We start from the raw sequence: 143,511 nt of genomic DNA on the forward strand, positions 1-143,511 counted from the left end.
CAATGGATACTTCTTCTGGTGTAACCACACTCTTTACAAAACAATCAATTCCTCCATCAATACCACCTGCTTCCCGTCACACTCCTGCCACAACTTACCCTCCTCTCCCTTTCCAAAGGGACCACCGCCTTCAACCTTAACCACCCTCCCATAAATCAGGCCCCAAGAAGAAGACAGGCTGTCTTTATACCTGCCATCCTTGGCCTCTCCCTTGCAACCTCCCTTCTAGGCTCCGCTCTAGGGGCCACCTCCCTCAGATACGGAGTCTCGCAGGTTAATGAATTAAAGATACACCTAGAATCCACTATTGAACAAACTGCGCAGTCACTAGCCGCCCTGCAACGACAAATCACCTCTTTAGCCGGAGTAGTCCTCCAAAACCGCAGAGCCCTAGACATCCTGACAGCTGAAAAAGGAGGCACATGCATTTTCCTCCAAGAAAGCTGTTGTTACTTTATTAATGAGTCCCAGGTTGTCGAGACTAACATAAAAAAATCTTAATGACATAAGACAAAAGCTCCTCAAAACGAATACAGGCTTCTCACTTTGGGACACTCTAAAAATGCCTCTTTTAGCTTGGGTCCTACCATTTCTCGGACCCCTCCTAGGAATAGTGGCCTTTTGTACCCTCCTCCCCTGCCTAATAAAGTTCATGCAACAATGAATCTCCTCCTTATCTAACCAGACTTTTAATCAGCTTCTCATCAGGCACTACCAACTCCTAGCAACCGAAGAAGACGACCAGGACTCACCTACCCATGGCCTCCATCTCCAGGACCTGTAATTTCTTAGATTTCCTCCAGGCCCTCCAAGAAGATACGTGGCTCACAGCAGATCCTTCCCTGCCATACGGATGGCTTGCGTCCATAGATGACCTCTACTTACAAGGGACATCTTTAGACTTCACACCCCGGGAAGTGTTCAACTTCAGCGCTGTCTTCCTCAGCCTCCTGCTATTGCTCTGCCCCTACAGTCCTCCAATATCCCTTCCCACGATGCCCCCGTTCAGCAGGAAGTAGCCAGATGAACAGCGACGCCCACCTCCCCACTTCTTAAAAAACAAAACAGGGAGGAATGTTAGGTAACTAGAGCACCCTAATGGTGCTGGTTCCGGGTTCTTCTTCCTCAATGCAAGCCCACCAAAGGAAAAACCAATCAGAGAGAGGTGTTTTTCCTGCCTTGCTCTAAGCCCCACCCCAATCAATCACAAACATCCACGCAGCCCTCCTGGGCATAAAAGAAGCAAACCCCCCACCGCTCTCCCCCTCTTTCTCTCCTGCCCAGCCCAGCCTGCTGCCTCCAATAAAGATCTCTTGGCCGAGCTGGTGTGCCGTGGTCTTAAGTCTGAGCGTCACTCTTTCAGTTGGGATGGCAAAAATTTTGGGGGGATGGTATGGAGAGAGAATGGGCAATGTTTCTCAGGGCTGCTTCAAGCGGGATTGGGGCGGCATGGGAACTTACAGTGGGAGAGATTAAGCTGAAGGAAGATTTTGTGGTAAGGGATGATATTGTGGGACTGTTAGAAGAAACATTTGCTGTGTAGAATTATTGGTGATGGCCTGGATATGGTTTTGTATGAATTGAAAAACTAAATGGAATAAGAAAAGGAGAAAAACAGGTATAAAAGGTCTAAGAATTGGGAGGACCTAGGACATCTGATTAGAGAGTGCCTAAGGAGATTCAGCATAGTCCTGCCAGCAAAGATTATTTATTTACTTCAAGAGCTAAGAGTGGCAGTTTGGGGATAGCATGAAGAGATATCAGCTGTGGTGGCTTGGAGAAACAGTGTAAACCGGCACTGTAAACAAGAGCAGGGCATGTATGAGTAGTTGAGAACGGAGAATAGGAGTATGACTAGACAGAAAATAGTAGGGATGACAAGTTTTTTGGGGGCACATTCTAAGTTGGCCCAGTGTCTGCAATGAGACTGGGGCCTAATAAAAAGGAGCTCAAATGGGCTGTACTTTGTAGCATTCTGAGGACAGGCTTGAATTCTGAGAAGTGAAAGTGGTAAAAGTATTGTCCAGTCCTTTTTAAGTTGGTGGCTGAGCTTGGTGAAGTGTATTTTTAAAAGAGTTTTAGTCTGTTTTACTTTTCTTGAAGACGGAAGACTGTAAGGGATATAAAGGTTTCACTGAATACTAAGAGCCTGAAAAACTGCTTGGCTGAATTGACTAATAAAGGCTGGTCTGTTATCAGACTGTATAGAGGTGGGAAGGCTAAACTGAGGAATTATGTCTGACAGAAGGGAAGAAATGACTGCGGTGGCCTTCTCAGACCTTGTAGGAAAGGCCTCTACCTATCCAGTGAAAGTGTCTACCTGGACTAGAGGTATTTTAGTCTACTGACTCAGGGCATGTTGAGTAAAGCTAATTTGCCAGTCCTGGGTGGTGACAAATCTTCAAGCTTGATGTGTAGGGAAGGGAGGGGGCCTGAATAATCCCTGAGGAGTAGTAGAATAGCAGTTGGAACACTGAGAAGTTATTTCCTTGAGGATAGATTTCCACGATGGAAAGGAAATGAGAGGTTCTAAGAGGCGGGCTGGTGGCTTGTACTATAGCATAGCCTGCCTTTGCTGGTGTGTGGCGATTAGACCTGGTGGAACTGCCATTAACAAATCAAGTGTGATCAGGGTGAGGAACAGGAAAGAAGGAAATATGGGGAAATGGGGTGAATGTCAGGTGGATCAGAGAGATACAATCATGGGGGTTAGGTGTGGTATCAGGAATAATGTGGGAGGCCAGATTGAAGTCTGGGCCAGGAACAATGGTAATTGTGGGACTTAACAAAGAGTGAGTACAGCTGAAGGAGCGAGGGAGCAGAAAGTATATGCATCAGGTATGAGGAAAAAAATAGATTTTGGAAGTTATGAGAAATGTAGAGAGTGAGTTGAGCATAGTTTGTGATTGTTAGGGCCTTTAGAACTATTAAACCAGTGGCAGCCACTGCACGCAGACATGAGGGCTAGGCTAAAATAGTAAGGTCAAGTTGTTTGGACAGAAAAGCTACAGGGTGCGGTCCTGGCTCTTGTGTAAGAATTCTGACCGCACTAACCATGCCTAGGAAGGAAAGGAGTTGTTGTTTTGTAAGGGATTGAGGTTTGGGAGATTAATCAGATACGATCAGCAGGGAGAGCATGTGTGTTTTTATGAGAATTATGCTGAGATAGGTAACAGATAAGGAAGAAATTTGGGCTTGACTGAAGTAATGGGAGCTGTCTGTGAAGCCTTGCGTCAGTACAGCCCAGGTAATTTGCTGAGCTTAATGAGTGTCAGGGTCAGTCTAAGTGAAAGCAAAGAGAGGCTGGGAGGAAGGGTGCAAAGGAATAGTAAAAAAAAAAGCATGTTTGAGATCTAGAACAGAATAATGGGTAGTAGAGGGAGGTATTGAGGATAGGAGAGTATATGGGTTTGGCATCATGGGGTGGATAGGCAAAACAATTTGGTTGATGAGGTGCAGATTCTGAACTAACTTGTAAGCTTTATCTGGTTTTTGGACAGGTAAAATGGGGGATTGTAAGGGGAGTTTATAGGTTTTAGAAGCCCATGCTGTAGTAGGTGAGTGATAACAGGGTTTAATCCTTTCAAAGCATGCTGTGGGATGGGATATTGGCATTGAGTGGGATAAGGGTGATTAGGTTTTAATGAGATGGTAAGGGGTGCATGATTGGTCACCAAGGAGGGAGTAGAGGTATTTTATACTTGTGGGTTAAGGTGGGGGAATATGAGAGGAAGATGCAAAGGAGGCTTTGGATTGGGGAGAAGGGCGGCAATGAGATGTGGCTGTAGTCCAGGAATAGTCAGGGAGGCAGATAATTTAGTTAAAGTGTCTCGGCCTAATAAGGGAACTGGGCAGGTAGGGATAACTAAAATGGAGTGCTTAAAAGAGTATTGTCTAAGTTGGCACCAGAGTTGGGGAGTTTTAAAAGGTTTAGAAGCCTGGCTGTCAATACCCACAACAGTTACGGAGGCAAGAGAAACAGGCCATTGAAAAGAAGGTAATGTGGAGTGGGTAGCCTCCATATTGATTAACAAGGGGAGGGGCTTACTTTCCACTGTGAGAGTTACCCGAAGCTCGGCGTCCATGATGGTTTAGGGTGCTTCTGAGGCGATCGGGCAGTGTCAGTCTTCAGCAGCTAAGCCAAGAAGATCTGGGAAGGAGTCAGTCAGACAGCCTTGGGCCAGAGTTCCAGGGGCTCTGGGAGTGGCTGCCAGGTGAGTTGAACAGTCCGATTTCCAGTGGGGTACTGCACAAATGGGACACGGCTTAGGAGGAATCCTGGGCTGTGGGCATTCCTTGGCCCAGTGCCCAGATTTCCGGCACTTGTAGCATTCTCCTGGGGGAGGAGGTTCTGGAGGAACGCCTGGCTGCTGCGGTTCAGGCGTTTGGAAGTTCTTGTGCGCTGGAGATGTGGCTAGGGTTTGTCTCACAGTGGAGGCAAGGAATTGCAACTTTTTTCTATTATTGTACACCTTGAAGGTGAGGTTAATTAAGTCCTGTTGTGGGCTTTGAGGACCAGATTCTAATTTTTGGAATTTTATTAATGTCGGGAGCAGATTGGGTAATAAAATGTATATTGAGAATAGACGGCCTTTTGACCTTTTAGGGTCTATGGCTGTAAAGCATCTCAGGGTTGCTGCCAAACAAGCCATGAACTGGGCTGGATTTTTATATTTGATGAAAAAGAGCCTAAATGCTATCTGATTTGGGATAAAGAAAAAGGAGCATTAACCCTGACTATGCCTTTAGCTCCAGCCACCTTTTTAAGAATAAATTGCTGGGCAGGTGGGGGAGGGCTAGTCATGGAACAAAGCTGTAAGCCAGACCGGGTGTGAGGAGGGGAGGTGATAAAAGGATTATAGGGTGGAGGAGTGGAGGCTGAGGAAGAATTGGGACCTAGCTTGGCCTGGCGAGGGGAGAGGTCAGATGGGTCTGTAGAAAAGGAAGATTAGAAAGACTCAGCGATGCTTGGGGTTGGGACTGAGGGGACAGGCAGGAGGGAAAGAAGGAAGACTTGGGACGAGTTGCATTGGGCACAGAGACTAGGAAGGGACTGATGTGTAAAAGAATGCCTGGATGTCAGGCACCTCAGACCATTTGCCCATTTTACGACAAGAATTATTTAGATCTTGTAGGATGGAAAAATTGAGTTTGTATTGGGGTAAAGCAGCATTGCAGAAGAAAATAAGATGCTTAGATTTTAGGTCAGGTGAGAGTTGAAGAGATTTTAAGTTTTTCAGAACACAGGCTAAGGGAGAAGAAGGAATGGAGGGTGGAACATTGCCTATAGTGAAGGAGGCAAACTCAGAGAGAAGAGAGCGCAGAGATATGAGGTTGGGGTACTTGCCCCTTCCCCAGAGAAGGGGTAGAGACACGGAGAGAAGGGGTTGAGGGGTACTTGCCCCTCCCCTAGAAAAGCAGGACTTGCCGCTAAGGGTGAAGGAGAAGGGGTTGAGGGGTACTTGCCCCTCCAAAAAGCAGGACTTGCTGCTAAGGGTGAAGGAGAAGGGGTTGAGGGGTACTTGCCCCTCCAAAAAGCAGGACTTGCTGCTAAGGGTGAAGGAGAAGGGGTTGATGGGTACTTGCCCCTCCGAAAAGCAGGACTTGCTGCTAAGGGTGAAGGAGAAGGGGTTGAGGGGTACTTGCCCCTCCGAAAAGCAGGACTTGCTGCTAAGGGTGAAGGAGAAGGGTCATTGAGGGGTACTTGCCCCTCCGAAAAGCAGGACTTGCTGCTAAGGGTGAAGGAGAAGGGTCATTGAGGGGTACTTGCCCCTCTGAAAAGCAGGACTTGCTGCTAAGGGTGAAGGAGAAGAGGTTGAGGGGTACTTGCCACTCCGAAAAGCAGGACTTGCTGCTAAGGGTGAAGGAGAAGAGTCATTGAGGGGTACTTGCCCCTCCGAAAAGCAGGACTTGCTGCTAAGGGTGAAGGAGAAGGGGTTGGGGGTACTTGCCCCTCCAAAAAGCAGGACTTGCTGCTAAGGGTGAAGGAGAAGGGGTTGAGGGGTACTTGCCCCTCCAAAAAGCAGGACTTGCTGCTAAGGGTGAAGGAGAAGGGGTTGATGGGTACTTGCCCCTCCGAAAAGCAGGACTTGCTGCTAAGGGTGAAGGAGAAGGGGTTGAGGGGTACTTGCCCCTCCGAAAAGCAGGACTTGCTGCTAAGGGTGAAGGAGAAGGGTCATTGAGGGGTACATGCCCCTCCGAAAAGCAGGACTTGCTGCTAAGGGTGAAGGAGAAGGGTCATTGAGGGGTACTTGCCCCTCTGAAAAGCAGGACTTGCTGCTAAGGGTGAAGGAGAAGAGGTTGACGGGTACTTGCCCCTCCGAAAAGCAGGACTTGCTGCTAAGGGTGAAGGAGAAGGGTCATTGAGGGGTACTTGCCCCTCCGAAAAGCAGGACTTGCTGCTAAGGGTGAAGGAGAAGGGTCATTGAGGGGTACTTGCCCCTCTGAAAAGCAGGACTTGCTTCTAAGGGTGAAGGAGAAGAGGTTGAGGGGTACTTGCCCCTCCGAAAAGCAGGACTTGCTGCTAAGGGTGAAGGAGAAGAGTCATTGAGGGGTACTTGCCCCTCCGAAAAGCAGGACTTGCTGCTAAGGGTGAAGGAGAAGGGGTTGGGGGTACTTGCCCCTCCGAAAAGCAGGACTTGCTGCTAAGGGTGAAGGAGAAGGGTCATTGAGGGGTACTTGCCCCTCCGAAAAGCAGGACTTGCTGCTAAGGGTGAAGGAGAAGGGGTTGAGGGGTACTTGCCCCTGCCCTAGGAAAGCAGGATTTGCCGCTAAGGGTGAAGGACCAAAGCAGGCGTCCCTGAGTGGTCTGACACCTCTGAAACATGAGTGAATAATCAGAGAGGCGTCCCTGCAATGATTAAACACCAAGGGAAGGCTGCCTTCCCAGTCCGTGACTGGCACCGGAGTTTTGGGTCCATGGATAAAATGGGTCTCCTTTGTCTCTACCAGAAAATGAAAGGAATGGAAATTAAGAGAAGGGAGAGATTGAAGAGTGGAAAGGAGAAAGTGACTGAGGGATAGTGAGAGAGGTTGGAGAAGAGAGTAAGAAGAGGCCGCTTACCTGAGTTAAAGTTGACAAGATGTTCCTTGGATTGGTGGGTCTGAGGACCTGAGGTCATAGGTGGATCTTTTTCACACAGCAAAGAACAGGAGGATGGGGGATTGATCTCCCAAGGGAGGTCCCCCAATCCGAGTCACGGCACCAAATTTCATGCACGTCCCTGTGAAGAGACCACCAAACAGGCTTTGTGTGAGCAACATGGCTGTTTATTTCACCTGGGTGCAGGTGGGCTGAGTCCGAAGAGAGAGTCAGCAAAGGGTGGTGGATTATCATTAGTTCTTATAGGTTTTGGGATAGGCAGTGGAGTTGGAGCAATGTTTTGGGGGCAGGGGGTGGATCTTGAAAAGTACATTCTCAGGGCTAGGGAGAATTACAAAGAACCTTCTTAAGGGTGGGAGAGATTACAAAGTACCTTTTTAAGGGTGGGAGAGATTACAAAGTACATTGATCAGTTAGGGTGGGGCAGAAACAAATCACAGTGGTGGAATGTCATCAGTTAAGGCTATTTTTACTTCTTTTGTGGATCTTCAGTTACTTCAGGCCATCTGGATGTATACGCGCAAGTCACAGGGGATGCAATGGCTTGGCTTGGGCTCAGAGGCCTAACAGCCAGGAAGCCAAACAACATCCCACGTCACAACTGGCTTAAAATGGCTAAGACATGATTAAGCACTGACAGCTTTCTTAATTGTTGCCCACATGTTCAACTTAGGACCAACTGGAGAAAGTCAGTGCATTACTAGCCAATCACAAAGGATGTCAACCTTCTAAATAACCCCTTCCAACACACACACACACACACACACACACTCAAGACTATAGCCTCCAGTCATGGCGTACCTAATACTTTACCTTTTATCTACTATGAAGCTTTTTACACCTCTGCTTGCTTTCAAGCTCTGCTGAGTGCAAGAGATTGTGGATGACTCCTTTACTATGGTGTGGTCTGATTTAATAGGCTTTGTTTGTTCTCATTTGGGTTTTCATTTATTTCCAAGTTGTCTGTTTGCAGTCCATGAATGCTACCATTAAGCACACTTCTTACTAATGAAAGTGCAGTGAACAAAGGATTGATATAATTAGATGTGACCATTGTAGAAATTATGTTACAATGTGTCATACTTATAGAGGTCCCAGTGAAATAAGGTCTAACCTGTTCATCACCACGGGCCTTAGTCATCAAACAGGTATAGTAACCACAGAGGTCCTTTATGCTTTGCTCTTCACACCTTGTCAAACCCGTGATGACATGTTAAGTTAGCAACAAGTTTGAACACTACTGTCTTTGCACTGAGTTTCTTGGCTATTTAGACTCAGTTTAGTCCCCCCTCCCACCTTTTTTTTTTTTTTTTAAGACAGAGTCTCACTCTGTTGCCCAGGCTGCAGTGCAATGGCAGGATCTCAGCTCACTGCAACCTCCACCTCCTGGGTTCAAGCAATTTTCCTGCCTCAGCCTCCTGAGTAGCTGGGACTACGGGCTCGTGCCACCACACCTGGCTAATTTTGTATTTTTAGTAGAGACATTGGCCAGGCTGGTCTTGAACTCCTGACCTCAGGTGATCTGCCTGCCTTGGACGCCCAAAGTGCTGGGATTATAGGCGTTAGCCACTGTGCCCAGCCTCCTTTTTCTTTTTTAATTGGCTGCCATGACATTGCCCTCCTTGATAGTATCACATCATTTCTTTTCATCTCTTTTTGCTATCTTATATATAACAGTTTAGTGATGTACTTTCTTAAAGTGTTGTCATGAGGAGGATAATAATAGGGTAAAACTCAAGCATAGGCTGGGCGTGGTGGCTCATGCCTGTAATCCCAGCACTTTAGGAGGCCGAGGCAGGCAGATCACCTGAGGTCCGGAGTTCGAGATCAGCCTGATCAACATGGACAAACCCCATCTTTACTAAAAAATACAAAATTAGCCAGGCATGGTGGCGTGCGCCTATAATCCCAGCTACTCGGGATGCTGAGGCAGGAGAATTTCTTGAACCTGGGAGACAGAGGTTGCAGTGAGCCAAGATCACGCCATCGCACTCCAGCCTGGGCAACAAGAGTGAAACTCCATTAAAAAAACAAAAACAAACAAAAAAAACTCAAGCATAGGCCCTAGTGACTTGTTTCAGCTAATATCACAGACCAAGGGTTTTCTGATTCTCAACAGACTGGTGACCATTTGGACAGACTTTGCTTTGGGTCACTGATAAAATGTGATAAGATTCTCTTATCTTCTTTTTCTTTTTTTTTTTCTTTTTTGTCCAGAGAATTAGGCATTCATTCAGAAAGAGTATTCTCTTAGATTTTCTGCATGCTGAGGTGTGAAGATTGTCGTGTTCTTGTGGGGAAGTAGCCACTTATCATGCTGTAGAACCAGGCCTAAGGTACATAATCATTACACCCCTCTCAGACAGTGTCAGCACTTATGGGATCGTCTAAATTGAAATCGTCTCCTTTCCAGGAAAGTCTCCTGCATATTATATGTACTCTGATTACAATCATAATTCTAGTGTTTAGGTTTCTAAGTGGCATAACTTCACCCGGATAATTTTTGCCTTCAGTGGCTACTAGGAGGAACATTTCAATTGATAAAAAAAAAAAACTGTTAATTTAAGAGATGCATTAGAAAAGAAAGAAAACAAAATTTCTCAGGCCCAGTGAGCAGTAGTTTTTTAATGGAATGAATCTTATTTGTACAATCTCCAAGGTTCTGAATAAAAAATCGTTTCAGTAAAAATTTCCTTGAATAAAGCCACTGAACAATTTGGCAAACTTAAGCAAAATCCTCCCCCTCCTATTCCTCTAGTTGCTGCCTTATATCTAGCTCTTCTACTTCCTCTTTACCCTTCTAATCTTTCTCTTTTTTTTTGAGACAGAGTCCTGCTCTGTCATCAGGCTGGAGTGCAGTGGCACAATCTCGGCTCACGGCAATCTCTGCCTCCTGGGTTCAAGTGGTTCCCCTGCCTCAGCCTCCTGACTAGCAGGGACTACAGGCACACACCATCACGACCGACTAATTTTTTGTATTTTAGTATAGACGGGGTTTCACCATGTTGGCCAGGATGGTCTTGATCTCCTGACCTCGTGATCTGCCCGCCTCGGCCTCCCAAAGTGCTGGGATTACAGGCGTGAGCCACCGTGCCCTGCCTAATCTTTCTCCTTCTGCACCTCCTCCCTTCTCTATCCTTTGCCCAGGCCCCCTATATTTTCCCAAAAAGTATCCTAAAATTCCAAAATGCCAATTACCTCTAAAGATCTATGCTTTCAAGAGCCAAATATGTAGGCAACTGTCAGATGTAAACCTTGGACCCAGGATGAATTAACAGCTGCAACTAAAGATTTCTCTAAACCCAAATAAGACTAGCATGTGTTCATAGAGAAATTTCGAATTCTTTCATATGCATATGACCCAGAGTTATGTGACTTACACTATGTTATGGCTTAAACCTTTGTCTTCTCCAAACTCATGCTGAAATCTAATTGCCATTGTAACAATATTAAGAGGTGGGACCTTTAAGAGGCTTCAGATCATGAGGGCTCCACCCTCATAGGTGGACTAATGCTATCATCGCAAGAATGGGTTCTTATTCCCTCTTGCTCTCTCTTTGCTCTTCTACCATTTGATGCCTTCTGTCATGATGCAGCGAGAAGGCCCTCACCAGATGCTAGTATTTTGGTATTGGACTTCCCAGCCTCCAAACTATGAGCCAATAAATGTCTCTTCTTTGTAAATTACCCAGCCTTTGGTATTCTGTTATAGAATCACAAAACAGACTAAGACATGCCACTTGTATACATGTTGGTGTGAACCTCAGATGACAAATCCTGAATGATGAAAGGTGATTAGACTGACCTGGATAGGGAGCTACAGGGCACCTTTTTCCACAATAAACCACAATAAAACTATAGGTCAAAAAGGCTAGGAAATTAAGATCAAGTCTCCTAAAAGCCATACTTCAAATGTTTTCAATCAAAATCCATTCGAACAGAGTAGCTACAATTAAAAGAAACAGAAGAAGACAACAAGTGTTGTCAAGGATGTGGAAAAATTAGAAACATGTGCCTTTTGATAAGAATGTAAAATGCGGTGGCTCACGCCTGTAATCCCAGCACTTTGGGAGGCCGAGGCAGGTGGATCACAAGGTCAGGAGATCGAGACCATCCTGGCTAACATGGTGAAACCCTGTCTCTACTAAAAATACAAAAAATTAGCCAGGCGTAGTGGCGGGCGCCTGTAGTCCCAGCTACTCAGGAGGCTGAGGCAGGAGAATGGTGTGAACCCAGGAGGCGGAGCTTGCAGTGAGCAGAGATCATGCCACTGCACTCCAGCCTGGGGGACAGAGCGAGACTCCTTCTCAAAAAAAAAAAAAAAAAAAAAAAAAAAAAAAAAAAAAGAATGTAAAATGATGCAGCCACTATGGTGGCTGTTCACCTGTGGTCTCAGCTACTCAGGAGGCTGAGGTGGGAGGATCACTTGAACCTGGTATTGGACTGTGGTAAGCTGAGATTACACCACTGCACCACTCCAGCCTGAGTGCCAGAGGAAGACCTGCCTCAAAAAATAAAAAATAAACAAAATTCACCAGGCATGGTGGTGCACACTTTTAGTCCTAGCTACTTGGAAATCTGAGGCAGGAGGATCTCTTGAGCCCAGGATGTCAAGGATGCAGTGAGCTGTGACTGTGCCACTTACTCCAGCCTGGGTACAGAGCAATACCCTGTCTCCAAAAGATAATTTAAAAATAAGAAAAAATTTTAAAATAGAATTATATGTGATCCAGCAATTTTACTTCTGAGTAAATACAAAAAGAAATTAAAGTAGGGCTTCATGAAGATAGTTCCACACTCATGTTCACAGTAGCCAGAATGTGGAGACAATCAAAGTGTTCATTGATGTCGCTGGGTGCAGTGGCTCACGCCTGTAATCCCAGTACTTTGGGAGGCCAAGGCAGGCAGATCACTTGAGGTCAGGAGTTCGAGACCAGCCTGGCCAATACGGCGAAAACCCATCTCTACTAAAAATACAAAAAATTAGCCAGACGTGGTGGTGGGCACCTGTAATCCCAGCTACTCAGGAGGCTAAGGCAGGAGAATCGCTTGAACCCAGGAGGTGGAGGTTTCAGTGAGCTGAGATCGCCATTGCACTCCAGCCTGGGGAACAAGAGCGAAACTCTACCACAAAAAAAAAAAAAAGTATTCATTGATGAATGACTGGATAAAGAAAATATATATACAATGGAATATTATTCAGCCTTAGCAAGGAAGGAAATTTTGACACACGCAACAACATGGAAGAACTTGAGGACTTATTGTAAGTGAAGTAAGCTAGTCACAAAACAATACATTTGTATGATTCTACTTGTATAAGCTACCTCAAGTAGTCAAATACATAGGAAAGTAGACAGGGGTTTCCAAGAAGTGGGAGAGCAAAAACTAGAAGTTCCTCAATTCAGATCACTGAGTGTCTTATTAGGAAAGGTAGTGTCTAATATCTTCCCATACACTTAAACGCTCAGATTCAAACATAAATGTACCTGATCATCCTCATCTATTCCTGGTAGATAACAGGTGCTATACTTTCTACATTAAATCTTGTCAAAATAATAATAACAGTAGCCAAGTGTGATGGCGCTCACCTGTAGTCCCGGCTACTTGAGAGGCTGAGGCAGGAGGATCACTTGAGCCCAGGGATTCCAGGTGGCAGTGAGCTATGATCATGCCACTGCACTCCAGCTTAGGGGACAGAGTGAGATACTGTCTCTAAAAACAAAGTAAACCAAAAAACAGCACAACAAAACAACAGTAAGAAATTTATTTTCTCTACAAATTACCCAGTTAAGGTATTTTGTTGTAAGCAATGGAAAATGGACTAATGCACTGTTGTTGTATGTCTGGCATCCCCCAGGGATATAACATACCTGATTTTTAAATTCAGGACATATAGTTCCTGAGGCAGGATCTAGAAGCCAGCTATTCCTACGCAATGCTGGAGAATATGGGACATCCATATGTACAGATACCCAACTCATACAGCTGCAACATGCTCTGACAATTGTCAAACCAACAACCCTCAAGCTGACTGTGGAACTACCAATAATCAAATTCAGGGTGAGATTTTGGATAGCAGTCCATCACTTTCCCAGGAACTCCCGCAGCAATGTAAATTGGGCCTGATGTAGATTGAAAGCTATTTTGTCTTCTTATCTCTTCAAGAGCACAAAAAGTTGAAGGCCCCAAAAACCATTCACTTTTTCATTCTGGCAAAGCCTGATTTTGTTCTCAGCCTGCAGCACACAGTGAAGAGAACCCCAAGAGTAAATGTAGCTTAAACAATATGACCTTTATCATCAGAAGAAAACAGCAATGCTTAGGTGGAAATCGACTGGGTTGGGAAGCTTGGAAGGTAGAAAATTTATCATCAACATTATAAGTATCAGACAACTAATAATACCTCTGAAGAAAGGAAATCTCTACAAGCTGCCAGCTGAAGTTGGCGTGTGTTCTCTGTCCAAAGCTGGGTGATGTCCACACCCAAACCAGTCAGGGGAATGGGAATGAGGCCCCCAAAGGCAACAAATGACTGAATATTCCAGATAAAGGTAGAGAACACAGCAATCTATGCACTGCCCACCCCCCCATATTTTAAAAACATTTAACCAGAATTCCAGACCTCATCACTCTCTAATTTAAGGTGACTAAGGTGATGCACATTGTGGCACCATGCCAGCTAATAGCAGGAGTCCTCTGTAATGCACACTTTCAGCAACTTAACTCTGGAAAGGCCCCAGGCAGGTCAGAGAGTGCAACATCATTCACAAAAATTTCCCATATATCTGACAATTACAACAAATCTCCCTTGCGTGGACGTTTGGATGTGAGACTCAATTTCAGGCTGAGATCTCCCTCAACAAGCTAACACAGGGTTGTCCAAGGGAAAGAATACAGTCATGGGTTCTTAGTTTGTTTCCAGCTGGGCCAGTAAAGTCCCTTTCTCATCTCATTTCTCTTGTCCACCTACCACTAGAGACAGAAACAAAACCATGGCTTCAGGCTAAAAGCCTAAAACAAAACAAAGCAACAAAAAAATAGGGTGGGTAGGACAAGCTTGATAGAGCTTTGCTATTTTTGACCTGTTGACAAAGGAAAAAAGTATATTGCCTGCATTCCTAAGGACTTTCTCCAGGATGAACTTACTCTTGCTCAGTGAAGTTAGGTTGAAGACTTTCTAACATTTGCTGCATTCATAATATTCTGTTGGTTGTATAGTAGTAACATACAAAGGTGTTTTTCTGATGTCAGGACATGTCGCACTGATAATCATAAAATGTAGACCACTTTGCTACTTACAGCTTGAAACCTAAGGACATAGGCAGGGCTGCAACAGTTATGAGGGAACCCAAGATAACAGCAAGCTGGAGCTGTAGGGGGCAGCTTGTGTGTGCCATGTAAATTCGGGTTAGCTAGGTTTTTAGGGATCCCTGTGCATTGACCAGTGTGGATAATTTTACAAGCTCCTGGGCACAGAAGCTGTCCCTAGATATCTGATTCCTGATCCTGGGGTGATTGGGTCTTACATATTGTGGCCCAGAGTTTGAGAGCCTGATAAGGAAAGTAGTTAGGAGTGTGGACTTAATCAGGTGCTCCAAAATTGGAACTGACAAGCCTCTACCAAGGGACTTAATGCTAGGCAAAAACATTATTCTTTTGATGTTAAAAAAAAAAAAACTGGATATCCACACGCAAAACAATTAAGTTGCTAAAATGAACTCAAATGCATCAAAGATTTATAAAACAGATATATTAGACTCCCTTTAAATTCAAAATTCCTATGTAAAAAAGGACATAATGGACAGAGTGAAAAGGAAAAAGACTCAATGGGAGAAAGCATTTGAAAACCACATATCTGAGAAGGAATATCTAGAATATGAGGGGTCTTCAAAAGTTTCATGAAAAATGAGAAAAAAATGTGTATTATGAAAAAATCGGCCAGGGGTGGTGGCTTAAGCCTGTAATCACAGCACTTTGGGAAGCCCAGGCAGGTGGATCACCTGAGGTCAGGAGTTCGAGACCAGCCTGGCCAACAGAGCAAAAACCCATCTCTACTAAAAATACAAAAATTAGCTGGGCGTGATCGTGGGCACCTGTAATCCCAGCTACTTGAGAGGCTGAGGCAGGAGAATTGCTGGAACCCAGGAGGCAGAGGTTGCAATGAGCCGAGATCATGCCACTGCACTCCAACCTAGTGACAGACTGTCAAAAAAAAAAAAAAAAAAAGAAAAAATTATGTATGGATTTCAATTTTTTACACCAAAGTAAACTTGTAATAACTTGTTATAACAAGTATGAACAGGATCTAGTTTGAGGCACTAAGAACGGCATCAGTTTGAAAACACCTTCTATCAGAGGAATGTGAATTCAGCTAAAGTTGAAGAAAGAACAAATATCAAATATATGGTAGAGCTTGGCTCTAAAAATGGTAAAACCGGCCGGGCGTGGTGGCTCGAGCCTGTACTCCCAGCACTTTGGGAGGCCGAGTTTGGGCGGATCACAAGGTCAGGAGTTCAAGACCATTCTGACCGACATGGTGAAGCCCCATCACTACTAAAAATACACAAATTAGCCGGGCTTGGTGGCTCATGCCTGTAATCCCAGCTACACAGGAGGCTGAGGCAGAAGAATCGCTCGAACCCAGGGGGTGGAGGTTGCAGTGATCTGAGATCGCACCACTTCACTCCAGCCTAGATGACAGAGTGAGACTCCGTCTCAAAAAACAGAAAAAGTTAAGTTTATGGGGGCAAGGCCCCAGAGAAATCAGAGTTTACAAATTGATAACCTGTTTTCTTTTTTTTTAGACGGAGTCTCTCTCTGTTGCCCATGCTGGAGTGCAGTGGCACGATCTCCACTCACTGCAAGCTCTGCCTCCCGGGTTCACGCCATTCTACTGCCTCAGCCTCCGGAGTAGCTGGAAGTACAGGTGCCCACCACCACACCCAGCTGATTTTTTGTATTTTTAGTAGAGACGGGGTTTCACTGTGTTAGCCAGGGTGGTCTCGATCTCCTGACCTCGTGATCTGCCCGCCTTGGCCTCCCAAAGTGCTGGGATTACAGGCGTGAGCCACCACGCCCGGCCTGATAACGTTTTAAGAAGAGATGAGATGATGTTGACCACGCAGCCCACAATTGCAAACCATTAATATCAATTTGCGAGGAAGAAATTCATCTTGCTCATGACCTAATTGAAGAAGACTGATGATTAACAGCGGAAACAGTAACTGACACCACAGACATCTGAATTGGTTCAGCTTACACAATTCTGACTGAAAAATTAAAGTTGTGCAAACTTTCCACTCAATGGGTGCCAAAACCACTGAATCCAGATCAGCTGCAGACAAGAGCAGAACCTTCAATGTAAATGTTAAACAAGTAGGATCAAGATGCTGAAGCATTTCTCTGAAGAATTGTACACTTGAAACATGGCTTTATTATTGTTATTTGAGATGGAGTTTCACTCTTATTGCCCAGGCTGGAGTGCAATGGCGTGATCTGGGCTCACTGCCACCTCCGCCTCCTGGGTTCAAGCAATTCTCCTGCCCCAGTAGCTGGGATTACAGGCATGCTTCACCACGCCCGGCTAATTTTTGTATTTTTTAGTAGAGAGCGGGGTTTCTCCATGTTGGTCAGGCTGGTCTCAAACTCCTGAGCTCAGGTGACCCGCCCAACTCGGCCTCCCAAAGTGCTGGGATTACAGACGTGAGCCACCGCACCTGCTATGAGAGTGTTTTGAGAAAGTTAGCTAAAGCTTTAGCAGAAAACCCCTGGGAAAGCTTCACCAGGAGTCCTTTACTACAACACTCCTGCTCATTCCTCTCATCAAATAACTGCAACTTTATGAGAATTCTGATAATCCTAAGGCATCCACCTTACAGTCCTGATTTGGCTCCTTCTGACTTCGTTTCCTACTTTTAAAAAATCTTTAAAGGGCACCCATTTTTCTTTAGTTAATATCAAAAAAGACTGCATACACAAGGTTAAATTCCCAGGAACCTCACTTCTTTAGGGATGGACTAAATGCCTGGTATCATCACTTACAAAATTGTCTTGAACTTGATGGAGCTTCTGTTGAGAAATAAAACTTGTTTTCTTTTTGTATCCTTTACTTTCACGTTTCCACAACTTTCTGAAGTCCCCACATATACTAAAAAACTCCTACATCTCAAAACCAAATAACCCTAAAGAAAAAAAAAAAAAAACTCAACCCAGTAAAGCTACTACTAAAAAAAAATTAATAAAGTTAAATTTAAAAATGATGCAGCTGCTATAAAAAAAGAGTCCTCAAAAATTTTTAAATAGATTTAACATAGGATGGGAACATTGTGAGGCAGAAATTTAAAAAATTAATTATATTTTTTAAATGAACATAGGGGGCCGGGTGAGTGGATCATGAGGTCGAGATTGAGACCATCCTTGCCAACATGGTGAAACCCCGTCTCAACTAAACATACAAAAATTATCTGGGCGTGGTGGTGCATGCTTGTAGTCCCAGCTACTTGGGAGGCTGAGGCAGGAGAACTGCTTGAACCCGGGAGGCAGAGGTTGCAGTGAGCTGAGATCAGGCCGCTGTACTCCAACCTGGTGACAGAGCGAGACTTCTGTCTCAAAAAACAAACAAACAAACAAAAAAACAAAAAACATAGGAAGCACCAATTCTACTTCTGAGTAAATCCTCAAAAGGAACGTAAAGCACAGCCTCAAACAAACATTTGTACATTCACGCTGATCTGCTATTAACAACAGCTGAGTGGAAACAACCCAAATGTCCACTAATGAAAGGAAAAGTGGCATATACATATATAATCATGCACCACACTTTTCAGTCAGCAACGGGCCACATGCATGACAGTGGTTCCATAAAATTACAATGAAGCTGAAAAATGCTTATTGCCTAATGACATGATAGCAGTGGTAAGGCAATATATTAATCACATGTTCATGGTGATGCTGGTATAAACAAACCTATTGTGCTGCTAGTCATATAGAAGTATAACATATACAATAATGTACAGTAGATAAAAATTAATAAATGAGTTACTAGCTTATGTTCTTAGTATACTACACTTTTTATCATTAGGTGTTCTCCAACAGTCGAGTGTATATGGAGTTGTGTGTATGTCTATAAATATACAGGTGTATATACATACAAACACAAACTGTAACACAGCTTCGGGCAGGTTCTTCAGGAGGTATTCCAGAAAAAGACATTGTTATTTTAGATGACAGCTCCATGTGTGTTACTGTCCCAGAAGAACAGGATGTGAAGGTGGAAGACAATGACATTATCCTGATCCTGTGCCGGCCTAGACGAATGTGTGTATCTTAGTTTTTAACAAAAAAAATTTAAGAAGTTAGGATATGAAAAATATTTTTGTACAGCTGTACAATGTTTTAAGCAAAACATTATTACAAAATAGTCAAAAAGTTTTTTAAAATACAAGCTTATAAAGTAAAAAAATGGTCAGCTAATATATTAAAGAAAAAATTTCTATAAATATAATTTTGTCCAGCCGGGCACGGTGGCTCATGCCTGTAATCCCAGCACTTTGGGAGGCCAAGGCGAGTGGCTCACTTGAGGTCGGGAGTTTGAGACCAGCCTGGCCAACATGGTAAGACCCCGTTCTCTACTAAAAATACAAAAATTAGCGGGGCATGGTGGTGCATGCCTGTAATCCGAGATACTTGGGAAGCTGAGGCAGAATTGCTTGAACCAGGAGGTGGAGGTTGCAGGAAGCCAAGATTGCACCACTGCACTCCAGTCTGGGCAACAGAGCAAGATTCTTTCTCAAAAATAATAAAAATAAAAATGTAGTGTTGTCTAAGCATACAATGTCTATAAAGTCTACAGCACAGTAACAACCTAGGCCTTCACATTCACTTACCACTCATTGACTCACCTAGAGCAACTTGCAGTACTGTAAGCTCCATTCATGGTAAGTTCTCTGTGAGTCTATCATTTTTTCTTTTATACTGTATTTTTACTGTACCTTTTCTGTTTAGATATACTTAAAAACAATTACCATGTGTTCCAACAGCCTACAGTATTCAGTACAGTAATATGCTATACAAGTTTGTAGCAAGGTGCTATAGGATATACCATACAGCCTAGGCATTCACACAACCCCCCCACCGCCAAAAAAAGAAAGAAAATCACCTAATAGCACTTTTCTCAGGACACTTCCCCATTGTTAAGCAACACATGACTGTAACAGAATTTTATTCAGCCTTTAAAAAGGATGGAAATTCTAATGGATTAAAACATGAAACCTTAAAAATATAACGTTAAGCAAAATAAGCCACAAAATAAACCACAAGAAGACCAAAACTTAAGTTTTCTCATATAAGGTACCTGGACTAGTAAAATTCATACAGAGCGGTGCTTGTCAAGAGGCTAGAGTGAGGAATAAGGTTTTAAAAGGTATAGACTTGGTTTCATCAGTTGAAAAGACTTCTAGATAGTTGTTGCACAATGTGAATGACTTAACAGTACTGAACTATATACACTTTAACATGGTTAAGATGTTAGATTTTATGTTATCTATATTCTACAAGAATACTTTTTTTAAAACGTAGGTCCCAATGCTAAATCAGAGTAGATTTCTGTGTGAAGTCTTTCCCCATCTGCTTTATATATACATTCTTTATCTGGTGTGAACTTTCTGGTGCTGAATGAGATGAGAATTTTGGTTAAAGACTCTCCCACATTCACTGCACTGATAAGGTCTCTCTCCAGTGTGAATTCTCCGATGTTTAATGAGGCTGGAGTTGTATCTAAAGACTTTCCCACATTCACTGCACTCATAAGGCTTTTCTCCAGTATGAACTCTCTGATGACTAATGAGTGTGGAGCTGTCCATAAAAAATTTCCCACATTTGCTGCATTTGTAAGTTCTTTCCCTAGTGTGAACTTTTTGGTGCCGAATGAGGTGGGAATTTTGGCTAAAAACTCTCCCACACTCAGTGCACTCAAAAGACCTTTCTCCAAAGTGATTTCTCCGATGTCTAATATGATTTGAGTTGTGCCTAAAGAATTTCCCACATTCACTACACTCATAAGGCCTTTCACCAGTGTGAATTCTCTGATGTGTATCAAGTGTGGAGCGACATCTAAAGGATTTTCCACAAATGCTGCATTCAAAAGGTCTTTCTCCAGTGTGAACTCTCTGATGACTCTTCAGTGTACAGCTGTCCACAAAGAATTTGCCACATTCACTGCATTCATAAGGCCTCTCTCCAGAGTGAACTCTCTGATGTCTATTCAGTGTGAAGCAATACCTAAAGAATTTCCCACATTTGTTGCATTCATAAGGCTTTTCTCCAGTGTGAACTCTCTGATGAATAATGAGTGTGGAAGTGTCCATAAAGAACTTCCCACATGCACTACACTCATAAGGCTTTTCTCCAGTGTGAACTTTCTGATGTCTAATGAGTGTGGAACGGTATCTAAAGAATTTCCCACATTCGTTGCATTCATAAGGTTTTTCTCCAGTATGAACTCTCTGGTGAATAATGAGTGTGCAGCTGTCCATAAAGAATTTCCCACATTCACAGCAATAAAAAGGCCTTTCTCCAGTGTGAACTTTCTGATGTCTAATGAGTGCTGAACTGTACATAAAGTATTTCCCACATTCATTGCATCCATAAGGCCGTTCTCCAGTATGAATTTTCTGGTGACCAACAAGGTGAGCCTGTGTAAGGAAGGCCTTCCCACATTCACCACACACATAAGGCCTTGGCCTGGTGTGAATCCTCTGGTGCTGAAGTAGGTGAGACTTTCTAAGGAAAGCTTTCCCACATTCACTGCACTCGTAAGGCCTTTCTCCAGTGTGAATTTTCTGGTGTTGAACAACATTATATTTGAGGCTGAAGGCTTTTCCACATTCACTACACTTATAAGGCCTTTCTCCAGTATGATTTCGCTGATGTTTAATAAGGTCGGAGTTGTACCTAAACAATTTGCCACATTCACTGCACTCATAAGGCCTTTCCTCTACGTGGATTTTCTGGTGCTCAAACAGTGTATGTTGGTGGCAAAAGTCTTTCCCACATTGCCTGCAGCTGTAATCCTTCTGTCCACTTTGAAAGGCCTCCACACCATGAGTGTTCCTGTGTGGCTTCCACCCACTGTGAAGAGCCTGTTGTTGAAGATCTGAATCACCAGTAAAATCCTTGCCACCCTGCATGCATGTGAGGTTCCTCTTTGCCAGGTGAACACTGTCATTCAGAAACGAAGGCCTCCCTTCATCACTTCTGGTGAGCTTCTCTCTAAGATGCTCCTTTTGGTGCAGGTAAAGCTCGGCTGTACGCTTGGGGTGTGTTCCATCATGCTCAGCCAGGTGTAGAATGTCCTTCAGAAGTGAGCTACATGTCTCACAGGACTGGGCCTTCTGGGTGGACAAAGCTGGCTTTAGAGTTGTGACCTGTGACACTCCTACAGAAACACATTGCTTGGAAGGTGCCTCCTCATCCTTGGCTCCATGCCAACAACCTAAAATAGAAATGCTCATGAAGTGCATGTTGACTTTGGAGGGAAAAGGCAGCCCCATAACAAATGTCTGTCAGACCAACTCACAAATAAGCACGGGATTGGTGACAGGCACAGGACACTAAAGCCAGTGAGAGGAAAGCCTACTGGGCAGAACCGGGCCTGACAGAAACCCATAACGAAAGAGTCCTGATGATGGGGAACAACATAGGGAGTGGTACAGTGCAGAGCATAGAAGTGGAGTCCCCAAGTTACTCCTCAGTAAATGGCTTTCAACAGGCCATAGCTGCTGGTGAACAATGTGTAGAAGACTGTGTCCAGACCTAGAGAGATCTGATGTGACAGTAGAGCTGGTGTTCAGGGACTGCTGAAGTATATACATTCAGACCTCCCAACACCTTAAGTACAGGTCATATGTTGAGGGCACTACAAAGGGAACAGTAAAAGGGAACAGGTGGCTGGGTGCGGTGGCTCACACCTATAATCCCAGAACTTTGGGAGGCCAAGGCGGGCGGAGCATCTGAGGTCGGGGGTTCGAGACCAGCCTGACCAACATGGAGAAACACCGTCTCTACTAAAAATACAAAATTAGCCAGGTGTGGTGGCGCATGCCTGTAATCTCAGCTATTTGGGATGCTGAGGCAGGAGAATCGCTTGAACCTGGGAGGCGGAGGTTGCACTGAGTCAAGATCGCGTGCACCATTGCACTCCAGCCTGGGCAACAAGAGCAAAATTCCATCTCAAAAAAAAAAAAAAAAAAAAAAGGAACAGGTGAGAGGTGGAGGCCAGAGAGGTAGGGTCAGAGGTGGGAGCCAGGAGATGAAAGTCAAAAGAGAAATCACAATAGGGAAGAAAAGAGAGACATGTGGTGTGGCCACTGGCAGGGGCATCAAACTGGATTGATTCCCAGTGTGATGTGAACACAGCCCTGTCATCACATCCCTTCCGAGCTCCCACCCACCAGGGCCAAGTCCTTTTGAGCATCTCTTGCCTTCGATGGAGTAATGTCCACTCTGTCAGGCACCCAGGGACCTCTACCTTGCTCAAGGTGAGCAACTATCTAGGTGTGGCGTTAGCCAAGCTAGGGGAAAGACAGGGAAAGGGAGGGTGTCGACAGCATGTACAGAGCAATAAACCCAGGACATGCTGCATTCTTGTTACCAGAACTTCTAGTGGAAAGTCCTGCAGAAATAAGCCCACAGTCCTCATAAGCAGTGACGAGGTAGGTCCCTGAAATTCCTGACACAGGGTATCCCTATGTCAGCAAGAAGAATGGAGAAAGCCTTGCACAGAGAAAAGTGTCATGCATTTGGACAGAGTAAACTAACCAGGGAGAGGCAAGGTCATTAGGATATTCTTGAGAAACCTGAGGACTTCTGACTTTTGAGCCTTATCTTATAAGGCTTCAGAGTGACAAGAGCTAAGCTTCTTAAGGAAAATTGATACAGATCACACAGCCCAGCTGTGGCTGCCACAACACATACGCCAGGAAACCAGGAGAGGATGCAGCATCCATGACCTGGTGTGAGACAGAGCTGCCAAGGAAAAAAGTGAAAAAACATTGCCCAGCACAAGACACTGACGTAGGTGTCAGGGCCTTACCTACTGATGACAAAAGTGCAAAGTTCTCCAGCATCACATCACTGTGCAGGTGTCTCTGAACGTCATTAAGAATTCCCCACTCCTCCTGGGAGAAATGTATGGCCACGTCCTCAAAAACCATACAATCCTGCCAAAATTATGACAGTTTAGTCTGTGAGCAACATTTTTTTTTTTTTTTTTTTTTTTGAGATGGAGTCTCACTCTGTCACCATGCTGGAGTGCAGTGATGTGATCTCGGCTCACTGCAAGCTCCGCCTCCCGGGTTCAAGTGATTCTCCTGCCTCAGCCTCCTGAGTAGCTGGGATTACAGGCACATGCCACCATGCCTGGCTAATTTTTGTATTTTTAGTAGAGATGGGGTTTCACCATGTTGTTCAGGCTGGTCTAGAACTCCTGACCTCGTGAACTGCCTGCCTTGGCCTCCCAAAGTGCTGGGATTACAGGCATGAGCCACCACGCCCGGCCCATGAGCAACTTCTTATTCTGTTTCCTTAGATCTGTATTTATCTACTTGAAATCTAAGAATTAGAGGACCAAAATAACAACCAGCATTTTAACATTTCTCTTATAATCCAGATCCCATAGTCTGAACTGCCTCCTATCTAACAATCACACATGATTCTTTCTCCTGCCCTAAATCAACACAAGGCTTGTACCACAAAAGCAGGGATAGTCCTTATACCCCAAGGCTGCCAAAATCATGCAAACTACCCAGTCTTAAGCTCTTCACTCTCCGCTGCATGCCTTTCCAGCCAAAACCCCAATAAAGCCACTGATGTATGCTCTCCCTTCAACTGTGCATCTGCCACCTGACCAAATCCTCTATTTCTTCTGTGGCTTTATGCGGTGTGGCATGCCCCCTGCACTCAGGAAATGAAAGGAATAAAAATCATTTCATCCAGGTATGATTTCTCACCAATCAAAAAAAAAAATTATTTTAATGTCATTGGCTTTTCTGTAATCACTCACTCTTGTTCATAGATTGAAATCCTGTGGGTACAATCACTGATACACTTCCTTCTCCAGGACCTTCAGTGCTCCTCACCACACCCACACACATCCACCCCCTGCTAGCCTCCACCCACTTCTGAAGGAGGAAGAGACACTAGGTCTTTGTGGCACCTGTACCTGCTCTCCCCTCATTGCCACTGATCACTGACTCCAGTATAGAACAAAGATGGGTGGGGGGAGAGACTGAAAAGCACCATCAAAACCTGGCACATGGCCGGGCATGGTGGCTCATGCCTGTAATTCCAGCACTTCGGGATGCCGAGGCAGGGGGATCACAAGGTCAGGAGTTCAAGACCAGCCTGGCCAAGATGGTAAAACTCCATCTCTACTAAAAATACAAAAATTAGCCGGGCATGGTGGCGGGCACCTGTAATCCCAGCTACTCGGGAGGCTGAGGCAGAGTATTGCTTGAATCTGGGAGGCAGAGGTTGCAGTGAGCCGAGATCGTGCCACTGCACTCCATCCTGGGCAACAGAGCTAGACTCCGTCTCAAAAAACAAAACAAAACAAAACAAACACCTGGCACATGGGGGCCTACATTTCTTTTGTCACTCAATTTCCCTAGAGTCACCCAGATCTTGCCTCTCAGATAACCAAACTTTTTTTTTTTTTTTTTTTTGAGACGGAGTCTCGCTCTTTCACCCAGGCTGGAGTGCAGTGGCGCGATCTCGGCTCACTGCAGGCTCTGCCCCCTGGGGTTCACGCCATTCTCCTGCCTCAGCCTCCCGCGTAGCTGGGACTACAGGCGCCTGCCACCTCGCCCGGCTAATTTTTTGTATTTTTTAGTAGAGATGGGGTTTCACCGTGTTAGCCAGGATGGTCAGATAACCAAACTTGGACTCACCCTCCTCCCTTAAGTGCCCAGTGCCAGAGGTGGAACCATCTATTCATGCTCCTCCACTCAGGCTTTGGATGGCACCTACCTCATGTATCCAACACCTCCACCCTTGCAACACTAACAACCACCACAGCCCAACTGGGAGTATTTCCATGGCGTGCTACCATGCCACTCTGCACATGAAATCCTGCAGTGCATGACAAATGCAACCAGAATCCTATTTGCCCCTAGAATGACCAGAATGCAATGTTTAGGAAACATTGCTTTGAAGGTCTCCCAACCCAATCCTGTTTGTTGCTTTGACCTCAGCCTTCCAAACCCACATATTCTTGCACACCTCCTTTGAGTTCCAGATCTTGGCTGTCTCCCCCTTCTACATGTATATGCTGTCCCATAAGCAGTCACGACTTTCTCTATCCCCCAACTCTAATCCAAAGCCCAGATACACTGACCTCCCCAATGTCATCCCCACCCCAGGACTAGCAATGTTTCTAGCTGATCCCATCTTCTGCCAAAATAGTCTCAGAGTTCACATGAAACTACCCAGGTACAACCAAGACTTGCCACAAAACCCTGCTGAGTCCATAACAGGGTACTAAGCCCCTCCCAGACCTCACTACCATCTCACCTCTTTTGTGGAGATGCCTCACCATCCAACTTATGTGCACTCTCCCCCTCAAAAGCCTTTCTTATTTTCCAAAGGCCATCCCCAACATAAACACACAAATACACACACACGTATCCTCAGTCCATCCACTCCCTCATCTGTCTTTGTGATGCCCAGCAACCCCATCCAGGTGCCCAATAGAAAGATCCAGTTCTCAACCTCTTCCTTCCCCTTCCTTCTCCCTAACAGCATTGCCTCTAGAATCTAAAGATGTCTATTCCTAAATCTGACCCACAGATTTACCATGGTGTACACACCGGCTATCATGTAGATGTCTCCATCCTGAACACCTTCAATGAACTCCATTCCTGTGTGTTCAACTGCCAGCCTGGCACCTCTACTCGAGTCTCTGGAACATTTTTGACTTAGCCCAAACCTGGTTCTTCATATGCTCTATTAAACTCCCCCTACTACAAAATTTACCACATCTTAGTTGCTGGAACATCCAACCTTCTCAACAAGGCCAAAACAATGGGGCCACTCCTGACTCCCTCTTGCATCCTACCTCCTGAGCTTCCTCGCTCTGTACATCAAAAAATGTGAGCAGCTCTAGATCAAAACCTACAGAAGCCACCCACCCCTCCCACCTCCACAGCCGCCACTTGTGTCCAGCCACCGCCAACCTCCACTGGACTGTGGCAGGAATTATCACCCAGGTATCCTTGGTTCTTCCCTAACCCTCACTCTGTCCTCCATTCTGAAGGCAGAGGAAGCCTCTTAGAATCTAGGTCAAATCTGGCTGGGTGCAGTGGCTCAGGCCTGTAATTCCAGCACTTTGGGAGGCCGAGGCAGGCAGATCATGAGGTCATGAGATTGAGACCATCCTTGCTAACACGATGAAACCCTGTCTCTACTAAAAAATACAAAAAAAGTTAGACGGGTGTGATGGCAGGTGCCTGTAATCCCAGCTACTCGGGAGGCTGAGGCAGGAGAATGGCGTGAACCCAGGAGGCGGAGCTTGCAGTGAGCCGAGTTCGCGCCACTGCACTCCAGCCTGGGCAACAGAGCAAGACTCCGTCTCAAAAAAAAAAAAAAAAAGAATCTAGGTCAAATCACCTCTTTTTTCTTTCTCAAACCTTCCCTAGCTACTACCCCCCTCAGATTAAAGACCTAGAACCACCGGGCACGGTGGCTCACACCTGTAATCCCAGCACTTTGGGATGCTGAGGCAGGCAGATCGCTTGAGGCCAGCAGTTCGAGACTAGCCTAGCCAACATGGTGAAATCCTGTCTCTACTAAAAATACAAAAATTAGCTGGGTATGTTGGCTCATGCCTGTAATCCCAGCTACTTGGAAGGCTGAGGCAGGAGAATTGCTTGAACCTGGGAGACAGAGGTTGCAATGATCCGAGATCACATCAATGCTCTCCCGCCTGGGTGATAGACTGAGACTCTGTCTAAAAAAAAACAAGGCCAGGTGTGGTGGCTCAAGCCTGTAATCCCAGCACTTTGGGAGGGCCGAGGCAGGCGGATCACAAGGTCAAGAGATTGAGACCATCCTGGCCAACATGGTGAAACCCCCATCTCTACTAAAAATACAAAAATTAGCCGGGTGTGGTGGCGGTGCCTGTAATCCCAGCTACTCGGGAGGCTGAGGCAGGAGAATAGTTTGAACTCGGGAGGCAGAGGTTGTAGTGAGCCGAGATCGTGCCACTGCACTCCAGCCTGGCGACAGAGCGAGATTCTGTCTCAAAAACAAAACAAAAACCTAGACAACCTCAGGCTGCCATTCCACTCCTGATCGCTGCATGCCCCGACTTCCTGCCCTGCTGCTGTGCTCCTTATCCTTGCCAGCTAGAACATTAAGCTACAGTTCTCTAAGCATCCCATCTAAGTCTCACCACCAAGCATTTGAACATTCTGGATCCTGTGTTTGAGATGCCCTGCCAAATCTCAAACCATCAGTTGTGAGAACTAGAACCACTCTGTATAACCAGGGACTGAGTTTGGAACCCAGGTCTGGTGGAACTACAGGCTCTCCTTGGACCCAAGGGAGAGAGGAAAAGGTGAACAGTCTCAGGATAACACCACTCCCTATATCACCATGCTGAAACCATCTGAGATGGGTGAAAGCTGGAAACACTCTCCACTCACCTGTCCAGCATCCATAAGCATTGCTGCCACTGCTATGAACCCTGTGGGAAGAGGCAGGCCATGAGGATTAAGACAGCATTGCAGCATCCTACAGGCTGACTGTACAACCACCTCTGGCCCTGCAACTACAGCAACGTTATCTGAGGCTACATAGTAAGTCCTCAGGGTTCAGTATCTTGATGAGGACTGAACTTCCTTAAGTCTAGTTGCCCTTATGTGTAAAATAGAGATTAAAAGGATTGCCAACTAATAGGGCTTATATTGGCATCAAACATAAGTAGTACACACTACGTATCAGCAATTTCTTTCTACTGGATTAAATATTTTGTACATGTTTTCAGCACAAATGACATGGAAGGGTTTTGAAATTTTGGGTGTGTATTTTTCCCACTTCTTACAGTGTTAAGGAAATGTGATATATAAAACTTTCCATTGCAGGCCGGGCGCAGTGGCTCACGCTTGTAATCCCAGCACTTTGGGAGGCCGAGGTGGGCGGATCACGAGGTCAGGAGATCGAGACCACGGTGAAACCCCGTCTCTACTAAAAATACAAAAAAAAAATTAGCCGGGCGTGGTGGCGGGCGCCTGTAGTCCCAGCTACTTGGAGAGGCTGAGGCAGGAGAATGGCGTGAACCCGCGAGGCGGAGCTTGCAGTGAGCCGAGATCGCGCCACTGCACTCCAGCCTGAGTGACAGAGCGAGACTCCATCTCAAAAAAAACAAAACAAAACAAAAAACAAAACTTTCCATTGCAAGCAAATAGAAAAATTAACATTCAGCCGGGCACGGTGGCTCACACCTCTAATCCCAGCACTTTGGGAGGCCGAGGTGGGCGGATCACGAGGTCCAGAGATCAAGACCATCCTGGTCAACCATGGTGAAACCCTGTCTCTATCGAAAATAAAAAAATTAGATGGGCATGGTGGTGCATGCCTGTAATCCCAGCTACTTGGGAGGCTGAGGTAGGAGAATCGCTTGAACCCGGGAGGCAGAGGTTGCAGTGAGCCCAGACCGCGCCACTGCACTCCAGCCTGGTGACAGAGTGAGACTCCGTCTCAAAAAAAAAAAAGGAAAGAGAAAAATGAACATTCGACAATTATTAAGTGAATAAATTTTACTATTGGTTACATTCATTTCTAACTGCCGACCTATGTGTACATATTTAGAAGGACATTGATTCATTAGTGGTTAAATAAATGTTTTATACATTCGGCCAGGCGAGGTGGCTCATGCCTGTAATCCCAGCACTTTGGGAGGCTGAGGCGGGCAGATCATGAAGTCAGGAGATAGAGACCATACTGGCTAACACGGTGAAACCCCGTCTCTACTAAAAATACAAACAATTAGCCGGGAGTGGTGGCGGGCACCTGTAGTCCCAGTTACTCGGGAGGCTGAGGCAGGAGAATTGCTTGAACCCGGGAGGCGGGGCTTGCAGTGAGCCGAGATCGCGCCACTGCACTCCAAACTGGGCGATGAAGCGAGACTCTGTCTCAAAAAAAAAAATGTTTTATACATTCATAAATAAATAAGTTGTAGGGAGGGGATAAGCAAGCAGGTCAGTTACTGGTCCCATCAGCAACCAGGCCTGCCTGCTACAAATTCAGTTGCTGGAAGCTTGCTGGAGGCCCTTGACTAGATGTGAGAAAGCCCTACCCCCATCTGGACCCAATTTCCCCAGTAGTCTGGATGACCTTCCTATTGTTCCACAGAGTGGGCCTGGGGGGCTGCTGGGTCCGCAGGTGCAGAAATCTAAACCACCTCACACCTCAGTCTCCAGCTTAGGCCAGTTCCTTAACCCATTCAGAACTCCGTTTTTGCAGATATGAGCCAGAATCCTTCCTATGACAGGTATGCGCCTTTCTAAAGGGAGCGTCAGGCTTATGGACCCACCCATGATCTGCCCTCCAAAATGCAACTCGTAATCCTCTCTGAAACCTGCTCCCTAAGCTGACTTCTCCAACCCCATTCTTTCAGATTTTCAGGCCAAAACAAAATCCATGGAATGGACTCTTCACTACCCTCACTGCTACATATTTGATGCAACAGGAAATCCTGCGACTCTATCTCTGAGATCCATCCAGAATCTCATCACACTTCCCCTCTACTGCAACCCCTCTGGCCCATCCCTACCATAACTCAAGGGGTCTCCTCAGCGGTCCCCTTGTCCTGGTTTAACATCCTGTTTTTCCCAACTTTAAACGTCTACCTCTGGGCATAACCCTTTCTGCACAGCCTTCTACGGCTTTCAGCAGCTCCGCTGGCCTCCCAGGCGAGACTCCGCCTCACCTTCAGCTCCGTGGAGACAAAGACGCTCGGGCTCGCCAGTGCCGCCCGCTCCGCAGCGCCTCTAAGCCTCGCACGTGCAGGTCCCTGACAGGAGCTCCCTCGCCTCATAGCACCGCAGACACCGGTACCACACACAAGAACGCCCCCCTCTTTGGGACACAGGGGCCTGACCTGCAGGGCCCCTCCTCGGGGCTTCGGCACTCGGAGGAGGGGTCGGACGGGGCGCCCTGGGACGCGGCACCCACCTCAGTCAGGTTCATCGGCGCAGCCTCCGCCAGCACAGCCAGGGAAGAGCGGGGCGGGAGCGGCAGTGACCTGGACGCTGACAGAGGCACCAACGCCTCCAACCGATTCAGCCGAGCCTCACTCTAGCCTCTGTACAACGGGGAAACCTTTTCTCGCGTTTTTCCGCTCTTTCACCTCAGTCTCGACTCAGCCTGAAGGTGAACAGACCCCAACGCAGCCATATTGACAACCCCATGGGACGTTGCAGGAAGTCCCGCCCACACCCATTGCGAACCCACGTAGGCGCCTCTCCGCTAGGCCTTCATTGGCTACACTCGCTGCTTGTGTCCGTCGCTGTGTCTTTTGGGTAATGTAGTTCCCAGGCCGCTGCCTGCCCCGCCTCTGAACTTAAGTTTAACTCGCGTTCAGGATGAAAGCCAGGAGGATCCTCCAGAGGTGTTGAGAAATGCAGTTGCGGGGCTCCAAGGACGTGGAGGGGCTTCACTGGCTTTTAAACGGCAAGCATGCAGATTTTCCCGGAAGGCAGTCTAGAACAAGTCAGAGTAATGTTTCAGAGACCTGTCCTTTCAGATTCTGTAAAGCACAGCAAGTTCCCAAAGGACGAACATCCGAAGGAACATGGCCAACCATAAAGAACTGGTCTTCCACACATAGCGGTCAGCTCTTTTGTGCTTGCCAAATACACACAGAACGAAGCTCTGGACACTGTTTTATGTGCTCTGCTGGGCACATTGAAAAGACCCAGACATCGCATGATGGGGAGTTTGAGGAGGAATATCTTTCCTTTCTGAATAATCAGTTATTGTCTTTCAGCCTACCCAGCAACACTTTATTCACGATACTTGTTACTTTATATCTGAGATATTTTCCACTTATTTTAAGAAACTGAAACCTAACTGAAAAGGAAAAGCGACTTATCTACCATTATCTGCCAGAATAGTGTGGCCTTCCCCCAGTCAAAGCCCTTGTGCAAAGAAAGCACCTATCCCTGAGATAAAGGTTTGGGAATGCATGATCTCATCTCATTACTGAAAAGTGATTTATCATTTCGCCTGAAATTGTATCAACAGTGTCTGCACAGGGAGTTGAAATTGTCTCTGAATAACTCTTGTGAAAGGCTATTACTGAAACTATTAATGATGATTATGTAGATATCCAAAGAAAGTGGCAAAAATAGTTACAGAGAAACATTTGTGATAGGAGGAAAAAAGCTAAGGTTGTCCTGGAACCTTGGACACACTCAAGTTTGGTGTCCAAAATCTGATTCTTTTTCAAACTTGAAAACATTGTGCATTAACAGCTTGAAGGGAGAGGTAAAGACTATACATTAAAAGAGTTACCAGAAAAGTAAAACTATAATAGGGAAACTGTGCTGTCGTATTTATTACTCTAACATGTTTGATGAACACTCGTTAAATGCCAGGTACAATACTAAGTGCATGGGACACATCAGGAATAGGGTTGCTAGCTGTCGGTAATCCTATAAGACACGTAAGACATATTTAATGAATTAGTCCTCAGTCCTGTATTGACCTTGTCAGGTCACTTTAAATGTCCTGTATTCAGCTTTTTACAATAAATTACAAAACCTCAGAGGTTAGAGCTATTTTTCTACCACTATAATTGTAAATTAAATCACTTAGCAGCTATGTTAGCTGAAAATCATACCGCCACAAATAAAGGTATGGACATAGTCTTCTGATCTCTCCTGCAGAATTGGTGAGGGAAAAATAAAATGGAGCACTGAGATATTCAGTAAAGGAGAAGACTGTTTTTTAGCCAAAGTCTTGAAATTTGGTTTATCAAATTACAAAAATAAGGAAGGAAGGAGAGAGAAAGAAGGAAAGGAAAGGAAAAGAAAAGAAAAACCACCCAACTGAAGGTCTGGAAGAGTTAAAGCTGTTCGGGAGTGCCAGCTACATGGAAGCTAAGACGGGAGGATTACTTGAGTTCATAAGTTCAAAACCAGTTTGGGCAATATAGTGAGATCCCCGTCTCTGAAAAAATTGAAAATTAAAAACATGTTAATCGTTTACCAACAATACATCCCTACCATCTTACAATTCTATTTCTAGATATTTACCAAGAGAAACTAAACAAACTTTATTTTTCTTTTTTTGAGATAGAGTCTCTCTCTGTTGCCCAGGCTGGAGTGCAATGGCGTGATCTCGGCTCACCGCAACCTCTGCCTCCCAGGTTGAGGCGATTCTCCTGCCTCAGCCTCCTGAATAGCTGGGATTACAGGCATGGCCACCACGCCTGGCTGATTTTTGTACTTTTAGTAGAGACGGGGTTTCCCCATGTTGGCCAGGCTGGTCTTGAACTCCTGGCCTCAGGTGATCCACCCGCCTCAGCCTCCCAAAGTGCTGGGATTACAGGCATGAGCCACCTCGCCTGGCCCAAACATCCATCTAATACTTGGTGACAGGCCACATATCTTTGAATATATATATATGGAGAGAGAGAGAGAGAGAGAGAGTCTCGCTCTGTTGCCCAGGCTGGAGTGCAGTCACACGATCTCAGCTCACTGCAACCTCTGCCTCCTGGGTTCAAGCAATTCTCCTGCCTCAGCCTCCTGAGTAGCTGGGACTACAGGTGTGCACCACCACGCCTGGCTAATTTTTGTATTTTTAGTAGAGACAGGGTTTCACCACGTTGGCCACGCTGGTCTTGAACTCCTGACCTCATGATCCACCCTCCTTGGCCTGCCAAAGTGCTGGGATTTGGCATGAGGCGTGAGCCACCGTGCCCAGCCCTTTTAATATATCTTATTAGATGTTTCGCTACCTTTTGAAATTCCACTTTCATGTAACGAGCAGCTGTATGGTGACAATGGCCCAGGAGGCTCTGCACAGTGAGAGGGCATTCCCTCCTTATGTCCCCAAAAGGACCTCATCTTGTCCAATGTTCTGATGTGTTTCCACTCATTTCTGTTCCTCACACTTCATCACCCCACCACTTGTAAACAACGATTCTAAAGGTCTGTTGTGTGTTTTTGTATTTACAAGTATTTTACAAAGAGGAACACTGTTACTTTTTGTGTAGTTTAATTGTACTGTACTACAGACTTCTCTATCCCTTTCTTGGTACTAAAAATGTGTATTTAATATGTATATATACTCCTGTGTCGAAGTCTACTTAAATGCTAGTAACTGCCCTGTTGTACTTTAGTGTGGACATTCAGTCTTCTACTTCACTCATAGATGTCTTTGGTCCTCCTCTTACACTTAATGCTACAACATATTGTCCCCATGTCCCTGCTGCCTTGAACAGTATTGTGAGAAAACTTCTCTCACATAAGAATTTATGGACTAGACTGAGAGATATACCAGAAACAGGCTTTCTGTGTCACATGATAATCTAGAAAATCTTTTTTTTACAGTACCTGAGCAGATTGCTTTATGAAACTGCTACAGTCTTTGACTCTTCCATGACATATACATGATTGCAGCTACATCACCCCATATTTCTTTCCATAGTATAGTAATTTATAGAACTTAAAGTAACATGCAATAATATCTAATTTGCATTTCTCTAACACCAACGAGTTTGAATATCCATTCATATTCTTGATAACCATCTGATTTTTCTCTCGTTTGTTGTATGCTCGTGCTTTAGTTCATTTCTAAGATCTCTGACTTTATTCCTTTAAGAAGAATCTGAAACTTTGGCTGGGCACAGTGGCTCATGCCTGTAATCCCAGTATTTTGAAAGGTGGAGGTGGGAGGATCATCTGAGTCTAGGAGTTTGAGACCAGCCTGGGCAGTATAGTGAGATCCCCGTCTCTACCAAAAAGTTAAAAATTAGCCAAGCATGGTAGTGCGCACTTGTAGTCCCAGCTACTGGGGAGGCTGCAGTGGGAGGATTGCTTGAACCTGAGAGGTGGAGGCTGCTGTGAGTGAAGATCATGCCACTGCACTCCAGCCTGGGTGAAAGAGACCCTGTCTCAAGAAAAAAGCAAAAAAATCTAAAACTCGCATGCCTAAAACCGTAAAACTGGGCACATTTAGATATTTTAAATGTCTTCTCTGAGTCCCTGAACTCACTCAATTTTGACTCATAATCTTTATGAAATAGAAAGCTTGAAATTTAGTTGTAATTATATTAATTCGTTTTTTCATGTAATATTTTGTGCACTCTGGGATCAAAGAAAGACTTATCAGAGGGTAAATTCTGAGATCATTTTGTAGGTCTCACTCCAAAATTCTTTCCTTTCCATTTTCTATTTCTTACTCCCTGTTGACCTTTGTTAATTTTAATTTTTTCTGACATGTGTAGCTTAGTTGGAGGATAATATGAGATGGTGCTTATGAATGCTCCTAACTCCGGGCATGTCACATCATAGGTATTAAATATAAATAAAGTTTTCTCCTCTGTTCTTTCTGTATTATTGTATCTTCATTTCTTTTTCTTCTCTCTCCTTTTCTTTAAACTCCCAGTTTTGCTTGTTTTTTCCCCATACTCTACCTTTAATCTGTGGGAGACAAAAATTCTAAACATCCCATTCTCAACTGCAAAATAAACTTTTAAAATCCCCCAGAGATTGCACAACCTAGTCCACCATGTGAAACACCTGAGCACTCCTCCTAGGGCGCTGAGGTTAGGCCTAAATACCCTACTGCGCCCACTTGAGCCATCTACTGCCTGCAAGCGCCATCTGCTGGTCTAGTGGCTGGCCCACAGAGCCCACTGCAACCACTGCTAATGAGCACAGCAAGTGCGACCCAGAAGAGTTTCGCACCACTGCCACCACCATCACGGATGCCACACCAGCAGCCCAGGGGCTCAAGAGTGCACTCGCATGCTTGGTACACTGCTATCACAACCAGCATCTAAGAAAGCCAACCAGAGGCCAAAGAATCAGCCTGCCTAGAACTGCCAACACAGGTACCAACATTCAGCACCACAAAGCACGAGGATAAACATACGTAGCTCACCATCAGTACTGCTGAAGCCTGAAGATAAGCTCATCTGGCATTCTGTTCCCAGCACAACTTTACCAAAACCTCCACTAATAACTAACAGTGTGTACCCTAACACACTTGAGAAAACCACTTGAACTGTTGAAAGCCAAGGAAATCATAAAAAAAACTTTACTGCTGGGTGCACTCAGAAGTAAAGCTAAAGTGCCCTACTCAACCAAAACGATTGATACATCTTCAAAACCCCCACAAACAAAAGTAAATTCAAAAATAGAGAGATAAACTATTTTTTTAATTTTTTTAAGATGGAGTGGCCGGGCACGGTGGTTCATGCCTGTAATCCCAGCACTTTGGGAGGCCGAGGCGGGCGGATCACGAGGTCAGGAGACTGAGACCATCCTGGTTAACACAGTGAAACCCCTTCTCTACTAAAAATACAAAAACTTAGCTGGGCGTGGTGGCGGGCACCTGTAGTCCCAGCTACTTGGGAGGCTGAGGCAGGAGAATGGCGTGAACCCGGGAGGCGGAGCTTGCAGTGAGCCGAGATAGCGCCACTGCACTCCAGCCTGGGCGACAGAGCGAGACTCCGTCTCGAAAAAAAAAAAAAAAAAAAAAAAAGATGGAGTTTCGCTCTTGTTGCCCAGGCTGCAGTGCAATGGTGCGATCTCGGCTCACCACAATCTCCACCTCCTGGGCTCAAATGATTCTCCTGCCTCAGCCTCCCGAGTAGCTGGGATTACAGGTGCCTGCCACCGTGCCCAGCTAATTTTTGTATTTTTAGTAGAGACAGGGTTTCACTGTGTTAGCCAGGATGGTCTCGATCTCCTGACATCATGATCCACCTGCCTCAGACTCCCAAAGTGCTGGGATTACAGGCGTGAGCCACTGCGCCCGGCCCAAGACTGAGTAATTTTTAAAGTAAAAAGGTTTAATTAACTCTGTTAGTTAAACACAACCTATACACAACCCTCTTGTTCCACAGTGGAAGAACCCTGTCAGTTGCAGAGGACAGATTTATTAATTCACCAGGCATGACATGACACACTTCAACAGAACAAAAAAGCACTCATTTAGCTTGAAACAAGGAAGATGTTCCAACACACAGGTGATGGGGCAGCACAGGCTATGTAGGCTTTTTATCTTTAGGGAAGGCTCAAGGCCCATCCCTATGTAGATGATGCAACTATGGTTTGAAATTTATAGTCCAGGGAGGCTACAGGAATTCATAAAATCATTGATTTAGTTGCTCTGACATTGACCTTGGCTACAGGAGGTACACAAGTCCTTAGGTCTTTGGAATTCCTGTAATACCCCACCCCACACAGCCATAGTTACTGGGACATTTGTGAGTGCTCCTTTAGAGAAGACTCATCCACTCTACTGCAGTCTCTCCCATGTCCTGTTAATCCAACCACTATTTATTATAGAATATGGCTTCCGGCCAGGTGCAGTGGCTCACGCCTCTAATCCTGGCACTTTGGGAGGCCGAGGTGGGCAGGTCATGAGGTCAGGAGTTCGAGACTAGCCTGGCCAATATAATATGATGAAACCCCATCTCTAATAAAAATACAAAAATTTGCCGGCCGGACATGGTGGCGTGCACCTATAGTCCCAGCTACTCAGAAGGCTGAGGCAGAATTGCTTGAACCCAGGAAGCGAGGTTGCAGTGAGCTGAGATCATCCCACTGCACTCCAGCCTGGGCAACAGAGCAAGACTACGTCTCAAAAAAAAAAAAAAAAAAAAAAAAAAAAAAGAATATGGCTTCCATCTGGCCCTAAAGGTCAACAGCCAGGAACATATACCCAGATAGTGTTTTACTTCAGGACCCATAGCTTCCAGCAGTTCACAAGAAACAGCTATCCCTCATCAGTGCAGGGAAAATATGGGAAATATGGGTAGGAATACCCAGTGCATACTGTTGCCTGGTGCCTTAAACATCAAGGCAACTGTTTTCTCCTCAAATTGTACTCTTCTGAATACAAATAATCTTTGTACTCCGGGCTTGAGATTTTGTGCAAAAGTCCTTCAGACTTTCCCAGGAGGCTTCTCATGGCAATGCAAATTGGTCCAAATCTGCATACAAGCTGATCTTTTGCTTCCTACTACTCCCTCTGGAGCTCACAAAGTAAAGGTCCCACAAAAAACCATTCATGCTTTCATTCTAGCAGAGACCAATTCTGTTCAAAACCCACTGCATACGGTGACTAGATTTCCAAGAGTTAATGTAGGTTAAACAATGTGACCTTTATTATCACAAAACCAACCAGGGTATGTGTGTGCATTAGGGGTGAGAAGGAGTTCACAGTGTGGGTGGCTGGCAGGTTGGAAAACTCCATCCCAAGTGTCATGATGACACAGGATACTTTCAGTGCCATTTCACCAGCCAGAAACCTCCATGGCCGAAGCACTTCTGCCCAGACATCACTTGGCCTGCTGGGCTCACTCCACTAACTCAGTCCAACAGGCTGTGCTTGGCTCATGCTACCAGCCAGATCCTGTGCCCACCATGGCTCTGTGCTTGGCCTACAGCTGGTCCAGGTGTGCTGCAACCGGCTTCTGCCTTGGAAGCTGGTATCTGGACAAGGAGGACATGGCAGCGCCCAAAAACTCAGACACCAGCAACCACAGAGCCCCAAGGGGTGTTACAGCTTTTGCTCAGGGAATCCCAATGTCTGAGCCCCAAGGAAGCATTACAGCTCATTTGTGTTACAGCTCGTCCATTCCCACCATCCACACACTTCAGTGAATGGGGGTGTGTCACAGCTTGTTTGGTCCTGCCACCCTGCTCCAGCACACGGCTCATGGGCTGGCCTGGCCCTGCTGCCGCTGCTTCCTGTCACATGGGGTGGTTGCCTGGGGCTGGTGGAAGGCAGGAGGGCTACAGTGTTACAGCTCCTTTCACACCTGCCATTTGGCAGTTTCCGAGTTCTTGTCCCATGACCAAGAAGAATGACATTATGTGGACACCAGAGAGTGAGCAAGGCAGGGAACTTTATTGAGTGGCAGAAAAGCTCTCAACAAGAGGGGACCTGAAAGTGGGCAGCCCAATGTGTAGCTGGGCCCAGGGTTTTTATGGGCTCAGAATGGGGACTGCGTACTGATTGGTCCATGGGTGGGCCTGGAAAAAGCACCATTTGATTGGCTAAAAGGCATTGAGGAAATTCTCACTCCAGTCATGGACTCTATTTGGAACTGGCAGCTCAATTTTCAGGCTTTAAACTGTCGTTGGCTTGAAGTTTGGGTTTCACCAGGGACCTGTACTTAGTCTGCCTAGCAATTTATCTGCCTCCTACCACTATCAATGAGATAACCAATACTTTCCCCTGGAGAAAGGAAATTTCTGCAATCTGCCTGCCAAAGCCAGTCCATGTCTTCTGTCCAAGGCTGATGTCTATGCCCTAATCAGTCATAGGAGAGGGGGTGAGGACTCCAAAGTGTTCAAGTGACTAGTGAATTCTTCAGCTAGAGAACACAGCATGCTGCCATAACTGCATTTTAATGTGACTAAAATGCTACACACCATGGCTCTTTGCCAGTTGGTAGAAAAGAGATGACTTTTTAAAATAGGTGCTGGCAGGGGCATAACTCTGGCAAAGGCCCCAATCAAGTTGCAAAGTGCAACACAGTTCACAAAATCTTCCCATATATCTGGCAGTATAGACAATATCCCTAGTGTGGATGTTTAGATGCAGGAGGCTCAACTGCTGGCTCTCTCCCTAAAAAGCTAATCTCCAAAGCATTGCTCTACTGAGTTAATTATGTTAACAAGGAAAGATGGCATTGCCTTCACTTCTACTTTTCTCTAGGGTGAACTTGCTGGCACGAAATGAGGTTACACTAATGGCTAAAGACTTTCCAACATTCACTAGATTCATAATACCTTTCTGGGTTCTTCTGATAGCAAGAAACAAGCCAATGTCACTTGGATACACAAAATCAGAACTATTTATTACCTATAGCTAAGAATGAGAGAATTTGGGTAGGGTCCCACAGAGGGTTGCATCTGAGACAGAGTAACAGCAACCCGAGGCTGCAGGGGACAACTTAGGTAAGGCAAGGGAATTGCATTAGCTATGTTTTCCATGTTCCCCATGGATTGGTTAATTTGAATAATTTGGGCTGGAATACAGCAGTCTGGAGTGTGAAAGCCCACTAGTCTTGTCCTCAAAACTGAGTCTCACACACACACCTAAAACGTGTGGTACTGACATATGACCAATAAGATAGAGAATCCACATATAAACCATGGCATATATGGACAAATGATTTTCACAAGTGTGCTAAGACTACTCAACAGAGGAAAGACGCTCTTTTTAACAAATGGTGCTTGGAAAACTGGATAGCCACATAAAGTGGACTTTTGCCTTAAACCATATGCAAAAATGAACCCCAAGCAGATTAAATATCTAAATGTAGCCAGGCACAGTGCATTACAACTCCTGCCTGTAATCTCAGCAATTTGGGAGGCCGAGGGAGGGGGATCACTTAAGGCCAGAAGTTTAAGACCAGCCTGGCCAACATGGCAAAACCCCATCTCTACTAAAAATATAAAAATTAGCCAGGTGTGTGGTGGCATACACTTGTAATCCAAGCTACTTGGGAGGCTGAGGTGGGGTGATGGCTCGAACCCAGGAGGTGGAGGTTGCAGTGAGCTGAGATTCCACTACTGCACTCCAGCCTGGGTGACAGAGCAAGACTCTGTCTCCAAAAGAAAAAAAAAAAAAAGACCTAAATGTAAGACCTAAAAATATAAAATTCTTAGAATAAAACATAGGGAAAATGCTTGGCATTGGATTTGATACTAATTTTTTATATATATAACATCAAAGCCCAGGTAACAGAAGTAAAAATAGATAAAATGGACTACAGTCATCCCTTGGTGTCCATGGGGGACTGATTCCAGGACCCCTTGTGGATACCAAAATCATCTGATGCTCAAGAGGTCCCTCACATAAAAAGGCATAGTGTTTGCATATAACCTATACACATCTTCCTATATAGATTATCACTAGGTTATTTATAACTTCTAATACAATGTAAATGCTATGTAAATATTTATTATACTATATGGTTTAGGGAATAATGACAAGAAAAAATGTTCATGTTTAGTACAGATGCAACTATTCTTTTTGTTTTCCAAATATTTTTGATTAATGATCAGTGCAATCCATGGATGCTCCAAATACTTTTGATCTATGGTTGCTTTGATCCGTGAATACAGAACCCACAGACAGAGGGGGTCAACAGTATATCAAAATTTAAAATTTCATCAAAGGACACAATCAGCAGAGCGAAAAGCAACCTATGGACTGGGAGGTAATATGTAAAAAGCATATATCTGGTAAGGAGTTAATATCCAGAATGTATAAAGAACTTCTACAACTCAACAACAAAAAGCAAATAGTCCCATTAAAAATGGAAAAAAAGACTTGAATAATTTTCCAGATACATGAATGCCTAACAAGCACATGAAAAGATCTTCAACATCATTAATCATTCACAAAATAAAAATGAAAGACACTATAGATTCCACCTCACATCCAACAGGATAGCTGCTATCCAAAACAAAAGGCACTACAAAAAACCCCAAAAACAGAAACAGAACATGAACAATGTTGGTGGGGATGTATATAGATTGCAATCCTTGTGCACTGCTGGTGGGAACGTAAAATGGCACAGGTACTATGGAAAAAATTTTCCCAAAAATATTAAAAATAGAAATCCTGGCCAGGCGCGGTGGCTCACGCCCGTAATCCCAGCACTTTGAGAGGCCAATGCAGGCGGATCACAAGGTCAGGAGATCAGGACCATCCTGGCTAACACAGTGAAACCCCGTCTCTACTAAAAATACAAAAAAATTAGCCAGGTGTGGTGGCAGGCACCTGTAGTCCCAGCTATTCGGGAGGGTGAGGCAGGAGAATGGCATGAACCCAGGAGGCGGAGCTTGCAGTGAGCCGAGATCACACCACTGCACTCCAGCCTGGGTGACAGAGCAAGACTCTGTCTCGCAAAAAAAAAAAAAAAAAAAAGGAAATCCTATATGATCCAGCACCACCATTTCTGAGTATATACCCTACAAGAATTCAAAGTAGAATCTTGAATAGACACTTGTACACTCATCTTCATAGCAGCATTATTTCAATAGGCAAAAGGTGGATGTAGCCCAAGCATCCACTGACAGATGAATGGATAAATAAATGTGGTATATAAAATCATAGAATATTATTTCACCTAAAAAGGAAGGATATTCTGACACATTATACAACGTGGGTGAACCGTGAAGACCTTATCCTAAGTGAAATAAGCCAGTCTCAACAGATAAATACTGTATGAATCCACTTATATGAGGTACCAATAGATATCAAATTCATAGATACAGAGTATAGAAACATAGTTGAGACATTTCTGGGGAAGTAGGGAAGGGGAATGAGTTGTTGTTAATGGGTACAGCATTTTACTTTTTTTGTAAGAGGAAAAATGTTCTGGAGATTAGTTGCATAAAAATGTGGAATTTATATAACATTACTACCCAATTACAATAGTCAATGGTAAACTTTCTCCATTGTGAAATCTCTGATGTTTAATGAGGTTGGAGTTTTAGCTAAAGAATTCCCCACATTCATGGAGCACACAAGCCTCTCTTCGCTGTGGATTTTCTGGTGATGAACCAGGTGAGACTTCCTAATAAAGGCCTTCTGGCATTTGCTGCACTCATAAGGTCTTTCTCCACTGTGGATTTTCTGGTGCTCAACAAGTATATGCTTGTGGCTAAAGGCTTTCCCACACTCTCTGCACTCATAAGGCCTTTCTCCAGTGTGATTTCTCCAATGTTTAATGAGGTTAGAGTTGTAACGAAAGAATTTCCCGCATTCGCTGCACTCATAAGGCCTTTCTCCCGTGTGGACTCTCTGGTGTCTGATGAGTCTGCAGTGGTACCTAAATGATTTCCCACATTCACTGCATTTATAAGGCCTTTCTCCAGTATGATTTCTCCAATGTTTAACGAGGCTGGAGTTGTACCTAAACAATTCCCCACATACACTGCACTCATAAGGCCTTTCTCCAGTGTGAATTCTCTGATGTCTAATGAGTGTGGAGATATACCTAAAAAATTTCCCACAATCATTGCACTTATAAGGTCTTTCTCCGGTGTGAACTCTCTGATGTTTAATGAGTGTGGAGCTGTCCATAAAGAATTTCCCACATTCCCTGCACTCATACGGCCTCTCTCCGGTGTGAACTCTCTGATGTCTAACAAATGTGGAGCTGTACCGAAAGAATTTCCCACATGTGTTGCACTCATAAGGCCTTTCTCCAGTGTGAACTCGCTTATGTCTCATGAGTCGGTAGTTGTACATAAAGGATTTTCCACATTCTCTGCACTCGTAAGTCCTTTCACTAGTGTGAACTGTCAGATGTTTCATGAAATTGGCACTGTACTTAAAGAATTTCCCACATTTGTTACATTCATAAGACCTTTCTCCTGTGTGGATTTTCTGGTGCTCAACAAATGAATAGCTGCAGGTGAAGGTTTTCCCACATTCACTACATTTGTAATCATTTTGTCCAGTCTGAAAGGCTTCTCTGTCCTCTGTGTCCCTGTATGGCTTCCACTCGCTTTGAGAGCCCTGGTGCTGGAGAAGGCATGAGGTGGCTGATAAGTCCTTCCAGCCCTCCATGCATGTGAAGATCTCCTCTTCCATGTGCACTCTGTGGTCCTTCCCACCTGAAGGTATCCAATCATCCTCTCTGGAAAGATTTTCTCCAATTTGCTGTTTTGGGTGCTGAAAAAGCTCTGCCTCACAAATATATATGTCTTGTTCAGGATGAATTCCATCGTGCTCAACCAGGCACAGAATGTCTTTGAAGGTTGGGCCACATGTCTCACTAGGGTGGACCTTCTGGCTGGACAGACAGGGCTTTGAAGTTGTAACCTCTGACACTCCTACAGAAAAACCTTGCTGTGAAGGTGCCTCCTCATCCTCAGCTCCATGCCAAGAACCTGTCAGAACAGAAATGCTGGAGAAGTGCATGTTGACTCTGGTGGGAGGAAGCAGCTCCATCACAAATGTGTGTCAGGCACAGACACAAATAAGGCCATGGGATTGGGGACATCATGGACATTAAGGCCAGTGAGAGGAGGGTCCACTATGCATGACTGGGCCTGGCAAGGCCCCATAATGGGAGAGCCCTGATGATGGTAAGCATACAAGGGAGGGGTATGGTACAGAGAGAGAAGGCAGGGTCTCCAACTCACTCCTCTGAAAACAGCCATCAACAGGCCATGGTTGCTGGAGACTGGCAAGCAGTGTGTAGAAGGTTCTCTCCAAACCCAGAGAGATCAGACTGTGACCGAGGAGCTCGTGTTCAGGGATACATGCAGACCTCACACCATGTTAAATACAGGCCATGCGTTGGCAGGCATTCAAAGGGAGCAGTGGAAAAGAATGGGTGAAGGGTGGTGGCCCCAGAAGTACAGACTGTGGGGCACTGGAGGTGCAGGGGCCAGGAATCATACTGGAAATGATAACGGGGAAGAAAAGATAGAAATCTGTGGCCAGTGGCCCTGGCAACAAACAATGGTGAACACAGGACAGGTTCCCAGGGTGATTTGACCCCAGCTGTGACATCAACCCTTTTCCCAACTCCCAGGCACCAGGGCCATGTCCCTGAGCCTCTAATGCCATTGTTGAAGTAATATCCACCCTCTCAGGTGCCTAGGGCCCTCTCTAGGGGAAAGAAAGCGAAAAAGAGTAAAGAGCACATGCCCAGAGAGATCAAGCCCACGGCATCCCACGTTCTATAATCAGAAGAACTTCACAGAAGAGTCCTGCGTCCTGCACAGTCAACTGAGCAGTCCCCAAAATTAGTGATCAGAGCAGTGCCTGAAATTCCAAGCACAGGAAGGCACCAAGAAATATCAGCAAGAGAAAGGGGACAACAGAACACAGGTCTCATGTGTTTGGACAGAGTAACCTGACCAGGGACAGACAAGGCTGGTGGGGTCTCTATGCCAAATTCAACATTTCTGGCTTCTGAGCCCTTTCTTGTAAGCCTCAGAGCAGCAGGGAGGGGGATGCTAGGAAACAGGGGGTACAGAACACACAGCCCAGCCCTACATCCCACAGCATATACGCCAAGAAACAGGGAAAAGAAGCAGCACCCACAGTCTCACTGTGGGAAACGCAGAGCTGCCTTTGGGTAAAAAGGGGTAACACAGCCCAACCCAGGATACTGGGCAAGTGTGAGGGCCTTACCTAGTGAGGACAAAAGGGCCAAATTCTCCAGCATCACATCACGGTACAGCAATCTCTGAGCCTCATCAAGGTGCCCCCACTCCTCCTGGGAGAAATATATGGCCACATCCTCAAAGACCACACGGCCCTGCCAAATTGGGAAAGATGAATACATGAGCAGCTTCTTTTCAAGCTGTATTTACTTAAGTTCTCTATTTTCTACTTATATTTACCACCCATTAAACACAGGGCCAAACTAACAGCCAAATGTGTTTCCATCTCCCCTACCACCCTGGGCCCACATTCTCAAACCAAGCCAATATTTTCCTGTGCTCTAAATCAACCCAGGGCCAGGTACTGCAAAACTAGGGACAGTCCCAATAGCCCAGGTGTCCTGGAATTATTTAAACTAGCCAAACTATCCTGACACCCAGCCCTGCCTTGCTTTCCCTTGCAAACCCCAATAGCATCTGTGGACTAAACTAAACTTTCCCCTCACTCCAATTTTCCTCCTGACCGAATCTGGTGCCTCACCATGTGGCCCTGTGTTATGTGGTATGTACCCTCCTTGGGGAAATGCAAAGAATAAATATCTTCTTTCAGTCATTGCCTGTCCCCAGCATCAATCACTCACATCCATAAATTAAAACCCAATGGGTAAAATGACTGCTACGTTTCTCTCTCCAGGATCTCATCGCTGTCCCCTACACCTCCATTCCTTGCTCAATCTCTTCCACACCCTCCCAGTGTGGAAGAGAAACCACATCCAGGTAGCATGAGTGACTTTTCTCTCCCCATTTCCATTGGCTACCGTGTCCAGCACACAGAGAAAACAGGTGAAGGACAAGGTAGAAAAGCACCCTCTAGGATGTGGGCCTCCCACGGGGGGATCCATCCTCTCCTGCCAGCCAGTTTGCATGGAGTCACCCAGATCTTGCCTCCCAAGACAACCAAACTCAGACTCATCCTCCTCCCTTGAGCTACCAGGGCTAGGGCCTGGGACCCTCCATTCACACTCCTCCTGCCTGCACATCACTCTTTGGACAGCCCTCCAATCCCGTCTCTCACACCTCCACTCCTGTCAATTCCACAGACACCTCCCAGCCCACACCACAGGCATTTCCTTCACCTCCTAACAGGCCACTCTGCACACGGAAAGCAGGCGGTGCACGGCAAATACGCTCGGCATCCAATTCACTCCTAGTCCTGTCCTAGAACACCAAAGTCCCCTAGCACCAAGGGCAGCCCTAAGCCCTGGGTTGAAGGTTCCCTACATGGCCGTTTCTCACTTCACTGTCAGCTGCCCAAACCATGTGAAGACTTCACAGACTCTCAGCTGTGTCCTGCCTCATGGTACACTCTGTCCCATCAACAGTCAGGAAAATTGCTCTCCACTAAAACCTCATTCCAAGCCCAGCTGTACTGACCTCCACATTTCCACTCCTGATATGGTTTGGCTCTGTGTCCCCACCCAAATCTCATGTCGAATTGTAATCCCCGCGTGTCAGGGGAGGCACCTGGTGGGATGTGACTGGATCATGAGGGCATATTTTCCCCTTGCCTTTCTCATAATAGTAAGTTCTCATGAGATCTGGTTGTTTAAAAGTGTGTGGCTCTTCCCCCTTCATTCTCTCCCTCTCTCCTGCTCCATCATGGGAAGATGTGCCTTGCTTCCCCTTCACCTTCTGCCAGGATTGTAAGTTTCCTGAGGCCTCCCAGTTATGCTTCCTGTTAAGCCTGAAGAACTGTGAGTAGGTTAAACCTCTTTTCTTCATAAATTACCCAGTCTCAGGTAGTTCTTTACAGCAGTATGGAAACGGATTAATACAACTCCCATCCTCACCTCCTGCCAACTGATATTTAGCAACTCTCCAGTCTCACTCTATTATCCCCCCTCAGCAACCCCATAATGTCCACTCTCCTTCAGAAGTCTTTCTCACTCCTATACTCCACCATCTCACATACACTCATCCCCACAAACACCCCATTCCCTCATTTGTCTAGTGACTCCTCCACCACCACATAGGCACCCAGTAAGAGACCCAGTTCTCATGCCCCATTCCAATTCTCTGTCTTCGAACAGCACTGCCACCATAACCTAGAGATGCTGTCACCTAAACTGAATCCATGGCTTCATCCTGGTCCATACGACAGCCACCGTAGTGTGGACGTCTCCAACCTGAACTCCTCCACCAGGAGTCTCGGAGACACCTGTGACCTGAACAAACACTGACTCCTCATACTCACTCTGAAAATTCCTAATATTGCTGACTTCTCCCATCTTAGCTGATGGAGCATCTATGCTTCCAAACAAAAACCATGGAGCCACTCCTGATTCCCCTTCTATCCCACCTCCCCAGCTGCCTCACTCTCTATATCATAAAATGTGGGCAGCTCTAGTTAAAACTGAAGCTATGACCGCTCTTGACAAGCCACCACCAACATCCACCTAGACTGCTACAGGAGCATCCTCTCAGATCTCCCTGCCATTACCCTCACCTCCACAGTCTGTCCTCCACTCAGAAGCCAAAGAAAGTCTCTTAAACTAGGGTCCTATCACTACCTCTTTTGCTTCAAATCTTCCCCATCTCCCACTTCCCTTAGATTAGAGACCCAGGACCTAGGCTGTCATTCCAGGCCTGATGTTTGCGTGTCTCTAGCCACCTCCCACTCTGCTCCCTATTCCTACCAGATGTAACAGACATTTGCAGTTACCTAAAAACCCAGCTCAGTCTCTCCTCCAAACATTGAAACATTCTGAATCCTGTGCCCAAGAGGCCCTAACATATCTTATCAGATCAATTCTCAACAACGGGGACCAGTCTATGTAACCCAGCAGCCAACTTGTAATACTGAAACTGGTGAAACCACCCACTCTTCAGACATAAGAGAAAGACAGGAAAAGAGGTTCTGTCACCTGCCAAAACCATCTGGGAGATAACCAGGGTGGGTGAATGGTAGGAAACACTCTACTCACCTGTGTAGGGTCCATTTCTGCCATCACCGGGGACCCTGAGGGAAGAGAAAGGCCATGAGAAATTGACAGCCATGGAAGGATCCTTCAGGCTGAGATGGACCACCACCTCGTCTGCCCTGCCTGGGAGCAAAATGATCTCAATTCATTGAATAAAGTTCCTCAGGCCTCAGTGCTGCAGCTCTGTGACCATGGAAAAGAACTGAAACCACCTCAGCTTCAGTGTCCCCATCTGTAAACAGATTGCAAGAATAGCTGCCCCCTCACAGGGCTCATATTAGTATCAAACATCAGTAGCATATACTATATATATCAGCTGCTATGGTCCAAGATTAATGGTTTTGTACATGAGTTCAATGCAAATGAAAGAGTGGGGTTTTGAAATTTTCATGTATGTTTTTAGCTTAAGATTTTAGAGGATGCGATACTAACTTTTTCCAAGGAAAGCAAACGAGATAAATTAACATCAAACCAATTATGAACCACTTTTAGAAATTTTATTTATTCTATTTTATTTTATTTTATTTTATTTTGAGACAGAGTTTTGCTCTTCTTGCCCAGGCTGGAGTGCAATGGCGTGATCTTGGCTCACTGCAACCTCTGCCTCCCGCGTTCAAGCTTCTTGGGAGGCTGAGGCAGATCACCTGAGGTCGGGAGTTCGAGACCAGCCTGACCAGCATGGAGAAACCCTGTCTCTACTAAAAATACAAAATTAGCCGGGCGTGATAGCTCATGCCTGTAATCCCAGCTTCTTGGGAGGCTGAGGCAGGAGAATTGCTTGAACAAACCTGGGAGGTGGAGGTTGCAGTGAGCCGAGATCACGCCACTGCACTCCAGCTTGGGCAACAGAGCGAGACTCCATCTCAAAAAAAAAAAAAAAAAGCACATGACAGACATTTTTCAAAAAGAAGACATATAAATGGCAAGCAGGCATATAAAAAAATGCTCAACATCATTAATCATCAGACAAATTCAAATTAAAACCACAGTATCTCCTTACACCAGTCAGAATGGGTATCATTTAAATGTCAAAAAATAACCAATGTTGCCCAGGATATGGAGAAGAGAAAAAGCTTATACACTGTTGGTGAGAATGTAAGTACAACCTCAATGGAAAACAGCATGAAGATTTTTCAAATAACTGAAAATAGAACTACCGTTAAATCCACCAATCCCACTACTGGGCATCTACCCAAAGGAAAAGAAATCATTATATAAAAAACATACATGTATTTTTATCACAGCACTATTCACAATAGCAAAGATAGGGAATTAACCTAACTGTCCATCAATGTATGACTGGGTAAAGAAAATGTGGCATATATATACACAAGGTAATACCACTAGGCCACAAAAAAAAAAAACCAAAAAAAAAAAAAAAGAATGAAACTATGTCTTTTACAGCAATGTGGATGGAACTGGAGGCCATTATTAAATGAAACAACTCAGAAACAGAAAGTCAAATACCAAATGTTCTCACTTCTAAGTAGAAGCTGAATAACGTGTACACATGGACACAGAGTGTGGAATGACAGAAAATGGAGACTCCAAACAGGTAGAAGGATGAGACGAAGATGAGTGATGAGAAATTACTTAATGGATACAATGTACATTATTCAGGCGATGGATACATTAAAAGCCCAGACTTCACCACTATGCAAATATATCCATATAACAAAACTGCACTTGACTCCTTAAATTTATGCAAACAAACAAAAAAAAAACCCCAGAGACCTCCCTACTCTTTGTGCTCTTCAGACCATTCTCTGGCCCAGTCCACGCTCTCCATCCGTCCGGTATCGCCAACCCAATCCCCTTCCTCAGACACACCTTTATGTCCACCTGCCTGTGTGACGTATCCATCTTGAGACATTTGAGAATCATCATGTCCAAAATCCAACCTGTGACCTTCTCCCGGAAATCTGCTCTTTATGCTGACTTCCCCAACTCCATTCTTTCAAACGTTCAAACAGAAAACAAAAAACAAAACAAACACTTGAAACGGTTCTTCACTGCCTTTGTTCAGACATAACTGAAGCACCAGGAAAACCTACCGGTCCTATCTTTCAGGCCTATGAAGAATCTCATCACATCTCCCTCTACTGTCACTGGTCCAGCCCCAACCATAATTCTCCTGAGTCTACTGCAGTGGCCTCAGGGCCTTTTCGCCAGCCTCCCTGTGTCCATTCCTTACCTGGTTTTCCTAACTTGAAACTTCGAACTCTGGACCTGCCCCCTCCAACTGTCCCTCCCTTGACAACCGTCCATGGTTACTAGCTGCTCAGGTTGCCATTCCAAGCGAGAATTCACAAAACCCTCTCTTTCCCGCAGAAACAACACACGCCCCTGACGCTCCAACACAGCCCACTCGGCAGCGCCTTCATGCCCTGAACCTGAGGTCCCTGACAGGAGCTCTGAGGCTGCATCAAATCGGCTGATACGGGGACCCCACACAGGAACGCCCCTCTCTTCAGGACAAGGGGCCTGACCTGCAGGGCCCCTTCAGGGGGCTTCAGCACTGGGAGGACTGGTTGGGCGGGGGAGCCTGGGACGGGGCACCCACCTCAGTCAGGTTCATCAGCAAGGCCTCCGCCAGCCCAGCCAGGGAAGAGCGGGGCGGGGGCGACGAAGGCAAGACAAGGACACCACTGTCCCTAGCGCTTGTCAGTTGACTCACTCCCACCTCTCCGCGGTGGGAACCAAGCCGCTTCTCGCGCTTTTCCGCTCCGTCACTTCGGTGACGTCAGACAGCGCCATAGGCCGGAGCTGGTGAAACACCAGAGAGAACCAAAACGACCACCACCAGGAGGACGGCGGAAGTCCCGCCTTCCAACGGTGCGCACGCACGCACGCAAACGTCACCTTCTAAGCCTTTATTCGGTAAGTCGTGCCGCCGAGAGCTGCAGTGTCTTCTGGGTTATGAAGTTTCGACACCGCTTCCGGACTTGTCTTAGAGCGTTAATCAGTCCTTATATGGCAGATAAAGGCCCAGTGGCACTGTCAGGGGAGCTGGGAAACGGAGTCCCCGACTCCAAAGACAGGAGGGGGCTTGGCTTGCTCTTAAAGGCAACATACGGTATTTTTTTGGATTGTAGTGTAGGATATTTACAGAAATGTTACCAACTTATTATTTAAGACTCTATTAAGCACAGCTAATTCCCAATAACTACACGTCCAAAGAGACACCCCACACCATAAAGGCAGTCTGCCTCTACTCATGCCTGCCAGCCATATTATTGCTTTTTCAAATACACATATAGTTACGCTTTGGCGTCTGTTTAGTAAGCTTCAATATGTTTGGCCCAGAAGAAGAAAGAAAGACTACACAGTTAGGGCTATGGACTGGAATTTGTAGGAAGGATGGCAGGAGACACTGAAGTAGGTTGAAAGGGTGAAGCTATGCCTCTGGATCAAAGAGAAGACATCTTACCTGACTGTAGAGTCAGCAATTGTGTTCCTACGAAGGATGCAACGCTTTTATTCTAATAATACTTATGACTTCATATCTAAGATATTTTTCATTTATTTTAAGAATCACAATCCTATCTGAAAATGAGAGTGACGACCAAAATGAGTGATTGAGGCATAAGTCACAAATCATGGAGGTTTACTGGACCAGCCTAAGGGCACATCCAGAAAAATGTAAGTCACAGAAGGATCTGTGGCTGATTTTTCCAAAGAGGTTCTTAGGAGGTTTAGTATTTATTATACATTTTCCTTAAAAAGGAAGAGGGGTTGGCAGTGAGACAAATGATTACAGACATGTGAAACTTTAGTTAGTGCCCAGTAAATCTACATTTTACATAAGATGGAGTAAACACGTGAGGGGAAAAGGGAATAGAGAAAGCAGATGTCTCAGAGAAGGATGAAGGAATGAATAATCTCATCTTCTCTCTGTTCTGTACCTTGGACGACAAGCTAGTAGTCTTCTGAAAAGGGTGATTTCTATTTAGCCTTTCGGGAAGAAAACCTAATGATTGTAGTGAGGTAGGGGATATAATGAGGTGTGTCTGATTTCTCATTCCTCTATAGTGGTGAATTCAGCTTCCAAAGTTATTCTAGGGTTCTCATGGTCAACAAGGCATCCATTCAGTCAGTTAGGGGGTGCTGAGAATTTTATTTTTATTTCTCAAGAGCAGCTGATACATGCCATTTCTGGACAGGACATTGTCTGCCATTTTCATAGTTGAAGCATATGCACATCTTCAAAAAAGGTGTGGAATTCCATGGTGTTATCTTCTTCCTCAGAAGTGATTTAAAATTTCACCTGTGTTTACAACTGTATTTGCACAGGGAGTCAAAATGTCAAAAACACTTGTGAAGTAAAAAAAAATTACTGAAATCTATTAGTAATTATGTAGGTTACTCCAAAAGAAAAAAAAAAAAACAGAAGCCCTAGAGAAAGCGATCTGTGATGTGAGAAAAAGATAAGATCTCAATGTTTGAGTGAGAGACAGCAAATTCTGAGAAGTCAGAGAATGAAGTTGAACCTGTGGCTCTGCTGGACACTTGGACACACTATGCTTTTGTTTCCAAAATGTAATTTTTTTACACACTTGAAAACATTGCTCATTAACTGCTTAGAGGGGTAAGTACAGATGATAAACTGAAAGACTTGCCACAAGATAAAAATGAACAGAGAAGCTGTGTGATGATGTGTATTTACTTCTCTAGTAAATGTTCAATGAGCACATATGTATTGGGTTTCAGATCAATGATAGGTGCATGGGACACACTGGGAATAGGTTTCCCAGCTGCTATGTGTATAGAGGACTGTTCTGTGTTTTCTTAGATTCTGTATTTGTCTGTTTGATATTCATTAATCACAGGGTCAAACTAATAGAACCAAAGTTGTTTACTTTTTTTCTTGCAAGCCACTTACTCAAGTGCATGAAACTCATATAAAACCCCCCAGCCACAAACACTAAGGTATGTTTTTCCTTCCTGCCCATTGATGGTATCTCTACCTCATCATTCTCTGCCACTTTAGTTATAAAGACATACTTCCAGTTACTCTCTTTTCTCTTCCTGCTTTCCAGTCTCTGTATGTAATAAGGTTTCTTGTGGCCTGTGTGGTGTTCAGTGCCTCTTATTTCCAGGGCAACTGTAACATTAATCTTTTCTTTTGATGGCAGTGACCTCTCTGTGTCATTGCTAATTATGAATTAAGACCTGGGCACAGTTTAAGAATATGACCTATATTTAACGATTTTTCCTGAATCCTGTATTGACTTATCAGAATGGCCTACATATCCTACATATCAGCTGGTTGTAATATATCACAAAGAATCACCAGTGGAAGACACATTTTACTCAGACTGTAACTGGCCGTTAAATTACTCATTGGCAACACGAGTTGAAAATCATATCCTCACAAACAAATATCTAGATAATACTTAGGATGTCTTAGTCCAGTTAGCGTTGCTATAAATGAATACCTGAAGCTGGTAATTTATAAAGAAAAAAATGTTTATTTGGCTCAAAATGTTGATGTGTGGAAAGTTTAAAATCGGGCATCTGCATCTGGTGAGAGTCTTCGGCGGGTTCTATTCATGGTGGAAAATGAAAGAGACCTATAATGCGAAGAAATCATATTGCAAGAGAGGAGGACAGTGGGTGCGGAGTGTGTCAGGCTCTTTTTAACAACCAGCTTTCTTGGGAACTAATTGAGAATTTACACATCCTCAAGTGGGAGCATTCATGTAGGATCTGCCCTCATGACCAAAACACCTCCCATTAGGCCCCACTTCAAACATTGGAAATTAAATTTCAACATGAGTTTTGGAAGAGACAAACATCCAAACCATAGCATATGATTTCTTACAAATTCTGGCTGTTGGGAAACCAAAAATGGGGAATGAGAATTAAGTTGCTGGTTTATGTTCAAGTAAGGAAAAAATTTATCTCTGCCCCAAATCCATAATCATAAACAAGAAACCACCATTAATTAGAGATAACTTGGCCAGGCGCGGTGGCTCACGCTTGTAATCCCAGCACTTTGGGAGGCCGAGGCGGGCGGATCATGAGGTCAGGAGATCGAGACCACGGTGAAACCCCATCTCTACTAAAAATACAAAAAATTAGCCGGGCGTGGTGGCGGGCGCCTGTTGTCCCAGCTACTCAGAGAGGCTGAGGCAGGAGAATGGTGTGAACCCCGGAGGTGGAGCTTGCAGTGAGCCGAGATCGCGGCACTGCACTCCAGCCTGGGCGACAGAGCGAGAATCCGTCTCAAAAAAAAAAAAAAAAGAAAAATTAGAGATAACTCGGGATGCTTACATATGCTTTAAAAGTCAGCTAGTCGGCAAAAGCTTCACCCCAGTAATTAACCAGAAATAAAGCAAATCATTGTTAGGCCAAGCTTCTAAAATTTGTCCAATGTGGGTAAGGCCCAGTACTAAAGACGGTCAATCAGTGGCAGCCCCAGGCTGCTGGCAACAACTAATCCGCAAGTGCCTCCTGTCAGTAATCCTGTTTATGAAAGCCAGTTGGTAAATGGTTGCAGTTACACTAACGCACCTGAAAGTCCATCAATCTTTCAACTCTGCTGCTTCTGAAAGTCCTCAATCCCTGAAGGCCAGCCTTCCTAAAAGCTCATATAATAGCAGTTTTGGCTTTATTTGAGGAGACTGCCTGACAACTACACCTCTGCCCTGCAGACAAAGAGGAGCATCACTTTTTTTTCCTTGAGATATCAAAATCAATTGATTCTTTTCTTTTTTTTTTGAGACGGAGTCTTGCTCTGTCGCCAGGCTGGAGTGCAGTGGTGTGATCTTGGCTCACTGCAACCTCCGCCTCTCGGGTTCAAGTGATTCTCCTGCCTCAGCCTCCCAAGTAGCTGGGACTACAGATGCACACCACCATGCCCAGCTAATTTTTTTTGTATTTTTAGTAGAGATGGGATTTCACCATGTTGGCCAGGATGGTCTCAAACTCTTGACCTCATGATCCACCTGCCTCGGCCTCCCAAAGTGCTGGGATTACAGGCATGAGCCACTGCACCTGGCCCAATTTATTCTTAATTGAATATAAATTATTACTTATATTTTAATTATATGAATATAATTTTAAAGTTTGCAAGCTTTCAATGGTTCCATCTCTGTTTATAATTAGTTATGAGTTTGTATATGAAATGGTAGACTAACTGACTCAGACATTACATTGTAAAATCCAACGTTTTCTCCAGTGTTTTCTTTTTTCTTTCTTTTTTTTTTTTTAAGATACAGTTTCACTCTGTCACCCAGCTGGAGTGCAGTGGTGCAATCTCGGCTCACTGCAACCTCTGGCTCCCAGGTTCAAATGATTCTCGTGCCTCAGCCTCCCAAGTAGCTGGGATTACAAGCGCATGGCACCATGCCTGGCTAATTTTTTATATTTCTATTAGAGATGGGGTTTCGCCAAGTTGGCCATACTGGTCTCGAACTCCTGATCTCAAGTGATCTGCCCGCCTAGGCCTCCCAAAGTGCTGTGATTACAGGCATGAGCCACTGTACCCACAATGTTTTTCAACTCTTGTAGAAGTTGCTATTGTCTATATTTTGAGTATATTGAAGGCAAAAAATGTCAAAATGCAAGTTTACAATTTATGATGAACTTACTGAGGAGTATTTACAATTCCCTTTGAAGGTCTTCGACTCTGTGTAATTGCCCATTGACTAATGAAAATGGTGGACAGTCAAATATATATTAACTTTGGAAGGTGCATGATTTTCTCAACTAGTTCCAAAGAAAGAGACAAAATAACTTTTTTGTTAAAATCAGATGGAGATGGTAGAATAATTATAATAGAGTTTGTAATGCTTTCTACACTGTTTATCATCATGAGTCTTTAGGCTCAGAATGCTACTGTTGAGTGTGTTTCTCATTAATGAATGTCTAATAGATAAAGGAATGAAATAAGTTGAATATGACAAATGACGAAGGTTTGTCACAACATAAATGGCATCAAGACTGTAACTGCAGGAATTCTGTAAGCAAATTCTATAAAACAAGGAATTGTTAAATAGAAGCAAATTATCAGGGAAAGAGTTATGTCATTAGAACTGTGATCCCCAAACTTTTTGGTACCAGGGACCGGTTTTGTGGAAGACAATTTTTCCATGGACAAGGGAGAGGGGTGTGGGGGCAGATGGTTTCAGAGGCATTAGATTCTCATAAGGAGCATACAACCTAGATCCCTCTCATCTGCAGTTCACAGTAGGATTTGCACCCCTATGAGAATCTAATGCTGCTGTCGATCTGACAGCAGGCGGGGATCAGGCAGCAATGCTCACTAGTATGCCACTCACCTTCTGCTATATGGCCCCATTCCTAACAGACCATAGTACTCATCTGTGGCCCCAGGGGTTGGGGACCCCGATTTAGAATGTATTTCAGATAAGCAACAAATAATTTTATGATGAATATGTCACATACAATATTTTTTATCTCACTGCACATATACATAGGGAATTAGAAATAATTCAAATTTAACCAGGTCAAGTATCAGTTACAAAATTTGACAATTCTTTTCATCGTAATTTTTTTCTGAACCTATGGAATATATTGAGCATCCTCATTTTTGAACCTAATAACTCATTCACAGAATTTCTGCTACCCTTCTTCTTCTTTCCTTTCTTTTCTTTTCTTTTCTTTTTTTTTTAGACAGAATCTTACTCTGTCACCCAGGCTGGAGTGCACTGGTGCAATCTCAGCTCACTGCAACCTCTGCCTCCCGAGTTCAAGCGATTCTTCTGCCTCAACCTCCTGAATAGCTGAGATTATAGGTGCCCGCTACCACGCCCGGCTAATATTTTTTTTTCGCCCTGTCGCCCACGCTGGCGTGCAATGGCATGATCTCAGCCCACTGCAACCTCCACTTCCTGGGTTAAAGCAATTCTCCTGCTTCAGCCTCCCGCGTAGCTGGGATTACAGGCACGCACCACCACACCCAGCTAATTTTTTGTATCTTTAGTAGAGATAGGGTTTCACCATGTTGGCCAGACTGGTCTTGAACTCCTGACCTTATGATCTGCCTGCCTCAGCCTCCCAAAGTGCTGGGATTACAGTCTTGAGCCACTGTGTCTGGCCACTTCTTCTTAATTGTAAATTCTGCTGGTTGGGGGCCCTTTGTTCCAAGGAAGGAGAGGTTCCACCAGAAGTAAATATTATTTACATTTAATTGAAGAGTGATACAGCTACTTGTTCATCTGGGGATCCTTGTGTCACTTAAGCAAGAAGGGATTGCTTTTTTGCTTTGGATGAGTTAGGCTGAGTTGCTGCCATGGAATGGGAAGCATAGAGAGCTATGTCTGAGACCAGGGGATTTCTGGGGGATGTTTTGGTAAGTTCATGTTCAGAAATAAAACTAGCAACTCATCGAAGGGAGGACTTCTAAGAATCAGAAGTTTAGGTTTTGATATTTGGGGACATCCTCCAGGTTAAAAAACAAACAAAACCAAAATGCTACCCAGCTGAAGATCCGGCAGAGGCAGAAGATTGGGATGGTGGGGGGAGGGGGAAGGGGGGAGGAGAATGAAAATCAAATCAATTTTCAACCTAAGACCAGTTAAGAAAACAAGAAATCTCAATATTATAGATATCTTCCTCGTTTACATGTAAGAAATTGACTATAGAAATCAACAATGGCCAAGCCAAATATAAGACAGAACTCTAGCCCACTACTGCACTGACCAGCTCGGGAAGCCAACCTGCTATCTACACTAACCAGATGAGGAAATCTCTCTTTCTCTCTCTCTCTCTCTCTCAAGAGTTTTAAGAGGACAGATTTATCTCAGGTCTAAAATTCTGCCTTCTTTTGTAGTGCATTACCTGATATCATTGGTTTTGGGGGGTACCAGAAATTACTTTGTCCTGTGAAAGAACTTGACCTTGGTGTGGGTAATGGCTGTCACAAGCAAGAGCTGCAGTGTCAGAGGCAGCTGGTGGCAGTTGTTTACAGTAAATGGGAGGCTACTCATTTCTTTGCATGTTTAGATATAAAAGGCATGCTCTAAACACTTACAAAAAGGTCTTTACATCAACGTGCTCTATCAAAGTACTGTGCAGCCCAGTGCCATGATGTTTACTATGTGTTTTTCATGAAGAAGCTTATATTTAAAAAATGAAGATGTGGTTTTTTGCTAAAGAAAAAGTAATTCTGGGCCGGGCGTGGTGGCTCACGCCTGTAATCCCAGCACTTTAGGAGGCCAAGGCAGGTGGATCACCTGAGGTCAGGAGTTCGAGACCAGCCTGGCCAACTTGGTGAAACCCCGTCTCTACTAAAAAAAAATATATATATATATATATATACACAAAAGTTAGCCGGGCGTGGTGGTAGGTGCCTTAATTCCAGTTACTTGGGAGGTAGAAGCAGGAGAATTGCTTGAACCCGGGAGGCGATGGGTTACAGTGAGCCAAGATCGCAGCATTGCACTCTGGCCTGGGCAACAGAGTGAGAATCTGTCTCAAAAAAAAAAAAAAAAAAAAAAGTAGTTCATTTTCTATTTTGAACACAATTTACATATATTAATAAGAGATAATAAAGTTTTTTAACTTTTGAATAATCCTCAATTTAAAAATGGGTGGAGGATGAAAAACCTTTGATTCCTTAGTGGCCAAATGGCCATACATGGTATGGAGCTGTGGCTGTCTGTGCTCAGTTACTAAAGGTAAGAGTTACCATGGAAATTTAGAGATGGATCCAACTCCCAGGGAGTTGGTACACTGGATGCATAAGAAAATGCAAACTAATATGCAAAAAGCAAAATATTCAATCTCTGGTTCACTGCATGCATAAGAAAATGCAAGCTAATAAGCAAAAAGCAAATTATTCAATCCTTTGTTATCTATAATAGCTAAAGAAAAAAAATTAGTGAGTGCTGGGTCCAAACTTGAGCTAGATCAAGCTTAGATTTCAGTCCATCTGAACGAAAGCCACCAGCCAGCCTAAAAGCCACCTCCCACCAAGGGCAGAATCATTTAGGGACAACAGAAAATGCCTCTGAGACCTATGGCTACCAAGAAGGTAGTCAATGTGGGGAAGAGCAAAACCAAGTAACTATTCAAACCAGAGAGTATAATGTGAACAAATTGTTTTACTTTATAGATTGAAATAGTCAGTTTCCTGAGGAACCATTACTAAAATGGATTGTGAGAGTTAACTAATTAAGGGACAGCATCTTTGGTTTTAAATGCTGCTGGATGGAAGAGCACGTTTCAGTTGATGCACAACCCGAAACCATCTTTGCAGAACTATGAATAACGACAGAAATCTAACATGACTGTCTTGCTTCTAACCTCACAAGCTAAATTTTTATTTTTTATTTTTTTCTTATTTTAGCTCAGATTCACATAAGGAACACAACTTGATCCCTCGCATGCACAGTTCACAATAGCACCCTTGCTATTTATGTGGCTCTATTACATGACACAGAACCTGGCTTACTCTAGAAAAATTGGATGGAATAACTTTGACAATAGAATAGTCAAAGAGAGAACCCAAATAAAATTCCCCAAATCCCATTTAACGACGATCCCCAACCCCGAAGCCACAGACCATACCAGTCTGTGGCCCGTCAGGAACTAGGCCACACAGTGCCTCACAGCAGGAGCGAGCATTCCTGCCTGATCTCCACCTCCTGATCAGCGGCAGCATTAGACATCATAGGAGCGCAAACCCTACTGTGAACTGCTGCATGCAAGGGAGCTAGGTGCGCTCCTTATGTGAATCTAACTAATGCCTGATGATCTGAGGTGGAAGAGTTTCATTCCGAAACCATCCAGCTCCCTGCACCGCCATCCACGGAAAAATTGTCTCTCATGAAACCAGTTCCTGGTGCCAAAAAAGGTTGGGGACTGCTGCCATGTAAGATCATTTAGAATTTGGCATAATTTTCAAAATGACACAACCCCTGACAGGTTCTGTGGCTTTGGCACCTAAGCTATTCTATCTGTTGCCTAGAACCCACTAAGAGGAATGGTCAGTGGCATGCACACCCCATGATAGGTACACACCTGGAAAGCAGCAGTAAGAGCACAGTCGTTGGGACTGGACGGTCTGGGTGGAGGGCAGGTCCACAGGTAAATTGCTGTATTTTGTGACCTTACTTAAGGTCCTTTAAAATGTATTCTTACCATGATGTATTCTCTTACAAGATTATACGCCACTAAATATCTACATAGATTAGGGGAGAAAATGATCCAAGGGCTACAGAATGCAATTGGTATTTTGCAAAGATTTCTGTTTTATATCAAAGATGACAAGCTATTTCCTGGTTGCAAACATTGGGAAAAATTAATAAAAGACTCATAGGATAGAACATAGAAACAAGGGGTATTTACAGAATATCTGCATTGTTATAAAAATGGGATAGGACAGTTCTCAAAATGTAGTCCCTACATCAGCAACAACAAAATCACCTAGAAACTTGTTAGAAATGTTGCCTTCTATGGATTAGAATGAGGACAAATCACAACTTTTGTGGAATGTTAGGAACGTAAAACGGTGCAAGTTTTATGGAAAAGTTTCTCAGTTCGTCAAAGAATTAAAGTTACAAGTACCATGTGATCCAGCAGTTCCACTTTTTTGGGTACCCAATAAGAATTGAAAGCAGGGTCTTGAAGAGATATTTGTGCCCTTATGCTTGTAGTAGCAATATTCACAATAGCCAGAGGTAGAAGTAACCCAAGTGTCCATGAATAGATGTCAGAAATAAAGGAAATGTGGTAAATGCAAACAATGAAATATTGCTCAGCCTTAAAATTTCTGGCACATGCTAAAAAATGGATGAACTTTGAGGATATTATCCTAAGTGAAAAAAAATAATGAAAAACACTCTAAGATTCTTCTTCTGTGAAGTACCAAGAATAGTCAGATTCATGACTTAAGAATAGAATGGTGGTTGCCAGGGATGGAAGAAATGTGGAAATGAGTTGTTATTTAATGGTTTATAGAGTTTCATTTTACAAGATAAAGAGTTCAGGATATTCTTTGCTCAACAATGTCAATGTACTTCAAGTATTAAACAGGACATTACAATAGTTAAGATGGCAAATTTTATGTGGCATGTACTTTACCACTGTTTTTTAAAAACCATATAATACTAGTTCTCAGTGCTAAATCAGAGATTTCTGGGTGTTGTTCATCATCTTGGCTACATTCAAGGCACATATGTGGCCTTTTTCCAGTGTGAACTGCATGGTGTCCAAGAAGTGTGAAGTAGTAGCAAAATAATGTCACACATTTGCCGTACTCAGAAGACTTTCACTAGTGTGGATATTCTGAAGCCCAATAAGTACAATCTTGCATGTTGAATCTTTACCACTTTCTACTTTATTGAAAAGACTCTTCTTCAGTGTAAACTCTCTAATGTCTAATGAGATGAGAGTCAAACCAAAATAATGTTCCAAGTTTGCTGAACACACATTTCTGCAGTGTGAATTCTCTGATACATAGCGACTGGAGAGCTGTACCTACATAATTACCCACATTCACAGCACTCAAGTCTTTCTCCAGTGTGTACTGCCTGCTGTCCAGCCACAATATGTTGGTGACTGAAGGCTTTCCCACATCCACTGCATTCATAAGGGCCTTATCCAGTGTGGACTTTCTGATGTCTGAGAAGTGTGGAGTTATACCTAAAGAATTTCCCACATTCACTGCACTGCTTTGCTGCAGTGTGAACTGTCTGATGACAAATGAGGTGGGACTTTGTAAGGAAGGCCTTCCCACACTCACGGCATTCATAAGGCCGTTCTCCAGTGTGAACTCTTTGGTGTTGAATGAGGACGGATTTCAAGCTAAAGAATTTCCCACATTCATTGCACTCATAAGGCCTTTCTCCAGTGTGAACTCTCTGATGTCTACTGAGTGTAGACCTTTCCATAAAGAATTTCCCACATTCACTGCAACCATAAGACCTTTTTCCTGTATGAATCCTATAATGCCTAAAGAGGTTTGAGTTGCACTTAAAGAACTTCCCACATTCACTGCAACCATAAGGCCTCTTTCCAGTGTGAACCCTCTGATGTGTAATGAGTGTGGAACTCCACATAAACAATTTCCCACATTCACTGCACTCATAAGGCCTTTCTCCAGAGTGGATTGTCTGGTGACGAACAAGGTGAGACTTACAAAGAAAGGCCTTCCCACATTCATTGCACTCATAAGGCCTTTCTCCAGTGTGAGTTCTCTGATGTCTATTGAGTGTGGACCTTTCCATAAACAATATCCCACATTTGCTGCACTTGTAAGGTCTTTCTCCAGTGTGGATTTTCTGATGGTCAGCAAGTTTATGTTTGTGGCTAAAGGCTTTCCCACATTCACTGCACAAGAAGGTCTTTCCTGCTGTGTGAACTCTGTGGTTCTTCACAAATGTCGGTCTTCCTCCATCCGCTCTAGAAAGTTTCTCTCTAATCTGCTCCTTTTGGTGCTGGTGAAGATGTGCTGGACACGTGTACAGTCCCTGCTCGGGGTGTGTTCCGTCATGCTCAGCCAGACGCAGAATGTCCTTCAGAAGTGAGCTACATGTCTCACAGGGCTGGGTCTTCCAGGTAGATAGACAGGGCTTTGGAGCCATGACCTGTGACACTCCTACAGAAACACCTGGCTCTAAAGGTGCCTCCTCATCCTCAGCTCCATGGCAACAACCTGTAAGAATAAAAATGCTGGTGAGGTGCATGTTGACTGTGATGAGCAGAGGCAACCCCATCACAAATGTCAGTCAGACACTCCATGAAAATGATTGTGGAATTGGTGACGGGCATGAACCCTGGTCTGTGGCAGGCCAGGTCTCACTAACGGCTGAGCAGGCAGGCCTCCATGACAACGGTTTCAGCACTGACTGAGTGGTTACGTTGATTAAAAGCTGATAGAGCCAGTGCCCTCATGCACAGGCTGGAATGTAACAAAAGCCCACCAAGAGTTTTGCCAGGCCTTTCCTGGGCCTTAAAGGATGAAAAGATAATGAAGGAATTCTCAACACGACCCGTTTAGGATTAAGTACGTTTTATTGGGGGTCTGAAGAAACTCCCCAGGCCTCCACAAATAAGTTTATTGGGGTTCTAAAGAAACTCCCCAAACCTCCATGATTTAGAAGGAGACAAGATAAGGGTAATCACCCCAGCACCTGGACCCATTTAGATGAAGTAACTTTACTAAGGCTCCAGAGGGAGGTCTTCAGGACTCAGATCTTGGTTACAGAGAAGTTAATCGCTTATATCTTTAGAAGAATGCACACTCACATGGAGACAAATAGCTTAGAAGGTATATAAGCTCTGGAAAACTTTGTAATTTTGAGTTGGTCTGGTAATAATTTCCAAGCCTTCTCCCTGTAACCCGTTACAGAAATAAAAACTCTCTTTTTTCCCAGTTCATCAGCATCTCATTACTGGGCTGCGAGAATAAGCAGCCCCACCCTCAGTTTGGTCTGGGAACAATATGGTTAGGCTCTGTGTCCCCACCCAGATCTCATCTTGAATTGTAATCTCCATAATCCCCACGTGTCAAGGGTGGAACCAGGTGAAGGTAACTGAATCATGGAGATGGTTGCCCCATGCTGTTCTCATGATCGTGAGTTCTCCTGAGATCTCATGGGTTTTATTTATTTATTTTGAGACTGAGTCTTGCTCTGCCGCCCAGGCTGGAGTGCACTGGCACGATCTCTGCTAACTGCAACATCTGCATCCTGGGTTCAAGTGATTATCCTGCCTCAGATTCCTGAGTAGCTGGGATTACAGGCACGTGCCACCACGCCTGGCTAATTATTGTATTTTTAGTAAAGATGGGGTTTCACCATGTTTGCCAGGCTGGTCTCAAACGCCTGACCTCAGGTGATCTGCCCTCCTCGGCCTCCCAAAGTGCTGGGGTTACAGGTGTGGGCCAATCTAATGGTTTTATAAGCATCTTGCATTTCCCCTGCTTGCACTCACTGCATCCTGCCATCCTGTAAAGAAGATGCCTGCTTCTCCTTTGTCTTCTACCATGATGGTAAATTTTCTGAGACCTCCCAACCATGCGGAACTGTGAGTCAATTCAACCTCTTTCCTTTATAAATTATCCAATCTTGGGTATGTCTTTTTTTTTTTTTTTTTTTTTTTTGAGACAAACTCTCATTCTTTCCCCGAGCCTGGAGTGCAATGGCGTGATCTCAGCTTACTGCAACCTCCGCTTCCTGGGTTCAAGCAATTCTCCTGCCTCAGCCTCCCAAGTAGCTGGGATAACACGTATGAGCCACCATGCCCGGCTAATTTTTTGTTGTTGTTGTTATTTTTAGTAGAGACGGGTTTTTGCCATGTTGGCCAGTCTGGTCTCGAACTCCTGATCTCAAGTGACCCGTCCATCTCAGCCCCCCAAGGTGCTGGGATTATAGGAGTGAGCCACCAAGCCTGGCCAAGTATCAGGTATTTCTTTCTTTTGAGACGGAGTTTTGCTCTGTCACCCAGGCTGGAGTGCAGTGGCACAATCTCAGCTCACTGCAACCTCCACCTCCTGGGTTCAAGTGATTCTCTTGCTTCAGCCTCCCGAGTAGCTAGGATTACAGGCACCTGCCACCATACCCGGCTAATTTTTATATTTTTAGTAGAGATAGGGTTTCACCATATTGGCCAGGCTGGTCTCGAACTCCTGACCTCAGGTGATCCACCCGCCTCAGCCTCCCAAAATGCTGGGATTACAGGAGTAAGCCACTGCACCCAGCAAGGGTATTTAATAGCAGTGTGAGAACAGACACATGTAGTAAACTGGTACTGAGGTAGTGAAATACTGCTGTAAGGATACCCGAAAATGTGGAAGTGACTTTGGAACTGGGTAACAGGCAGAGGTTGGAACAGTTTGGAGGGCTCAGCAGAAGACAGGAAATGTGGGAAAGTTTGGAACTTCCTAGAGACTTGATGAATGGCTTTGATCAAAATGCTGATTTAGCAATATCAGCCATGAAGTCCAGGCTGTGGTGGTCTTAGATAGAGATGAGCAACTTGTTGGGAACTGGAGTAAAGGTGACTCTTGCTATGCTTTAGCAAAGAGAATGGCAGCTTCTTGCTGCTGCCCTACATATCTGTGGAACTTTGAACTTGTTCCACAGAGAGAGATGATTTAGGGTATCTGGCAGAAGAAATGTCTAAGTGCTAAAGTGTTCAAGAGGAAGCAAAGCAGAAAAGTTTGGAAAATTTGCAGCCTGGCTATGCATTAGAAAAGAAAAACCCATTTTCTGGGGAGAAATTCAAGGCTGCTGCAGAAATTTGCATCAGTAACGAGGAGCAGAATGTTAACCATGAAGATGATGGGAAAATGTCTCCAGTGCCTGTCAGAGACCTTCCCGGCAGCCCCTGCCATCATAGGCCCAGAGGCCTAGGAGGGAAAAATGGTTTCGTGGGCCTGGCCCAGGCTGTTCAGTGCAGCCTCAGGACATGGAGCCCTGCATCCCAGCTGCTGGCCCTGGGTCCCCCTGCTCTGTGCAGCCTCAGGACATGGCGCCCTGCATTCCAGCTGCTTCAGCTCCAGCCATGGCTAAAAGGGGCAAGGTACAGCTCCAGCCATCGCTTCAGAGGGTGTAAGCTCCAAGCCTTGGTGGCTTGCACATGGTGTTGGGCCTGTGGGTGCACAGAAGTCATGAACTGATATGTGGGAAGGAACCTCCACCTAGATTTCAGAGGATGTATGGAAATGCCTGATGTCCAGGCAGAGGTTTGCTGCAGGGGTGGAACTCATGGAGAACCTCTGCTAGGGTACTGCAGGAAGGGAAATGTGGGGTCAGAGCCCCCACACAGACTCCCTACTGAGGCACTACCTAGTGGAGCTATGAGAAGAAGGCCATGTCCTCCAGTCCTCAGAATGGTAGATCCACCAACAGCTTGCACCATGTGCCTGAAAAAGCCAGAGACACTCAATGCCAGCCCATGAAAGCAGCTGAGAGGGGGTCTGTACCCTGCAAAGCCACAGGGGTAGAGTTGCCCAAGACAGTGGGAGCCCACCTATTACATCAGTGTGCCCTGGATGTGAGAGATGGAGTCAGAGGATATCATTTCAGAGCATTAAGATTTAATGCCTGCCTCGCTGGGTTTTGGACTTGCACGGGGCCTGTAGGCTTTGTTTTGGCCAACTTCTTCCATTAGGAATAGGTACATTTATCCAATACCTGTATCCCATTATATCTTGGAAGTAACTAACTTGCTTTTGATTTTACAGGCTCATAGGCAGAAGGGACTTGCCTCGTCTCAGATGAGACTTTGGACTTGGACTTTTGGGTTAATGCTAGAATGAATTAAGAGTTTGGGGGACTGTTAGGAAGGCATGATTGGTGTTGAAATGTGAAAGGAACATAAAATTTGAGAGGGGCTGGGGTGGAATAATATGGTTAGGCTCTGTGTCCCCACCCAAATCTCATCCTGAATTGTAATCCCCATAATCCCCACCTGTCAAGGGTGGGACCAGGTGGACATAACTGAATCATGGGAACAGTTTTCCCCATTTTGTTCTCATGAAACTGAGCAAATTCTCAAGAAATTTGCTGGTTTTATGTGTCTGGCATTTTCCCTGCTTGGACTCATTTGTCTTGCTGCCCTGTGAAGAAGATGCCTAGTTCTCCTTTGCCTTCTGCCATGATTGTAAGTTTCCTGAGGCCTCCCCAGCAATGGGGACCTGTGAGTCAATTAATCTCTTTCCTTTAGAAATTACCCAGTCTTGGGTATTTCCTAATAGCAGAGTGAGAATGAAGTAATACAAACACTAAGGCCAATGAGAAGAAGGCCTGCTGTGCAGAGTTGGACCTGGCAAATACCCATAATGGGAGAGCCCTGATGATGGGTAAGAACACAAGAGAGGGGTACAGTGCAGAGAGGAGAAGGAGGGTCTCCAAGTCACTTCTCTGCAAATGGCTTTCCACAGGCCATGGCTGCTGGTGACTAGTGAGCACTGTGTAGAAGGCTGTGTCTAAACCCAGAGAGATCTGATTGTGACAGAGGAGATGGTGTTCAGGCACTACTGACAAATACATGCAGACCTCACCTTAAGTACAGGTCACGCAGTGGATGGCACTGCAAAGGGAGCAGTTGAAGAGAATAGGTAACAGCTGGAAGCCAGGGATTAGAAGTCAGAGTAAAAATGACAATGGGTGAAGGAAAAGAAGAGTGAGTTGTGGCAACCAGTCTTCAACTAAACAACAGGGGTCACCAGACAGGTTCCTAGTAATATGACCCCAGCTGTGATATTACACCTTTTCCCTACTCCCAGGAACCAGGATCATGTCCCTCTGAGTCTCTACAGCCCTTCAGGGAGTAATATCCACCCCCTTGGATACCGGGGCCCTCCCCATTGCTTAAGGTGACAGTCTGTGAAACCTGAAAGAGACCAGTCCTGGGGAAAGACACAGAAAGAGACAAGACAGCACATTCCCAGAGAGATCACCTGATGATATTCCACATTCTATAATCACCAGAACTTCACAGAAGATTTCTACATCCTACACAATCAAGCCAGTGGTTCACCAAATTAGTGATCAGGTCAGTGCCAGAAATTCCAGGAACAAGAAGGCACCAAGAAATATTGGCAAGAGCAAGGGAACAACAGAGCACAGAGGTCCCATGCATTTGACTAGAACACAGGACCAGTGGGTCTCTACGTCAACTTCAACATTTCTGGATCCTGAGCCCTTTCTTGCAAGCCTCAGAACAGCAGGAGATGGGGCTGCTAGGAAAAAGGGAGCACAGAGCACACAGCCCAGTGCTGACTCTCATGGAACGTATGTCAGGAAACAAGGAAAAGCAGCAGCACCCATGGTCTCACTGTGGGAAACGCAGAGCTGCCTTCAGGTAAAAGGAGACAACACAGCCCAACCCAGGACACTGGGCAAGTGTGAGGGCCTTACCTAGTGAGGACAAAAGGGCCAAATTCTCCAGCATCACATCGCGGTACAGCAATCTCTGATCCTCATCAAGGTGCCCCCACTCCTCCTGGGAGAAATATATGGCCACGTCCTCAAAGACCACACGGCCCTGCCAAATTGGGAAAGATGAATACATGGGCAGCTTTTCAAGCTGTATTTACTTAAGTTCTCTATTTATTTTCTACTTATATTTACCACCCATTAAACACAGGGACAAACTAACAGCCAAATGTGTTTCCATCTCCCCTACCACCCTGGGCACAAATTCTGAACCACCTCCATCCCTAACTTTCTCAAACCAAGCCAGTATTTCCCATGCTCTAAATCAACCCAGGGACAGGTACTGCACAACTAGGGACAGTCCCAATAGCCCAGGTGCCCTGGAATTACTAAAACTAGCCAAACTATCCTGACACCCAGCCCTGCCTTGTTTCCCTTGGAAATCCCAATAGCATCTGTGGACTAAACTAAACTCTCCTCACTCCAATTTTCCTCCTGATCAAATCTGGCACTTCACCATGTAGCCCTATGTAATCTTCACCGTGTGGCCCTGTATGTGGTGTGCACCCTCCTTGGGGAAACATAAGGAATAAATATCTTCTTTGAGTGCCATTGGCCTGTCCCTGGCATCACTCACTCACATCCATAAATGAAAACTCCATGGGGGCCAGGCACAGTGGTTCATGCCTATAATCCCAACACTTTGGGAGGCTGAGGCACGCAGATCACCTGAGGTCAGGAGTTCGAGACCAGCCTGGCCAACACAGTGAAATCCCATCTCTACTAAAAATACAAAAATTAGCTGGGCATGGTGGCACATGCCTGTAGTCCTAGCTACTTGGTTGAGGCAGAACTGCTTGAACCCAGGATGTACAGGTTGCAGTGAGCCAAGATCATGCCACTGCACTCCAGCCTGGGCAACAACACAGCGAGACTCCATCTAAAAAAAAAAAAAAACCCAATGGGTACAATCACTGCTACATTTCTCTCTCCAGGAACTCATCCCTCTCCCCTACACCTCCTTTCCTTCCTCAATCTCCACACCCTCCCAATGTGGAAGAGAAGCCACGTCCAGGTGGCACGAGTGACTTTTCTCTCCATATTGACACTGGCCACCGTGTCCAGCACACAGAGGAAACAGATGGAAGATAAGGTAGAAAAGGAATGTGGGCCTCCCATGGGGGAATCCATCTTCTCCTGCCAGCCAGTTTGCATGGAGTCACCCAGATCTTGCCTCCCAAGACAACCAAACTCAGACTCATCCTCCTCCCTTGAGCTACCAGGGCTAGGGCCTGGGACCCTCCATTCACACTCCTCCTGCCTGCACATCACTCTTTGGACAGCCCTCCAATCCCGTCTCTCACACCTCCACTCCTGTCAATTCCACAGACACCTCCCAGCCCACACCACAGGCATCCCCTTCACCTCCTAACAGGCCACTCTGCACACGGAAAGCAGGTGGTGCACGGCAAATACGCTCGGCATCCAATTCACTCCTAGTCCTGTCCTAGAACACCAAAGTCCCCTAGCACCGGGGGCAGCCCTAAGCCCTGGATTGAGGGTTCCCTACATGGCCGTTTCTCACTTCACTGTCAGCTGCCCAAACCATGTGAAGACTTCACAGACTCTCAGCTGTGTCCTGCCTCATGGACACAGGATTGTAAGTTTCCTGAGGCCTCTCAGTTATGCTTCCTGTTAAGCCTGAAGAACTGAAGAACTATGGGCCAGGCGCAGTGGCTCATGCCTGTAATCCCAACACTTTGGGAGGCGGAGGAGGGTGGCTCATGAGGTCAGGAGATCAAGACCATCCTGGCCAACATGGTGAAACCTCATCTCTACTAAAAATACAAAAATTAGCTGGGCGTGGTGGGGTGAGTCTGTCGTCCCAGCTACTCAGGAGGCTGAGGCAGAAGAATCGCTTGAACCTGGCAGGGAGAGATTGCAGTGAGCCGAGATTGTGCCACTGCACTCCAGCCTGGGCCACATCTCAAAAAAAAAAAAAAAAGAACTGTGAGTCAATTACCAGTCTCAGGTAGTTCTTTGTAGCAATATGAAAACGGACTAATAGAATTCCCATCATTACCTCATCCCAACTGATGCTTGGCAAGACTCCAACCTCACCCTATTACCCCCCTCAGCAACCCCATAATGTCCACTCTCCTTCAGAAGCCTCACTCTTATACTCCACCATCTCACATACACTCATCCCCACAAACACTCCATTCCCTCATTTGTCTAGTGACTCCTCCACCACCGCACAGGTACCCAGTAAGATACCCAGTTCTCATGCCCCATCCCAATTCTCCGTTTTTGAACAGCACTGCCACCATAACCTAGAGATGCTGTCACCTAAACTGAATCCATGGCTTCATCCTGGTCCATACGACAGCCACCGTAGTGTGGACGTCTCCAACCTGAACTCCTCCACCAGGAGTCTCGGAGACACCTGTGACCTGAACAAACACTGACTCCTCATACTCACTCTGAAAATTCCTAATATTGCTGACTTCTCCCATCTTAGCTGATGGAGCATCTATGCTTCCAAACAAAAACCATGGGGCCACTCCTGATTCCCCTTCTATCCCACCTCCCCAGCTGCCTCACTCTCTACATCATAAAATGTGGGCAGCTCCAGTTCAAAACACATCCTGAAGCCACCGCTACTCTTGACAAGTTACCATCACCATCCACCTAGACTTCTGCAGGAGCATCCTCTCAGATCTCCCTGCCATTACCCTCACCTCCACAGTCTGTCCTCCACTCAGAAGCCAAAGAAAGTTCCTTAAGCTAGGGTCCTATCACTGCCCTCTTCTGCTTCAAATCTTCCCCATCTACCACCTCCCTTAGATTAGAGACCCAGGACCTAGGCTGTCATTCCAGGCCTGATGTTTGTGTGTCTCTAGCTGCCTCCCACTCTGCTCCCTATTCCTATCCGATATAACAGACACTTGCAGTTCCCTAAAAATCCAGTTCAGTCTCTCCTCTAAACACTGAAACATTCCTAATCTTGTGCCCACGACACTCTGATAGATGTTACCACGTCAATTGTCAAAAATGGGAGCCACTCCACATAATCCAGGGCCATCTAGGTAAGGTGTCACAGTAAACTGAAAACAATCACACAAAAATCCCAGACCTAATTTAAGATACTAGAACTGGTGGAACCACTCACTTTTCAGACACGAGAGGGAGAAAGACAGAAAAAGAGTCTCTGGACACCACTTTTCTTTATATGGAGGTGCCAAAACCATCTATGAGATAACTGGTAGGTGAAACGTAGAAAACACTCCACTCACCTGTGCAGGGTTCATTTCTGCCATCGCCAGGGGACCCTGAGGGAAGAGGGAAACCGTAAGAAATGGGCAACCATGGGAAGATCTTATAGGCAGAGTTGGACCACCATCTCTTCTTCCTTACCCTAAAGCAAACTGATCTCAAATTGATTGTATAAACTCAGCTCCTCAGACTTCAGTGTTGGCTCTCAGCAGCACTGTGACTCTAGAAAAGAAGTAAACCTGCTGGAGCTTCAGTGCTGTCATCTGTAAATAGGTTGTAAGAATGGCTCCCACCTCATAGGACTCTTACCGGTGTCAAACATTCGTAGCTCATCATACATATCAGCTATTAGTGTTCTTGGATTAATGGTTTACTATATGTTTTCAGTATAAATGATGTAGTGGAATTTCAAAAACTGAGGTGTATATTTTTAGCTTTTAAAATTTTAGAGGATACTAAAATTTTCCATGGTATGTTGATAATTATAGGCAAATTTGGGTCAAATCAATTACGTAGTGTTTGCAGGAATTTAGCTCAATGAATAGCTTCACTTCTAACTGCCTATGTGTACACATTTAGAAGGACACTGGTTAGTGCTTACACCAATAAGTGTTTCATATATTCTTAATGAGTTGTAGGGAAGGGCTGAGCAGGTAGGTCAGCTACTGGTCCTCTCTGCAACCAGGACTGCCTGTTATATAAGGCTCTGAGGGGAGCTTGCTGGGAGACCTTGACTGGGGCAGTAGATCATCCAATCTTGCCCTGCTATGTGGAGAGGGAGAAAAAGCAGTGCCCTAGTTTAGAACCCAGCTGCTCCACTAGCCTGGATAACTTTTTTCTTTTCCCACAAAGAGTGGCCCTGAGGGTCAGCCAAACCTGTAGGTGCAGAATATAAACCATCTCAAACCTTAGTCTCCATCCCAAGCCCATTCCTTATCCCATCCACGCCTCCCTTTTTCTAGGCAGAGGACAAAATCCTTCCTATGGCAGGTCTGCGCCTTTCTAAAGTAGGCGTCCCGGCTTATGGCTCCACCTATGGTCTGAACCCCAAGTATCAGCTCTCTCCTCCCTCACCACATAGCTAGCAGGCAATCACCTTTAGACTTCCCCACCAAATTGGATCCTCAGGACCTGGTCCAATCTACCCTCTCTATTCTTTTTTTTTTTTTTTTTTCTTGAACAAACATCTTTACTTAAGAAATCAAATAGGGTAAAAATGATGGTAGCAATTTTACACAAGGAAATAAGACAAAAGCTTAGAATTACTTGCTGAAAAGTTATTCAGAATGGAACAAAATTGTTCAAGTGCTCCCAGTTAGCACAGGTTGTATTACTCGCTTTTCAATGGACATTTACTATTTTACAGTAAGATCTGCTTATCATAGGAACAAAGAGACAATTCCCAGCCCCCTCTGGGGTATTGCCTAAAAGGCTGAGTACAAATGTTAATGTAATTCAAGCTTTTCTTTGACAACAACCCTAAAAATTGCCTTACAACTTTTTACAAGTACAGGTATCAACAGTTGATTGTCTGAGGGAAAGGAAATATAAGAATATAAAGTGACAGAAGCAACACACTTCACTGTGGCCTGGAACTGCTCCCAGCCTCCTATTTTACAAACATGATTCAGGTTCTCACATTATAGCAGGATCACTATTCCTAGCCTCTGGCAGAAGCAGACATGTGACACATAGCACTGCACAAGTGTTTCTTTGGCTTCTTGAGTAGTGCTATGTATACTGCCAATACATTTTTATAACATCTCTAAATGCATACCGTCCATGTATGTGCTATCGCATTTCACTTCCAACGGCAGAATATTTTAGTTTTAAATCTATCTACCAAATCTTGACTATGACATTTGTTTTTGGATTGTTATAAGATCAACCTATCTGGGCCGGGTATGGTGGCTCACACCTGTAATCCCAGCACTTTGGGAGGCTGAGGCGAGCGGATCACGAGGTCAGGAGTTCAAGACCAACCTGACCAATATGGTGAAATCCCGTCTTTACTAAAAATACAAAAATTAGCCAGGCATGGTGGTGCACGCCTGTAATCCTAGCTACTCGGGAGGCTAAAGAAGGAGAATTGCTTGAACCCGGGAGGTGGAGGTTGCAGTGAGCCAAGATCGTGCCACTGCACTCCAGCCCCTGCACAACAGGAGCAAGACTCCATCTCAAAAGAAAAACAAAACAAAAAAAGAAAGAAAAAGAAAGCTTATTCCCAATTTTTAAGTAAAAATATTTCATGGCCAGGAGTGGTGGCTCACGCCTGTAATCCCAGCACTTTGGGAGGCCAAGGCAGGCAGATCACGAGGTCAGGAGTTCAAGACCAGCCTGACCAACATGGTGAAACCCCATCTCTACTAAAAATACAAAAAAAAAATTAGGCAGGTGTTGGGAGCCTGTAATCCCAGCTACTCGGGAGGCTGAGGCAGAAGAATTGCTTGAACCTGGGAGGCAGAGGGTGCAGTGAGACGAGATTGTGCCACTGCACTCCAGCCTGGGCAACAAGAGCAAAACTCCGTCTCAAAAAAAAAAAAAAAATCATTATTATTGATAACGAGCTCTTTATAAATAACACTGTTCACAAGGAAATACCAATTGATCTATTGACACGTGACATGAGATAGAATGTACTATTTTTAAATATAAAAGGAATTTCATTGTTTAGATAAACTGAGAATACACAAAAGAGTTCCAGGCTATTTAATCAAGGAATTTACAATGTACACATTCCTGAATATACACCATTGTGGTGACATCATTTATTTTGGAATTTTCTCCATTCAGCTTAAAAGGTGTTTCTTCCCAAGAAACTGAACTTTTCTGTCAAATGCACTTGATCGAATAGGAGAATTGGGTTCATAAAATGGATTCATTGAAAACTTTATATACAAATCATAAACATCAGTAAAGAAGTTCTTTATTCCATCTTCTTGTCTTATGTCATGAAGCATAATAAACCTCATATGCCCCGCAGTGACAAATGCTGACACAAACCACTCGTTGAACTTGTCCACAGTTTTCAAGTACATGTTGTTCGACAGCCACATGTTCTCATCTACGAGGTCGAGAGCAGCATGAGCTATGAACTGGTTCAGATGACGATGGTCGTCTTTGGATTCTGCCTTCCCAGCTGGCAAAAACTCCATTTCAAAAACTGGATTATCATGGTGCCCAACAATTACAAAGTAGAAGCTTCCAGACATGGTCTTCAATATATGGCTCCTGCAGCGGGAGGCCGACAACCGAAACGCAATGTCAGTTTCCGCGGAAGAGACCCACGCTCCGCACCTTTTTTTGACACGGAATCTCGCTGTCGCCCAGGCTGGAGTGCAGTGGCGCGACCTTGGCTCACTGCAATCTCCACCGCCCGGGTTCAAGCAATTCTCCTGCCTCAGCCTCCCGAGTAGCTGGGATTACGGGCGCGCGCCACCACCCCCGGCTAATTTTTGTATTTTTAGTAAAGACGGGGTTTCACCATGTTGGTCAGGCTGGTCTTGAACGCCTGACCTTGTGATCCGCTCGCCTCGGCCTCCCAAAGTGCTGGGATTACCGGCGTGAGCCACCGCGCCCGGCCACCCTCTATTCTTTTGAAGAATCTACACCAGCTCTCTCCTGTAGACTCCAGACCTTTCTGGACCCCTACCCATGTGACATTTTCAACTTGAGACGCCTGAGAATCACACTGGCCAAACTCCAACCCATGATCTTCTCCATGAAACCTACTTCTCATGCTGCTGACTTCCCCAACTTCATTCTTTCAGACGTTCAGGCAAAATAGAAAAAAAAACGGCCCTTCACTCCCTATTTTTGTTCACAGACATATCTGATACGGCAGGAAAACCTGTTGGCTCTATCTTCCAGATCTATCCAGAATCCCATCACATTGCCCCTCTTCTACCACGGCTCTGGTGCAGCCAGCCTCTGGGATCCACTGCAGTGGCCTCTTCTGGGTCTCTCTGTGTCAATTCCCCATCCTGCTCGTTCTAACTCTGGACCTGCCCCTCCCACTGGTCTTCCCTTGACAACCTTCCATGGTTATACCCGCTGCTCAGGTTGCCATTCCAAGAGAGAATTCACAAAACTCTCTCTTTCCCGCAGAAACAACCCACACTCCGGGCTCCCCGACGCGGCCCACTCGGCAGCGCCTACATGCTCTGAACCTGAGGTCCATGAAGGGAGCTCTGAGGCTGCATCAAACCAGCTGATACGGGGACCCCACACAGGAACGCCCCTCTCTTCGAGACAAGGGGCCTGACCTGCAGGGCCCCTTCTATGGGCTTCAGCACTGGAAGGCGGGGTCGGGCGGAGGTTGCGGGGGGGGCTGGGATGGGGCACCCACCTCAGGTTCTTCGGCCGGGACTCCGCAGGTCTAGCCAGGGAAGAGGGGGCGGGGGCGACAAAGGCAAGACAAGGACACCGCTGTCTCCAGTCCTTGTCAGCTGAGCTTCTGCCACCGTCAGTTGTGCCTGTGTCACTACCGCCTCTGCGCAGAAGGAACCAAGCCGCTTCTCGCGCTTTTCCGCTCCGTCACTTCGGTGACGTCATAGAGCGCCAAAGGCCGGAACTAGTTAAAACACCAGAGAAAACCAAATCAATCACCGCAGGAGGACGCCGGAAGTCCCGCCCTCCTACGATGCGGGCGCACGCACGCACGCACGCACGCAAACGTTCCTTCCTGCACCTTCATTGGGTCAGTCGCGCTGCCGAGAACCGCAGTGTCTTCTGGGTTGTGAAGTTTCGACACCGCTTCTGGACTTGCCTTAGAGCGTTGGTCAGTCCTTATATGGCGGATAGAGGCTCAGTGGCACCGTCAGGGAAGCTGGTAAACGGAGGGCCGGACTCCACGGACAGGACGGGGCTTGGGTTGCTCTTAAAGGCCACATAACCAGATTTTCTTGAAGTAAGATCTAGGATACTCACAGAAATGTGAGGGACCTATGATATCGGATTGTGAAGCACAGCAAGTTCTCAACGGCTACACCTCCAGAGGGACACACCATACCATAAAGGCACTCTGTCTCTACTGATGCCTCTCAGTCATATGTTGCTTTTCAAATACACATACAGTTAAGCTTTGACTTCTATTTATTAAGCTTCAATATGGTTGGTCCAAGAGAACAAAGAAAGACTACATGGCTGGGAATTTGCACAAAAGATGACAGGAGGTATCGACGTAGATTGAAAGGGTGAAGCTGTGCCTCTGGATCCAAGAGAAAACATCGTTACTGTCTGTAGAGTCAGTGATTGTGTTCCTACCAAGAGTGCAATGCTTTTATTCTAATAATACTTATTACTTCATGTCTGAAATATTTTACATTTATTTTAAAAGTCTCAATCCTATCTGAAAATGAGAGTGACTGATACATGCCATTTCCTGACAGGACATTTTGTGCCATTCCATAGTTGGAGTGTATGTACATAGGGAACGTATTATCCCCAATAAAAACTGTGAACTTTCATGATCTTATCTCCTTCCTGAGAAGTGAGTTATCATTTTACTGGGAGTTGGAATTATCTGTGAAAATACTTGTGAAAATTACAGAAATCTATTAATAATAATTGTTAGGTTTTGAAGGGAAGGCGAGGGTTAAAGAAAGGCAGAGAGTTGGCAGCTCTACAGCAATGCAGGTTTTATGTCCAGCACAAGACCTGTGATGGGGAGAACTAGCTTAGTGCCAGAACCTACCACTGCTTACAGGCTGGGGCAATTATAGGCCTGGGTGAGAGGGGTCAGGGGTAGGGAGGAGGGGGCGCGGCGGGAGGGTATGGCTTGCTGCCCAGGAGGATGGTGGGGTTTTTTTGTTTTTTGTTTGTTTCTTGAGGAGTCTCGCTCTTGTCGCCCAGGCTTGAGTGCAATGGCGTGATCTCGGCCCACTGCAACCTCCGCCTCCCGGGGTTCAAGAGATTCTTTTGCTTCACCCTCCTGAGTAGCTGGCTTTACAGGCGCGTGCCACCACGCCCGGCTAATTTTTTTGTATTTTTAGTAGCGACAAAGTTTCACCATGTTGGTCAGGCCAGTCTGGAACTCCTGACCTCAGGTGCTCCGCCCGCCTCGGCCTCCCAAATTGTTGAGATTACAGGCGTGAGCCACTGCGCCCGGCCAAAGGATGTGCATAAGATGTTCCTGAGGCAGTTTGGCCTTTTTTCTGGCAGGATGTGATAGTGATCTCCCTTGGACCTTTTCCCAGCAGGATGTGATAGGAAAGTCAGGCAGCTGGGCAGGATGTTTCTCAAGGCCCTCCCTCCGTGGAATGCTTCACTCTGACCAAGGTCTGTGAAATGGCAGGGGGCTTACAGGATGGTGCAGTGTGGACTAACAATGATTATGTTATTTCAAAAATAGTGGCAGAAATAGTCCTACAGAAATCTATCTGTGACATGTGAAGAGGGAAAAAAGCAAGGTTACAGTAGAGTTTTAGCAAGAGTCTGAGAAGTCAAAGAATGAAGTTGAGACTGGCTGTGCTGGAACCTTGAACACATTATGCTTCTGTCTCCTATATGTATTTCTTTTTTCATACTTGAAAACATCGCTTATTAACTGTTTGGAGGGATAAATAGAGATAACAAATGGAAACACTTGTCAAAAAATAAAAGGAAGGCTGGATGAGGTGGCTCACCCCTGTAATCCCAGCAATTTGGGAGGCTGAGGTGGGCAGATCGCGAGGTCAGGAGTTCAAGACCAGCCTGGACAACTTAGTGAAACCCTGTCTCTACTAAAAATACAAAAATTAGCTGGGCGTGGTGGCGGGTGCCTGTAATCCCAGCTACTCAGGAGGCTCAGGCAGGAGAATCGCTTGAACCCAGGAGGCGGAAGTTGCAGTGAGCAGAGATTGCACCACCGCACTCCAGCCTGGGTGACAGTGCAAGGCTCCGTCTCAAAAAATAAAAATATAAATGAGTAGGGAATCTGTGTGATGATGTGTATTTACTGCTCTACAAAATGTTCAGTGAGCACATATGAACTGGGTTTCAGGTCAATGGTAGGTACATGGGACACACCGGGAATAGGGCTGCCAGCTGCTGTGTGTATACAGGACTGTTATGTGTTTCCTTAGATTCTGTATTTGTCTTTTTGGTATTCATAAATCACAGGTTCAAGCTAACAGCCAAAGTTGTTAACTTCTCTGTCTGCAAGCCACTTACTCAGGTGTGTGTGAAACTCATATAAAAACAAAACCCCAGCCAGGCTGGGTGTGGTGACTCACACCTGTAATCCCAGCACCTTGGGAGGCCAAGGCAGACAGATCACCTGAGGTCATGGGTTTGAAACTAGCCTGGCCAACATGGTGAAACCCCATTTCCACTAAAAATACAAAAATTAGCCAGGCATGGTGGCGGGTGCCTGTAGTCCCAGCTACTTGGGAGGCTAAGGTGGGACAATCGCTTGAACCTGGGAGGTGGAGGTTGCAGTGAGCCGAGATCATGCCACCGTACTCCAGCCTGGGTGACAGAGCAAGACTCCATTTCAAAACAAAACAAAACAAAACAACCCTGCCTTTAAAAAAGATACTCATTGTGTGTTATTAGGGAATTGCAAATTAAAGCAACAATGGCATACCACTACACACCTATTTGAATGGCATTTTAAAATCCAAAATACTGAAAATGCCAAATGCTGATTAGGATGAGATGCAAGAAGAATGTTCGTTCATTGTTAGTTGGATGCAAAAATGGTACAGCCACGGCCCGTTGCAGTGGCTCACCCCCGTTATCCCAGCACTTTGGGAGGCCGAGGAGAGTGATCACTTGAGGTCAGGAGTTTGAGACCAGCCTGGCCAACATGGTAAAAACCCGTGTCTACTAAAATAGGTGGAGGTTGCAGTGAACCAAGATCATGCCACTGCACTCCAGCCTGGGCGACAGAGCGAGACTCTGTCTCAAAAAATATATATAAATAAAATAAAATAAATGGTACAGCCGCTTTGGAAGACAGCTTGGCAGTTTCTTACAAGACTAAACATACTATATGACAGAGAAAAATTGCACTCCTTGGCACGTATCCAAATTAGTTGAAAATATCTCCACAGAAAAACTATACAAATATGTAGTAGGTTTATTCATAACTGCTAAAACTTGAAAGCAACCGTCCTTCAATAAGTAAATGGATAAAGAAACTGAGGTATATTTATAGAATAGAATATCATTCAGCCATAATTTGCACACAAATCTTAAGAGGTTTATTTGTAATAGCCAAAAACTGAAAGTTACCCAAACATCCATAACAATTAAGTTGACAAAGAAAAATTGTGGTATACAATGAAATACTACTCAGCAATACAAATGAGCAAACAATTGACTCATGCAACAAGATAATGGATTAACCTTAAAATAGTTATGTTTACTGAAAAAGCCAGAGCCCCACCCCCTAAAAAGTACACACCATATGGTTTCATTTATAAAATTATAGAAAATGCTTGCTGTTGCTTGTGAGTTGTGGAAAACAAGATGAGGAAAGATTGAGGATTATAAAGGGACAATCTTTTGTTGTGTTGGATATCTTGACTGTGGTGGTTTCATAGGTGTACACACATGCTGAAACATAGCACATTTTACACTTTACATATTTCCAGTTTATTGCATGTTAATCATACCTCCATAAAGCTGTTAAATAAATGTTCCTCATTAAAATCTATATATACTGTTCCACTAGGAAAGTTAGATCTGTCAACTATTTTGGCTCTACCATATTCCTCTCCCTACAATTTAGGAGAGTGAGCCCTGCCTCAATGTTGGTAAAAATTGGTAAGCAATGATGTCCGCATCCACCTCAGTCACTAGGAATGCTGGCTGGGTCAGAGAAGACCCATCCCTGGATCTCTCTTCTGTCACTGCTGAGGTTCCTGTCTGTGCAGGTCAACTGCCCAGGGAGACACAGGAATCCACAAACATTTAGATTATTTCCTCTGACAGTGGCCTTGGCCATAGGAGATACAGATGTCTGAAGGTCCTGAGAATTTCTATGCACTCCCATCCCACACCATCATAACTGCACCGAGATTTGTGGATGCCCCTCTAGAATGTTCAAATCTCCTTTTGTTTGCCACAGTCATCCCCACTCCATTATCTCAGTGTTTCTGTCGCAATCATGATTTTCACATTGCCCTATACAGGTCTTACAGTCAATGTTACTTGCCTGTGGGATTCTGGATATCAGGGACTTGATCCTGTACAGGTACAGAAGACAGCAATCCCTCAACAGTGCTGGGGAGTATGTGACAGTTAAGGGACCCAACTTACGTTGCTTCCAGAAGCACAGGAGATTTTCACACTAACTATGCCCTCCTCACTGGGCTCACAGGAAATCCTGGCAGCCAGGCCACAAAGTTAGGCACAAAAATTTTTTCAGTCTTTCCTAGCAAGCCTAGGGCAATGGTGTAAATTAGGTCGAACTAGACTGAGAACTGTTTTCTGCCATCCTTTGGTCCCCTCTGAGGCACATAAAAGTGGTGCCCACAAAAGGTGCTACTCCCTTCACGACAGAACCCAATTCTTTTCTCAATCCACTCTACACAATAACAAAATCCCCAAGAGTAAAGGCTGCCACAATAGGCCTTTATCACTGTATAAACCAGAGCAGCATGGGACAAGCAGTTCCAAATTTGGGCGATTTGGCAGTAAGACAAGTCACAGCTATCACGTTTACAGTTAACATTGTCCATGAAGATGGAAAATCGTGTCAGGAAATCCCAGCAGACCCTAGCTCAGGTTCTTTTGGCAAGAGCTAGCTCATGTTTGCTCAGAACCTAATCATGAGGGAAAAGATGAGGACTCTCAGTGGTAGGGGGTGAAGTGGGGTGGGGGAAGTCCTTGAAAATATTCATGATTACCTGTAGGGAACAGGAAAGAAAGCACAGAAGTCTGCCTTCCCTGAGCAAAATGGAGTGATTGACACACACAGCTGGTAGCAATAAGATGGCTTCCGCCACAGGCACTGGCAGTGATATAATTCCATCAAGAGCTCTAGACAGTTACAAAGTGCAACATGCCTCATGAAAGCCTCCCACATATGTGGTGCTTATCAGGAATCTCCCCAGGGTGGAATGAATATACAGTGCTCATCTGCTAGCTGATGGTTCTCTCACAAAGGGTACTCACAGAGCATTGCTCTGGTGTGAGTCCTATGAGGATGAACAAGATGACATATTTTCTGCATTCATAAGGCCTTTCTCTTGTGTGAATTTTCTGGTGTCAGACAAGTTTAAGAGATGCAGCTAAAGGGTCACCAAAACTGTTGCACTCATGAGCTCTTTCTCCAGTGTGAGCTTTCTGGTGACGAACAAGATGGGAGCTTCTGCTGTAGGCTTTCCCACATTCATTGCATACGTAAGGCTTTTCTCCAGTGTGAACCCTCTGGTGCAGAATGAGGCCAGAGTTGCGGCTAAAGAATTTCCCACATTCACTGCACTCATAAGGTCTTGCTCCAGTGTGAACTTTCTTGTGCTGAACAAGGTGGGAGCTACTAATGTAAGCCTTCCCACATTCACTGCACACATAAGGCCTTGCTCCTGTGTGAACTCTCTGGTGCAGAATGAGGCTGGAGTTGTGGCTAAAGCATTTCCCACATTCATTGCACTCATAAGGCTTTGCTCCAGTGTGAATTCTCTGGTGTACAATAAGGTTGGAGCTATGGCTAAAGAATTTGCCACATTCACCACACTCATAAGGCCTTTCTCCAGTGTGGATTTTTTGGTGTTGCACAAGTGTGTCTTTACGGCTGAAGGCCTTCCCACATTCACTGCACTCATAAGGTCTTGCTCCAGTGTGAATTATCTGGTGCTGAACAAGTGTGTCTTTGCAGCCAAAGGCCTTCCCACATTTGCTGCACACGTAGGACCTTGCTCCTGTGTGGACTCTCCGATGTTTAATGAGGCTAGAGTTATGGCTAAAGAATTTTCCACATTCTATGCATTCATAAGGCCTTGCCCCAGTATGAATTCTCCAGTGCTCAATAAGGTGGGAGCTTTGGCTAAAGAATTTTCCACATTCACTGCACTCATAAGGCCTTTCTCCAGTATGAAATCTCTGGTGCTGAACAAGTGTGTCTTTACGGCTAAAGGCTTTCCCACATTCGCTGCACTTATAAGGCCTTTCTCCTGTGTGAATTCTCTGGTGCTGAACAAGGTGGGAGCTTCTGCTGTAGGCTTTTCCACATTCACTGCAGTCATAAGATCTTTCTCCAGTGTGAACTCTCTGGTGCTGAACAAGTGTGTCCTTGCGGCTGAAGGCCTTCCCACATTCACTGCATGTATAATGTCTTTTTCCAGTGTGAAATTTCTGGTGCATTTTTAGGTGGTGCAAGTGAATGAAGGCTTTTCCACACTCCTTACACACATGAGATGTTTCTCCACTGTGGATTTTTCTGTGATTAATAAGAGCTGATTTCTCCTTGAACACATTTCCACATGGTAGGCATCTAAAGGGTCTCACCTCAGCATGAGTTATCTGGCTGTCAAGAAGAGTAAAGGTGTCCAGGAAGGCATTCCCTTCATCACCGCAACTGAAAAGCATCTGTCCATCATAGTCTCCTTGGTGTTGCCTGAGACTAGAGCTGTGTGGGAAAGACTCCACGCATTCAGTCCTTCTGCATGGACTCACCCTATTGTAAGTGGTCTGGTGCTGGAAAAGGCCAGAGCTATCTGGTAAGTCCATCCCTTCCTCCCTGCACATAAAGGATCTCCCTAACATGCGGATTGTACAGCTCTTCACCAATGAGGCCCCTCCATCATCCCCTCTGAAGCAATTCTCTCCATTATGTTGCTTCTGGTGCTGGTAAAAGTTTGCACTGAATGAGAATCTTCTCCTACACAGCCCACGTGTGCACAGTTTCTGTGTAAGGTGTGATCCCTGGTGTTCGGCCAGGTGCAAAATGTCTTTCAAGAGTGGGTCACACATCTCACATGGGTGTGCTTTCTGGAAGAGACCTGGCTCAGCAGTCCTGACCTGTGACACTCCTTCTACAGAAACGCTCTGCTCAGAAGGTGCCTCATTTTCTGCTTCACACCAAAAACCTGAAAGCAAAAAAGTGCTGGTGAAGTGCATGCTGACTTTGGTGGGAGGCAGCAGCCCCATCACAAATGTGTGTCTAACACCAATACGAGTCCACTGGCTTGTTGGCAGGACAGCAGGGCCAGGATCAGTGTGAAGAAGGGCTGGTTGTCAGTATAGGGCCTCACAGAATGGAGGAACCCTATCTATGAGGTAAAGACCTAAAAACAATGGCATACAGGATAGGGAGTAGAGGTGAAGCCTCTACCTGATTCCTCTGCAAGAGAGTTTCAGCAGGGCCTTGGCGGCTGCTGTCAGGTGAGCTCTGTGCAGATGGGTATGTCCGTGCCCGTGAAAATCTGACTCCAAATAAGTAGCTCGTTCTCACGGACTATTTAATGTGCACAACTCATGACACATTAAAGTAAGCTAGTGTTGAAGACAGCAAGTGAAACATGGAGGCCAGAAAAGTGGGAAAACACCCAAAAGATGGAAGACAGGTGAGTAATGACAAATGGGAAAAGTGCCAAGAACGAGGAAAGAAAAGTAGATGTGAAGAATCACTATGGGCCTTGGCAACAAAGCACTGACAAACACAAAACAAGTTGAAGGTTCGATCTGAACCCAACCATAACAGACACCCTCTTCCAGCTCCCATTCAGCAGGGCCATGCCCTCTGTAGGTCTCCTTTACTGTGGCTGCAGTGATGTCTGCCCTGTCAGGCACCCAAGGCTATCGGCCCCCTCCAACTGCGCAACTGCACGGGACTGGGAAAATGAAAGCTGTAACGCAAACAAAGGGCAGGTGAGTGGCGCAGGTAGACCCACTCCACAGAGAAAATAGAATGTTTAGAAAAAATACTCTCCAAGGCAGATGTACCAGGACAGCCCTGTAATCAACACAAGAAGTGATTGTGTCAGCTCCTGAAACTCTTGGCACAGTCAGGCCCCAGGAAATGTCAGCCAGAGGATGAGAGCAGAACCTAGGACAAAGAGGTGTAAAGATCATGACACCGACTCAGGCAGTGAGCACCTGAGCTGTGTAGAATCTGCTTAGCAGACTGAAAAACCCCTGAATCCTAACCTTTTCCTGCAAAGCTCTAGGGCAACAGATGTTCAGATTACCCGGTGAAGGCAGAAACACTGAACACGGCCAGCCCTACAACCCACAGCACCTACTCTGGGAAACAAAGAAGGGAAGGAGAAGAGTCATGGATCTGGATGGACAGAAAGAGTGGCCCATGGGGAAGAGAGGAAGACTCAAACTCCATCAAGGACACCGGAGTGGGTGTAAAGGCCTGTGGAACACAGCCTCTGACATGGTCCCAGTGATCCCTACCTCTTGGTACTCTTGCCCCTGTGTAAGCCTCCTCACTTGATTGTAAGCTGGATGGACTTACTTATTTCCAAGGAATAGAATATGGCAAAAATAATCAAATGACACTTTCAAGATTAGGTTACAATCCTGGGCTTCCATCTTGAACATTCTTTTGGTCACTTGCTCAAAGAGAAGTTAGCTTCCGTGTTATAAGGTACACTACAGAAAGGCCAGCTGAGGGAGGACTTTGACCAACAGCCAGCAAGGAACAATGCTCACAGTCCAACAAGCCGCAAGAAACTAAATCTTGCAAAAAGCAATGTGAGTGAGCTTGTAAGTGGATTCTTCTCAGGTAAGACCACAGCACTGGCTGAGAGCTTGATTAAAACTTCATGAGAGCCAAAAGCATCTGCATAAGAAGGTGTGATCAGGCTGGGCACACTGGCTCAAGCCTGTAATCCCAGCACTTTGGGAGGCCAAGGAGGAAGGATCGCTTGAGGTCAGGAGCTCTAGACCAGCCTGGGCAACGTAGCAAGACCTTATCTCTACAAAAAGTAAAATAGCCAGGTGTGGTGGCACGCACCTATAGTCCCAGCTACTCAGGAGGCTGAGTTGGGGGGATCACTTGAGCCCAAGAATTTGAGGCTGCAATGAACCATGATCACAACACTGCACTGTAGCCTGGGTGACAGAGTGAGACTCTGTCTGAAAAACAACAACAACAACAAAAAACCTCAAAATAATAAACAACAAAAAACGCTCTAACCAGATTCCCAATGCACTGAAACTGGAGAGATAATTAATTTTTATTGTTTGAAGTTACTAAGCTTTGGGATAATTTGCCATGTAGCATTAGAAAACTAAAACACAGACTTACCTAGTGTAGCCACAAGTGCAAAGTTCTCCAGCATCACATCACGGTACAGGAATCTCTGTGCCTCCTCAAGGAGCTCCCACTCCTCCCGAGAGAAGTACACGAACACATCCTCGAAGGTCACACAACTCTGCCATGATGAGTACAGCTGAGTCCGCAGTCAGCGTCTCTCCCCAGAACCCCCTCCTGCCCAGTCTACACACTCACACACCCACCCTCTAGTCCCTCGCCTCCCCAGCCTCCCAACTAAGAGGAGATAACAGACCTTAGCACCACTAGCGTCTGCTCTCTCCTCATGTCGCTGTCACCACTGTGTCCAGCCCAGAGCAGAACCAGGCAAGTGTGCAGACAGATGCTGTCTCAACTCTGGGTGTGGCATGAAGGGTCCCAATTACTCTCCTACCAACCAGTTCTCCTGGTGTCCAGACGATGCCTCTAAACACAACCAAACTTCAGCTCCATCTTCTCCCATGAGCTGCCAATACTAGAGTCTTAAGGCCACCAGTTCACACTCCTCCCAACACGCACATTACTCTTAGGACTACACCTTCCTCACATCTGGGATCCCCGCCACCACTGGCCCATGCCATATGCATCTCCATGACATCCCTCATCCCCCATGTCACTCTGCATGCAGTGTCCAGGAAGTGCTTGCGTCTTCACACTATGCACCACTGCCGCCCAGGTGCCTAAGCAACAGACCCAGTTTTCTCTCAGTCTCCAGTTTCAACTTTCTTACTGAATAACAGCATTACCACCATGACTTGAAGATACCCCATCCCACTCCACACACTGGCCACCATTTTTTTCAACTTCTTCAACAGAACCCTTCTCCAGAACTAAAAACCTGTGTGTTTTCTTGAGGCCTCAACTAAGATGTCGACTGAGACCTCTTAACCTAAACATGATCAAAGCCTAACTCCTGATACAACCACTAAAAATCATACCTGCTGCCAACTTCTCCAACTCAGTTGATGGCATTTCCATAATTTTACCAGCTATAGCAAAAACAAACCAACCTTAGGGTCATCCATGACTCTCTTCTCTCATTCACCCTTTGCATAAAAAAATCCAATCACCCTACTTAAAAAACAGAAAATTCACCAACTTCTCTCACCTCCACGGCCACACCTCTAGACCAGACACCATCAACACTACTGCAGTAGCTCTTCCCTCATGCTCACAGTCTGTTCTCAGCCTGAAAGCCAGACAGAGCGTGTTAAAATCCGAGTCAGATCATCTCCCTCCTCTGCTCCAAATCTCCCACGACTTTTACCATACTCAGGATGCCTCGGCCAGCCATTCCTGCCTCACTCCTTCCTCTGATACCTGTTTCCAACAAAGGTAATTAAGACCTGAGATTCCCTGAGCGCTCCCAATCAATCCTACAAGCATTTGAGCGTACCTGTTCCTGGGTCTGATATGCTTTTCCAGTACTCACCCCATTGGTCGCCAGGTGGGGACTTCTCCACATAACTCCAATCAACTCATGGCCTGGATTCAGGACACTAAGCTAGAAATGACCTCCATTCACTGCCCTCTGTCTCAAGTGAAGAGAGTCATGTGAAGAATCCCAGGATATCATCACTATGTCTCATCGGAGAATCTGGTCAGCCTTACTTATAAAATACATACAAAACCCATACATTCTCTAACCTCTGCTGCCACCACTCTGACCCACACCATCAACGCTCACCTGGACTATTTCAGTAGACTTCATCTTGATGTCCCCGTCTACCCTATGCTCCCCAGTCTAGCCACTCTGCAGCCAGAGGGAGCCTTTTAAGAACTGCGTCAGAGGACCTCCCTTCTCTGTACCAAACCTTGCATGACTCCCAGCACCCTTAGAAGAGAGGACCAGCTCCTCGGGCGGCCATTCCAGGCCTGCCTCTGACCCCCTAGTCCCTGTTCTCACCAGGCACAGAGAGTTCCCGGAACTCTCCAAACTCATTCTCACCTCCATGCATGCATTTGTAAGAACTGCCCCTGCGCCTTCGAGTCCGTTCCACACCTTATGCCATTGATAAGGGGAGCGGAACCCCTCCACATAATGCGACGGAGTGACCACCCTGAAGTGCGCGATGAGGGCGAACATCCCAGGACACACCAACCAGGCCGGTGTGCGTTTGAGGGATGCCCCCACTCACCTGAACCCGGTCCATCAGCACCGCCGCTGCCATGAGAAGCGGGTGAACGTGAGAAGGGGATGGACAGGCTGTGCCCTGTGGGCTCAGCCGAAACCCCACGCATCCACCGCGCTGGACGCCCTCGGGCTGAGTGTAGCACTCCAAGTCTCAGTCTACCCGGTGTAAAAACGCTCATAAGACTAAGGCGGCTGCCTACGGGGGAGACAAGGACAAGAGGGCGTGTGTGGAGGCCTCGGTAAGAGCCCAGCCCCGGCAGACACCTCCGCGAGAGGCCGCCCGTCCCACGACAGGGGTCATGGATTGTAACAAAAGCGTGGAGGAAGTTCCTGCAGTCTTCACTGTCTTTCTTTGCTAGGTTCCGAGAGAGCCGAGTAGAAAGCCGACTCGATCTCTAGGACTCAGCCTTCACAACCAGAATGCACTGACCGGGCATAGGAAAAATACGTCACGACGGCGACGCCAGAAGTCTCGCCCCTGCAGCCCAGAGCAGCAGGAAACGCCCAGTTTGTGGGCTGTCATTGGCTGCACGCCGGCTAACAATGAGCTGGGCACAGATTTCTGGGTAATGTAGTTTGTACCCTGCATCCAACCAGGCAACGAGCGCTTTTTGGGTTCTCCCGGATGTCCGCCAAGAGGCGTCGCGCAGGGAGGGGGAGGAAAGACTGGGAAAACGGTGTCTCGGAGGCCACAGCTGCTTTTAAAGGGTATGCACCTTGATTTCCATGGCCACCTGGGACAATGCCACGCCACTGAAGTCGCCAGCAAGGGACGCATTCTTTAATCCTCCTGCTTCTGAGGCCCTGGGAAACCTGCTTCACCTCTCTCAGATTTGGGGATTGAAACGTATTGATAAATTGAACAATGTCTGTATTTCGTTTGTAGGCCTTTTTGTAAAACATTGAATGTCCTTCTAATTTTTCTAACATATAAAGAAAAGAGATGTAATTAGCTACCTTTCTGCTGGCTGAACAGGAAGCATGGTGCCGGTATCTGCTTCTGGTGAGGCCACAGGGAACTTTTATTTATGGCGAAAAGCGAAGGAGGAACTTACATGTAACATGACGAAAACATGAGCCTCTTCCAATTCATTGATTCCCAATTTGATATGTAGTTTTACAGCATCAGCTTCACTGTGAACTTAAAAAAACTGTAAATTCTTGGACCCAACCTATACCGTCTGATAAACTCTGGGGATGGGACCCTAGCTGAAGTTCAAGAACTGAAGGTCTTTAAAAGTCATTAGCCAAAAAAAACAAAATCAGTAAGATGAAAAAATACTACAACCAACCTCATTAGGAATATGGGAAGTGAGGTAAAAAGTACTTAACGCCGGGCCTGGCACATCGTGCTAAATACATACAAGCTATTATCAGTCTTCCTCAACACAAGGTTCTCACATACACTGCTTTAGGAAGATAAAGATCCACCTTTTCAGGATCTTGAAAAAGATCCTGGTGGTGATTTTGAAAAAAAAAGTACAATTATTCCCTCACTCATCAAGTAGCATCGTAGGTAATAGTTACAATTTTTTTTTTTTTTTTTTTGAGACAGAGTTTCACTCTTGTTGCCCAGGCTTAAGTGCAGTGGCACGATCTCGGCTCACTGCAACCTCTGCCTCCCAGGTTCAAGTGATTCTCCTGCCTCGGCCTCCCGAGTAGCTGGGATTACAAGCATGCGCCACCATGCCCGGCTAATTTTGTATTTTTAGTAGAGATGGGGTTTCTCCGTGTTGCAGGCTGGTCTCGAACTCCTGACCTCAGGTGATCCAACTGCCTCGGCCTTCCAAAGTGCTGGGATTACAGGTGTGAGCCCCTAATGGTTATAATTTTTGCACAAAAGCACATCTATATATCAATAGACTCATTTAATTGAAAAAAATCACATGCAAGAGGGTTTCATAAACTACAGGTAGGTCTATCGTCCAGAAGACACATTCTTATAGGCCGTATGATTCAAAACACAGAACTATCAAGACTAATTGCTCTTCATAGTTTTTAACTTCACTGTTCACTTAAGACTGTAGTTAAAATTTTATAACCTGGTTTATTTTATGAGATGACCTAGAAATAATTCGTATCTTAGAGAAAAAAATATATATACACACATACACACATCATTTATATATATACACATATAATTTATATACACACATACGCAATTATATATATGTATAATATAAATTATCTGTCTCCACTCAAAGCCAATATAAATTTAGGTGTCAGGAACACATGGAATAACATACTGAATCAGTTACAGATATAACTGCCAACAGATTTCTATGCACAACAAATGCACTGGCTAAGAAAAACTGAAATAAGACTATTTGAAGCCCAAAATGAGAAATTTAATGGATAAAAATAACTGGCATAAAATAACACTTTTAAGATCCTTCTTAAGGTTGAAGGAAAGTGATCCCAGTTGAATGGTCTGTGATGATAGCAGAAATGAGGATCTGAGAGAGGAGTGCATCTGTGGATTAATGAGACCACTCATTATCTGTATAAAATATTAATACTGCCAGGCACAGTGGCTCACGCCTGTGATCTCAGCACTTTGGGAGGCCAAGGCAGGCGGATCACGAGCTCAGGAGTTCGAGACCAGCCTGTCCAACATGGTGAAACCCTGTTTCTACCAAAAACACAAAAATTAGCCAGGCATGGTGGTGGGCGCCTGTAATCCCAGCTACTCAGGAGGCTGAGGCAGGAGAATTGCTTGAACCTGGGAAGTGGAGGTTGCAGTGTGCCAAGATTGCACCACTGCACTCCAGCCTAGGCAACAGAGTGAGACTCCGTCTCAAAATAAATAAATAAATAAATAAAAATTAAAATAAAATATTAATACTTCTGGAAACAGAATGGTGGAATTACCATGCACATCCTCAATAGTATATAAACTGATATGGGCAAATTAACTAACATATAAATTTCTTATATTTCTTGAGGAGAGCAAAGACATTAACTCTATAATGTATTAAATAACTGTTTTAAAGCTTAAACATTAACTGAATCAGAGTATATATCTTACAAACTTAAAGAAAATATAAATGTAAAGAAATAAAACATTTAAAAAAAAGGTACACACAATAAGTAAGGCAAAGAAAAGCACACACACAACCAGAGGATGTATATAAACCCAAATATATCAGCTATCTCCTGAAACGAGTATGGAATAAATTCTCAAATTAGCAATTAGTAAGTTTTGATGTGTTAAAAATTTCCAAAAGGCCAGGCACAGAGGCTCATGCCTATAATTCCTGCAATGTGGGAGGCTGAAGCAAGAGAACTGCTTGAGGTCAGGAATTCTATTAATAGATCGGCCTGAGCCACATAGCAAGGCCCCATCTCTACCAAAGGAAAAAAAAAAAGTAATAGCAGGGTGTGGTGGCACAAGCCTGTAATCCTAGCTACTCAGGAGGCTGAGCCAGGATGATGACTTGAGCCAAGGCTGCACAGAGTTCTGATGCTGTCACAGCACTCCAGCCTGGGAGAGACAGTAAGACCGTCTCTCATAAAAAAAAAAAAAAAAAAAAAAAAAAAAACAGTAGTATGGATACAAGAAATACTTGTAGAGGATAATATTAGAAAACTATATGAAACAGCTTTGGGAAAAATATATTTAATACAACAAAGAACACATGAAAATGAAAATTTATATCAGAAAATATCAGTATTAAAGAAACGATCACTGGCCAAGTGCGGTGGCTCATGCCTGTAATCCCAGCACTTTGGCAGGTCAAGGCAGGCGAATCAGGAGTTCAAGACCAGCCTGGCCAACATGGTGAAACCCTGTCTCTACTAAAAATACAAAATTAGCCGGGCGTGGTGGCGGGCACCTGTAGTCGCAGCTACTCAGGAGGCTGAGGTGAGAGAATCGCTTGAACCCGGCAGGCGGAGGTTGCAGTGAGCCGAGAGATCACGCCATTGCACTCCAGCCTGGGCGACAAGAGCTAAACTCCATCTCAGAAAAAAAAAGAAAGAAAACAAAAAAAGAAAGAAACGATCACTAAGAAATTATATTTTGAACTGTATGTAATGTATAATGCTGACCTGTATTACATAAAGCAACAATTTGTAAAAGGATAAAGACATAAATCTATGAATATGTTGAGCATTTTTATGTCCATTATCTGAGCAATTAGTAGAAACAATCAATATAAAATTGTTAAAGTTCTAGTTAATTCTCATGCCAAGATTGATAATTCTGGTGTAATAAACACAAATATGGGATGCTTATATTTAGTACAACTGAATATTTACAGAACTATCAATATAGATGACTGAAAACTATCTTCAATTCACATAGAGTGAAATGACACAGGATGCTATCAAGATATGAATCAATAAAAGAGATACATGGAAAATATGAAAAGAAGTAAATATACTCTGTGGGAGGCTAAGCCTCAGCAGGATCTTTGGCATTTATCAAAACATAAAATACAATGACACCCTAACTCAGCAGCTAGCCTCATAGGTATGATTAAAGGTTTTACATGAAAGCACACATTTGGGTTATTTCTTAAACAGTTCAGAAAAAGCGTGCCTAAAACCATAGGTAGGCATGCTGCTCAAGAGACTCATTATTACAGGCCACAAGATTCAAATTTTGGGACTGTAGTCCCAGTTATTCCGGAGGCTGAGACAGGAGAATGGCTTGAGTCTAGGAGTTCCAAGCTGCTATGAGCTATGATCCCGCCACTGTACTCTAGCCCGAGCAACAGAGCGAGACCCTGTCTCTAAAACTAAAATTGTAAAAAGATTCTAATTTTGGAAATAGCAGGACTAATTGCCTTCAGAGCTAAGTGGAGAGTAGAATTCATCCAGTTTCAAGTTTGTGACTTTAGAAGACACTTCCTTATTCATCTTTAATTCACAGTAACCAAAACCTGCCTCTCTACCTCTCGTTCTCCCTTCTGGCACTCAAGGCAGGTAGATCCAATCACAAACTTGATTATGAGAGGGTCCTGCCTGAAACTAAGAGACATAAGGTCAGGTCCTGTCCTCATCAAAACGTCACCAGCTGGGCGTGGTGGCTCACGCCTGTAATCCCAGCACTTTGGGAGGCCGAGGCAGGCAGATCACCTGAGGTTGGGAGTTCGAGACCAGCCTGACCAACTTGGAGAAACCCCGTGTCTAGAAATACAAAATTAGCCGGGCGTGGTGGCATATGCCTGTAATCCCAGGTAGTCGGAAGCTGAGGCAGGAGAATTGCTTGGACCCGGGAGGCGGAGGTTGCGGTGAGCGGAGATCGCGGCATTGCACTCCAGCCTGGGCAATAAGAACGAAACTCCATCTCCAAAAACAAAAACAAAACACAAAAAAACCACCATCACCGCCAGGCACAGTGGCTCATGCCTGTAATCCTAGCACTTTGAGAGGCCAAGGTGGGCGGATTACCTGAGGTCAGGAGATAGAGACCAGCCTGGCCAACATGGTGAAACCCCGTCTCTACCAAAAATACAAAAATTAGCAGGGCATGGTGTTGGGTGCCTATAATCCCAGCTACTTGGGAGGCTGAGGCAGGAGAATCGCTTGAACCTAGGTGAAGGTTGCAGTGAGCCAAGATCGTGCCATTGCATTCCAGCCTGGGCGACAAGAGGAAAACTCTGTCTCGAAAGCAAAACAAAAACAAAACACCATCACCATCAACCCTCACCTGAACCTGCAGCTCCCATGGGACCGCTAAATTTTGGGAAGGCATGAAAACGGGAACCTCTGAGGATGTCTCTAGAATGGTGCACAAATGAAAACACAATTTCACAATCACTTCTGCCCATATTCCATTGTCCACACCTCATTCACATGGCCCCAAATGAAGTGTAAGGAAAGCTGGAACATGCTTTCCCCCCAGGTGTTCAGAAACAAACAAACAAACCAAAAATGTGATTAGTTAGCATCTAGCCAGTTCATGGCACAATCCATCTATTTGTTCACCATTTATAGATTTTTTAATTTCTACTATGCATTCTACCCTGTCACTCCTTCATTATTCCAACAACTCAGTATCCTCCAATCACTGAGTCCATATCACTGTTACAATCTCTAGGGTGTGTTTTCCTTTGCATCAGATTCAAATTTTGTTTCTGTAGCACAGGAAGACTATAGTCACAATATAAATTGTCTCCACTCACATCCAGTATATAGTGACTCATGGATGTAGTGGAAGGATACAGTGAAGTTACTGAAGAAATAAGTGCAAACCTAGATTTCTATTCACAACAATAGTGTTTTTCAAGAAAGAGTATAAAATAAGACCATATGAGGTAAAAAACGAAAATTTTAGTTAAAAAGGTAACCCAAAAGGTTATATTTAAGGCAAAAGAAAAGTGATTCCAGGTGAAAGATCTGCATGATATGAGGAAGGCATCTGCGGATCAATACAATTATTCATTATCTGTATAAAACATGAACACTATCCCCTTGTTGAGTAGAACAATAGAATTACTATGCCTCAATACCACTACATGATAACATGCCTTATATTATCCAAGAGGAGGGTAAAGGTATTAATAACTCTATACCCTGATGTGTTAAATACATGTGTTATAATTTTCAGCTTAAAGACTAACAAAATGAGTGTATACATTCCAAACTAAAAGGAAAATTAAGAATATTAATAATCTATACATGTTTTTAAAAGAAAGCACAGGAAACAAAACTGAAGAAAAGCACAAAATAAGAAGATGCATTTAAGCCCAAATATATTAGCTATCACAAGAAAAGAATATGGAATAAGTTATTGAATAAGTAGGCAGTAATTTTTGATGAGTTAAAAATATCCAGTAATAATTAGTTCATAGCTTACATATCTAAGGTATAATGTCATAGAGATATATTAAATCGAGGTCTAGAAAATACATACCTGTAATTATTAAACACAAACACACACAAAAAATGCACATTTGTATCTGACAAATAGAAATAAGGGAGAAAATATCAGCAGGAAAACATACTTTACAATTTTAAACATGAATTCAAATTACATAAAACAATTTTAGGATAATGAGAATAAAGGGTTAAATCTCTAAACAAACCAGTATGCTTTGATATTCGTTTTCTCAGTAATAATATCAAAAAGGCAGGCATAACATTGGTACAGTTCTGTTGGATTCACACACCATGATGAACACATTTGGCCTGATAAATCCATATAACATAACAGACACCAATTGCAGCATGTTTTAGCACAAACAGAGTACAAACAAAACTGAGAATAGCTAGGACCATTAAAAATCTCTTTAAACTTGTGTCAAATGAAATAAAATAATTCAACCAGGGTACAGATCAAAAACAGAAGATAACTGGAAATTTTTAAAGCTGTGATTGCAAATCAAGTCACAAAACGATATGTAACCCATGAATAAAGAAAACAAAGATAATCAAAATTTGAGAATATTTTATTTGCAAGATGACATCTCCAATGCCAATTTCATAGGTCTTTTAAAAGCAGTATAATTTACAGTATTCTGACAAGTTAGGAAAAATAGATGGGGTTGGCCTTTATCTTAGAGTATGGGCTTCAGCTAGTCACCTGACTTCTCTGTACCTCAGTATTCTCACCATTACGTTAAAGGAGTCTCTATGGTCCCTTAAAGTGCTCAAGCTCTATTATTAATAGTATAATTTTGTGGTTTTAAATTATCATAGGATATTCAACCTGAAGTTTTGCTTTACAATGTACCAAAACTAATGTCATTTCTACATATTCTCATGAGATTCAATGAATTTTAAAGCAATCCTATTTAATGTACATGTTATCAAGAAAGGATAATTAGAAAGATATGCATTCATTTCAAACATCTTTAAAAATAGCAGAAAAATATATCCTGGTAATATGAAAAAACATCTCTACAGCATGATTCCATTAATATAAATTTCAAAATCAGACCATGACATAATAGCTATCGTTATTGACACATATTTAAAGTGTCAAACTATGAAGAAATCTTGATAATAGCATCCTCTGAAGGGTAGGATGGAATTTGCAACCTGGCAGGTTCATGCTGGGCATGCTGAGATTTTTGTTCCATATTTTCATTGGAGGGTGTGGGGATTCACTGTATTAGTTTTAATGTATTACATTTATTCTTTTTTCCCCATTTCTCATACATGTATAAACCTATAGATTAAGTAAACAAATCTTAAATTTATAGCTTGAAGACTACCTACATGTGTTTCCCATGTAATTCTTAGAACTGCAAATGAAGAGAACATTTCCTCCCTCTCAGGCACAAATTTGCCTTCTCTCAGTTAATGCTGCAAAAATGTGAACATTATTCTGTTTTTTTTTTAATCACCATTTGTGAGGTTTGTCCGGTTAAAAACGTATCGATAAAATTCTACTATATTTGCTACTGTGTGTTTGGCATGTCACTGCCACTCGAGATTTTCCGAGGTGGAGGAGACTATATTTTTTATCATTAGTAGTTAATCCACTTCCATAACTACCATAAATCCCAGGCTAACAGTAGTGAGTTCTGGAGGTAATTACACCCACTCGAGATTTTCTGATTATAATCACTATCTTTTCTCTTAACCTCAAATGAAAACCCAGACTCATGAGGTCTCCATCCCTGACCTTTCATTCCTGGAAAATACCAAGGCCAACTGTATTACAGAAAGGTTTTTCAAAGGAGAAGACAATTTTGTCTTCTCCAAATCCAAACCCTTCACTTTGCTCTGTGAGGCAGATGGCAACCCCAAACTACAAACAGGTTGGGGCTTCCACAAGCCCCAACTCAAGTACTCCTTCCTGGAAAATTCATTCATCTTGTTGGACAAAAGTAACAGTTTTAATCTGTGTGTTTTCTTCCACTTTATGACTGTTTCACAATTTACTTAAATATCTTACAGATGACTGTCATTTGAATTATTTATAGTTGTTGATTATTGTGAAATTGTTATAAATCTTTGTGTACATGTATTTTGGTGTAAGAAAGCCCTCATTCCTAATGGTTATGTCCCCAGAGTGATTTGTTGGGTTATAAAACACGTTTAACTTAATGTGAAACCCTTACCTCAGATCGTATATAAACGTTAACTCGGCCGGGCTCAGTGGCTCACGCCTGTAATCCCGGCACTTTGGGAGGCTGAGGCGGTGGATCACCTTGAGGTCAGGAGTTGGAGACCAGCCTGACCAATAAGACAAAACCCCATCTCTACTAAAAATACAAAAATTAGCTGGGCATAGTGGCATGTGCCTGTAGTCCCAGCTACTTAGGAGGCTGAGGCACGAGAATCGCTTGAACCTGGGAGGCAGAAGTTGCAGTGAGCCAAGATTGCGTCATTTTGCACTCCAGTCTGTGTGGCAGAGCGAGATTCCATAAAACAAAACAAAAAAAAAAAAAAAAAAGGGGGTCTCAGACCACATAAAAGATCTAAAAATATAAAATGCCTTGAAGAAAACGTAAGTCAAAGCTTTGCAACATTGCAGTAGGCAAAGTCTAATTAGATAGACAGGACACACAAAAAAACATAAAGACAAAATATTTTTATTACATCAGAATTTAAGACATCTACTCTTCCAAAAACACTGCTAAGAAAATTAAAAGGCAAGTCAAAGACTGAAAAAAAACTATTTGCAAAACATATAACTGAGAAATGACTATAATATAGAATATTTAAAAAGGAGAAAATTAAAGCAAAGTTATGCAATTTCGTGTTAAGAAGAAAAAAGCAATTAAAAATTGACAAAAGATTTGGACCAGCTGGGCGTGGTGGCTCATGCCTGTAATCCCAACACTTGGGGAGGCTGAGGCAGGCAGATCACTTGAGGTCAGGAATTCGAGACCAGCCTGGCCAATATGGCGAAACCCCGTCTCTACTAAAAATACAAAAATTAGCCGGGCGTGGTGGCGCGTGCCTGTAATCCGAGCTACTCAGGAGGCCGAGGCATGAGAATCAGTTGAACTTGGGAGACAGAGGTTTCAATGAGCTAAGATTGCACCATTGCACTCTAGCCTGGGAGACAGAGCAAGATTTTGTCTCGAAAAAAAAAAAAAAAGATTTTGACAAATAACTAAAGATATACAAATTAACAATGAACACATGAAAAGATATTCAATATCATGAGTCATTTTAGCAATGCAACTTAAAACCCAAATAAGATACTGCAACACACCTGCTGAAATTAGTAAAATGTTTTAAAGTGACAATAAATACCAAGTGATGACAAAGATGCAGCACTGGAACTCTCATACATTTTTTATGAGAATGCAAAATGATAGTCATTTTGGAAAACAACTTGACAGCTTCCTATATAGGTAAATATAAACATACCATATGATATACCAATTCTACTCTTAGTTATTTACAAAAGACAAGTTAACATGTTTCCATCCAAATATCTGTAGCAAATATTCATGAATGTCTTATTCACAATAGCCAAAAACTTGGAAAATTGTTCATGAACAGGTGAATAGATGAATAAATTGTAGCATATCCACAAAATAAACTACTCTATATAAGAAACAATATCCGCCGGGCGCGGTGGCTCACGCTTGTAATCCCAGCACTTTGGGAGGCCGAGGTGGGCGGATCACGAGGTCAGGAGATCGAGACCACAGTGAAACCTCGTCTCTACTAAAAATACAAAAAATTAGCCGGGCGTGGTGGCGGGCGCCTGTAGTCCCAGCTACTCGGAGAGGCTGAGGCAGGAGAATGGCGTGAACCCGGGAGGCGGAGCTTGCAGTGAGCCAAGATCGCGCCACTGCACTCCAGCCTGGGCGACAGAGCGAGACTCCGTCTCAAAAAAAAAAAAAAAAAAAGAAACAATATGAAATAAAATGAATAAATCCCAATATCATATGCCAAGTGAAAATATCTGAAAACCACATATTATATGATTCCATTCACTTCACATTCTAAAAAAGGCAAAAAGAGAAAAAACTAACTGAATGGGCCTTAATGCTGGAGTTTGGGAGAGAGTTTGACTGTATCAAGGAACATTTTCTTGTGATGGAAATATTTCACAGCTTAATGGTGGTTTGTCATCACAAAACCATGTATTCATCAAAATTCACCAAAAATATTCTGAACAGGAGATTACTGAATGCAAAGTTTACTTCAATATCTTTTTAAAAAAAATTAATAGGGCTGAACATGGTGGCTTTAGGAGGCACCTCCACCTACAACCCAGCATTTAGGAGGACAGAGGCAGGGGGATAGAATGAGCTTAGGAGTTCAAGACCTGCCTGGCCAACATAACTGGACCTCATTCTCCACAAAAAGAAAAAAAAGGCAAAAAAATTAATAGAAGAATATTTAAACTTAGAGATAATTCAAGACTACACCTTAGATACTCCCCTAGACCTGTCCAAAAAAAAAAAAAAAAAAGGAATGATATATAAAGAAAACATGCAAGAAAACAGTGCAAAATTTGAACTTCCTTTAGAGTAAGTGAAAACATAGGGATGGGGGCATAGATTTAGGAAAGATAAGCATACAGCTGGCATATCATTTTATATACTAAAAATACTAATTTTGCAAAGAGAAAGTTGTACAGAGCCATGTGGGGGTTTGCATGGAACTCACGGGGAGACACTGGCTGCCACAATTTAGGAAGACTAACAGAAAACTTCATCTGACATTCCTTTAATTGGTGTGGATAAATGATTTCCCCAAAAAATGGTAATGACAAAGCCAGAAAAATACTGAGCATCTGAGAAACTGGATCCTCCAGAGATTTTAGTTCACTGAGGGATGGGAAGAGGTCTGTGGGGTGGTGGAAATGGGGGTTAAGGTTTTTCCCAGGACTTCCAAACAGCCTGGGTCAGCTCAGAAAATGTTGGACTAATGTTCAATCTAGGTTTAGAGCTTTGCATGGTGAGTCCCACAGAATGGCGCAAAAAGAGGAAGACATTTCAGAAAATGAGTATGAAGTAACAATCTACAGAAGTGAGAGAGGAAAGAATGTGAAAATTGGGTGTTCATTAATAGAAAGAATGTGAAAACAGAACTTCTTACTTTTGATATTCTACGGCAGTAAACTGTGAGATGATTACTGGAGTACAGGGAATTTATCTGAGATATGAACTCAGGATGCACAGGAATGAAAATGAGGCAGTGAGACGGAAGAGGGGGCGCAATAAAACTTTATTAGTGGCCAGGCCGGTGGCTCACACCTGTAATCCCAGCACTTTGGGAGGCTGAAGAGGGTGGATCAATTGAGGTCAAGGGTTCGAGACCAGTCTGGCCAACATGGTGAAATCCTGTCTCTACCAAAAATACAAAAATTAGCCAGGTGTGGTGGTGGACACCTGTAATCTCAGCTACTAACAAAGCTGAGGCATGAGAATCACTTGAACCCAGGAGGCAAAGGCTGCAGTGAGCCGAGATCACACCACTGCACTCCTACCCTACAGCCTGGGGACAGAGCAAGACTCTGTCTCAAAAAACAAAACAAAACAAAGACTATTAGTGAGCAGGCTGACATCCTCCCAGAGGTCATTTGGTAAGACTTGTAGGAAGATGGGTTGTACAGAACAAGACATCAACAGCATTAGCTACAGACCCTAATCCATTTGTGTCTACATTGTGATTGGATCTTCAAGGTAATGACCAGCCAGTGTTGGTATATCAAGAAGTCAATACACTCTCTTGTAATGGTTTCAGCAAAGGCTCTGTTGGCAGGGAAGTTAATGCCATATCCAGAAAAAGCAGCAATGCCATTAAATAAGAATCAATGTACTGTCTGGGAGGAAACAAGACTGATGTAAACATGTCACCAGGAGGCAGGCTGTGCTCTTGTAGGGATTACACCATATACTGTCTTAGTGTTGGTCTTCGTAAATAGTAGGTAAGTAACGGAGCTATTTTAGTTGTGGTCAGCAGGATGCCATGTTGTTGGACCCTTTTAAAACCTCCATTCCTGGCCGGCTGCAGTGGCTCACGCCTGTAATCCCAGCATTTTTGGAGGCTGAGGTGGGTGGATCATGAGGTCAAGAGATCGAGACCATCCTGGCCAACATAGTGAAACCCCATCTCTACTAAAAATACAAAAATTAGCTGGGCGGGGTGGCAAGTGCCTATAATCCCAGCTACTCAGGAGGCTGAGGCAGGAGAATCGCTTGAACTCGGGAGGTGGAGGTTGTAGTGAGCTGAGATCGTGCCACTGCACTCCAGCCTGGTGACAGAGTGAGACTCCGTCTCAAAACAAACAAACAAAAATAACAAACAAACAAACAAAAACCCTCCATCCCCTAACACCTTGGTGACTATATTTATATCCCTAGAGTGCAAGCACTGGGATGGCTGAGGACTGAGCCTGGTTAACCTTAACTACTAGGTTCCCCTCCCCTCTTCTGCAGTGGGTTTCTTTTTATAGGCACTGACGTGGGACATAAATATCCACTCACTTTGCCCACTCCAGTAATTTCGTGCCCTTGTTCTATATATACTTCTCACTGATCTGCAGTGTTTCTGAACAATGAGACAAGCCATTTCCCACAAAAGTATACATATATCTTTACTTCAGGGCACTTCTCCCAACACAAAGGTAATGCCCACTTGTACTGGTCCAACTTCAGGCCATGGAGAGGATTTCTCTACATCCCTGGCCACATCACAGCTACTCAAGGCAGGATGTGATGTATCAATCTATTTGTAGCTTACTCCAAACATCAAGATAATCCATCTATAAATAAGGCTGGGTTGTTGTTTTTTTTCCTATTTTTCAGCCAACCAAAAGTATGAGAGTCTGATTCCATTTTTGTTTTATTAGTTTTGTTTTTTTTTTTAGACAGAGTCTCACTCTGTTGCCCCAGCTGGAGTGCAGTGGCACATTCTCGGCTCACTGCAACCTCTGCCTCCAGGGTTCAAGCAATTCTTGTGCCTCAGCCTCCTGAGTAGCTAGGATTACAGGCATGCGCCACCATGACCAGCTAATTTTTTGTATTTTTAGTAGAGACACAGTTTCGCTATGTTGGCCAAGCTTGTCTTGAACTCCTGGCCTGAGGCAATCCTCCCTCCTTGGCCTCTCAAAGTGCTGGGATTACTCACGCACAGGCGTGAGCCACTGTGCCTGGCCTCTGACTCCATTTTTGATATGTGACATTTGATTGTTGCCAGTTTAAAAGCCCCACCTCCCCTTTGGCCCACTTTTAAGCAACCTGATTAAAAAAGCCTACATGCTCCTTCCCTTTGCACAGCAGGAGAGCCAAACTCCCACTCCTAGCCAGTAGCAAGACAGAAGGAAGCAGTCCAAGGCAATGCTAGTTGGCATTATACTTTCACTTCCAGGATAGTATCATCTCAAGGCAAGTAATGAGAGTTGTTAGCACTCCACTCCCTGCAGCCCTCTCCAAAGACAGATCAAGGTCACAAAACTTAAAAGAAGAGAGCTTCAAGGACATTTGAAACAGTTAAAATAGAGACCTAACATTTGGAACAATTAAAATAAAGTCCTCACTCAGTTTTTCTGAGTTGCAAAAAGGGGGGAGTGGGAATAAAAATATTTGAAGAAATAAAGGCCAAACATTTCCCAAATTTGGCAGAAGGCATACACCTAAAGACTTGAAAAACTGAACAATCACGAAACAGGATAAACACAAAAAAATTCCACACTCGGACACATCATAATCACATTTCTGAAAACTAAAGACAAACATTTTAAAAGCAGTTAAAGAGAAATGACACATTAGTAAAGAAGAACAACAGTTCAAATGGAAGCAGATTTCTCATTTAACATCAGAAGCCACAGGGAAGTGCTGCAATGTTTTTTCAAGTTTTTCAAAAGAAAAGACTTGTCAACCACGAATCCTATACCACACAAAAATTTCCTTCAAGAATTGAGAAATAAAGATATGCTCAGATAAAAGAAAACAAAGAATATTTGTCACAGGTAGACTTATTCTAAAAAAAAATGGCTACAGGAAGTTCTCCACATGCAAAGAAAATGGTAGAAGGAGGCTTCAAGATAGAAGAACAATGGAAAGGGTAAGAAATACAGGCAAAGAGACTATTCTTGTCCTTTCAACAAAGTTTGACATTATGACATACGACTAGAGATTTTAAATACATAGGTTTGACAACAGAAGCAGAAATTATAACATCATTCAATATGGTGCTCAGCACATGGAGAGTACAATGCTCAAGACAATTGTATTAAAAGAATAATGGGGCCAGGCGCAGTGGCTCACGCCTGTAATCCCAGCACTTTGGGAGGTCGAGGCGGGTGGATCACGAAGTCAGGAGGTCAGGCCAACGGGGTGAAACCCCATTTCTACTAAAAATACAAAAATTAGCTAGGCGTGGTGGCAAGCGCCTGTAGTCCCAGTTACTGAAAGGCTGAGGCAGGAGAATCGCTTGAATCTGGGAGGTGGAGGTTGCAGTGAGCCGAGACTGCACCACTGCACTCCAGCCTGGTGACAGAGCGAGACTCCGTCTCAAAAAAAAAAAAAAGAATAATGAGTATAAAGGGACCTACTAAAAGTAACATTTCTACAAATCACTCAAATTGCTATAATGTTGACAACCAGCAGATTGTGATTAAGTTACATAAATATATTTTAATACATAAAGTAACCACTAAAATAATTATACCAAGAAATACACTAAAAAAGAACTATATTAAAGATGAGCTTGCTGTTAAAATAGAATTTTAAAATTTAAAAAACACTACAGACAAATCAAAACTGAATTCTTAAAATTGTACAGGTATCCAAACAAGGGCAAGAAAATAAAATATGCCAAAAACCAAACCAAAACAGAAACAAAAAAAAAAAGGAAAAAGAGGCCAGGCATGGCAGCTCACACCTATAAACCCAGCACTTTGGGAGGCCGAGGTGGGCAGACCACCTGAGGTCAGGAGTTCGAGACCTGCCCAGCCAACATGGCAAAACCCTGTCTACTAAAAAATACAAAAATTAGCCAGGCGTGGTGGCGCATGCCTGTAATCCCAGCTACTCAGGAGGCTGAGGCAGGAGAATTGCTTGAACTCGGGAAGTGGAGGTTGCAGTGAGCCGAGATCATGCCACTGTACTGGAGCCTGGGCAACAGAGCAAGACTCTGTCTCAAGGGGAAAAAAAAAAAAGGAAAAACGAACCAAAAAAAATGATAGATTTAGTGCAACATATCAATAGCCACTTTAAAGATAAATGGTTTAATATACCAACTAAGAGAGATTTTCAAAGTGAAAAAGAAAAAGAGCAGGACCCAACTATATGTTGTCTACATAAAATTTACTTGAAATATAATGATGTAGGCAGGTCGAAAATAAAAGAAATGGACAAAGATAAGCCATGCAAACATTAACTTTTAAAAATGCAGCATTTATACCTTGTATTAGTGTAAGAGAAAGTATACTTCAGAGCTCAGAAAATGAACATGGACAAAGAGGAAAGTTTCATAATGATAAGAGGGTCAATACACGAAGAAGGTATAATAATCATAAATGCATACACACCAAACAAGAGAACATTCAAATATATGAAGCAAAAAGTGATAGAACTGAAAGAAGAAATAACAAATTCCACAATTACTGTTGGGGACTTTAACATCCTTCTTTTAGCAAAATATTGGACAAAAAGTGAGGAAAATATAGAAAGTCTGAATAACATCAGTCAACAGGATCCGTACACACAGAATATTTTACCAAACAACACCAGAATATACATCCTTTTTACAAGTACCTATGGAATACTCCACAAGCATGTTGTTTATGAGCTTTTTGTTTATGGCCCCAAAACAAACTTCAACAAATATAAATGGTTTGAAATTAAACGAGCTTGTGTTCAGGCGAAATGTGAAACTAAAAATAACAAAATGATAACAGGAGTATTTTAAATACTTGGAAACAAAAGAGCACACTTTTCCTTTTCTTTTTTTGAGATGGAGTCTTGCCCTGTCGCCAGGCTGGAGTGCAGTGGTGCGATCTCGGCTCACTGTACCCTCCGCCTCCCGGGTTCAAGCGATTCTTCTGCCTCAGCCTTCTGAGTAGCTGGGATTACAGGAGCCAGCCACCATGCCCAGCTAATTTTTGTATTTTTAGTAGAGATGGGGTTTCACCATGTTGGCCAGGATGGTCTCCATCTCTTGACCTCATGATCTGCCCGCCTCAGCCTCCCAAAGTGCTGGGGTTACAGGCGTGAGCCACCGTGCTTGGCCAAAAGAGCCCACTTCTAAATAACCCATGTGTCACAGATTTCTTAAATGGAATCGAGAAACAGTTAAGCTGAATGAAAATATAATTACAATATAGGAAAATGTAAGATGGAGCTCAAACAGTGCTGAGTTTAGCTTATAAAACTAAATGCTTATGTTAGAATAAAGTCTCTAATGATAATCTAAGCTCCCACCTCAAGAAACTACAAACAGCAATATACAACCAAAACAAGTAGAAAAAGAAAATAATAACAATCAGAATAGAAATCAAAGACAGAACACACAGAAAATCAATGACACAGAAAGCTGGTTCTTTGAAACAGTCAATAAAATTTATAAACATCTAAGAAGATTAACAAAGATAAAGAAGACACACATAACCACTATTAGGAATAAAACAAAGGATACAACTATAGAACCTTCTGTCATGAAGGGAATAATAAGGGAATACTTCAAATAAATAACTCCACAAATTTAAATTACAAAACTTAGATGAAATGGAACAATTCCTCAAAAAGAATAATCTATCAAAACCCACCCAATATGAAATACTTTGAGTACCTATTAAGTTGAATGACTATGTAATTCAAATCTTCCGCAAGAGAAACCTCCAGACTTAAATGGTTTCACCAAAAAATTCTACCAAATACTTAACTCCAATTCTACAAAATGTCATGCAAATAAAGGGGGGGTGGCACTGGAGGAAAACTTCTCAATTGATTTTGGGAGGCCAGTATTAGTCAAACATCAAAATCAGATAAAGTGAAAACAAACAAATAAAACTACTGACCAATATTGCTCATTGTAGTGGTCCCCAACTCCCCTGCTTTCTGTGTCCTGACCTAGAAATGCAAGGTGCCTTGACAGCTCTGTGACCCCAGACCAAGTGTATGTCTTCCCCTGCAGGCTTAAATGTAAGCTAGGGATTGGAATGCCCAGGCACTGACAAAGTTAGGTTGTTGCCCGAAATACTGAGAGATCAAACATGTTGCTAAACATGTAGAAACTGGCCCTGGATCTGAGCCAAATTCCTTAAGCCCTCATATACTCTCCATAACCCAAACTTCTCATTGCAGACATACACAAGTAGAGCTTTTTTTGTTTGCCGTCCTACACAAGGACACACTGCAGCTCCCCCCAACCCCATATGAAAGTTCCTCCGAACAATGATTTGAACTGATTACCCTGGTGTTTTATGCTCCTTTCTTTGAAATCCCAACAGGTCCTATCTCAGGACTTTTTGAAACAGTCCCTTGTGGGAACCCCTCTGACACTTTTGGGGAAATTCCAGCCACATATTTGGCCAGATAATACTCATGATTTCAGATACAAAATTTCTCAATAAAATACTAGCAAATGGAATGTTGTAATTAAAAGAAATCATATTCCAATTAGCCAGACATGGTGGCACATGACAGTAGTCCAAACTATTCGGGAGGCTGAAGCAGAAGAATCGCTTGAACCTGGGAAGTGGAGGTTGCAGTGAGCCGAGATCATGCCATTGTACTCCAGCCTGGGTGACAGATACTTCGTCTCAAAAAAAAAAAAAAAATCATATTCCATGACCTGATGGGGTTTATTCCAGGAGTGCAAGGCTGGCCTACATTCAAAAATCGGCCGGGCACGGTAGCACATGCCTGTAATTCCAGTACTTTGGGAGGCCGAGGTGGGCGGATCCCTTGAGGTTGGGAGTTTGAGACTAGCCTGGCCAACATGGTGAAACCCCATCTCTACTAAAAATACAAAAATTAGCTGGGCATGGTGGTGCACGCCTGTAGTCCCAGCTACTTGGGAGGCTGAGGCAAGAGAATTGCTTGAACCTGGGAGGCGGAGGTTGCAGTGAGCTGAGATTGCACCACTGCTGCACTCCAGCCTTGGCAAAAGAGTGAGACTTGGTCTCAAAAAAACAACAAAACATTCTAAAATCAGTTAAAGCAATCCATCATAACAGGCTAAAGAAGAAAAATTACATGATCATATCAATTGAAGGAGGAAAAGCATTTGGCAAATTAAATGCCCATTCACAATAAAAGCCCCCAGCAACTCAGAAGGGAAACTTTCTAAAGAACATGTAAATAAAAGTCTACAGGTATCATATTTAACGATCTACACTGAATGCTTTCTCCCAAACATCAAGAAAAAGGCAAGTATGTCCTCTTTCACCATTTCTATTCAACATCACACTGGAAGTTCTAGCTAGTGCAATAAACACAAGAAAAGGAAATAAAAGTAATATAGATTGGGTAGGTGAAATAAGATGTTTGGGCCAGGAGCAGTGGCTCATGCCTATAATTCCAGCACTTTGGGAGGCTGAGGCAGGAGGCTCACTTGAGCTCAGGAGTCTGAGACCCGTCTGGCAACATGGTGAAACCTCATCTCTACAAAATACACAAATATTAGCTGGGCATAGCGGAGTGTGCCGGTAATCCTAGCTACTCGAGAGGCTGAGGGTAAAAATTCCTTGAACCCGAGAGGCAGAGGTTGCAGTGAGCCAAGATCGCACCACTGTACTCCAGCTTAGGTGACAGAGCAAGAGTGTCAAAAAAAAGAAAAAAAGTAGAAATAAGATGTTTGATGTTTGCTAATAACATTAATATTTATGAAGAAAATCCTAAGAAAGCTATCAAAAAATGTTGCTAGAACTACTGACTTCAGCAAAGTCACAGAACACATATAAAAATTCTAATTTATGTATTTCTCTATAATTGCAAGTATCAAGTGCAAACTGAAATTTAAAACTCAATACAACATATAATGTCCCTCTAAGAAACTGTCTAGATTTTTAAAATATGTCCATAATCTATAAGCTGAAAATTACAAAACCCTTATGAAATAAATCAACGAGGACCTCAGTAAACAGAGGGATGTACCATATTCATGAACTGCAAGACTCAACGTCAATTCCCACCAAAACGATCTTTAGATTTAAGGTAATTTATATCAAAATCCCAGCAACATATTTCTTGGAGACAAACATGCAATAAAATGTATATGCAAAGCCAAAGGAAAAAATTGATATGAAAGCCAAATCAATTTTTATTTTTTATTTTTATTATTTTTTGAGACAGGGTCTCACTCTGTCACCCAGGCTGGAGTGTAGTGGCACCATTTCAGCTCACTGCAACCTCCACTTCCCGGGTTCAAACAATTCTTCTGCCTCAGCCTCCCGAGTAGCTGCGACTACAGGCACCTGCCACCTTGCCTGGCTAGGTTTTGTATTTTTTAAATAGAGACGAGTTTTCACCATGTTGGCCAGGCAGGTCTTGACCTTCTGACCTCACGTAATCTGCTCACCTCGGCCTCCGAAAGTGTTGGGATTACAGGCGTGAGCCACCACGCCCAGCCCCAAATCAATTTTTAAAAACAACAAAGAGTGAGGAATTAAGTTTACCCTATTTTAAAATTTAGTAGATAGCAATAGTAATCAAAATAGAGTGGTATTGGCATAGGTTTAGGCTCAAAGACCAATGGAATAACATAGAGAACCAAGAAATAGACCAACATGAATATACTTAAATAATTTTTTGCTAAGGTGTAAAAGCAATTCAATAGAGGCAGAATAGTCTTCTCAACAAATGGAGCTTAAAAAAATTCATGGGCAACAACAAAAGAAACTCAACTAAAGTTCGTACTGTAATACAAAAATTAACATGAATCAGATTCAATGTAGAAGATAAAATTTGTAGGAAGAAATACAATAGAAAACCTGGTGAGGAGTTCTTAGACATGACATAAAAAGGACAAGGAGGGCCGGGCCAGTGGCCCACGCCTGTAATCCCAACACTTTGGAAGGTTGAGCCAGGTAGATCAGAAGGTTAAGAGATGGAGACCATCCTGGCCAACATGGTGAAACCCCATCTCTACTAAAAATACAAAAATTAGCTGGGTGTAGTGGCACATACCTGTAGTCCCAGCTACTTGGGAGGCTGAGGCAGGAAAATCACTTGAACCCGGAAGGCGGAGGCGGCTGCAGTGAGCCGAGATCTCACCACTGCACTCCAGCCTGGGAAACAGAGCAAGATTCTATCTCAATTAAAAAAAAAAAGGACCAAGAGATGTCTTCAAAATAATGACATGAATTAATGCAATACAAAATGGCTTTGCCTACAACTACAATAGAAAACTATACAAGTATTCACTAAAAGGCTCTGAGGGCTGGGCGCAGTGGCTCACGCCTGTAATCCCAGCAGTTTGGGAGGCTGAGGCAGGCAGATTACCTGTCAGGAGTTTGAGATCAGCCTGACCAACATGCAGAAACCCCATCTCTACTAAAAATACAAAATTAGCTGGGCGTGGTGGCGCATGCCTGTAATCCCAGCTACTCGGGAGGCTGAAGCAGAAGAATCGCTTGAACCCAGGAGGCAGAGGTTGCAGTGAGCCAATATTGTGCCACTGCACTCCAGCCTGAGCAACAAGAGCAAAACTCTGTCTCCAAAAAAAAAAAAAAAAAAAAAAGGAAAGGCTCTGAGGAGGGAAGACTCACTCGGACACCCCTCTCTTCTCATAGGAGAGAGCTAGTCTCCTTTCTCTTTCTTTTGCCTATTAAACCTCTGCTCCTAAACCAAGTAAGTAAATAAGTAAGTAAATAAATAAATAAGGTTTTGAGGAGTTCAAAGTGAATACATGATTATTTTTACTTCTGTACAATATATTTAATATGAGGTAATACTATCACATGGCTCAAAATCTCGTCTTAAAAATATTATCAAAAAGGAATTCCAAAACGCTGTAAATGTATATCATTTTAATCAAGCCTAAGTCCATGGTGACAACTGTGAAAGTCACACATCCCTACATATCTGCATGCCGGCTTGCCTGTTAAAATTTGTTAAAGTGAATTTTCACACACTCTTTAAAAAAATTAAAAATGGCATTCTTTCTATGTGTTTGTTCTTCTGAGTTTATCATGATCTTTCAAAGGAATTCAGCTACATACTGTATTTTTGGGGGGGCCTTAATTTGACCTTTAGAAAACTGAGGTGGACCTCTCTCAAAGGAGAGGTAAAGAAGTTGAGAAACCACAATCATAGGAAAAAACTAAGATTCCCAGGATTACTCTGTGCATGAACAATTACACTATCATCCCTAACCCAGGAAAACTAAAAAAAAAAAAAAAAAAGTAAATCCACATCAAGAAAAAGTATGTGTAGTATTGAGTAAAGACACACGGTGAAACAGTTTTTTTAAACATGCATCTGAAGTGGACAATGTGTCCAAACATATGTACATCCTTATCTCCTTATAAAAGTGTTTCATAACTCAAGCCTCCATATTTTTTATAAAGATGTATGCTCCTGCACCTCAAGAGTGGAGAATGTTGCAGGACTAAGCAAGCTTTCACAAAATATTTTCAAGCCCTCGTTTGTCTAACTGTTCTGACACTGGGCAGCAGTGAATGTATACACGGGACAAATAAAGGGGATGAGATCTTTTGTTTCTGAAACATTTCCCTCTCCCAAATAAAATAACAAAAGGATGACAAATTGCCATAGGCTTGTCAGACAAGTCTAAAAGAAGCTGTGTTTTCTTTCTCTTCCCTATATCTCCTCTTCCTTTGTTTAAATATCCCTGAGATAATATTTCACTGTAAACTAAGAAGAAAGATGTGACTGAAGGTTTTCCTAAGTGCATAGCAACCGCTGGGTCTCTCTCATGGGTGAATTCTCAGATAGAGAATAAGACTCCAGGCTGGTTCAATTTCTAACATGATTGTTTAGATGACAAATGATAATCTATTACAGGTTTTCTCAAACAGAGGATGCTTATGAAGTTTCTCTTCAGTGTGAATGGCCAGATGGCAAGATGTTCCCTTTCACCACAGGTTTTCTTCAGTGGTGATATTCAAAAACTCTTTCCCTAATAAAAGTTCGTGGATGTTGACTGAAGTCTGTGCAGTCATAAAAGGTCTTCCCACATTTGTTACAATGGTAGGGTTTCTCCCAGTATGAATCCTTTGATGATGTGTGAGGGATGAGCCACGATTAAAAGCCTTTCCACACTCACTGCATTCATACGGCTTCTCTCCAGTGTGAATGATGGAGTGTCGAATAAGGTTTGCGCTCCGGCAAAAGGCTTTCCCACACTGGATGCATTCATAGGGTTTCTCTCCAGTGTGAATCTGTTGGTGCCTCGTAAGGTGTGAGCTGCGGTTGAAGGCCTTTCCACACTCCACGCACTCATAGGGTTTCTCTCCAGTGTGGATGCTGAAGTGTCGAATGAGGTCTGCCCTATCACTAAAGGCTTTTCCACATTCTTTGCATTCATAGGGTTTTTCTCCAGTGTGGGTCCTTTTATGCAAGACAAAAGTGGAGTAGTGGGTAAAGGCCTTTTCACATTCACTGCATTCATAAGGCTTCTCCCCAGTATGAATCCGTTGATGCTGCTTGAGGTGTGACCTACGGTTGAAGGCCTTCCCACACTCCATGCACTTATAGGGCTTCTCCCCAGTGTGGATGATGTGGTGCTGAAGAAGATGAGTGCTCTTGCTAAAGGTTTTCCCACACTCTGTGCATTCATAGGGCTTCACTTGAGTGTGAATCCGTTCATGCTGAACAAGGAGGGAATTCTTTTTAAACACTTTCCCGCATTCCTCACATTTATAGGAATTTTTCTCTTCGTGAATCAAGGAATCTGTAACTGGGCCATGTGAATCACATTCATAGAGATCATCTTCTGTTGAAACTTGTTTTTGTGTAATCCTTGTACATATACCATCATCTGACCCCCAACCATCACATTCAGAACTCATTTTCTCCAGGAGTTTCCCCATCTGGGGGCCTGTCCCTATTTTCAAGTGGACTTCCTGCATTTCAGATGGCCCATCCTGATCCTTGGATTGCCCTAATTGGGAGTCCTTTGAGGCTCCTTGTGTCAGTCGTTCCTGGAGTAAGACTTCCTCAGGCAAGGCCAGGTGAGAAAAGGTAGGCTCTGTGGTCTTGGGTTTTGTGTTGTCACCTGGAAGGAATACAATACACAAAAAGGCTTATTAGAGATGGCATTATAGAAGAAACAAAGGCCAGGGACAGTGGTTCACACCTGTAATCCCAGCACTTTGGGAGGCCAAAGCAGGCAGATCACCTGAGGTCAGGAGTTTGAGACCAGCCTGGCCAACACGGTGAAACCCCATCAGTGCTAAAAAAACAAAAATTAGCTGGGCATGGTGGCGCACGCCTGTAATCCCAGGTACTCAGGAGGCTAAGGCAGGAGAACCACTTGAACCCAGAAGGCAGAGGTTGCAGTGAGCCGAGATTGTGCCACTGCGCTTCAACTTGGGCAACAGAGCAAGACTCCATCTCAAAAAAAAAAAAAAAAAGAAGAAGAAGGAACAAGATCAGCATTTCAGTGAGAACAAAAAGATGAAATAGTACACTCAGCCTCCCAAAGTGCTAGGATTACAGGCATGAGTCACCATGCCCAGCCTAGAGTAGATCTTGAAAGAGAAAATTATGCTGGGCACGGTGGCTCATGACTGTAATCCCAGCACTTTGGGAGGCTGAGGCAGGTGGGTCACCTAAGGTCAGGAGTTTGAGACCAGCCTGACCAAAATGGAGAAACCCCATCTCTACTAAAAACACAAAATTAGCCAGGTGTGGTGGCGTATGCCTGTAATCCCAGCTACTCAGGAGGCTGAGGCAGGAGAATCATTTGAACCCGGGAGACGGAGGTTGTAGTGAGCCAAGATTGCGCCATTGCACTCCTGCCAGGGCAACAGTGGGAGACTCCATCTCGGAAACAAACAAAACAAAACAAAACAAAAAAAGGGCCAAAAATAGAGTCTGCCTTATAGGACTATAGTGAAGATGAAGTGAAACACGACATATACTATGGTTGGCAGAGAGCAAGGCACTGAGTAAGAAATAAATACATGTTAGCCATAATTTTTTATTATGGGTTTGTGAAATATATACATCTGGGACCTAACTTGGAAGTACTTAAATTTAAGATGTAAGAGGCCAGGCTTGGTGGCTCAGCATTTTTGAAGGCTGAGGCAGGAGGAGAGCTTGAGCCCAGGAGCTTGAGACCAGCCTCAGCAACATAACAAGACCATCTCTATAAAAAATTTTAAAAACTCAGCCAGGTATGGTGCACATGCCTGTAGTCTCAGCTACCTGGGAGGCTGAGGTGGGAGAATCCCTTGAGCCCAGGAGGTTGAGGCTGCAGTGAGCTATGATCATACCACTGTACTCCAGCCTGAGTGACAGAGTGAGACCCTGTCTGAGGGGGAGGAAAAAAAAAAAAAAAAAAGAGGCTCCATGGATCCCAAGCACCCAGAGAGACTACAATATGAAGATTGCCCACAAAATTCAGAGGCAGTGTTCACTTTTCCATGTGCACGCTGCCATGACCCCCACCTTCCCAGCTGTTGGTTCCCACCTGGATAGGAGCTTTGGGAGAGGTCTTTTATAACCATCCATAGCTCCTGTCTGTGATCCAACTGGTAGATCAGCTCTGGTTTGAACAAAGGACAGCCTGTGCATGGAGAACAAAAGAGGACACAGGGAGTTAGGTTAGAAGAAAGAAACCTGTCAATCTGATCTGGGACTTCAGGATGGGGAAGACCATGACGTGAAGCTATTCTCAGCCAAGCAAAGAAAATGTTGAACCGTGACCATAAAACAACTACAAAAACACCATCTGGCTGGGCACAGCGGGTCATGCCTGTAATCCCAGCACTTTGGGAGGCCAAGGGGGTGGATCACCTGAGGTCAGGAGTTCGAGACCAGCCTGCCCAACATGGTGAAACCCCATCTCTACTAAAAATACAAAAAGTTAGCCAGGTGTGGTGGCGGGCACCTGTGGTCCCAGCTACTCGGGAGGCTGAACCCGGGAGGCGGAGGTTGTAGTGAACCGAGATCACGCCACTGCACTCCAGCCTGGGCGACAAGAGTGAAACTCCATCTCAAAAAAAAAAACAAAACAAAACAAAAACAAAAACAAAAAAAACCATCCTCATTGGGCCCCAAATACTGTAAGCAGTAGTGCTGGCTGTGTGATAGTACCAATTACTTTTAATCTCCATCCTACAAAAATCTCAACCCTGTTAAGACAAATTTTGTGAAGGGATTTTATAATGAGTCCCCATGGCAGGTAGAAAAGCCCTGGTCTCCATCATCTTGCAAATGGCAACCCTGATCATCTGTACTCTGAGGTAGGCAGGTGACCTATACCAGCCACTCCAAAGAGAGAAAAAGCCTTCTCTTTCAGGAAGGGCTAAATGAGGGAGGCTGCCACTCCTGCTGCCATGCACCATCCTGGGAATTCTGTGAGGGAACCTGCCTAAAAGCCTTACCAAGAAGAGGGAGCAAAGAGGCTGGGCACAGTCGCTCACGCTTGTAATCCCAACACTTTGGGAGTTTGAGACCAGCCTGGGCAACATGGTGAAACCCCATCTCTACTAAAAATACAAAAAGTAGCCGGGTGTGGTGTCATGCACCTGTGGTCCCAGCTACTTAGGAGACTGAGGTGGGAGGATCACTTGAGCCCGGAAGGTGAGGCTTCAGTGAGCTGAGATCGTACCACTGCACTCCATTGTGGGTTACAGAGTGAGACCCTGTCTCCAAAAACGAAAAAAGAAAGTGGGAGCAAAGAAAGACAATTGGCTTGACACCCACCAACCCAGGAGCCAGCCTTACCATTAAGCTTATTAGGTGAGATAATATATTTTCTTCAGGGTTAAGACTGTACGAGCTGATCTGTACATAAGCCCCAAACTTTTCAAAATATAAGGGGGTAAAAGACATAAGTACTCTATGGAGAAGTTAATGGCACAGGCAGTAACACCCACAAAAACACAGGGTGGGATTCATCAGTCATCTCTAAGCAAATGTTCACTCATTTTTGCTATGTGCTTGGCACTGGGTTCAATGATAGTGCAGTGAAAAAGGGGAATCAGACCTTCCTTCAGCTTTGTCAGGATCATGCTCCCCACCACCTCAGGGCCTTTGCACATGCCAGCCTGCCTACTTGGAATACTACTTGCTCCTCTAGCTCGTTCCTTCTAATTAACTCACTCTTTGGGTCTCAGCTCAAATGTCACTTCTTGGAGAGACTTTCCTGCTGTGGCTCTTGAATCCAAGTCCTTAATCCATATGCCACCCAGCCATAGAACTTTACTCCTAATAGTATGTCAATAACTGATATTTATACAATGTAACTATAACCTAGGGAATATGCCAAGCAATTGAAATGCATTGTATTTTATAAACACTGAATTAAATTTAGGCATTAGTTTAGAAAAGAAATAACATATTTGAGATACTGAGTCTTCATTCAGGAGAAAGGTAAGTTTCTTCACTGACCTAAGGCTTTTTTTTACATTCTAAGCAAAGCATTACATTGCTACTCCTATGGTCCCTGCATGAAAAATTCTAGTTTAGGATTTCTTCACAGGATGCACATTAAGAATGTACTGCAATGAGGACCACATTATAGATGAAGAAATTGAGGCTCAGGCAGATAAAGTGACTTGCCAAAATCTGGGAAATGGCGAATGGCCAAGCTAAAATGGACACCTGCGTCTAGTCATCAAAAGCATCTGGCCAATTTAAACCACAAAACTATACAAAGTTGTTCCAAAAAATGCTGAGTCCAAGTGTGATACTGCTGATTATGAGGACAATGCTTTAGACAGCAGTAACAATAGTGACAGCAACGGGGGTCACAATTGCTAACCTGCACCCAACCACCTATCACAACACACTGTACTGAACCATTTGCCCTCACACTAGCCCTGTGAAATAAATACTATATTGGCCTTTTTTTTTTTTTTTTCAGACGGAGTCTCTCTCACACTGTCGCCTGGGATGGAGTGCAGTGATGCGATCTTGGCTCCCTGCAACCTCCGCCTCCTGGGTTCAAGTTGATTTTCCTGCCTCAGCCTCCCGAGTAGCTGGGATTACAGGCACCTGCCACCACACCCGGCTAATTTTTTGTATTTTTAGTAGAGATGGGGTTTCACCATGTTGCCCAGGCTTGTCTCAAACTCCTGACCTCCTGATTTGTCCGCCTTGGCCTCCCAAATTGCTGGGATTACAGGCATGAGCCACCGTGCCTGGCCTGGCCCTTTTTATTCATGAGAAAAACTGAGGCACAGAGGGATTCCTTAACTTGCCCAGGAACACAGGAATCATAAGCAGTGGAGATGGGAGTGGACTCCTGGACACCAGATCCTGGTCTCCCAAGTGCTACACTTAGAGCAAATGGTGAACACCCCTGTGTGGTGCCAGGAGCCTCAGCACAAGTAGGCTGTGGAGGAGAGAGGGGAACATGAGAAGGAGAACTCAATCCTGAGGGAGCACAGGGCCAGAAGGGGCCTCACCCAGAGACACGAGAAGTCCGCAGGTCTCCAGCATCACCTCCTGATACAAGGTTCTCTGGGCTGCGTCCAACTGTCCCCACTCCTCCTGGGTGAATGTCACAGCCACATCCTCAAAGGTCACAGACACCTGGAAAATTAAACAGAGATAGTAGTGTTTCCCTTGGAACTGTGGAATACAATGAGAACTTGTCACTCCAGCACTGCAAAAGATGCACAGTGACCCAAGAATCAAATCACCAAGCATCTCTAGAGGGCCATGATCTATGCCAGGCATGAGGGGAACGTGGACTTTGCCTTGGATAAATTACAGCAGTGTCGGTCAGGCGGGGTGGCTCACGCCTGTAATCCCAGCACTTTGGGAGGCCGAGACGGGCAGATCACGAGGTCAGGAGATTGAGACCATCCTGGCTAACATGGTGAAACCCCGTCTCTACTAAAAATACAAAAAAATTAGCTGGGCGTAGTGGCAGGTGCCTGTAGTCCCAGCTACTCGGGAGGTTGAGGCAGGAGAATGGCATGAACCCGGGAGGCAGAGCTTGCAGTGAGCCGAGATCGCGGCACTGCACTCCAGCCTGGGCGACTGAGCGAGACTCATCTTAAAAAAAAAAAAAAAATTACAGCAGTGAAGAGAGAGAAGCCTCCTAGGCAGGAAGCCAGTTGACACAGAAATAAGGTTAGGACAATCCTAAGTGGACTGAGAGGCACAGACAGTAAGTCCTCTGAGACATCAGAGGAATGGGAAAGAATAATAACAAAAACAACACCAGCAACAACAACAAGAACAGCACCTGAGTCTCACCGATCCTCCCTGTGAGCCTGCCTCATGCTAATGGCTTTACATGCCATGGGAAAGTGACTAAAAGTACCCAGCTCAGGAGTCAGACTCAGGTTTAAAACCAAATTCCTGAAATCAACACAAGCCTGCTATGTGACCTTGGAAATCTAATTTCATTTATCTGAGCCCTGATGTCCAGGTCAACACAACAGGGTTTTCTACTTCGCCAAGAATAGTCAAAAGATCTGAAGAAAAGCTGTAAAGGAAACACTGGGGCAAAGGGCCACAGCTCCTGAGTTCACCATCATCATCTCCATGTCACACTCAGAGACTTGAGGTCCAGGACCTCCACTAGTCTACCCAAAGTCACATATCTTATCAGAAGAGACAGAATTTGAACCCAGGGCCCTATGGTCTATGTTCTAATCATGCAACCTGACACTCCTTCATTAGCAAAGTTAATGCGCAGTTATTGAGGATGGGAAACATTGAAATACATCCATTTGAGCCACCCTGAAAATATTTGCAGGATCTTTTTTTTCTGGGAGAAGGTCTCAATATTTTGCCCAGGTTGGGCTTGAACTCATGATCCTCCTGCCTTAGCCTCCCAAGCTGGAACTACAGACACATGCCACTGTGCTGGGGTTAGCCACTTGAAAATATTTTCATGGACATGGGCAGAGCAGCATAATCACCTACCTCACAGAAGAGTCACCTGAGGTGGTGGCACCTGCCTCAAAAGTGGCAGGGCCTGGACCTGCATCTGCTGCCTTGGACACTTCTGGGCCTCACAGATGCCCATTCTCATAGGAAGGATCCACAACGAGCTATCACTACCTTTTCCTGTTTGAGTCCTACCAGCAAGCATCCCTGAGGTCAGGATACTTCAGGAGCAAGGAACAAGAGTCAGAGGACACAGCAGGTTGTAGCCATGAGAACATGGGCCCCTGACTGGCTATGATGTCTGTCCTGGCTAAGGAGGAAGGCACATCTAGCAAAAGACCACAAAATCTTGTGTCCCAAGACATGTGTCAGCTGGTATAGGAGAAAACCACTCAGGAAACCACTGTGGAAGCCACACGGGTCCCCTGCAGACTCCTTAAACAACCAATAAACCACTTTTTTTTTAGTCCACACAGTTCTGCCAGCATGAAATGCCATGACTCCTCATGTCCAAGACCACCTGCTAGAAGGAAGCCTGCTCAACTTGCAAAGTTTACTTTAGGTGTCACCCCCAGGCCTCCCTAACCATTGCGGGTAAAGAAGAGGGTAAAAACACAGGCTGTGATGGTAGACATACCAGTTGTTAGTTTCTGATACTTAAGAGCTACAGTGATATAAGGCAGGTAATTGAACCTATGTGAGCCTCAAGCTGCTCTTGTGTAAAACAGTGATGACAAGGGAACCTAATTCTAAGGAGTTCAGGATTAAAGGAACTGAGGGTTAAATAATGCCTGCCAATCAGCCCACAGCAAGGACTCTTGATGATCAGCTGTCACTCTTTGCAATTATTTCTTTTCTCTTTGTTCACATAACATCCTAGACCAACTCAAACGGCAAGCTTCTTTAATATCGTCAGATTTTCTCTATACAAAAATGCCACACATTGCCAAAAATGGGCACGTGTGTAAGGCGCCACTTTAGCCGGAATTGCCAAGAAAGCCACCTCCAAATAGGTGACATCTGGACAGAGGTCAGAAAGATGTGAGAGGGAGGCCCTGCGAAGTTATAAGGGCAGTGTTCAAGGCAAAGGGAAGTGCAAAAAGAAAGGCTGGAAAAAGCAAGAGGACTGCACGGTCAGGTTGGTGGCTCTGAAGAGCAAAGGACAAGGGAAAAATGGAGAGACAAGGTCAGGGGTGGTTGGCCAGGTGGATGGGGTCGGGGCTGGCAGGCAACAGAGGAGGTTGGATTTAGGGGAAGTGTGATGAGATCCATGAAGGAAGCATCATTCATCCTTCTACCAAGGACTGAACACCTGTCGGAGGCCAACACTGTTGCAGGACTGCGGATAAAGGAAATGACAAGCTACGGCCACTTCTCTTAAATAAACGACGGCCACAAAGAAAAATCCTGTGGCTGTCTTGGCTTCTGCCTGCCCACAAGACCTCCAGAAATAGCAGAGCAGCAGCAAGGCCAAAACCTCGTCCACTCACCTGCGCCGAGTCTGCCATCCTGGGAGCCTGCAGCCCTAGCGGGGCCCGGGAATGCCGCGACTCAGCCGACCCCCCAGCCCTTCTCTGTCCTGGGCGGGGCGACCTCGGCTGACTTTCGCATTCAGGGCCTCAGTTTCCCCAGAGAAAAATGCGCACACAGCGGGCGCAGCGTCGGGGCTGAGGAGACGGAGCGCGGCTGCGGAGGCCTAGGCCCCAGCGGGCGCCGATGGAACACCCCGTTAGGGAAGAAGCGGGGCGTCACGCTCCCGCCAAGATGTGGAGAAGGGCGTAACTGCCTCATTACCCTCCCCTGCTCAGGCCGCTGGACGCGCCTACCCAGCGGTCCAGGCCCCACACTGTTTCAGGGCCAATCCTGTTCACGGAGATGACGTCACGTGACGAAGCGGAAGTCCCACCTCCGCCGCCCTGGCCCGCAGAAAACGCCCGTGTCCTGGGCCGTCATTGGCCTAGAGTCTGCGGCCGACGTAAGGGGTGGTGCCTTCTGAGTAAGGCAGTTTTTTCCTCACATCTACCGGGTGTGGGAACTCACCAAGCGCAGCCGACTCCCTGTAAGTGCGCACAAGGACCCCCGCGTCGTCTTAGGGCCGCCGCTTTACTATGGGCACAAGTCGGAGGGTCGAAAGGTCCTTTCTAGCTTAGGGAAATTGAGGTCAGGAAGCGGGGATATTCGCCCCGATTCAGATCATGGGCTGGGCGCAGAGCTTCTGGCTCACTTTCCTTCTTTTAGGGAGGTAGCTCATACATGTAATCTCAGTGCTTTGGGATGCCAACACAAAATAATTGCTTGAGGTCAGGAGTTTGAGACCACCCTGGGCAATACAGTAAGATGTTATATCTACCAAAAAAAAAAAAAAAAAAAAGAGCAAGGCATGATGGTGTACGCCTGTAGTCCTAGACACTGGGAGGCTGAAGCAAGAGAATTGCTTGAGCCCAGGAGTTTGAGGTTAAAATGAGATATGATGAGAGAAAACACACTCACATAAACACACTGAGATGCCATCTTATACTGGTCAGAGTGGCTATTATTAAAAAGTAAAAAACCAACAGATGGTGTGGATGCAAGGAAAAGGGAACGCTTATACACTATTGGTGGGAATGTAAATTAGTACAACCTCCATGGAAAACAGTATGGAGATTTATCAAAGAACTAAAACTAGAACTGCCATTTCATCTGGCAATTCCACTATTGGGTATTTACTTAAAGGAAAATAAACCACTATATCAAAAAGATGCCTGTACTTACATGCTTACTGTAGCACTATTCACAGTAGCGAAGTCATAGAATCAACCTAAGTGTCCATCGACAGATGATTGGATAAAGAAAATATTATATATACTCCATGTAATACTACTCAGTCATTTAAAAAAAATCATGGCTTTTGCAGCAATATGGCTGGAACTGGGGGGCCATTCTCTTAAGTGAAATAATTCAGAAAGTCAAATACTGCATGTTATCGCTTATAAGTGGTAGCTAAATGATGTATACATATGGAAATAGTGGAATAATAGACACTGGAGATTCAAAAAGATGGGAGGCATTGCCAGGGACCCCTCACACCATGGTGCCTCACTCACCTACACCACGGCCATCCCACCCCATTGGCACACACTTGCAGGTAGCCCCCCTGTACTGCCCAAGTGGTGCACGCTTGCCTGTGGCCCCCCCATCCCCCCACCACAGTGCACTCTCTGCAGTCCCCACAATGCTGTGCTGGAGCACTTTGCCAGCAGACTGAGAACACCTCAGCCCCTCTAGCACAGCAGGTGCTTCACCCCAAGCAGCCAGAGAACAAAGCCAAGGGCTTAGTCCCCTCTACCCAGGTTTACAGCATGCAGCTCAGGAGTGCTCAGCTGAGCCTTGGCCTGTGAAAGCACCCATAATTGAAACCATTAAACTAAACCCAACTTATACCACAGTAAAACTCCCAAGGGCATCAAATAATATAAAAGCAGAAAGCCCCATCCAAAGGAGAGCAACTTCAAAGATTCAAGGAACATCAGCCCACACATATGAGAAAGAACCAGTGCAAGATTTCTGGCAACTCTAAAAGTCTCCAAACAACTGCACTAGCTCCCTAGTGATGGTTTGTAACCATGCTTAAATGGCTAAAATGACTTAGAATTCGGAGTCTGGATGGCAAGGAAGGAAAAATCCAAGGAAACCAATAATGCAATCCGAGAGTTTAAATATAATATTACCATATTAAGAAAGAACCAAAATGGGCTGGGCACAGTGGCTCACGTCTGTAATCCCAGCACTTTGGGAGGCTGATGCGGGTGGATCACTTGAGGTCAGGAGTTCGAAACCAGCCTGACCAACATGGTGAAACCCTATCTCTACTATAAATGCAGAAATTAGCTGGGTTTGGTGGCAGGCACCTGTAATCCCAGCTACTCGGGAGGCTGAGGCACAAGAGTCCCTTGGATCCAGGAGATGGAGATAGCAGGGAGCCAAGATCATGCCACTGCACTCCAGCCTGTGCAACAGAGCAAGACTCCCTCTCAAAAAAAAAAAAAAAAAAAAGAAAGAAAGAAAGAAAGAAAAGATAGAGTCATCAAACCGAACTTCTGGAAATAAGAAATTAACTACAGCAATTGCAATTTCATAATGTAATTGGAAGCACTAATAACAGAATAGACCAAGTTTAGAAAATAGTCTCAGAGCTCAGCTTTTCCCCACGTGTCTGCCTTCTAGGGGAGGTGCCTCATCCGGAACGGGCTGCCAGCTGTCCGGCCCTGTCCTTACAGAGGCTCCTGTCGTTGGCGCCCGGGAGTGGCTTGGCTGCCCGATGTTTCTGCCCCGGCTGCCGCGGGCAGGGCTGTACGCTTAGTGCCCGGCTCAGGCCCCTTGAAGCGCCCGCGGGGGTGAGAGCTCCGGCCCCGCGGAGACGGAGCGGCTTGAGGAGTAGGCGGCGGCCTCGGGGAGGAGGATGGGGGCTAACCAGTTAGTGGTGCTCAACGTGTACGACATGTATTGGACGAACGAATATACCTCATCCATTGGAACTGGAGTTTTCTCATTCAGGAATTGAAGTCTATGGCAGAGAATTTGCTTATGGTGGCCATCCTTACCCCTTTTCTGGAATATTTGAAATTTCCCCAGGAAATGCTTTTAAACTAGGAGAAACATTTAAATTTAAAGAAGCTGTTGTTCTAGGGAGCACGGACTTCCTAGAAGATGATATAGAAAAAATTGTAGAAGAACTGGGAAAAGAATACAGAGGCAATGCTTACCATTTAATGCATAAAAACTGCAATCATTTTTCTTCAGCTTTATCAGAGGTAAACTAAATTTTATCCTAAAAGTTCTTCAAACAAATATTTGCTATCCCACAAAAAAAGAAAGTAATCTCAGAGCTCAAACACTACTCCTCTGAACCAATGCAGCAGAAAAAAATAAAGAAAAAAGAATTTTGAAAAATGAATAAAACCTACAAGAAATACGGGATATGTAAAAAGACCAAAACTATAACACATTGGCATTCCAGAAAGAGATGAAGAGACAACAAGGAACTTGGAAAACATATTTGATGATACTGTCCATGAACATTTCCCCAACCACACTAGAGAGGTTGACATGCAAATTCAGGACATTCAGAGAACCCCTGTGAGATGATATTATACAAGATGACCATCCCTAAGATACATAGTCATCAGATTCTCCGAGGGCAATACAAAAGAAAAACATTAAAGGCAGCTAGAGAGAAGTGGCAGGTTACCTACAAAAGGAACCCAATCAGGCTAACAGTGGACCTTTCAGAAATTTTACAAGCTGGAAGAGACTGGGGGCCTATATTCAGCATTTTTAAAAGAAAGAAATTTGAACCAAGAATTTAATATCCAGCCAAACTAAACTTCATAAGTGAAGGATAAATAAAATCTTTTTCAGACAAACAAATGTTAAGGGAATTCATTACTACTAGACCTGCCTTACAAGAAGTCCTTAAAACAGAGCTAAACCTAGAAGCAAAAGATGAGTATCTGCCACCACAGAAACAACTGAAGCACATATCCTGTTGATACTACAAACCAACTATACAGTAAAGTCCACATAACAACCAGCTAACAACATAATGACAGGATCAAATCCTCACTTATGAATATTGACCTTGAATGTAAATAGGCTAAATGCCCCACTTAGAAGGCACAAGGTGGCAAGTTGGAAAAAGAAATGAGACCCAACTGTGTATTCTCTTCATTAGACACATCTCACATGCAATGACACCCATAGGCACAAAGTAAAAGGATGGAGAAAGATCAAGCAAACAGGAAAAAAAGAGCAGGGATTGCTATTTCACACAAAACAGACTTTAAACCAACAATGATCAAAAAAGGCAAAGAAGGGCATCACATAATGATAAAGGATTCAATTCAATAAGACTTAACTATCCCAAATATATATGCACCAAACACTGGAGCACCCATATTCATGAAACAAGTTCTTAGAGACCTACAACAAGACTTAGACAACCAGACAATAATAGCAGGAGACTTCAACATCCCACCGACAGTGTTAGATGCATCATCAAGGCAGAAAGCTAACAAAGATATTTGGAAGCTAAACTGGACATTTGACCAAATAGACCTTACAGAAATCTACAGAATACTCTACCCAACAACCACAGAACATACATTCTTTTCATCTGCACATGTCACAGATTCTAAGATCAATCACATACTTGGCCATCAAGCAATACTCAACAATTAAAAAAAAAAAAAGTCATACCAACCACACTCTCAGACCATAGCACAGTAAAAACAGAAATCAATACCTAGAAGAACTCTCAAAACCATACAATTACATGGAAATTAAACAGTCTTCTCCTGAATGTGTTTTAGGTAAAGAATGAAATCAAGACAAATCAAAAAATTCCTTGAAACTAATTAAAACAGAGATACAACATAACAGAATCTTTGGGACACAGCTAAAGCAGTGTTGAAAGTTTATAGTGCAAAATGCCTACACCAAGAGGTTAGATAAATCTCAAGTTAACAAAATAACATCACACCTAGAGGAATTAAAAGAAAAAAAAAACCAACCCCAAAAGAAAGGAAAGCAGCAGAAAAAAATAACCAATATCAGAGTTGAACTGAATAAAACTGAGATGTGAAAATCTATACAAAGATCATAAAACCGTAAGTTGGTTTTTCAAAAGAATAAACAACACTGGTAGCCCACTAGCTAGATTAATAAAGGAAAAAAGAAGATACAAATAAACACAATCAGAAATGTTAAAGGTGACATTACCACCTACCCCACAGAAGTGCAAAATTCTCTCAGAGACTATTAAGAACTAAAAACTTAGCACACAAACTAAAAAACCTAGAAGAAATGGATACATTCCTTGAAACATACAACCTCCTAAGATTGAACCAGGAAGAAATTGAAATCCTGAACAGACCAGTAATGAGTTCTGAGATTGAATCAGTAATTAAAAAGCTACCAACCAGAAAAAGCCCTGGACCAGGTGGATTCACAGTTGTATTCTACCAGATGTAAAAAGACCTGGTACTAATCCTACTGAAATTATTCCCAAAAAATCAAGGAGGAGGGACTACTCCCTAACTTATTCTGTGAGGCCAGCATCATCCTGATACCAAAACCTGGCAGAGGCAAAATGAAAAAAGAAAATGTTAGGCCAATATCCCTGATAAACATAAATGCAAAATTCTCAACAAAATACTAGTTAACTGAATCCAACAGCATATCAGAAAGCTAATCCACCACGATCACCACACTCAAGCAGGCTTTATATCTGGCATGCAAAGTTGGCTCAACATATGCAAATTAAGAAATGTGATTCATCACATAAACAGAACAAAAAAACAGAAACCACATGGTTATCTCAACAGATGCACAGAAGGCTTTCAATAAAATTTAACAACCCTTCTAACCCTCAACAAACTAGGCATTGAAGAAACAGACCTCAAAATAATAAGAGACATCTATGGGCCAGGTGCAGTGTCTCACACCTGTAATCCCAGCACTTTGGGAGGCGGGGACAAGCCTGGGCAACATAGCAAAACCCCGTTCCTACAAAATACACAAAAATTAGCCAGGTGTGATGGCATACACCTGTAGTCTCAGCTGCTCGAGAGGCTGAGGTGGGAGGCGCTTGAGCTCAGGAGGGCAGAGCTTGCAATGAGCTGTGATTGCATCACTGCACTCCAGCCTGGGTGACAGAGCAAGACCCTGTCTCAAAACAACAACAAAAGCCATCTATAACAAACTCACAGCTAAAATCATACCAGACAGGCAAAAGCCGGAAGCATTTTCCTTGGGAACCAGAACAAGACAATGATACTCACTCTTACCACTCCTATTCAAGATAGTACTGGAAGTCCTAGCCAGAGTAATCAGGCAAGAGAATGAAATAAAAGGCATCCAAATAGGAAGAGAGGAAGTCAAACTATCTCTCTTTGCAGAGGATATGATTCTATACTTAGAAAACCCCATAGTCTCTGCACAAAACCTCCTAGAACTGATAACTTCAGTAAAGCTTTAGTATATAAAATCAATATACAAAAATCAGCATTACTATGCACCAATAATGTACAGTGAATGTCCAGTCTGAGAGCCAAATCAAGAATGCAATCTCCTACACAACAGTCAAGAAAAAGAATAAAATACCTAGTAATAAAGCTAGCCAGGGAGTGGAAAGATCTCTACAACAAGAATTAAAAAACACTGCTGAAAGAAATCAGAGATGACCAAAACAAATGCTCATGGATAAAAAGAATCAATATTGTTAAAATAGCCATACTGCCCAAAGCAATTTACAGATTCAGTGCTATTTCATCAATCTACCAATGTCATTTTTCACAGAATCAGAAAAAATATTCTAAAAATCATATGGAACCAAAAAACAGTCCAAACAGCCAAAGCAATCCTAAGCAAAAAGAACAAAGCTGGGGGCATCACAGTACCCAACTTCAAGCTATACTTAAAGGCTACAGTCACCAAAACAGCATGATATTGATACAAAAACAGACACATAGACAACTAGAACAGAATAAAGAACCCAGAAATAAAGCCACATATCTCCAAACAGCTGATCTTTGACAAAGTAAGCAATAACAAGCAATGGGGAAAGCACTCTTATTCAATAAATGATGCTGGGATAACTGGTTAGCCACATGCAGAAGACTGAAACTGGACCCTTTCCTTTCATCATATACAAAAATCAGTTCAAAATGGATTAAAGACTTAAATGTATGACCTAAATCTATAAAAAACCTTAGAAGAAACCTACAAAATATCATTCTGGACACAGGCCTTGGCAAAGATTTCATGACAAAGTCTCTAAAAGCAATTGAAACAAAGGAAAAATAGACAGATGGGACCTAATGAAACTGAAGTGTACAGAGAAAGAAACCACCAACAGAGTAAATAGACAGCATACAGAATAGGAGAAAATATTCACAACCTGTGCATGTGACAAGGTCTAATATCCAGAATCTATAAGGAACTTAAGCAAAGTAACAAACAAAACAACCAATCTCATTTAAAAAATTGAGCCAAGGACATAAACAGACATTTCTCAAAAGAAGACATACATGTGGCCAACAAGCATATGAAAAAAGGTTCAACCTCACTAATGATTAGAGAAATGTAAATCAAACCACAATGAGATGCCATCTCACATCAGTCAGAATGTTTGTTTTAAAGTCAAAAAGTGACAGATATTGGCAAGGTTGTGGAGAGAAGGGAATGCTTATACACTGCTGCTGGGAAAGTAAATTAGTGCAGCTATTGAGGAAGGCAGTTTGGATGTTTTTCAAAGAACTTAAAACAGACCTTCCATTTGACCCAGCAATCCCATTACTGGTTATGTACCCAAAGGAATAGAAATCGTTCTACCAAAAAGACACATGCACCTGTATGTACGTTGCAGCACTATTCACAATAGCAAAGACATGAATCAACCTAGATGCCCATCAACAGTGAAATGAATAAAGAAAGTGGTATGTATACACCACGGATTACAATGCAACCATAAAAAACATCATGTCCTTTGCAGCAACATGGATGGAGCTGGAGGCTATTATCAGAAATGAATTAATGCAGGAACAGAAAACCAAATGCTGCATCTTCTCACTTATAAGTGGGAGGTAAACAATGAGAACACATAAACACAAAGATGGGAAAAATAGCTACCAGGGCCTACTTGAGCGGGGAGTGTGGGAGAAGGGTAAGGGAAAAACAAAAAACAAAAACACTTCCTGTTGGGTACTATGCTCACTACCTGGGTGACAAAATCATGTGTACATCAAACCCCAGTGGCATGCAATTTACCCGTGTAACAAGTCTGCACATGAACCCCCTGAGCTTAAAATAAAAGTTGAAAATAAACCCACAAAACAAGGGGAAAAAAGGTGAAAAATGAGAAATTGTCTATTGGGTACAATGTGAACTATTTGGGTGACAGTCACACTAAAAGCCCAGACTTCACCAATACATAATATATCCCTATAAAAAACTGCACTTGTACCCCCCAAATCTGAAAAGAAACAGTTTGCTGAAAGACAGATAAAAAATAAACACATACCATATGATTACATTTATATAAAATTTCAGAAAATGCTAACTAATGTATAGTATCATTAAACAAATCAATGGTCACATGGGGATAAAGGATTGGAGAATAAAAGGAGATTAGTAAGGGGCATGAGGAAACTTTTGACATGTGTATACATGTCAACAGCCCAAGGAAGTACAGGAATTCACAAACTTTCAGATTGTTTGCTCTCACAGTGGCCTCAGCCATAGGAGAAAAGGAGCTCAGCAGGTCCTGAGAATTTCTGTACACCCTCATCACAGTCATAGTTATATTAAATTTGTGTATCCCCCTTTAGAGTACACACATCACTTCTAGTTTCCCAGTCTCCACCACTCCCTACTATCCAATGTTTCTGTATGTAGTGTTTCTGCATCTGTTTCCTACTTAGCCCCTGTAGGTCTTACATGCCTACCAGATTTGAGACTTCAGGGGCAATGTCCTCTGCATAGAGGTCCTAGGAGACAGCCACCCCTCAACAGAATTGATGGAATATGACACATCCTCTGGGAAAAAGGGACTCAACTCATGCTGTTTCTAGAAGCATTGGAGGTTGTCGCACCAACTACTCCCTCATCAGGGTGAGCCTTTAGGGCTCACAGAGATCCTGACATCCAGGTCACAAGATCAGTCTCACAATGCCCTACAGTTTTCCCTAAGAGACGTTGGGTAGCATTGCAAAACAGGCCAAACTAGACTTAGAGCTACTCTCTACCATCCTGCTGTCCACTCTGAGGCACATAAAGTTGGTGGTCCCTGCTAGCAAAGCCCTTCTTTTCTCAATCAGTCCCGCACAATGAACAGAACAGATTGAAGGGTTAAACACTATGGCATTTATCTCTGCACAAATGAGAGCATCATGAGGTGGGCATATCTAAGGTTGGTGGATTGGGAAGCTGGTTGGAGAAATCCGTCTCAGCTACCATGTGGGGTCAACACTGTTTATTAAGGATGGGGACCTCTGGAAATCCACAGCAGGCCCCAGCTCAGATCTTTTAGGCAGCAGCTGGATAATATCCACGCTGAAACCACTAAGGGGAAAGAGATGAGGACCCCATTTGTTTCTGATCACTCATGCAGTTGTAGGTAATCTCTACAGTGTGAATGCACATATGTCTGAGGTTCAAATCCTGGGTTAGAGCTCCCTCTCAAAGGTTACTCTCAGAGATTTTCTGTTAGGATCATGCCGTGTTAAACAATGAGCACATTCCGTGAACTCTTAAGGCCTCTCTCCAGTGTAAATTTTCTGATGCCTAATGAGGTTAGGCCTTCACTGTATGCTTTCTCATATCTGCTATAAAAGGCCTTTCCCTGGTTGACTTTCATTTGCCAAGCAAGGTAGGATCTTCTGCTTTCCCACATTTCCTGAACACACAAGATCTTGTTCCATTGTGAATTCTCTGATATGTTACAAGATAGTCCATTACTCCATTCTCACACTGCTATAAAGACATACCTGAGTCTGGGTAATTTATAAAGAAAAGAGGTTTAATTGACTTACAGTTCTGCATAGCTCAGGAGGCCTCAGGAAACTTAAAATCATGGCAGAAGGCAAGAGAGAAGCAAAGACACATCTTACATGGAGGCAGGTGAGACAGAGCAAACGAGCGAACAGTAAAGAGCCCATTATAAAACCATCAGATTGACGGCTGGGCGTGGTGGCTCATGCCTGCAATGCTAGCACTTTGGGAGGCCAAGATGGGCAGATCACCTGAGGTCAGGAGTTCGAGACCAGCCCGGCCAGCATGGCAAAACCCTGTCTCTACTAAAAATTCAAAAATTAGCTGAGCGTGGTGGCGCACACCTGTAGTCCCAGCTACTTGGGAGGCTGAGGCAGGAGAATCACTTGAACCCAGGAGTCGGAGGTTTGCAGTGAGCCAAGATCATGTCACTGCACTCCAGCCTGGCCAACAAAGCAAGACTCCGTCTCAAAAAACAAAAACAAAAGACAAAAAAAACCCATTATATCTTGTGAGAACTCACTATAGGAGAATGGCATGGGGGAAACTGCTCCCATGATCTAATCACCACTCACCAGGTCCTGCCCTGGTCACTGGGGATTATGGGGATTACAATTCAAGATGAGATTTGGGTGGGGACACAAAGCCTAACCATGGTAGGAATTGTGGCTTTAGAATTCCTCACATTTACCACACTGAGAAGACGTTTTTCCAGTGTGGACTTTCTGGTACTCAACAAAAGTGTCTTTATAAAGAATTTGCCACATGATCTGTACTCATAAGGTCTTCTCCACTATGAATTCTCTGGTGCTAAACAAGATGAGGTCTAGTGATAGAGGCTTTCTCACATTCAGCACTTTTTTTTTTTTTTTTTGAGACAGAGTCTCGCTCTGTTGCCCAGGCTGGAGAGCAGTGGCGTGATCTCATCTCACTGCAACCTCTGCCTCCCGGGTTCAAGCAATTCTCCTGCTTCAGCCTCCTGAGTAGCTGGGACTACAGGCGCTTGCCACCACGCCTAGCTAATTTTTGTATTTTTTTAGTAGTGACGGGGTTTCACTATGTTGGCCAGGCTGGTCTCGAACTCCTGACTTTGTGGTCCGCCTGCCTCAGCCTCCCAAAGTGCTGGGATTACAGGCGTGAACCACCATGCCTGGCCAACACACTCTTAAAGCCTTGATCCTGTGTGAACTCTTTAGTGTATATGGAGGTTAGAGCTGGAGCCAAATAATTTCCCATAATCACTGCACTCATAAGGCACAGCTTTGCTGTGAATTCTCTTAACTATAGAATTGTAGCTGTTATTAACGGTATGCCAGCACTGACTGCACTCATAAGGGTTTACTCCAGCATGGATTTTCTGATACTGATAAAGTATATATTTGCAGCAAAGGCTTTCCCACAATTGCTGTACTTGGAATCCCTTTGTCCAGTGTGAAAAGCCTCCCCACTCTCATTGCTCCTGTGTGGCTCTTACTCATTGAAAGGGGCCTGATGCTGCACAAGTTGAGAGCTGACCAAGAGGTATTTCCCACCCTCCTTGCAAGTGAAGACCTTCTGTGACATGTGGGTAAGCATCTAACCAGTTCATGGCACAATCCATCCATTTGTTCACCAGATATATAATTTATTATGTCACTTATGCATTGTATACTGTAACTCCATTATTCCAGCAACTCAAAACCCCATCCAATCACTGGGTTCATCTCACTGTTACAATCTCTAGGGTGTGTTGTCCTTTACATCAGATTCGAATACTGTTCCTATAGCACAGGAAAACTATAAACACAATATATAATTGTATCCATTCACATCCAGTATACAGGAGGCCAGGGACACAGTGGAATGACATGGTCAAATTGCTGAAGAAATAACTACCAACCCAGATTTCTATCCACAACAATAGTATTTTTCAGGAACAGCACAAAATAAGATTATATCTGGTCAAAAATTGGAAATTTAGTAGAAAAGTAACCCTAAAAGTTATCCTTAAGGCCAAAGGAAAGTGATTACAGGTGAAAGGTCTGCAGTGGTAGAAGGAATGAGCATCTAAGAGATGGATGCATCTGCAGATCAGTACAGTTACTTATTATCTCTATACAACATGAACAATATCTTCTAATTGAGCAGAATAATAGATATGCTATACTCCAATACCAACACTCAATGACATCCTTTGATGTGTTCAAGAGAAGGGTAAAGGTATTAACAATTCTATAACAGGTTAGAGAAGTGTTACAATTCTTATCTTAGACTAATGAATAAAATGAGTATATACATTTCAAACTAAAAGAAAATTAAGAATATTAAAATCTATATATTTTTAAAAGAAAGCACAAAAAACAGCCTAGAAGAAAACCACAAAATAAGATGCATTTAAAACCAAATATATTAGTTATCACATGAATTGAATACAGAATGCGTGAATAGTAATTTTTAATGGATTAAAATAATCCAGTAATAGTTCATAAATTACACATCTAAGATATAATGTCATAGAAATATATGAAATAGAAGATGAAAAATGTATACTTATAATTACTAAACACAAACACAAAAATGTGTATTTGTGTCTGACAAGTAGGAATAAGGAAGAAAACACCAGTAAAATAACTTTACAGTTTATACACTTTTTAAAATTTTAATATTACTTTTTATAAAGATGAGAGTTTCACTGTGTTGCCCAGGCTGATCTCAAATTCCTGGCCTCTGGCAATCCTCCTGCATAGGACTTCCAAAATGCTGGGATTATAGGAGTGAGCCACTGCGCCCGGCCTGTATACAATTTTTACCATCAATTCAAATTACATTAAAAAAAATTTAGTATAACGAGAATAAAGAATTAAATACACAGGCAAACCAGGATATCTTAATATTAGCTATCTCAGTAATGATTTCAAGAAGGCAGGTATAACATTGGTGAGGTTCTATTAGACTCACACACCACAATCGATAAATCTGGACTGATACACACATACAGAACAGCAAATATCAGTTGCTCAATGTTTTCTTTTAGCACAAACTGAGTATTTAAAAAACTGACAATATGTAGTATCAGAAAAAATATTTAACTTTCACAGAATAAAAGAGAGAATACAATCAGTGTAGAGATCAACAAAAGATACCTCAAACTCCTGGCCTCAAGTGATCCTCTTGCCTCAGCCTCCCAAAATGTTGAGATTATAGGCTTGAGCCACCATGCCCAGCCTAGATACCTGATTTTTTTTTAATATGCTTGAAATTCAAATTACAAAACACTAAGTAACCCATGCACAGAGGAAACGAAAATTGAAGAATATCTTATTTGTAAAATAATGACAATACCAATTTCATAGGACTTTCTATAAGTAGTATAATAGGCAGTCTTCTGACAAATTAGGAAAAGTAGATAGGGTCTGCCGTTAGAGTAGGGGCTTGGGCTAATTACCTGACTTCTCTGCACCTCAGCATTGTCATCATTACATTGAAGGGGTCCCTATGGTGCCTTAAAGTGTTCAAGCTCTATTATTCACCACACAATTTTGTTGTTTTTAAATTATCATAGGATGTTCAACCTGAAGTTTTACTTTACGTGCCCACAATGTCATCTCTACATATTCTCATGAGATGCAGTTCATGAATTCTAAAGCAGTATCATTTAATGTATTACTTTAAAAAGATAATTAGAAAGGTATATTCATTTCAAACATTTTTAAGAATAACAGTATATCCAATTAATACAAAAAAGCATCTCTACAGCATTATTTCATTTATATCAATTTTTAAATCAGCCAAAAATGTAAAGCTACTATTAGTAATATACATTTAAGGTGCCGAACTATGAAGAAAGTAAAATGAGTAAGGCAAAATTCTGGATGGCGGCATCCTCTGAAGTGGAGGATGGAATCGGCAATCTGGCAGGCTCGTGCCGGGCATGCTGATTTTGTTCTATTATATAATGAAGGGGCAGGGTTGAGTGTATTAGTTTATTACATTTATCATGTTTCCCATTTTTTATCCATGTATAAGTAAAGATTAAGTGGACAAATCTTAATAGCCTGAAGACTGTCTACATGTGTTTCCCATGTAATTCCTAGTAATGCAAAGAGAGAGAACATTCCCAATAGCTTCTCAGGCAGAAATTTGCCCTCAGTTAATACTGCATAAATGTGACCATTATTTTGTCTTTTATCATCATGTATGTTTGGTTATGAACATAACAACATAATTCTACAGTATTTCCTACTGTGTATCTGGTATGTCACTGCCACTCAAGGTTTCTTTGAGAGGGAGACTATATATTTGTTATTATTATTAATGAATCTATTTCCATGACTGCTGTGAAAAACCCAGGCTAACAGTGATGAGCTCTGGCCAGGCACAGTGGCTCATGCCTGTAATCCAACACTTTGGAAGGCTGAGGCAGGAGGATCACTTGAGCCCAGGAGTTCAAGACTAGGCTGGGGAACGTAGGGAGACCTCGTCTCTACAAAAAATGTAAAAATTAGCCAACCACGGTGGCACGTGCCTGTGGTCTCAGCTACCAGGGAGGCTGAGGCAGGAGGATTGCTTAGGCCAAGAGAACAAGGCTACAGTGAGCTATGATTGCACCACTGCACTCTAGCCTGGGGGATAGAGCAAGACCCCATCTCAAAAAAAAAAAAAAAAAAAAAGCCTCAAGCATGTCAGTTCAAAAAAAATTTTTTTTTAAGTGATGAGTTCTTCTGGAGGTAACTACACCCACTCTGGATTTTCTGGTTACAATCACTACCTTTTCTCTCAACCTCAGCTAGAAATCCAGACTCATGAGGCCTCAATCCCAGACCTTTCATTCCTCGCAAATGCCAAAGCCAACTATGTAGGAAACTTTTTCAGAGAAGAAGAAAACTTTGTCTTCCCAGAAGATAAACTCTCCACTTTGCTCTATGAGGCAGAGAGCAACCTCAAACCACAAACAGGTTGGGACTGGAACAGGCCTGAACTCAAGTATTCTTTCCTGGGAAATTCATCCATCTGGTTGGATAAATGCAGCAGTTGTAATCAGTGTGTTTTCTTCCATTTACTTACTGTTTCACAATTTACTTAAACATCTTACAAATGACTGTCAATTGAACTATTTACAGTTGTTATTATAAAAGTTTTTTTTTTTTTTCTTGAGACGTAGTCTTCGCTCTGTTGCTCAGGCTGAATTGCAGTGGCGTGATCTCGGCTCACTGCAAACTCTGCCTCCCAGGTTCACGCCATTCTCCTGCCTTAGCCTCCCGAGTAGCTGGGACTACAGGCGCCTGCCACCACGCCTGGCTAATTTTTTGTATTTTTTAGTAGCGACAGGGTTTCACCGTGTTAGCCAGGATGGTCTTGATCTCCTGACCTTGTGATCCACCCGCCTTGGCCTCCCAAAGTGCTGGGATTACTGCGCCCGGCCAAAAGTGTTTTAAATCTTTGTATACATGTATTCTGGTGTAAGAAAGCACTCAATCCTAATGAGTATGCCCCAACACGACTTGTTTGGTTATAAAATATAAGTATGTTTAAATTTAATGTGAAACCCTTAAGTAACAACATATATAAACGTTAACTCAAAGAGATGGCAAAGCTTGGCAAAGCTTTGCAACGCTGTTACACAAAGCCTAATTAGGTAGACAAGGATGGGAGGCCGAGGTGGGAGGATCACTTGAGTTCAGGAGATCAAAACCAGCCTGGGCAACATAGTGAGACCCCCATATCTATAAAACAACAACAGCAAAAATAGGATAACAAAGAACACAAACAACTGAAATATTTTGGATTACATCAAAATTTAAAACTACTCTTCAGGATATACTGCTAAGATAACAAAAAGAAACCAAATACAGATAAATGGTTTGCAAAACATATATCTGACAAATAACTAGCATTCAGAATATTAAAAGATACAATGAATTCTTAAAATTCAATGTTAAGAAGAAATAACAATTTAAAAGGGGACAAAAGATTTGGACAGATAGGGTCTGGTGCAGTGGCTCACACCTGTAATCCCAGCACTTTGGGAGGCTGAGGTGGGCGGATCACCTGAGGTCAGGAGTTCAAGACCAGCCTGGCCAACACGTTGAAACCCCATCTCTACAAAAAATACAAAAAATTAGCTGGGCGTGGTGGTGGGGGCCTGTAATCCCAGCTATTTGGGAGGCTGAGGCAGGAGAACTGCTTGAACCTGGGAGACGGAGGTTGTGGTGAGCTGAGATCTCGCCATTGCACTCCAGCGTGGGCAACAAGAACGAAACTCCTTCTCAAGGAAAAAAAAAAAAAAATTTGGACAGATAACTAAAGATATATGAACTATGAACATATGAAAAAATGCTCAATATCAGTAGTCATTTCAGCAGTGAAATTTAAATCCACAATGAGACACCTCTACACATCTGTTAAATTGAAAAACTTAAAGTGTAACAAAACCAAGTGCTCAAAAAGATGCAGGACTGGGGCTCCCACAAAATACTGGTGAGAAATCAAAATGGTGTAGCCGTTTTGGAAAACAACTTGGCAGTTTCCTATACAGGTAAATATACACATATCATATGGCACAGCAATTCTACTCCTAGTTATTTATAGAATACAAATGAAAATGTTTCTAACCAAGTATCTGTAGCAAGAGAGTGACTTCAGCAAGAAGGCAGATTAGCAGTCCGTAAATGCTGTTCTCCTCCCCACCCCCACAGAGCCAAAATAAATAAGCAACTACATTTTAATGCAAATAACTAAAGGAAAGCACCAGAATATGTCAAAGTAATAACAAAAACTCTGGTGAGCATAGAAACTCAGGATAGCCAAGTACAGAATGGAACACCTGGCCTCCACAACCCCATCCCCCAGCCAAGATCAGCTGAAAACCAGAAGGAATTTCTCCGTATGTGGAAAAAGTGAGCAACAGCATACTAGCAGCGTCCATCACCACCTTGGACACCTACAGTCCTCACCACTGGGGTCCCCTACAGCCCTCACAGGCATTAAGCTTAGCTGAGGGACCCGCCTGGAGTCCACACAGCTGTGCTCCTAAGGAGCTGACACTGTCCTGCCCACTGTGGCCCATACAGCTACTGTGCTGTTATCTTGGAACTGCTGGAGTTCTGTCTGGTTCCATGGCACCCCTTCAGCCCTGAGGATAAGCCATCACCAACCACCCCCCACCTGGTGGCCCAACATCTACAAGCAGCTTTTCCACTTTCCCATGTAGGGCCATGCAGTGGGAGAGCTGCACCACCTACCCCTCAAGTCCCTATGCTAGGCTGTGTCCTGTCACCTTAGACTAGAGCTGAAGCTGTGCACTCCCTCCTGGGAAAACAATGCTTTGGCAGATCTGCAACATCCACCTCTCACCATCTACCTCTCTCAGTCTACTTCTCCCAAAACTGCCCTGCTTCCAGGGACCTGAGCTGAAGCTGCACACTGCCTCCTGAGGAAAGGATGCCTTGGCGAAGCTCCTCCCCCTACCCCTCCCAGTTGCTGCTGCATCCTGCCCCTCTAGGCCAGAGCTGAAGCAATGCCAGGCATCCTGGGAAAACAGTGCATTAACCATCCAGAGCAGTCACACCCCTCTGTACCTGAGCTGAAGCAGTACCTTTTCTCCTGGGAAAACAGTACTTTGGCCATCGAGAGCAGTCATGCCTCCCCAGTGCCTAAGTTTAAGCAGCACCCTGCCTACCAGGTAACAGTGTCTTGGCCATCCCAAGCAGACACACAGTCCAGTACCTCATCTGAAGCAGCTTCCTGCATCCCAGGAAAATGGTGCCTGGGCCAACCTAAGGTCACACACCCCAGACCTGAGCTGACGAGGCACATTACCCCCTGGGGATGCAGTGCCTTGCCTGAACTGAGTAGCTACGCAATACTGGGCTGAGCTGGCATGGGACTTCACATTCCAGGGAAACAAAGCAGGGCATGAGATGAGACACCCCACATTACAGGCCAAACAACTCTAGTACTCACTTTAGGGAGCTAGCTGGATAACCAGCTGCCAGGGGGCTGGACTGACACCCTGAAGTATGAGCTGCTGAGACAGCTCTCTCCCTGGGGAGCTGAGTCATCACTGGGCTGCTCCCTATTGCCCAAGGCCCAAGCAAAAACTGTGCTATGCCAGAAACCCGAGTTGCCAATGAGCCTGAATGGTTCAGGTTACCAAACTGCAGCTGTATTCTGTTTCCTTGGCCCAATACTCCAAAGCACCACTTCTTCCCTAGAGTTGGGGCCTGTGCTGTGCCCGGCCACCCAGAAACAAAATTAAAGCTACAACCTGGCCCTTTGGGCCCAAGCTGCTAGGCGGTACATCAGTCACAGATCTTGGCTCTGTGGTAAACCTACCTCCAATTCTACCACATGGAGCAAATCTATAGCTCAAAACCCAGGTGCCACAATAGGTTCATCAGATGCTGAGCCTAGAACCCCAGACCCACAGCTGCCCTGAGTACCTGCACCTGGAACCCAGAGCCACTGTACCTGCCTATAGGCCATATCATACTTGACAGCAAGAAGTATCTTCATGGCTAAGTAACTTCATTGTGGGGCAAATGAAAATAGGAGGACTCCAAAAAAGCCCTTGCCATTAACAACCTATGCCACCACTGCTACAAACTTTTACAACCTAGGCCACTGAGGAAAACAAAGTTACTGCCAACATTAAATACTGTTGATAAAGCTGAACAAAGACTATACCATTTCACTTATCTGGAAACAGTTACTACACCCTTCTCAACTAGCACACTAAGGACCAAGTGCAGGTGAAAGCCTCTATGAAAGTGACTGTAGAAAAATGGGAAGACGCCATTGTTCCACCAGATGCACAGACATCAATGCAGGGACAGAAGAAACATGAAAAAGCAAGGAAATGTGTCACCACGAAAGGAACACAATAACTCTCCAGTAACAAACTAGAAGGAAATCTGCCCATTACTAAAAAAGTAATTCAAAATAATGATCTTTTAAAAACTCAGTAAGGCCGGGTGCAGTGGCTCACACTTGTAATCCCAGCACTTTAGGAGACCAAGGTGGGCGAGTCACTTGAGGTCAGGAGTTCAAGACCGGCCTGGCCAACATGGTGAAACCCTGTCTCTACTAAAAATACAAAAATTAACTGGGTGTGGTGGTGCACACCTGTAGTCCCAGCTACTTGGGAGGCTGAGGCAGGAGAATCACTTGAACCTGGAAGGCAAAGATTGTTGTGAGCCAAGATCACGCCACTGCACTCCAGCCTAGGTGACAGAGTGACACTCTGTCTCAAAAACAAACAAAAAACCCTCAATAGGATACAAGATAATACAGAAAGATAATTCAATAAAATCAGAAAAACAATTCATAACATGAATGAGAAATTTAAGAAGTATTTTAAAATCACCAAACAGGAATCCTGCAGCTGAAGAATTTAATGTATAAAATGTAAGGTACAATAGAGAGCATCAATAGCAGACTTACTCAAGCAAAAGAAGAGAGTTTGTTTGGAATTACCCAGTCAGAGAAGAATAAATAAGAATGACAAGGAGTGAAGAAAGCCTACAAGACTTATTAGATAACATCAAGGGAAAAAAATTTCATATTATCAGAGTTCCAGAAGGCAAAGAGATGACAAAAGGCATAGAAAATGTATTTAATAGGCCAGGTGCGGTGGCTCACACCTATAATCCTAGCACTTTGGGAGGCTGGGGCAGGTGGGTCACCTGAGGTCAGGAATTTGAGACCAGCCTGGGCAACATGGCGAAACCCCGTCTCTACCAAAAATACAAAAAATTAGCCGGGCATGGTGGTGGGTGCCTGTAATCCCAGCCACTCAGGAGGCTGAGGCAGGAGAATCACCTGAACCCGAGAGGCAGAAGTTGCAGTGAGCCAAGATCACACCGTTGCACTCCATCCTGGGCAAGTAGAGTGAAAATTCCGTCTCAAAGAAAAAAGAAAAAAATATATATTTAATAAAATTTTTTAATAAAACAGGCCAGGCGTGGTGGCTCACACCTGTAATCCCAGCACTTTGGGAGGCCAAGGCGGGTGGATCATGAGGTGAGGAGTTCAAAACCAGTCTGGCCAACATGGCGAAACCCCTCTCTACTAAAAATACAAAAAATTAGCTGGGTATGGTGGTGTGCACCTGTAATCCCAGCTATTTGGGAGGCTGAGGCAGGAGAATCGCATGAACCCAGGAGGTGGAGGGTGCAGTAAGCCAAGATTGCGTCATTGCACTCCAGCCCGGGCGACAGTGCGAGACTCTGTCTCAAAAAAAATAAAAATAAAAATAAAAAACATATTTAATGAAATTATAGCTGCTAAGGAGATCATAGCAAGATTAAAAATAAAACATAAAAAAAATGAAAAAGACAATGAAATAATAGCTAAAAACCTCCAAAGTCTTGGGAGAGCTATGGACATTCAGATCCAGGAAGCTCAAAGATCCCCAAAAAGGTCACCTCCAAGGCACATTATATTTGAACCGACAAAAGTCAAAGACAAAGAGAAAAATCTAAAAGTACCACTAGAAAAGCATCAAGTCATATATAAGGGAATCTTCATTAGACTAACAGCAGAAACCTCACAGGCCAGGAAAAAATGGGATGATATATCCAAAATTCTGAAAGAAAAGAAAAAATATCAGTCAAAAATACTACACACAGCAAACCAATCCATCAGAAATTAGGTAGAAATAGCCAGGCAGAGTGGCTCATGCCTATAATCCCAGTATTTTAGGATGCTGAGGCAGGTGAATTACTTGAGGTCAGGAGTTCAAGACCAGCCTGGCCAACATGGTGAAACCCCATCTCTACAAAAATACAAAAATTAACCAGGCATGGTGGCATGTGCCTGTAATCCCAGCTGCTCCAGAGGCTGAGACAGGAGAATCGCTTGAACCTGGGAGGTGGAGGTTGCAGTGAGTCAAGATCATGCCATTGCACTCCAGCATGGGCAATAGAGCAAGTCTCCATTTAAAAAAAAAAAAAAAAGAAAGAGAGAAATTAGGTAGAAATAAAGTGTGTCTCAGGCAAGCAAAAATTAAGGGAATTTATCACCACTACACCAGCCTTTCAAGAAATGATCAAGGGAATGCTGTATCTGGAAATAAGAAGACAATAATCACCATTATGTAACCACATAAAAGTATAAGACTCACTGGTAGAGCAGACAGGCAAAGAAAAAAGAGAAAAAAAGTCAAATCTTATCACTACAGAAAACCACCAAAATACAATGATAAAAAATAAGAGATGAAGAACAAAGGATATACAAAACATTCTGAAAACCACAAAATGAAAGGAGTCTTCACTTAAAAATAATAACCTTGAGGTAAACAGATTAAATTCCTACCTTAAAAGATATATACTAAATGGGTTTTTAAAATGACCCAACTATATGCTACCTACAAGAAACTCACTTCACCTCTAAAGACACAAATATGGCCAGGCGCAGTGGCTCACACCTGTAATCCCAGCACTTTGCAGGGCTGAGGCGGGTGGATCACCTGAGGTCAGTTCGAGACCAGCCTGGCCAACATAGTGAAACCCCATCTCTACTAAAAATACAAAAATTAGCTGGGTGTGGTGGCGCACACCTGTAGTCCCAGCTACTCGGGAGGCTGAGGCAGGAGAAATGCTTAAAACCCAGGAGGCAGAGGTTGCAGTGAACCAAGATAGCACCACTGTACTCCAGCTTGGGTGACAGAGCAAGACTATGTCTGAAAAAAAAAAAAAAAAAAAAAAAAAAAAACAGACTGAAAGCGAGGGAATAGAATATATTCCATGCAAATGGAAACCAAAAGCAAGCAGGAGTAGCTATACATTTTTTTCTTTTTTTTTTCTTTTCTTTTTTTTTTTTTTTTTTTTACCACAATCATGACTATATAAGGAGTAGCTATACTTACGATAAGAGACTTTGTATCAAACACAGTAGGGATGAAATCAGGAAGAGGATACAAAAATTGTAAATATATATGCACCCAATATCAGAGCACCCAGATATGTAAGGCAAATATTATTAGATCTAAAGGGGAAGACAATACAATAATACAATAATACTTGTGGACTTCAACACCCTACTTTCAGCAATGGACAGATCATATACATAGAAAATCAACAAAGAAACACCAAGTTTAAACTGACTTTAGTCCAAATGGACTTAAAAGACACCGACAGATCTTTTCATCCAACAGCTACAGAATACGTATTTTTTTTCATAAGCACATGCAATATTTTCAAGGAGAGGCCACATGTTAAACCACAAAACAAATCACAAAAATTAAAATAATTAAAATCACATCAAGTACCTTTCTGACCACAATGAAATAAACCTAGAAATCAATAACAAGAGGAACTTTTAAAACAGCACAAATAAACGGAAATTAAATAACAGGATTCTGAATGAACAATGGGTAATGAAGAAAATAAGAAAAAAATTTTAAATGTCTTAAAATGAGTGAAAACAGAAACACAACATATAAAAATGTATGGGATGTAGCAAGAGCAGTTTTAAGAGGAAAGTATTTAGCAATAAACACCTACACCAAAAACAAGAAAGATCTGGCTGGGCATGGTGGCTCACACCTGTAATCTCAGTGCTTTGGGAAGCCAAGGCAGGAGGATGACTTGATGCTGGGTCAAGACCAGCCTGGGTCAATATAGCAAGACCCTATCTCTAAAAAAAAAAAAAAAAAAAAAAAAAAAAAAAAAAAAAAAAAAAAAAAAAAAAAAAATTAGCTGGTCATGATACTGCATACCAGTAGTCCTAGCTATTCTGGAGGCAGAGGTGGGAGAACTGCTTGAGCCCAAGAATTCAAAACTGAGGTGTGAGGATCACTTGAGCCCAGGAGTTGATTGTACCATTACACTCCAGCCTAGATAACACAGTAAGACTCTGTCTCTTAAAAAAAAAAAAAAATCTAACAATGCTTCTCAAGGAACTAGAAAAGAACAAATCAGACCCAAAATTACAAGGAAAGAATTAACAAAGATCAGAACAGTACTAAATAAAACTGAGACTTAAAGAAAAATTCAAAGGATCAACAAAATGAAAAGTTCATTTTTTGAAAAGAAACCATTAGACTAACCAAGAGAAAAGACTCAAATAAAATCAAACACATACAAAAATGACACTGCAACTGATACCACAAAAATACAGAGTCATCAGAGACTATTATGAACAACTACAAACCAAAGAGTTGGAAAACCTACAGAAAATAAATTCCTAGACACATACAACCCATCAGGATTGAACCTAGAAGAAACAGAAAACTTCAACTGACCAATTCTGAGTAACAAGATTTAATCAGTAATAAAAAGTCACCCATCAAAGGAAAGTCCATGATCTCATGGCTTCACTGCTGAATTCTACCAAACATTTTAGGAGAATTAAATATGAATTCTTCTCAAACTTTCCCAGAATAATGAAGAGGAGGGAATTATTCTAAACTCATTCCACAAGCCAGCATTACCATGACACAAGCACCAGACAAGGACACACACATGCAAAAGTAAACTACGGGCCAATATTCCTGATGAACATAAATGCAAAACTCCTCAACAAAATACTAGCCAACCAAATCCAAAAGTACATCAAAAAGACTGTTTACCATGACCAAGTGGCATTCATTCCAGGGATGCAAGAACGGTTCAATATACACAAAACAATAAACATGATAAATCAACAGAATGAAGAACAAAAAATGTGATCATCTTCATTGGTGGAGAAAAAGCCTCTGGTAACATTCAATATCCCTTCATGATGAAAACTCTTAACAAATTACACATAATAATAGAAAGAATGGGCCGGCCGTGGTGACTCACACCTGTAATCCCAGCACTTTGAGAGGCCAAGGCGGGCGGATCACAAGGTCAGGAGATCAAGACCGTCCTGGCTAACACGGTGAAAATCCATCTCTACTAAAAATACAAAAAATTAGCCGGGCGTGGTGGCGGGCACCTGTAGTCCCAGCTACTCTGGAGGCTGAGGCAGGAGAATGGCGTGAACCCAAAAGGCGGAGCTTGCAGTGAGCTGAGATCACGCCACTGCACTCCAGCTGGGCGACAGAGTGAGACTCCATCTCAAAAAAAAGTTAAAAAAAATTATAATAATAATAGAAAGAACGTACCTCAACATAATAAAGGTAATAAATAACATACCCACAGCTAACATCATGCATGATGGGAAAGCGCTGAAAGCTTTCTCTCTATAATCTGAAACAAAACAAGTATGCCCACTTTCACACCTTTTATTTAACAAAGTACAAAAAGTCTGAGACAGAGTAATCAGGCAAGACAAAGAAATAAAGGGCATGCAAATCAGAAAGGATGAAGTCAAATTATCCCTGTATGCACATGACAGGATCAAATATATAGAAAACCCTAAACTCCAAAAGTGGCACCAAAAAACTCTTAGGACTGATAAATTCACTGAAGTTGCAGGATATAAAATCAACATGCAAAAATCAGCATTTCTATATACACCAACAATGAATTAGCTGAAAAAGAAATCAAGAAAGCCATCCCATTTACAATACTTCAACAAAAATAAAATAAGAATACATGGAAAACTATATAACACTGACGAAGTAAATCAAAGAGGACACACATAAAAATGGAAAAACATCCCATGGTCATGGATTAGAATGGTTAATATAAAATGAACATACTTTCCTGTAAGAGATAGCTTATGAAAAAAATGAACATACTACCTCAAGTGATCTACAGATTCAATGCACTCTAACAAAATACCAATGACATTTTTCACAGAAATAGAAATAGTAATCCTAAAATTCATGATATCACAAAAGATACTGAATATCCAAAGCAATCCTAAGCAAAAAGAACAAAATGGGAGTTATCACACTACCTGACCTTGAAATATACTACAAAGTGATTGATGGTAACCAAAACTGCATGGTACAGGTATTTTTTAAAAACCACACAAACCAATGGAACAAAACAGAGAGCCCAGGAATAAATCCCATTTACAGCCAACTGATTTCTAACAAAGGCACAAAGAACATTCACTGGGAAAAGGATAGTCTCTTCAATAAATGGTGCTGGGACACTGGATATTCATATGCAGAAGAATGAAAGTAGACTCATCTCTCACCATACACAAAAATAAACTCAAAACACCAAGTATGCTGGCTCATACCTGTAATCTTAGCTACTCAGAAGGCCGAGTTGTGGCTCACTTGAGTCCAGGAGTTCAGGACCAAGCTGGGCAATGTGGTGAGACTATGACTAAAAAACAATTA

General features: G+C 43.8%; 6 protein-coding genes across 12 annotated transcripts; all 6 read right to left on the reverse strand.

Annotated features, from left to right (window-relative positions):
- Positions 1–19,288: 19,288 nt before the first annotated feature.
- LOC105737513 (zinc finger protein 17) lies at positions 19,289–50,259 on the reverse strand. 3 transcript variants are annotated; one of them, XM_030819506.1, is made up of 7 exons: positions 50,029–50,259; positions 47,469–47,503; positions 44,513–44,639; positions 30,332–30,859; positions 27,802–27,842; positions 23,193–23,319; positions 19,289–21,593 (listed from the first exon to the last, which is right to left on the reverse strand). In XM_030819506.1, exons 5-7 carry the CDS (start codon positions 27,820–27,822, stop codon positions 19,747–19,749), a joined length of 1,995 nt encoding a protein of 664 aa, XP_030675366.1. In that variant the 5' UTR covers positions 27,823–27,842; positions 30,332–30,859; positions 44,513–44,639; positions 47,469–47,503; positions 50,029–50,259; the 3' UTR covers positions 19,289–19,746. The 3 variants fall into 3 exon arrangements, with proteins under 3 accessions (XP_030675366.1, XP_030675368.1, XP_030675367.1); XM_030819508.1 differs by lacking the exon at positions 27,802–27,842; XM_030819507.1 differs by lacking the exon at positions 44,513–44,639 and having other exon boundaries at positions 50,029–50,055.
- Positions 41,253–50,272, reverse strand: ZNF548 (zinc finger protein 548). 2 transcript variants are annotated; one of them, XM_003277251.4, is made up of 4 exons: positions 50,029–50,272; positions 47,469–47,503; positions 44,513–44,639; positions 41,253–43,257 (listed from the first exon to the last, which is right to left on the reverse strand). In XM_003277251.4, exons 2-4 carry the CDS (start codon positions 47,490–47,492, stop codon positions 41,798–41,800), a joined length of 1,611 nt encoding a protein of 536 aa, XP_003277299.2. In that variant the 5' UTR covers positions 47,493–47,503; positions 50,029–50,272; the 3' UTR covers positions 41,253–41,797. The 2 variants fall into 2 exon arrangements, with proteins under 2 accessions (XP_003277299.2, XP_030675369.1); XM_030819509.1 differs by having other exon boundaries at positions 49,296–50,034.
- A 9,396-nt stretch (positions 50,273–59,668) lies between these two features.
- On the reverse strand, positions 59,669–75,213 carry ZNF547 (zinc finger protein 547). Of its 3 annotated transcripts, none has more exons than XM_003277247.3 (4): positions 74,946–75,213; positions 70,618–70,653; positions 67,304–67,430; positions 59,669–62,091 (listed from the first exon to the last, which is right to left on the reverse strand). In XM_003277247.3, the coding sequence occupies exons 2-4, from the start codon at positions 70,639–70,641 to the stop codon at positions 61,034–61,036; spliced, it is 1,209 nt and encodes a 402-aa protein (XP_003277295.1). In that variant the 5' UTR covers positions 70,642–70,653; positions 74,946–75,213; the 3' UTR covers positions 59,669–61,033. The 3 variants fall into 3 exon arrangements, with proteins under 3 accessions (XP_003277295.1, XP_030675371.1, XP_030675370.1); XM_030819511.1 differs by lacking the exon at positions 74,946–75,213 and adding an exon at positions 70,739–72,540 and having other exon boundaries at positions 59,677–62,091; XM_030819510.1 differs by lacking the exons at positions 70,618–70,653; positions 74,946–75,213 and having other exon boundaries at positions 59,677–62,091; positions 67,304–67,511.
- TRAPPC2B (trafficking protein particle complex 2B) lies at positions 73,266–75,213 on the reverse strand. Its single transcript, XM_012500180.2, has 2 exons — positions 74,946–75,213; positions 73,266–73,828 (listed from the first exon to the last, which is right to left on the reverse strand). Exon 2 carries the CDS (start codon positions 73,807–73,809, stop codon positions 73,387–73,389), a length of 423 nt encoding a protein of 140 aa, XP_012355634.1. The 5' UTR covers positions 73,810–73,828; positions 74,946–75,213; the 3' UTR covers positions 73,266–73,386.
- A 3,495-nt stretch (positions 75,214–78,708) lies between these two features.
- ZNF304 (zinc finger protein 304) lies at positions 78,709–87,370 on the reverse strand. Of its 2 annotated transcripts, none has more exons than XM_003277262.3 (3): positions 86,930–87,370; positions 84,786–84,912; positions 78,709–82,614 (listed from the first exon to the last, which is right to left on the reverse strand). In XM_003277262.3, exons 1-3 carry the CDS (start codon positions 86,960–86,962, stop codon positions 80,795–80,797), a joined length of 1,980 nt encoding a protein of 659 aa, XP_003277310.3. In that variant the 5' UTR covers positions 86,963–87,370; the 3' UTR covers positions 78,709–80,794. The 2 variants fall into 2 exon arrangements, with proteins under 2 accessions (XP_003277310.3, XP_030675372.1); XM_030819512.1 differs by having other exon boundaries at positions 84,786–85,217; positions 86,930–87,346.
- A 21,105-nt stretch (positions 87,371–108,475) lies between these two features.
- Positions 108,476–118,664, reverse strand: LOC100594772 (zinc finger protein 543). Its single transcript, XM_003277250.4, has 4 exons — positions 118,271–118,664; positions 115,343–115,469; positions 112,399–112,494; positions 108,476–110,979 (listed from the first exon to the last, which is right to left on the reverse strand). Exons 1-4 carry the CDS (start codon positions 118,286–118,288, stop codon positions 109,838–109,840), a joined length of 1,383 nt encoding a protein of 460 aa, XP_003277298.2. The 5' UTR covers positions 118,289–118,664; the 3' UTR covers positions 108,476–109,837.
- Positions 118,665–143,511: the final 24,847 nt, after the last annotated feature.

Source organism: Nomascus leucogenys, chromosome 10 (assembly GCF_006542625.1).
Source record: "Nomascus leucogenys isolate Asia chromosome 10, Asia_NLE_v1, whole genome shotgun sequence".
NCBI classification, from domain to species: domain Eukaryota; kingdom Metazoa; phylum Chordata; class Mammalia; order Primates; family Hylobatidae; genus Nomascus; species Nomascus leucogenys.

What these genes read in the sequence shown, in the direction of transcription:
- LOC105737513 (XM_030819506.1), bottom strand. Translation starts at nt 27,822, where the DNA reads ATGCTTATGGATGCTGGACAG. An exon ending in TGCTTATGGATGCTGGACAG is followed by an intron (nt 23,320 to 27,801) that starts GTGAGTGGAGAG and finishes TAATTTTGGCAG; the next exon opens with GATTGTATGGTTTTTGAGGA. An exon ending in TGCACTTTTGTCATCAGTAG is followed by an intron (nt 21,594 to 23,192) that starts GTAAGGCCCTGA and finishes TTTCTATTTTAG; the next exon opens with GTTGTTGGCATGGAGCCAAG.
- ZNF548 (XM_030819509.1), bottom strand. Translation starts at nt 49,338, where the DNA reads ATGTCTCAAGATGGATACGTCACACAGGCAGGTGGACATAAAG. An exon ending in ACAGGCAGGTGGACATAAAG is followed by an intron (nt 47,504 to 49,295) that starts GTGTGTCTGAGG and finishes CTCTTCCCTCAG; the next exon opens with GGTCCCCGGTGATGGCAGAA. An exon ending in CAGAAATGGACCCTACACAG is followed by an intron (nt 44,640 to 47,468) that starts GTGAGTAGAGTG and finishes CCAATTTGGCAG; the next exon opens with GGCCGTGTGGTCTTTGAGGA.
- ZNF547 (XM_030819510.1), bottom strand. Translation starts at nt 67,457, where the DNA reads ATGTATTCATCTTTCCCAATTTGGCAGGGCCGTGTGGTCTTTGAGGAC. An exon ending in GGCCCTTTTGTCCTCACTAG is followed by an intron (nt 62,092 to 67,303) that starts GTAAGGCCCTCA and finishes TTATTCTTACAG; the next exon opens with GTTGTTGCCATGGAGCTGAG.
- TRAPPC2B (XM_012500180.2), bottom strand. Translation starts at nt 73,809, where the DNA reads ATGTCTGGAAGCTTCTACTTTGTAATTGTTGGGCACCATGATAATCCA.
- ZNF304 (XM_003277262.3), bottom strand. Translation starts at nt 86,962, where the DNA reads ATGGCAGCGGCGGTGCTGATGGACCGGGTTCAG. An exon ending in TGCTGATGGACCGGGTTCAG is followed by an intron (nt 84,913 to 86,929) that starts GTGAGTGGGGGC and finishes TCATCATGGCAG; the next exon opens with AGTTGTGTGACCTTCGAGGA. An exon ending in TGCACTTGTGGCTACACTAG is followed by an intron (nt 82,615 to 84,785) that starts GTAAGTCTGTGT and finishes TTTTGCTTTCAG; the next exon opens with GTTTTTGGTGTGAAGCAGAA.
- LOC100594772 (XM_003277250.4), bottom strand. An exon ending in CGGACTTCTCGTGTCTCTGG is followed by an intron (nt 112,495 to 115,342) that starts GTGAGGCCCCTT and finishes CTCCATGCACAG; the next exon opens with GCTGTCCTTTGTTCAAACCA. An exon ending in CTCCCAAAGCTCCTATCCAG is followed by an intron (nt 110,980 to 112,398) that starts GTGGGAACCAAC and finishes TATTCCTTCCAG; the next exon opens with GTGACAACACAAAACCCAAG.